This window comes from Symphalangus syndactylus, chromosome 20 (assembly GCF_028878055.3).
Source record: "Symphalangus syndactylus isolate Jambi chromosome 20, NHGRI_mSymSyn1-v2.1_pri, whole genome shotgun sequence".
In the NCBI taxonomy this organism is placed as follows: Eukaryota; Metazoa; Chordata; class Mammalia; order Primates; family Hylobatidae; genus Symphalangus; species Symphalangus syndactylus.
The window spans coordinates 40,513,683-40,651,346 of record NC_072442.2 but is presented as its reverse complement, the minus strand read 5'-3'; the positions used below and the strand labels follow the sequence as shown (position 1 = coordinate 40,651,346).

Here is a 137,664-nt window from a genome sequence, read left to right as displayed (position 1 = left end):
AGCGAGTTGTTGTGGTAGAAATGGAGCAGGCTGCACATGCCCGGGCCATGTGACCCCGGCAGCCCGCGTGAGCCTCCAGCCGGCACAAACACACTGGGCCCCTACCTCCATGGGCCAGAGAAACAGGAGGCAGGATGAGGAAGGAGGGAAAGCGCGCGGGGCTCCCTTCTTGTCTCCTTGCGCTTTATCCTGCTTCTGTCTCCTTTTGTCTCTCCTGAGCCACCAGGGGAGCAAACACCCAGAAAAGAAACATGGTCTCCCCAAGCATATTTTCCTCCCAGGCAGCCCCTTGGTGTTTTCACAACCCAGAACCCTAAGCCTCGAACAAAGGACCTTCCCAAGCCAAGAACACAGAACAGCCCACCCCAGCCCTCATGGTGATGTGCTGATGTCAGCCCAGAGCCAAGACTTGGCTTCCCTGTAGCTTGGGCTCCCCAACCCAGGCTACCCTGTCCCCTCTTTCTAGGAAGGAGGATGACACACACACACACAGCAAGTGCCCACTCCAGGGTCAGAACAAGGACAGTTCAGGGATGTGGGGACATGAAGCAAAGGTTCTGCAACAGTGGTCTGTGAGGTTAGTGGACCGGAAAGGGAAAGTCCCTCTGCTACTTGGAGATGGGGAAGAGCCGAGGGCTGGAGGAAACCTAGAAGGGCTTTCCCAATAACCCCTGTGTAGCTGCAGAACAAATGCGGGTGCAAAAGGCAAATTCAGCCTCCATCCCTCATTGAAGTGCCCCCTTCCGTCTGCCCGGCCCTCTAAGCCCCACTGGTCCTTCTCTGGGCACTCTAACCACAGACCCCCACTTCTGGCCCTCTGCTTCTGCCCCCTACTCGTGACCCCATTTCTAAGCCACGGTGCCTCTTGCTGGGATATGAGACTATGCTAGAGTCAGGGGGACAGTAGGTTAGCAGGAACAAGCAAATGAAATGAGCACGACCCACATTTCCTCATCGCACCAAAACTTCGCAGATCCTGCATTGCAGAGCTAGCGCTTTTTTTTTTTTTTTTTTTTTTTTTTTTAATCTCCGCTGGGCCCCTACACACGTCTGCATTTTTGCAACCAGCACAGATTTTTTTTTCCAGGGTGCAAACTGCGCATTCTAATGAGCCAAAGCTCCTTCCTGCGGCATTGAAAATCTCTTTGGCAAATTGCTTCTTCCCCACTTGCCCTCCCCCCAATTTAGAAGAGGAGGAGGGATCCCAAATTTGTGAAGTCGCATCCTCTCTCTCTCCTTCTCCTGCCCCCCCTCCCCCAAGATACCGCAGTCTTTCCAGCCCAACTAACAGCTGCAGACCAGGGGAGAGGAGTGGGAGGAGGGAAAGTAAGCCTTGTTCCTTCTTTCCACTCAGGCTGAGCTGGCCGGGCGGGGGTTGCTTTTTTCCCTGGGCAGCCCATTGCAACCCCCCTTTCCTCCCCATCCCAGCCAGTGTTTATGTAAGCCTCCCAGAAGCTACACAAGGCCCCTAATGCCTGCCCAGGCCACTGCTCCTCCGAGGTCCATTCTGCTCACGAGGACTGTCATGAGCCTCTGACCTCCCCAGGCAGCTGCATGGCGATCTGCAGAGGCCCAAAGGATGGAGAGACACCGGATGAGGAGAGGATTTGAGATGGAGCTTGGGATAAAGGGTGGAGATGGAAGCAGATGCAGAGCACCCCCTCTCCCTTTCCCCCACCTCTCCCACATTCTCCCTGTATCTGAGTTCTACAGAGGCTCAAGGGCAGCCAATGGGCAGGTGCAGGGGCCTGGAAGATGACACCACTGTGGCTCCAGCAGCATGGCAAAGATTGGGCAGGAGGCCTTAGCATAGCATGTACTGGATGCCAGAAAAAGGGTCATCTGGGGCTTAGCCTCCACTGCCAAGGACAATCCATGCCTCCTCCAGGATCCTGTGATGTGGGTGAGATCCTGGGTTCTGAGAGGGGGGACCCTTCTTCAGGTTCTTCAAAGCATCTGCTGAAGAAGCATTGGCCCAGGACAGTGGCTTTCAGAAGGGCTGGTTTTAGAGGTGCACATTGCTCAAGCAGGTAAATGGGGAAGTGGGATGCTGTTTCCTTAAGGCTTTGGACACAACTTTTGTTGGTCCTTGGTGGCCTTCCACACGCTCCCTCAACCAATCTTCTTAATACAGTCCCTGGAAGGAAGCACCATGGGACTTTAGAGGGCCCTGACCTACTTGCCCCACTCTCCTCACCACCAGCAGCAGACCCCAAATCAGAGGGTTTGGGTGGAGAATAGAGTTCAGACGCCTGCTTCTGTTAGTCACCTCTATAGCAGTCTGTGGTTTGTGCACCCTGTTCCCCCCCTTTCTACTTTTAGAACCAGATGAGAGAAATGTAGGATGGGGAGTGGGAAGAGTTTAGGGGAAGAGGAAATGTGCCTGGGGTTAAAAGAGAGATTTTGGAAAACCGAGGTACTCCCCGGGACAGGAACAAGGGGTGCTTCAGGCTTCTGTTCTTGGTGATATATCCCACTTCCAAGCATCACCATTGCTTGGGAAACACCAGGATGAGTTTGCTGCTCAGACATTCCCCTAGGGTGGCAGTAATCTCTCTCTCTAGGAGGGGCAGTCTTGCTAGTAGAAAGAGTTTCATCTTCAGGACTGGGGTTGAATCCCCAGCATTGCCATTTTCATTGTGACACTGACAGTGGTAGTTCCAACAGATAGCTGGAGGGGGGATTTAGCCCCTCCAATAATCTCCATCAGCGCTATCATTCTTTAATGGACATCTTCTCAGTCTTAAGTGCTATGCAAATTACAGCTTCAAGACTAATCACCTAGACCCTCTGGCACCCTGGGCAAGTTAATAAAGTTCTCTAAGTCTCAGTTTCCCCATCTCTAAAATAAGAATGAGACCTACAGCATAGGGTTGTTGTGAATATTAAATGAGATAATGTGTACAAAGCACTTTGCACAGTGCCTGGCATACGATTGGTACTTAATACATATTTATGGTTTCCCTTCCTTGGAAAAAGCAGTAGTGAGGTAAAGATAGAATCTGAGGCAAAACACATCCATGGAACCCAGCCCTGGCTCCTGCCTCACCCTTTCTTTCTCCATCCCCCTCCCCCTACCACACTGAGAAACAAGTTAGCTCAGACTCTGTCCTTCCTGTGGCATGTTCTTAAAGTTCTCCCCAAAACATCCAGGCTTTGGGTGGGGTAGGGAAAGATAGCTGGCCTTTTAGAGACAAGGAAAAGGATTTAGGAGGGCAGGGAGTGAGTCTCTCCCAGGCACATGGCTGGTTCCCTGATTCAGGGGCATCCCCAGCATTTCTCTACCAGGTTTGCATCACCTGGGCAGACAGGTTTCTACTCTGGGCAATGGTTCCTTGGTGAGAAAGGAGGGGGATGGGAAGGCACCTACAGAAGCCTGACCTGTTTCCAGCAAGGACCCACCCTCAGTCAGTCAGTCAGTCAGTCAGTCAAGCAGTTGGCCCAAGATTTAGGCCACCCAGAATTTGCACAGGGTGTTGCCCTGTTAGACAGAACAACCTACTGAAAGGGAGAAGAGATCTCAGATCAAACACGCACACCCACACACACAGCATTCACACTCACACACAAACATGCAGTCTCACTCATAGTCACAGAATCACACATACACACACACGTGCACACATCCATAACTGACCAGAGCTTAGTGTTCTCAATACCTTTCCTCCTTCTCCTCTGTGTCTGCTGTCCTCTGCAGTCCAAATAAATCAAGGCAAATTAAAGACATATTTGGAAACACACAGGCAGGATCCAACACTGCCCCTAATGGGAAGGTTCGTCCCCAGAATCCCAGACTCAGGAATCCAAGTGGAAGTGTATGCAGAACCAGGGCAGTGCCTTGCTGTACCAGGTTGTGAATATGCATCTATTCTACCTGGATCCAATCTGAGTACTATTTATGAAGAGTTAAGTCCTTTCTTGAGTTGAACTGGGCTATGGGAGAAATGGTGTGTGTGTGTGTGTGTGTGTGTGTGTGTGTGTAGAAGTGCACAGCAGGCCGGGCAGGGTGGCTCACGCCTGTAATCCCAGCACTTTGGGAGGCTGAGGCGGGTGGATCACCTGAGGTCAGGAGTTCGAGACCAGCCTGACTAATATGGTGAAACCCCATCTCTACTAAAAATATTAAAAAATTAGCCAGGCGTTGTGGCGTGCGCCTGCAGTCCCAGCAACTTAGGACGCTGAGACAGGAGAATGGCTTAAACCCAGAAGGTGGAGGTTGCAGTGAGCCACTGCACTCCAGCCTGGGCGATAGAGTGGGACTCTGTCTCAAAAAAAAAAAAAAAAAAAAAGAAGTGAACAGCAATGTCCAGCTGGAGGGGTAGGTGAGGAGGGTTGTGTTGAAATGCACCTGTTGTTACGGTCAAGGTTGAGGTCGAAGAGAAGCCAAGATTCTACTCCGAATCCCCCAGGGCCAGACAACCCAGCCTTTCCCCCCTCCCTTTGGTGGCTTTGGGTCTCATAGTTTCTGCCCTTCTCCCAGCAGCTGCTGATAGAGAAAGGAGCAAGGTACACAGACTGACTAGAAGCTTCTGAAGCCAAGAGAGAACCTGCCTTTTCATTCTGTACTCCTCTCACCAGCTGTAGAAAAAAGATGCCCGAATTACTTATTTGTCAGGGAGAAAAGGAGGGGCCCTACAAGAAATGGAAAGGAAGGAAGGAAGGAGCAAGGGGGTAACCCCTCTCCTTTGCCCCCTCCCTCCCAGCCTCTGCCTTCACACCACACACAGACTGCAGAACAACCCAGGTTTTGCCAAGAGGAGAGTCAGGCTGACTGAATTTCAGCTCTCTCTACCTCTGCTCCCTCCTCCTTCTCACTGGTTGCAGCAGGGAAGGAGTCTTGACCCACCCCGGCTCCCACTCCTAGAGGAACAAACATCCAGCAAGTATACAGAGGGTGGGCAGGACCACCACAGCAGCAAACAGAGCTGTGGGCCTTGGGGAGGACCCAGGGCAAGTAAAGGGAGGGTGCTAGTGGTGGTGCTGGGCTGTGGGGAGCTAGATGCAGGCCAGGGGTCCTGATTTTGAGTCCAGCCCTGACAGACACCTGGGCTCTGGCCCTGGCTCTGACTTGGAGTCAAGGTCACAGAGAGCAGGCAAGGGCAGGACAGGGCAATTCACCTCCTAGCTTTCCCTCCAGAGCCCAGAGGGCGGAGGGCGAGGGGGTAGAGGCTGAGAACCAAGTTTTCCTGAAAAGCCTCTTTCCTTGTTTGTTTTAGCCCCTCCCAGTCCCTCCCACACTCTGCTGCAGCTTCCCAACTCTGGGCCAAAGGGCCAGAGAAAAACCCACTGCTCCCACTTTTTTTGGGAGCAGGGGAAAAAAGCTAAAGCCTAGCCCATTCTAGGAAGCTCATCTTCTACAAGGAGTCAGAGGGTGAGTGGTCAAGCTCCTGCAGTCAACCTCACTGTCCTCACTACCCAGTTTACTCCTGTGCTCATACTCTTCTTCTTCTTTTTTTTTCTTTTCTTGAGATGGAGCTTCGGTCTTGTTGCCCAGGCTGGAGTGCATTGGCGCGATCTCAGGTCAGTGCAACCTCTGCCTCCCGGGTTCAAGCGATTCTCCTGCCTCAGCCTCCTGAGTAGCTGGGACTACAGGCGTGCGCCACCACGCCCAGCTAATTTTTGTATTTTTAGTAGAGACAGGGTTTCTCCATGTTGGCCAGGCTGGTCTCAAACTCCTGACCTTGAGTGATCCACCTGCCTCGGCCTCCCCAAGTGCTGGGATTATAGGCATTAGCCACCACCACACTTGGCCTTTTTTTTTTTTCTTTGAGATGGACCCTCACTCTGTTGCCCAGGCTGGAGTGCAGTGGCATGATCTTGACTCACTGCAATCTCCATCTCCTGGGTTCAAGCAATTCTCCTGCCTCAGCCTCCCGAGTAGCTGGGACTACAGGCGTGCGCCACCACGCCCAGCTAATTTTGTATTTTTAGTAGAGATGGGGTTTCACCATGTTGGCCAGGCTGGTCTTGAACTCCTGACCTCAGGTGATCTGCCCACTTCAGCCTCCCAAAATGCTGGGATTACAGGTGTCAGCCACCACCCTCGGCATCCCATATTCTTTTTCTCTACCTTTTCAGTGGCTTCCATGTTTCCCAGGCATCCATCAATACCATCCTAGGAGCTCCCCGTGGAGAAGGGCTTCCTATGTGAAGAAAACCCTCTCTAGAAGCACTGGGACTGGGGAGGAATTAGCGGGAGCAGCAGGTGGCTCAGGCTCCCTCTCCCTTCGCTGCCTGAAGAAGCTTCCATCCCCTCCATGCCCCAAGCCCTCTAACATGATAGATCTCCACTACTTGAAATCTGTTATTACTCATGGGACAGTTGCTGCTCTGAAGGGAAATGCTGGCTGTTTTTTGTTTGTTTGTTTGTTTGTTTTGGAGACGGAGTCTCAATCTATCCCCCAGGCTGGAGTGCAGTTACAATCTCAGCTCACTGCAACCTCCACCTCCCGGGTTCTAGCGATTCTCCTGCCTCAGCCTCCTGACTAGCTCGGATTACAGGCACCCACCACCACATCCGGCTAATTTTTGTATTTTTAGTAGAGACGTGGTTTCACCATGTTGGTCAGGCTGGTCTCAAACTCCTGACCTCAGGTGATCAACCCACCTCAGCCTCACCAAGTGCTGGGATTACAGGCATGAGCCACAGCGCCCGGCAATGCCGGCTGTTTCTAACCCCTGTTCAGTATTTCACTTGTACATCTACCCACCTCCCTGTTCGGGGTGGGCAGATGAAACTAGCAATGGACGTCTGACCTTGGGCCGGTCACTTCTCCTAAGCCTCCTGTTCCCCACTAGTAAAAAGAGGGAGGCTTCAGATGATCTACATGTTCCCCTCTGAGTAGTAATCTTCTGTGGAATTCATATTTTACCCTCCAGCACCGAGGGGCAGGGGTGTCACTCTGCCCCCACCCCCTGCCTCACCTCTTCCCCATTACTGGAGGACCTCAAAGCACTTTCACTATTAGTTCCCCTCTGTTGTGCTTTTTATTTCCCAGACAAAGGGAAATGAATCACCCCAAAGTCAACTGGAGTAGGTGGAATGGTGTCATACAAGCAAACAGGGAGTCCCTACAGACATCCCTACCTCTGTGGCAACTCCTTCCCCTGGAGATGTTCTCCCTAAGGCGAGTAGAAGGGAAAGGGGGTCACATTTCCTTTCCTTCTCTGGACTTTGCCCCGAAGCAGAGGGCAGCCTAAGCTCCTGACTCCAGGGAAATCTCCCTCCCCGGCTTCTCTCTCTCCTGGTCACCAGTAACCTCAGGACGAGGTCAGTCCTGCAATCACGTGAAGTCCTCACGTTTGCAAGGTTTGCAGAAAGGGCCTCTTAGCTTTGATCTCCCAGACAGCAGCCAAGCTTGCCAGTCCCTCCCCAGAAATTCACATGCCCCTGCCATACAGGCTTTCTAAACACGCCACCCTGACTCTTCAGCGCACCCCACCCCACCCCACTCTCAGCTCCTCCCAGGTCCCGGCAAGCGCTTTGCCAGGCAGAAAGGGTAAAGGCACGCAGTCCGCCCACTTTGTCAGTGGACTACAAATCCCGACAGTCTTCTTGTTGCGCAGGCGCACAGAGCTCAACGTGCCGGCTGTTGGAAAAGTGTGTCACTGGGGCACGAGGCGCTCCCTGGGATCACATGGTACCTGCTCCAGTGCCGCGTGCGGCCCGGGAACCCTGGGCTGCTGGCGCCTGCGCAGAGCCCTCTGTCCCAGGGAAAGGCTCGGGCAAAAGGCGGCTGAGATTGGCAGAGTGAAATATTACTGCCGAGGGAACGTAGCAGGGCACACGTCTCGCCTCTTTGCGACTCGGTGCCCCGTTTCTCCCCATCACCTACTTACTTCCTGGTTGCAACCTCTCTCCCTCTGGGACTTTTGCACCGGGAGCTCCAGATTCGCTACCCCGCAGCGCTGCGGCGCCGGCAGGCAGAGGCACCCCGTACACTGCAGAGACCCGACCCTCCTTGCTACCTTCTAGCCAGAACTACTGCAGGCTGATTCCCCCACACACTCTCTCTGCTCTTCCCATGCAAAGCAGAACTCCGTTGCCTCAACGTCCAACCCTTCTGCAGGGCTGCAGTCCGGCCACCCCAAGACCTTGCTGCAGGGTGCTTCGGATCCTGATCGTGAGTCGCGGGGTCCACTCCCCGCCCTTAGCCAGTGCCCAGGGGGCAACAGCGGCGATCGCAACTTCTAGTTTGAGTCAAGGTCCAGTTTGAATGACCGCTCTCAGCCAGTGAAAACATGACGACCCTGGACTCCAACAACAACACAGGTACTGAGATTCCTTTACTATCATCTTTTCCCTGTCACTGTCTCCCCACCTCCATCTACACCTTATAACAAGAGGAACTTTGTAAGGGACTGGGGAGTCCCTCGGCCCGGAGATTTGGTAACATGCTGTGGGGCTTTAGTGTGGGATTTCCAGAGCGGCTTGTTCGGGCTGGAAATGCTCTCAGAAACGCCCCATCACCACCCCTCAGAGTCCCAAAGCTCCAGTGAGCCTCGAATCCCGGGGCGGGAGGAAATGGAGAGGAGGTACGGGTGGGGAAGCGAAGAATTTAGGGGGACTGGGAGCTTTGGAACAGTGCCCCGAAACGGCCCCATCTGTCCACTACCTGCAGCTGTAGTATGCCTGGCCTCAGAAAACGGACCCTCTCCCCTCTTGTCTTCCCCCTCCTCCAGTTCCTGCAAGCGCGAGGGAATCTGAGAAGCAGCGGCGCGATGGGGCTCAGGGAAGGAGGGGCTGGGAGAATCGTTCGGATCTCACTTGGGGAATCCTCAGTGACAGGAGGGAGCGACACTTGAGGAATCCAGAGCGTGGTGCCCGGCCCGAGGGAGGGCACCTACAGGGCCCCGGCCGCTGGGAGGGCTCACATGGCTCTAGAGCCGGGCCCACGTGCTGCGTTTGTTTTCATTCAGCAGAAGCCGTGGCCGCCACCCCATTGGTCGTTGCCTCCCGGCCTCGTTACATAATGAGCTCCGCCCCCCCGGTCGCCCCGGCAACGCGTGTTCCCTTCTCTCCTATCCTAGGTTGTCCAGTCCCTGCTAGCGTTCGGGGTCCAGCCCACGACCCGGTCGCCGGGGAGGGGCGGGGAGAAGGCGGGGCGACTGCTCTCGATTGACGGGAAGCGAGGAGGGCGGGGCCTCGAGTTCCGGGGTTCCTCGTTGGGGAGCCACGTGCGAGAGGCACACGTGGAGCAGGGACGTGAGGCCGGCTGAGGGCCCAGCTCCCGCCCTGCCCCGCCCCGCCGAGATCTGGGTGAAGCTGGGCTGACTCACCGCCCCCGCCTGCCTCCTTTTCCGGTCCGCCTGCCCGGCCCCTTCCCCCCCATCACCAAAACAAAGTAACATGGAGCCATTCCTGACCTTTCATGGCCTTCTGTTTTACGCTCCCTAAAGAGACCTCACCCCAACCACCCTTCTCACTCCTTTCCACTTCACTCTTATTTGCACCTACTTCATTGTACTGCATTTAGACTCAGCTTCCTCACATTACAAATTCTCTGTTCCCCAAGCTTCTCTTTCCTTAGTTCTGCGAGCACTGTCTTACCCCCATCTCCACCAGACAAGCTGCAGTTTGCCTACTAAGGGCTCCCCAAAGCAACTGCACCCCACAATCATAGCTGAAATGATATTGTCCTCTCTTTTTTCTCACAAGAAGGAAAACTGAGACCCAAAGAGGGGAGTTGATGTCCTCTAGGTCACAAAATAAGTTGGTAGTGATGAGTTTAGACCTAGACCTAGACTCAAATTTTGCGTATGTTCCTCACTTCCACGCTGGAAACCTCTGCATGAAGGTCTCACTTCTTTTGGGGGGATGGGTGAACTAGGTCAACTTCATTTACTGCCAACTAATGATTCCATCCCCCACCTCAGCCCTGAAACCGTGGGAGCTGATCTGTTGTGCAACTATTTTCCAAGGAGCTGGGTTCACCCTGACCAACCTTGAGCTATTTTAGGGCCGCCCTGCCCAGTTTAGTGTGTGTCAGTGGGTGAGCAAGACATGTGCCTCTGCAGACACAGTGGCATGGCATGTGTTAGCTCACACGTGTCCTGGGATCCTCCCTTCTCCCACCCCACCCATGGCAGACCAATCTAGGTGCTTGGCAGAGGTGTGGCAGGCAGGTCACCTTTTTCTCCTGCTAATACCACGGGAGCACAGCCACCTCATTGGCAGTGTAACCAGAGGGTCAAAGTCCCTGAATGGCCAGAGAGCCAAGGTCATTGTTACCAGGCTGAGATCTGAAGGGGGAATTTTAGAGCCCTAGGCTGGACAGTTTGTACTTCCACCACCTGCAACTCGCACCGCGAAGTCCTTTCTGGACACAGAGATAGAGTCCACTGTGGCTCACTCTCTTAAGAGGCCAGGGGAACCAGGCTGGGCAGATTCCTTCCCTTCAGTTCCTTCAGAGAATATATGTCCCAGACTGGGGGGAAAGTGACTGTCTTACTTTTGTAAACCCTCCATTCTCTTTACTGTTGGCTGCCTATCCCTCCATGGTCCATGGTCTCATTCCTGGAATGGTCTTAGTGTTAAAATCAGCAGCTGGGTTTTTGTTTTTGGAGGACTGGGCACTTTGAATGGTGCTCAGCTGCCCATCCCATCCCCAGATCTTCAACTGACAACTAAGTCATTAGCTGCAGTCGATATTCCCAAGGAAGGCATATAGGGAAGGGGGGGACATATGCGAGATGCCACAGGGGTCATGCCTCACACTGAAAGCAGAGGCTGAAGGTGTCCTGCAAAGGGTCGTGGGTGTTGCTCGGCCATGCCATGTCTACTGTGTGTTGGGGAATTGCTTATTAACTCCAAGATTAGGGGCTCCACATGGTGAACTGAGTGGCCAGCAGTGTTTTGGGCAGACAGGTGGGGATGAGCACAGTGGCACCCTAGGTCCTGAGACATGGCGGCTGACACCCCTTCCCTTTTGTTCTCTCTCCAGGTGGCGTCATCACCTACATTGGCTCCAGTGGCTCCTCCCCAAGCCGCACCAGCCCTGAATCCCTCTATAGTGACAACTCCAATGGCAGCTTCCCGTCCCTGACCCAAGGCTGTCCCACCTACTTCCCACCATCCCCCACTGGCTCCCTCACCCAAGACCCAGCTCGCTCCTTCGGGAGCATTCCACCTGGCCTGAGTGATGACGGCTCTCCTTCTTCCTCATCTTCCTCGTCATCCTCCTCCTCCTCCTTCTATAATGGGAGCCCCCCAGGGAGTCTACAAGTGGCCATGGAGGACAGCAGCCGAGTGTCCCCCAGCAAGAGCACCAGCAACATCACCAGTGAGTACCTTTCCAGCTGATTCGGGGGAAGGGAAGCAGGCCAGGGCCAGATTGGGAATGGGTTTTTACGTGACACCAGTCTTGCCAGGGCCTATTCTGGCTTCAGGAATTTCTCCTAGAGTGGCACCAGCCCCTCTTCAGCCCAGTCTTGTCACTCCAGTGCCCCTCAACACTGGAGTTCCTCCTTAGCTTTTCCCTCCCTGGATCTCCAGCCCAGAAAGCCTCCACACCTCTGGCCACTCAGCCTGGCCTCTCCTGCTCACCTGCTGCCCGTCTCTTCCACAGAGCTGAATGGCATGGTGTTACTGTGTAAAGTGTGTGGGGACGTTGCCTCAGGCTTCCACTACGGTGTGCACGCCTGCGAGGGCTGCAAGGTGAGGCGGACTGGGGGTAAGGGCAGGGGCAGGTGGCCCCCTCCCCCTGGACACAGAGGCCCAGCCATGATGGAGGTGGTCACTAACCGCCCCTGCCCTCCAGGGCTTTTTCCGTCGGAGCATCCAGCAGAACATCCAGTACAAAAGGTGTCTGAAGAATGAGAATTGCTCCATCGTCCGCATCAATCGCAACCGCTGCCAGCAATGTCGCTTCAAGAAGTGTCTCTCCGTGGGCATGTCTCGAGACGGTGAGGCAGCATCCCCACATCCTCCCCCTTTCTTCCGCCCAAAGTTTCTGAATTAATCCTTCCCTTTAAAAAAGTTACAAATGGAGACATATCATACTGTGAATCACATTTGCACAGGGGATGTCCATCCTTCATTTGCTTGGGTCAACATATACTTCTATCCCATTGGTCCCCTCGGGTCACCTCCTACCAGCAATCCCTCCTAGGGAAACCCCCTTGATGGGTGGGGCCTTGCTGGTTTTAGTTTTGATGTGAAACCCCAAGCCTTCAGGGCCTTGCCCTTTCAGGAGGAAGGAAGGAAGAGAAGCACGTGAGCGTTGTTGAGAACTTCCTGATGCTGTTCTCATCCTGTTGCAGCTGTGCGTTTTGGGCGCATCCCCAAACGAGAGAAGCAGCGGATGCTTGCTGAGATGCAGAGTGCCATGAACCTGGCCAACAACCAGTTGAGCAGCCAGTGCCCGCTGGAGACTTCACCCACCCAGCACCCCACCCCAGGGCCCATGGGCCCCTCGCCACCCCCTGCTCCGGTCCCCTCACCCCTGGTGGGCTTCTCCCAGTTCCCGCAACAGCTGACGCCTCCCAGATCCCCAAGCCCTGAGCCCACAGTGGAGGATGTGATATCCCAGGTGGCCCGGGCCCATCGAGAGATCTTCACCTATGCCCATGACAAGCTGGGCAGCTCACCTGGCAACTTCAATGCCAACCATGCATCAGGTAGCCCTCCAGCCACCACCCCACATCGCTGGGAAAATCAGGGCTGCCCACCTGCCCCCAATGACAACAACACCTTGGCCGCCCAGCGTCATAACGAGGCCCTAAATGGTCTGCGCCAGGCCCCCTCCTCCTACCCTCCCACCTGGCCTCCTGGCCCTGCACACCACAGCTGCCACCAGTCCAACAGCAACGGGCACCGTCTATGCCCCACCCACGTGTATGCAGCCCCAGAAGGCAAGGCACCTGCCAACAATCCCCGGCAGGGCAACTCAAAGAATGTTCTGCTGGTAAGAGCATGGGGGCGGGTGGGTGCGTTAAGAAGGTCGGGGGGGCCTGGCAGAATGGACTTAGTGTAGGGCAGCTGGGGGTTCCTGGAGGCTGAGTGTGGGGATAGCGTCTTCCCAGGAGAAAATGTCTTGCCTTGCAGTCTGGGCTCTGCCTGGGAATCTCTGATCTCCACCTGGCACCTAATTGCTACTTTATCTGAAAGATCCATCCTCCAGGGCCACAGCCCCTAGCCCAGGCAGAATATGGGGTCCAGCTCTGCTTGGGGCGTCCATTTGACCCAGCCTGGCTGACACTCCCCTCCTTCAATCCTTTCCTCCCCCAGGCATGTCCTATGAACATGTACCCGCACGGACGCAGTGGGCGAACGGTGCAGGAGATCTGGGAGGATTTCTCCATGAGCTTCACACCCGCTGTGCGGGAGGTGGTAGAGTTTGCCAAACACATCCCGGGCTTCCGTGACCTTTCTCAGCACGACCAAGTCACCCTGCTTAAGGCTGGCACCTTTGAAGTGAGTGACTGTTTATGCTTCTGGTTTGTTTTTGGTTTTTTGAGACGGAGTTTCGCTTGTCGCCCAGGCTGGAGTGCAATGGTGCGATCTCCACTCACTGCAACCTCCACCTCCTGGGTTCAAGCAATTCTCCTACCTCAGCCTCCCAAGTAGCTGGGATTACAGGTGCCCGCCACCACGCTTGGCTAATTTTTATATTTTTAGTAGAGACAGGGTTTCGCAGGCTGGTCTCGAACTCCTGACCCCAGGTGATCCGCCCGCCTTGGACTCCCAAAGTATTGGGATTACAGGCGTGAGCCATTGCACCCAGCCGCTTCCTGCTTTTGACCTTGGGAAGGATCCAACAGAAAGCCCTGGTGTCTGGGGTGGGCAGGACCTCTGAAAGGTTTTGGAACCCAGTATCTTTGTCCTTATAGCCTGATTGGTGGAAGGGGCTGAGCTGCTCCTGCTGCTGCCTCTTGATGGCTGGGACTTCTGTCATCTCAGCTGGAATTTAATCACAACCCATTACACTGAAATAATGCCTTGGGTGCACTGCTGCCTCTATTCTAGACAAGAGCAGATTAACTTTGGTGAGTGCCTTGCCCAAGGTCACAGGTAGTGACAAAGCTGACACTCAGATTCAGGCTTATCGGATCCCAAAGCCATCCTTCCACCTGGGCTCCCTCATTGCCCATTCAGAAACAACCCCCACTCTACTGAGAAATCGAAGGCAGCACCACTAAACCCTCTGGCAAACTACAGGGGCGATTTGGCCAGTGCTCCTCCCACCCCACCCAGGATGACTGTTCCCACTCCCCCCTAGGTGCTGATGGTGCGCTTTGCTTCGTTGTTCAACGTGAAGGACCAGACAGTGATGTTCCTAAGCCGCACCACCTACAGCCTGCAGGAGCTTGGTGCCATGGGCATGGGAGACCTGCTCAATGCCATGTTCGACTTCAGCGAGAAGCTCAACTCCCTGGCGCTTACCGAGGAGGAGCTGGGCCTCTTCACTGCGGTGGTGCTTGTCTCTGCAGGTAGGTCAGGCTCTCGCCTGACCCGGGGGAGGAGGCAGACGCAGTTCAATTCAACACACCTTTTATGGAGTACCTACTCTATGCCAGGCCCTGCACCGGGCACTGAGGATACAGACATGATTCAGACACAGTCTAGCTTGGGAAACAGACTCATGCCCGACTAATTATAAAACAGTGAGATAAGTGTCACAGTAGAAGCATGAACCAAGGAAGCACAGACAACTATTTCTGCCTGGGGGAGCTGGGGAAGGAGGTGACACTTGAGTTGGGGCCTCAAAGGACAAGTAAGATGTTGCCAGGCAGAGAAAGGGGGAAGGGCATCCCAGGCAGAGGGAACTACACAGCAAAAAGCAAGGGAGCCTGGCCGTGTTTGGCCTGTTGAGGAAGGGAAGGTGGTCTTACGGGATGGGAGGTGACCAGCCCTGCTGAGCCCACGCTCCCAGCTTTCAGGCACCTCCTGCTCTTGGGGCAGAGGCCTGGGAGAAGGTATGGCACTCCTTCTCCTTCCCCATCGGCCTTCTGGGGGGCTTCAGGGAGAGGCTGCATTGCCTGCCAGGTCCTCGCAGACCTCCGGTTCCTCCTCAGAGGAGCTCGGGGAGTCCGCCTCACTGCTGTCGTCTTCCCCACAGACCGCTCGGGCATGGAGAATTCCGCTTCGGTGGAGCAGCTCCAGGAGACGCTGCTGCGGGCTCTTCGGGCTCTGGTGCTGAAGAACCGGCCCTTGGAGACTTCCCGCTTCACCAAGCTGCTGCTCAAGCTGCCGGACCTGCGGACCCTGAACAACATGCATTCCGAGAAGCTGCTGTCCTTCCGGGTGGACGCCCAGTGACCCGCCCGGCCGGCCTTCTGCCGCTGCCCCCTTGTACAGAATCGAACTCTGCACTTCTCTCTCCTTTACGAGACGAAAAGGAAAAGCAAACCAGAATCTTATTTATATTGTTATAAAATATTCCAAGATGAGCCTCTGGCCCCCTGAGCCTTCTTGTAAATACCTGCCTCCCTCCCCCATCACCGAACTTCCCCTCCTCCCCTATTTAAACCACTCTCTCTCCCCCACAGCCCTCCCCTGGCCCTCTGATTTGTTCTGTTCCTGTCTCAAATCCAATAGTTCACAGCTGAGCTGGCTTCTGTGGTGTGTGCTCGTTTGGGGGGTGGGGTGGAAATACTGCCAAGGCTGGGGGGGGCCACCTCTCCATCTGGTCAGTTTGTGGGGTGGGTACTCTGCCAGCAGATGGGAGGATATAGGGAAACAGCACACAAGTCTAAGGGGGGTGCCCAAGGGGGTTATTTTCATCATATATTTATTACATAAATATATAGTAAAATAGACGAGCAACAATTACCATAAAAATATCTTTCTTTAAAATCCTGACCCAAAACACAACGGGGTGAAAAATCACACATAACAGACATACTGATTGTCAACGTGGGGCAGGAGTAGGAGCCCCTCAAGTCACCCCTGCCGGTCCCACCCCTCCCTGGGGAAGAGACCTACCACCTTCCCTGTTTCTGGCCACAACCCCCCTCCCCCAGCCCAGCACCAGCTTCTCATACATTCAGTAGCGCCTCTGGGCAGTGTCCCCCTCCCCCCTGCCCAGGAGTTCCCAGGGCAGGAGTTACTGTCCTCCTTATGGACGGTGTCTCTCTCACACGCCCTGCCCTCTCCCAGCCCTGCAGACCCGCCACCAGGAGAAGGGGTAGGGGCTCCTCCCCCACCCTCCCCAAGTCTGAGCAGGGAGGAGGCTGGATGAGGTATGTGTGTTATGAGTGATGGGAGGGGCAATACTGAGATGGAGAGGCGGGTGGTGGGGGCGGGGTAGTGGTCATGGCTCTGGCACCCCCTTGTCCTGGCCTGGCCCCCTCGTCCTATTCCCAGCAACCCGTCCTCCCACCGATACTGCACCTGCTGCTCCACCCTGCCTGCCCTAGTGCCCCGGGCCAATACTAGGGGAGGCATGCTGAGCACCCACATCGAGGCCATCCCCCTCATTAGCACCAATGGCCCCCAGGAGAGGGCCCTGTCCCCTACTTCCACAGCAGGGACTGGGACAGCTGCCGCTCTAGAGCAAGTGCGTGGCACTCCTGAGTCGCCCTGGCTCCTCCCCTACCATGTGTACTCACTCACACATTCACGCAGAGGAACGCACACATACACCCCACATCACCGAGGGGGAAGGGAGGGGTCCGGGGAGGATGGGATCACAGCTCATATGATTGGGGAGGGTGGGGGAGTCCCAAGTGCCTATAAGAGGCCAAGGCTCTTCAAGGCCTTTTCTCTGCCGTGTCCATGGCTGAGAATGGGGATGGAGGGGTTGGGGTGGGGATGGAGGGATGGGGAAGACAGCAGACAGGTCAGGAATTCCACTGGGCCCCCAGGCGTGGTAGGAAGGTACAAGAGGGCCTACCCATGGGACTGGAGTAATACAGGAATCAGTACTCCAGGAGAGAGAGGATAGAGACAAAGACAGCGCGGGCAGCCCGAGGCCCCAGCAGGGTGGGACAGGCACATGCACAGGTGACAGTGGGTGCTCCTCCAGGCCCTCCACCCCTGTTGGAACACCTGAACGATGGGGGAAGGACAGTGCCCTGACGGGCAGCATAGCATTGCCTTCCCATGTCCGTGTGTGCATGTACGTGTGTGTGTGTGTGTGTGTGTGTGTGTGTGTGTAGGGGGCTGTGGCAGGCTGAGGGTCAGGGTGGGGTGGCAGGTTCCCCACTGCTTAAGACATTTTTGCCCCAATAGTGCAAAGCGCAGGAAGCCCTGGCACCCCTCCCCCCACCCCTGCCCCAATCCCCATGGCTTCCGGGGGCATCTGTGTCCACCCATCCATCCCTGCCGACATGCAGCCCTGAACCCAGCGCCCTCTGGTCTGCTCTGTCCCACCCCCACCTCCTGCTCCCATGGGAGGACCACCTCCTCTCTCCCTCTCTCCCCTGAGGAGTGGGCGGCAGCCACAGGGAGGGGGAGGAGGACAGCTCACCGAAGTGCAGACCAACAGAGCACCCTCACCAGGAGGGCGAGAGGGGCTCAAGCCAAAGTCCCTGAATTAGAGAAAAGAAGAGGGGAAAGGGTCCCGGGGCAGAGGGGCAGCTGGCCAAAAGAGCTTTAAAGAAAAAGGAGCACCGACCACCCCTCCCCTGGGGCCCCAACTAAGTGTCACTTATCTAAACACCCCCATTCTGGTGCCTGCCCGCCCAGAGTTAGTGCAGTGAGTAGGAGCGGGGGAGGAGGGCAGAGGTTAGAAAGAGCCCAGAAGACAGATGGGAAACAGGGAAACAGAGTGCTAAAGGGGTGGAGGGTTCTGGGAGACGCTCACGCACAGCCCTCCTGTCCCCCGCCCCTACCCCCGCCCCCACCAATGCAGCAGCATCCGGTTTCTAGCTAATACTGCAGGATATGAGGAGGGTAGGAGCTGGAGCCACAGTTTTTCCTGGGTGGGTGCCAAGGTGTGGAAGGAGGAGGTGGATGGGGAGAGGCCCCTAGGGCTGGGCACTTAAAGGGGAGCTGTGTGGGCATCAGGGCAGGCTGGTGAGGGGCCAGCTGGCATCCAGCATGAGAGGTAGATGGAACTCAGCGGGCACGAGTGGCAGAAAGCAGAGGACATACTAGGGTTGGGGGGTGCCAAAGGGGCACAGAGGGCGGGGTATGGCAAGGGGGGTGGCCAGGACCCTGTTGTGTTAACTCACAGCTCTGATCGGCAGCCCTACCCTTGGGGCTCTGGTGTGGGGGCATTTCTCTCTGATGTGGGGGAAGAAGGGGCAGCTCGCAAAGTGCATGGGGTAGTAAAGGGGGGGTCCTCCCCTCTGGTCAGCCTCAGTTAATAACTTAATATCATCTCTCTCTATCGCTCGCTCTCTTTTTTGTATTTTTCTCTCTGTCTAGTTTTTCTTCATTTGTCTTCTCCCCTTGCTTGGTTTCCAAAGTGCAGTTAGAATGACTATAAATTTTAACCTCCAGGGGAGGAGCCAAGCCGTTCTTTGCACCCAGGCATCTGGGGAAGTAGAGAGGCCCTCAGCCTGGAGGGGAGACCTAGGCCAAGGAACTGGGTGGGGGCTCTCTCTCGTGTGTGTAGGGGGTGAGTTGAGGGCATCTTCCCCCAGCCCACGTTCCTCCTTCCCCTACGGACAAGGTGGCTTGTCCCCTCTCAGTCCTCCCGCCCTTCCCCTACCTTCTGAGAGGATGGGGTCCTGGGAACTGCAGGACATGGCTCCCCCAGCCTCCCACACTGTCCTTTCCATAGCAAGTTCATTGGTTTGCCCTGTCCCAGGGCTGGAGGTCTGAGGAGGGACCTGGGCAGTGCGGGTGTGTGTGTGGGAGCTGAATCTATCCAAGGATAAGAGGAAGGAGAGAAGGGGTGTGGGGGGGTCTCCCTCAGCCCCCAGCTCTGCCCCTTCTCTCCAGGCTCCTCCCCACCAGCTCCGCACACCCTCTGGCCGCCTGAGGCTTTAGACTTCCTGATCCTCAAAGACCTCGAGGAAGAGTGGGGGGAAGAGTTCGGTGGGGCACTCGACTTTCATGTGGAGGAAGCGGCTGGCGTGGCAGGCCCCGATCATGCGGAGGTCAGTCACCTTCATCAGCAGCTTGGGCCAGAAGTGCGGAATGTTGTGTTTGCGGTGGTTGACGTAGTGCTCGAACGCCAGCAGGTACGCCTCCTGACTCTTCTCGATCTTGTCCACACACAGCAGGCCCGAGCGGTCTGTGGGGGAAGAGGGGCGTGAGGGCCGAGGGGCTGGCCGAAGGCCTGGAGATGGGGAGGGTGAGGTGTGGGGGTGTGGGACGAAACGACTAGAGGGGAAATAGAGACAGAGAGGCTGGGGGAGGGGAGGGGAGAAGCTCCCCCTGAGGGACGTGGACAGGAGAAGCACAGGGAGAGGGAGGCAGCTGGGAAGTGGAGAGGGGCAGGGGGGTACTGGGGGGAGGGGGCAACGCAAGGAGGACAGAGGGACAGGCCGGGGGCTGGGGGAGAGAGAGGAGCATTGGAGTGGGGAGGACTGAGGTTGGTGGTCAGAGAGGTGGGGTGCAGATGGGGGTAGGGAGGGGACTGAGGGGTAAGAGATGGGACTGGGAGACAGAGGAGGGATGGGGGAATGGAAGGTGGCTGAGAACAAAGTGGGGAGTGGGGAACAAAGGGGAATGTGAGTGACAGAGGGACGGGGCAGCGAGAAGGAAGGAGACAAGGACAGGAAAAGGCACAGAGCAGGGATGGGGAGGCAAGGGATGGGCCTGGGGAACGAGTGAGAAGTGGGTGACAGAGCAAGGAACAGGGGACAGGGGATGGCCCAGGTGACAGAGAGGTAGCCCAGAAGAAGATTCAGGAGGGAGTTGAGCAACAGGCCCAGGGTCCAGCCAATCTCTGGGACCCCTGGAAGCTTCTGAGCCCTCCCGGCCAATCAGCAGGTACCTGTCGACATTAGCAGCACAGCCTGCAGCAGAGCCACTTCCGTGTCATCCAGGTTAAAGGCAGAGAGTGACTTGCCCAGTTCAAAGATGGCGTCGGAGACTACGCCCAGGCCGCCATTCTTGAGCTGCTCCCGCTTGACAGCCATCTCCCCACTCAGCGTCAGGGTGTCGCTCTCAGGGTCGTAGCGGACAGCCGCCCGCAGGGACATGATCTCCATGCAGCACCCCTTCAGGAGGATGATCTGGTCTTCGCAAGGCAGCTGTGGAGCGGCAGGGCCACAGGAGCACTCAGCATACCCCTCCCCGCGTCCTTGAGTCTCCCTTAGAGTGTCCTCCGGGAGCCGTGAGGCCCGCGAGGCTCCCATGGACTCTGAACGGCTGACCTTGTGTTGGGCCATGTGCATGCCCTATTCCATTTAAGCCTCACAGTTATGCCTGTGAGGCCCGGCGCAGTGGCTCACGACTATAATGCCAGCACTTCGGGAGGCCAAGGCGGGTGGATCACTTGAGGTCAGGAGTTCGAGACCAGCCTGGCCAACATACATGGTGAAACCCCATCTCTACTAAAAATACAACATTAGTTGGATGTGGTGGCACGTGCCTGTAGTCCCAGCTACTCAGGAGGCTAAGGCAGGAGAATTGCTTGAACTCAGGAGGTGGAGGTTGCAGTGAGCCCAGATCGCGTCACTGCACTCCAGTCTGGGCGACAGAATGAGACTCCGTCTCAAAAAAGAAAAAAAAAAATTATGCCTGTGAGTTAGCACCCATCATTATCCCCAGCCCACTCCAGATGGGAACACTGAGGCACAGGGGATGGAGGTAACTTGCCCCAGGTCACATGGCTAGTAGGGCAGCCTGTCTCCAGCACTAGTGCTGTGGAAAATGAGAACTTTCAGGCTGCCTGGAGTTGGGTGGCCGCATAGACTTGAAGGATGAGGGGCTGTGGAGGGGAGCACTTGGAGCCGGCTGATTTCTTAGAGCAGCCAGACCCTGGCGTGTGTCTGTGTGCTGGGCGTGTATGTGTCTGTGTGTTATCTGCGTATGTGTGTCTGTGTGCTATGTGTGTGCTGGGCGTGTATGTGTCTGTGTGTATCTGTGTATGTGTGTCTGTGTGCTATGTGTGTGCTGGGCGTGTATGTGTCTGTGTGCATCTGTGTATGTGTGTCTGTGTGCTATGTGTGTGCTGGGCGTGTATGTGTCTGTGTGCTATGTGTGTGCTGGGCGTGTATGTGTCTGTGTGCATCTGTGTATGTGTGTCTGTGTGCTATGTGTGTGCTGGGCGTGTATGTGTCTGTGTGCATCTGTGTATGTGTGTCTGTGTGCTATGTGTGTGCTGGGAGGGTGTGTGTCTGTGTATGTATTTGTGTGTTTCTGTGCTAGGTGTATGTGTGTTTGCATATGTATCTGTGTGTCTGTATGCTATGTGTGTGTCTCCGTGTGTGTGCGGGGTGTGAATGTGTGTGACTGTGTACTAGGTGTGTGTGTGTGTGTGTGTGTGCTGGATGTGCATGTCTGTGTATGTGTCTGTGTGCTAGATGTGTGTGTCTGTGTGCTAGGTGTGTGTGTCTGTGTGTGTGCCTCTGTGCTGGGTGTATGTCTGTATGTGTGTGTGTGTGCTAGGTGTATATGTCTGTGTGTATGTCTATGTATTTGTGTGTGTGTCTGTGTGTGTGCCTCTGTGCTGGGTGTATGTCTGTATGTGTGTGTGTGTGCTAGGTGTATATGTCTGTGTGTATGTCTATGTATTTGTGTGTGTGTCTGTGTGTGTGCCTCTGTGCTGGGTGTATGTCTGTATGTGTGTGTGTGTGCTAGGTGTATATGTCTGTGTGTATGTCTATGTATTTGTGTGTGTGTCTGTGTGCTAGGGCTGTGTGTGTGTGTCTGTGTGTTGGGTGTATGTGTATGTGTGTGTATGTGTGTCTGTGTATCTGTGTGCTAGGTATGTGTGTGTGTCTGTGTATGTGTCTGCATGTGTGCCTGTGTGCTGGGTGTATGTGTATGCATGTGTGTATGTGTGTGTGTCTGTGTATGTATCTGTGTGCTAGGTGTGTCTGTGTCTGCATGTGTGCCTGTGTGCTGAGTGTATGTTGACCTACAGGAATTGCTCCTTGTCCAGAGAACCTCAGATGAGCCTGTACTGGGTGACCAGGGGAGCAGGTTTCCCTCCAACACAGCACCACATCTCTCCTCCCTTCTGCCACTCACCTCGGAGAACATGGGCAGTTTTTTGGCAAAGTCCACCACACGGGTGATGGCCGGGGTGATGATCTTGGTAAACTCGCTGAAGGCTTCCAGGTCCACCTTGTCTCCATCCGGCATGGAGACAATGGGTGACTGGCCAATGTCATCGGGCTAGAGAGAAAGACAGGGGTCAGCTGGGGCTGCAGACCCCTTTCAGCCCGTCACTGAGGCTCCCTGCCCACCAGGGGGAGCTCCAAGGCAGCTTGGGGAAGAGGGGCCGCCGGTGCCTGAGTCCCAGCCCCAAAGCTTTTCCTTCATCTTGAGCAGAGAATAGACCAGAACCAGAGCTCCAAGTCAGCTAATAATAACAATGGTAATAACAGTAGTAGCAGCTATAATGACTGAATACTTAATATATGATCAGGCATCAGGCTACATGTTTTACATGTCTTATTTCATCCTGACCATAATCCTAAAAGGAATAATTATAATAATCGCCATTTCACAGATGTGGAAACTGAGGCATGGGGCAGCTAAATAATAAGGTTAAAGTCATATGACCAGCAAGTGGTAGGACCAGGGTTTGAACTTGGGCAGTCTGACTCATGACTGTTACACATCTGCTTGGAATCAGAGCCCGTGCCCTTAACGGTGTGCACTGTGCCACCCTCCAGCATGCTCCACCATGACCCAGGTGCTGGTTTTCTGCCTTCCTTCACCACGTATAGCCAACTGTCCATCTCCTCCCAAACTGATCATTTTTTTTTTTTGAGAGAGGGTCTTGCTCTGTTGCCTGGGCTGGAGTGCAGTGGTATAATCACGGCTTACTGCAGCCTCGACCTCCCAGGCTTAGGGGATCCTCCTGCCTCAGCCTCCCGAGTAGCTGGGACCACAGGCACACACCCCCATGCCCAGCTAATTTTAAAATTATTCATAGAGAGGCCAGGAGCAGTAGCTCACACCTGTAATCCCAGCACTTTTGGAGGCCAAGGCAGGCAGATCACCTGAGGTTGGGAGTTCAGACAAGCCTGACCAACATGGAGAAACACCGTCTCTACTAAAAATACAAAATTAGCCGGGTGTGGTGGCGCACGCCTGTAATCCCAGCTATTTGGGAAGCTGAGGCAGGAGAATCGCTTGAAGCCGGGAGGTAGAGGTTGCGGTGAGCCAAGACTGTGCCACTGCACCCCAGCCTGGACAACAAGAGTGAAACTCCATCTCAAAAAAAAAAAAAAAAAATTATTTGTAGAGGGTGGGCATGGTGGCTCACACCTTGTAATCACAGCACTTCGGGAGGCAGAGGCGGGTGGATCACTTGAGGTCAGGAGTTCAAGACCAGTCTGGCCAACATGGTGAAACCCTGTGTCTACTAAAAACACAAAAACTAGCCAGGCATGGTGGCCGGTGCCTGTAATCCCAGCTACTCGGGAGACTGAGGCGGGAAAATCACTTGAACCCAGGAGGCGGAGGTTGCGGTGAGCCGAGATCATGCCACTGCACTCTAGCCTGGGTGAGAGTGAGACTCCATATCAAAAAAAAAATTATTCATAGAGGTGGGATCTCTGTATGTTACCCAGACTGGTCTCAAACTCCTGGGCTCAAGCGATCCTCCCACCTTGGTCTCATAAATTGCTGGGATTACAGGCATGAGCCACTGCACCTGGTCCCAAACTCATCATTTACTTAGCAACTAGCTTGACCAGGGCCTAACACAATGTCTGGCACCCAGCAGGTGCTCAAAAATACTGTGACATAACTGTATCCTTACCCTCTCCTTCCAGTCACTATGGGCAGGAAAAAGAAGAATGGTCGCCCCCACTCCCTGGAAATTCGATGAGGAAGGCAAGGCCCTGTCCTCATAGAGCTCCCAGTTGTATGGAGTAGACACAGTCCAGACAGCAAGGACACAAACACAAGTGTATTAAATCTGGACAGCAAAAGTGTGAAGAGTATGTATTTTGGGTTGGATTACACTAAGACGACTTCCTGGAGGAGGCAAGACTCCGAGCTCACTCTCCTCTCCCTGCCACCTGGCTGCTGCTCTCCCCATGCCCCCTTTCTCCTTACCAGGAATTTCCGCCTCTGTTTCCAATGGCTGCCCTGGGCATTGGTGCTGCGATGGGCCTCTGTGGCAATGTGGATCAGATCCCACTCTTCAGGAGTGGGCTCTGGTCGCTGCTGCAGTGATCGGATCATCTCCTCCTTCCGCCGCCGCTCCCGGTTCTGCTCAATCAGCTTACGCTTGGCCACCCGCTTCGAGTCATCTAGAACCACTGTGAACAGAGAGGCACAAGGTCTGATGCATGGCACCCTCCATCCCCTTTCCATAATGCTCCCGGAAACTACTCTTTCCAGAGTACAGGTTGGGGAAACCGAGGGCCATGGAGGCTAAATGAATTCCCAAATCACCTAGCAGTTGGGCAGCACAACCTGGATCATGATTAATCCCCAGGACCATGTCAACAACAGTTTGGGCTGATCCAGATGAGCATCATGTTCTGATCTAATGGATTATGGTGATGGTGGTTATTCAAAGATCCTGCCACCCAATCCCCAGTCAATGGAAGATGCCCTGTCTCATCTAGAAGTGGGGTGCCTTCGCTGGGAGTCAAGAACAGTGTGCTAGAGTGGGTGCCCAGGAGCTCTTTCTACCAAACGACTCCCTCTCTAAGGCCCTTGAGTGTTGTAAGGCAGGTAGGCACTGGGGCCCACACAGGGATCCTGTTTCCTTTTGCGCAGGAAGGAGGGCAGCAGGGACCGAGACACTGAACATTCTGCCCTCAGCCTGACCTAGACTGGATTGCCACTCTGCCCTGTGGGTTCTGAGGGTGCCCTGGGAGGAAGCTGCCCTCCCAGAACTCATCCCCACCCCAGGCCACCTGGCTCTACTCCCTCCACCTGGGCCCCTTACAGTCCATGGCCATGCCCACGGCGATGCACTTCTTGAAGCGGCACAGCTGGCACTGATTGCGGGTGATCTTGTCAATGACACAGCAGCTGTCATATTTGCAGGAATAGGTGGGATGGAGGTTCTTCTGGATTGTGCGGCGAAAGAAGCCCTGGGGTTGGGGGAGATGGAGCAGGCTGTGATCATGACATGGCTTCCCCTTCCTGAACCAACCATGTAGTTCACTAGGGGTCAGGGGTGGAGAGCAAGGAAGGCAAGATCAGTGAGGGGACCTGGCATCCTCCTGACACCATGAGCCCAAGATTACTGGGCTCGAGGACCTGAGAAATATATGCCCTCAGCCCCTAGGCTGCTGAGGGGTTGGGGGTGCCTGGGTAGTGTTTGTGGCAGAGGTAGGAATGATGTCTAGAGCAGGCAGCTTTGAACCTGGGATAATGTGAGGCCTTAAGGAATAGCAGCTTTGGAAATCCAAGTCGCCGGGCGCGGTGGCTCACGCATGTAATCCCAACACTTTGGGAGGCCGAGGTGGGCGGATCAACTGAGGTCGGGAGTTCGAGACCAGCCTGACCAACATGAAGAAATCCTGTCTCTACTAAAAATACAAAATTAGCCAGGCATGAGGCTGGGTGCAGTGGCTCACGCCTGTAATCCCAGCACTTTGGGAGGCCGAGGCAGGTGGATCATGAGGTCAGGAGTTCAAGGTCACCCTAGCCAACATGGTGAAACTCTGTCTTTACTAAAAGTATAAAAATTAGTCAGGCATAGGCCGGGCGCAGTCGCTTATGCCTATACTTATCCCAGCACTTTGGGAAGCTGAGGCGGGTGGATCACGAGGTCAGGAGATCAAGACCATCCTGGCTAACACAGTGAAACCCCGTCTCCACTAAAAATACAAAAAAATTAGCCGGGCACGGTGGCGGGCATTTTAGTCCCAGCTACTCGGGAGACTGAGGCAGGAGAATGGCGTGAACCTGGGAGGTGGAGCTTGCCATCAGCTAAGATCGCGCCACTGCACTCCAGTCTGGGTGACAGCAAGACTCCGTATCAAAAAAAAAAAAATTAGCCGGGCGTGGTGGTGGGTGCCTGTAATCCCAGCTACTCAGGAGGCTGAGGCAGAGAATTGCTTGAACCCAGGACACAGAGGTTGCAGTTGAGCCAAGATCGCACCACTGCATTCCAGCCTGGGCGACAGAATGAGACTCCGTCTCAAAAAAAAAAAAAAAAAGAGCATGCGGTTCTATAGTGTAGCAGTTATCATGTCTGCTTTACATGCAGAGGATCCTGGGTTCGAGCCCCAGTGGAACCATGGCAGGGTCCACCCCTTGGCCAGGCGTGGTGGCTCATGCCTGTAATCTCAGCACTTTGGGAGGCCCAGGCGGGCAGATTGCCTGAAGTCAGGAGTTCAAGACCAGCCTGGCCAACATGGTGAAACCCCATCTCTACTAAAAATACAAAAATTAGCTGGGCCTGTGCCTGTAATCCCAGATACTCGGGAGGCTGAGGCAGGAGAATCGCTTGAACCCAGGAGGCAGAGCTCGCGTTGCACTCCAGCCTGGGTGACAAGAGTGAGACTTCATCTCAAAAAAAAAAAAGAAAAAAGAAAAAATTAGATGGTCGTGGTGGCACATGCCTGTAATCCCAGCTACTCAGGAGGCTGAGGCAGGAGAATTGATTGAACCCGGGAAGCGGAGGTTGCGGTGAGCCAAGATTGTGCCATTGCACTCTAGTCTGGGCAACAAGAGCGAAACTCTGTTTCAAAAAAAGGAAATCCAAGTAAAACCTCATTTTCCATTTTGCTAAATGACTCTAAAAACAACACTGACCCAAAAACCATTCTATGTTGCCTGTTGTCCATGCAAAAAAATTAGCCGGGCACAGTGGCGGGCATTTTAGTCCCAGCTACTCGGGAGACTGAGGCAGGAGAATGGCGTGAACCTGGGAGGTGGAGCTTGCCATCAGCTAAGATCGCGCCACTGCACTCCAGTCTGGGTGACAGCAAGACTCCGTATCAAAAATTCATAAAACAGGGGAACCAAAAAAGTCAAGGAAAGGGACTGAGTATGAACTCTAGAATCCCAATTCTCTACATTGGGATTCACCTTTATTTTATTTTTTTAATTTAATTTTTTTTTTATTTTTGAGATGAAGTCTCACTCTGTCACCCAGGCTGGAGTGCAGTGATGTGATCTCGGCTTACTGCAACCTCCACCTCCCAGGTACAAGCGATTCTCCTGCCTCAGCCTCCCGAGTAGCTGGGACTACAGGTGCCCGCCACCACGCCCAGCTAATTTTTGTGTTTTTATAGCGATAGGGTTTCACCATGTTGGCCAGGCTGGTATCGAACTCCTGACCTCAGGTGATCTGCCCACCTCGGCCTCCCAAAGTGCTGGGATTACAGGCGTGAGCCACCGCACCCAGCCTCACCTTTATTTTAAAGGAAACACCTCAAAACTCAAGATGATTGCAATAATATGAAGAATTAGTATTTTTTCACATTTACAATGTGTCAGTCACTTAGTAAACATAAGCCTTGCTGGCCAGATGCAATGACTCACACCTGTAATCCCAGCACTTTGGGAGGCCGAGGCAGGCAGATCACTTGAGGCCAGGAGTTCAAGATCAAGACCAGCCTGTCCAACATAGCAAAACCCCATCTCTACTAAAAATACACAAATTGGCCAGGGGTTGTGGCGTGCACCTATAATCCCAGCTACTCTGGAGGCTGAGGTGGGAGGATTGCTTAGGATTGCTTAAGCCCAGGAGGTCAAGGCTGCAGTGAGCTATGATCGCACCACTGCACTCCAACCTAGGTGACAGAGATCCCATTACAAAACAAACAAACAAACAAACAAAAAAACCCCAAAAGATAAGCCTTGTCTTTCATGGAACATCACAGTGAACCCTCCGGACAACCCTATGTTACTGCCTCCACTTTGCAGACAAGGAAACTGAAGCTTGGTGAGATGAAGCAATTTGCCCAAAGTCATGTGGCCAGTGGGCAGCAGAGTCAGAACTGGGCCTCAGGTATGGGACACCAACGTCTGAGCTCTCAGATTCCAGGGGGCATTAAAATCACCAAAGGCAGCCGAGTGCGGTGGCTCACACCTGTAATCCCAGCACTTTGGGAGGCTGAGGTGGGTGGATCACGAGGTCAGAAGTTCGAGACCAGTGTGGCCAACATCGTGAAACCTCGTCTCTACTAAAAATACAAAAAATTATCCGGGTGTGGTGGCGGGCACCTGTAATCCCAGCTACTCAGCAAGGTGAGGCAGGACAAGTGCTTGAACCTGGGAGGCAGAGGTTGCAGTGAGCCAAGATCGCGACACTGCACTCCAGCCTGGGTGACAGAGTGAGACTCCGTCTTGAAAAAAAAAAAAAATCACCAAAGGCATCTACCAAAGAAAGAAGATTCCTGGGCCTCACTCCAGAACTACAAAATCAAACTCTCCAAGGGTGAGGCCAAGGCATCCCTGTCTTTTCAGGGTGCTTGCCTGGGACTCAGATGTCCGTGAGAGTAAAAGATCCTTTCTCTATGCTACACTGTTTGTATTGCTTCCAGAAGGATTGTATTGCTTCCGCCAGGGAACTCTAAATCCCTGATGGTCTTGGTTTGGTTGACATCAAGAAAGAGAGAGAAACTTCAAGCCTTAAACTTTTTTTCTTTTTTTTTTTTTAGACAGGGTCTTGTTCTGTTGCCCAGGCTGGAGTGCAATGGCTTAATCATAGCTCACAGCAGCTTCGACCTCCCAGCCTCAAGTGATTGTCCTTCCTCAGCTGCCTGAGTAGCTGGGACCACAGGTGTGCGTGCACCACCATGCCTGCCTACTTTTAAAATTTTTTTTGTATAGAGAGGGTCTCACTATGTTGCCCAGGCTGTTCTTAAACTCCTGGGCTCAAGCAATCCTCCTGCCTTGGCCTACTAAACTATTGGGATTACAGGCGTGAGCTACTATACCTGGCCTTTAACATATAAATAATTCTGTTTCTTTTTTTTTTTTTTATTTTGAGACAGTATCGCTCTGTCGCCCAGGCTGGAGTACAGTGACTTAATTCTCCGCTCTCACTGTAACCTCCATCTCCCAGGTTCAAGAGATTCTCCTGCCTCAGCCTCCCAAGTAGGTGGGATTACAGACGTACATCACTACGCCCGGTCAATTTTTGTATTTTTAGTAGAGACAGGCTTTTACCATGTTGGCCAGGCTGGTCTCAAATTCCTGACCTTACTCATTCATTCATTTGCTCATTCATAATCCCTCCTCTGTCACTCACAAGAAAATTGCCTAACTTCTCTGAGTCTCAGTTTCTTCATATATAAAATGGGGATAATCATTTTATCTACCTTATAGCACTGTTGGGAGAATTAAATGAGATAATTCACTTGAAGTGTTTAAAACAGTGCTACCGGGTGCGGTAACCTCACGTGATCTGCCTGCCTTGGACTCCCAAAGTGCTGGGATTTAAATAATTCTGTTTCTTGGAAGGCCTTGCATTTTTAGGAGGTGATCCTGGAAAGGCTATCCAGGCTGAAATGATCAAAGTGAAATCTAATTAGGCCTCTCAAGCACTTTGGGAGGCAGAGGCAGGCAGATCACCTGAGGTCAGAAGTTCGAGACCAGCCTAGCTAACATGGTGAAACCCTATCTCTACTAAAAATACAAAAATTAGCCAGGCTTGGTGGCAGGTGCCTGTAATCCCAGCTACCCATGCTGAAGCAGGGAGAATTGCTTGAACCCGAGAGGTGGAGTTGCAGTGAGCCAAGATTGCGCCACTGCACTCCAGCCTGGGCAACAGAGAGAGACTCCGTCTCAAAAAAAACAAAACAAAACAATTAGGCCTCCCAAAGTCTATGACCTTGTCATCCCCTCTGCTGGGAAGAACCTGCTGTCCTCTTCTCCTCTGTGCTCCCACCTCCCACTACACCCCCAGTACTGGCTCTCGCTCTTTCAGGTGCATTGGAAACACTCTGGGATTCTGTTAAAAGGAAGATTCCTGGGCTCCACAAAAGGGCTCTGAGTGAGCAGGGTTAAGATGAAGCCTGGGCAGGCTGGGCGCAGTGGCTCACGCCTGTAACCCCAGCACTTTGGGAGGCCAAGGCGGGCAGATCACGAGGTAAGAGATTGAGACCATCCTGGCCAACATGGTGAAACCCTGACTCTATTAAAAATATAAAAATTAGCTGGGCATGGTGGCGGGTGCCTGTAGTCCCAGCTACTCGGGAGGCTGAGGCAGGAGAATCGCTTGAACCTGGGAGGCGGAGGTTGCAGTGAGCCGAGATCACACCATTGCACTCCAGCCTGGGCAACAGAGAGAGATGCCGTCTCAAAAAAAAAAAAAAAACAAAAAACAAAAAACAAACAAAAAAAAAGATGAAGGCTGGGAATCTGCACTTTAACTAGTAGGACAGGTGGTCCATGAACCACATTTTGAATAACACTGATGTTTGTTTCAAGTTGTGTCTCTCTCTGACAGGCTGTGAGCAGCTTGAGGGCAGGGTACGTACTACACTCTCACACCTAATAATACACTGAATGAATGGGTGATGGCTGGCATTTATCAAATGCTTCTTATGCGCATGGCACTATTTTATTTTTTATATTTTATTATTTTATTTTGAGACAGAATCTTGCTCTGTCACCCAGGCTGGAGTGCAGTGGCGCCACCACTGTTCAATGCAGCCCTGACCTTCTGGGTTCAAGCAGTCTCCCACCTCAGCCTCCTGAGTAGCTGGGACCACAGGCATGTGGCACCACACCCAGCTAATTTCTTTAATTTTGTAGAGACAGGGTTTCATTGTGTTAGCCAGGCTGGTCTCAAACTCCTAGGATCAAAGGATGCTCCTGCCTTGGCCTCCCTCCCAAAGGGCTGGGATTTTAGGCACGAGCCACAGCACCCAATGGCACTGTTTTAAACACTTCAAGTGAATTATCTCCCAACCTATTTAATTCTCTCAACGATGCTATAAGGTAGAGAGAATGATTATCCTCATTTTGTAGATGAAGAAACTGAAACTAAGGCTCAAAGAAGTTAGGCAATTTTCCTATGAGTGGCAGAGGAGGAGTTATGAATGAGCAAATGAATGAATAAGAGAAGAGAAAGTAACCAGGCAGGTACGCCTGTAATCCCAGCACTTTAGGAGGCCGAGACGGGTGGATCACCTGAGGTCAGGAGTTCGAGACCAGCCTGGCCACATAGTGAAACCCCGTCTCTACTAAAAATACAAAAAAAATTAGCTGGGCTGGGCGCGGTGGCTCAAGCCTGTAATCCCAGCACTTTGGGAGGCCGAGGCGGGCGGATCACGAGATCAGGAGATCAAGACCATCCTGGCTAACACGGCAAAACCCGTCTCTACTAAAAATGCAAAAAATTAGCCAGGCATGGTGGCGGGCGCCTGTAGTCCCAGCTACTCGGGAGGCTGAGGCAGGAGAATGGCGTGAACCTGGGAGGTGGAGCTTGCAGTGAGCAGAGATCACGCCACTATACTCCAGCCTGGGGGACAGAGCAAGACTCCATCTCAAAAAAAAAAAAAAAAAAAAAAAAAAAAAAAAATTAGCTGGGTGTGGAGGTGCATGCCTGTAATCCCAGCTACTCAGGAGGCCGAGGTAGGGGAATCACTTGAACCTGAAGGCGGAGGTTGCAGTGAGCCAAGATCGCGCCACTGCACTCCAGCCTGGGGGACAAGAATGAGACTGTCTCAAAGAAAAAAAAAAAAAGTGATGACCTAACAGGTGGGCTTTAGGTGACATAGGGAGTAATATGGGGGCTCAGGTGGCAGGGGAGGGGCAGGATGTAGCTTCCATACCTTGCAGCCCTCACAAGTGATACAGCGGTAGTGATAACCAGTTGCCTTGTCCCCACACACGACACACTGCTCGTCTTTGTCCAGGTAACTAGGGATATACCCTGGCAGGAAGGAAAGGATGGAGGAAGGCAGGCATGGCTTGGAGTCCCAGCAGAGAGGCTCTCACATTTTTCCCCATCCCTCAACTTTTTGTTTCTGGCCCCTCTCCTAGCCCAGCCTCCCTGGTAGAATACTAGAGAGACATGAGGTGAACCTGTCTATCTCTGCCCTAAGAGTATGAAGAATCTCAGTTCTTCTGACTGCCCATTCAGGGCTTTCTTCTTGATCTATCTACAAGGCAGAGGATGGTGGAGAGGGAAAAATAAATGTCAGCTGCTCACTAGGGATAATATAGCCCCTCAGTCCTTCAGCTCAGGCCCTGATTCTGGTAGGGCCTCAGATGAGGGTATTAGGGGAAGAGGGAAGAGGCCTTCCTGACCTAATCCACCCTCAAAAGCTGGGCACATCCCACATCACCTTTCTCACCCCCAGACAAGTCCATCCCAAGCCCTCTAGGAGGCTCCCCCCAGGGAACACAGGAACTACTGTTCCACGTCCAGGTCCAGAGGAGCCCTGACCGGGTTTGGTGGGGTTGGGGACGTGGAGAAGGGGCACACACAGCCAGCCTCACCTGACATGCTGGTTTTCAGGGAACATTGGCCGTTCTTTCTTTTTCGCTTTCCATCTGGTGACCTGGCACTGGATGGAGGCAAAGTGGGCAGAATCACAGAGCAGTCTTCGGGCAGCCCCTTTCTCATCCAAGAGGCTTATACGATCCCCCAAGGCCTGATTCTTTCCATTTTGTGTCCTCATTCTACCTCCCGCCCCCCAGGGTCAGCTGACAATGCTTAAAAGGGTCCAGTTATCTGGAAGTTGCAGGGGAGAGAGATAAGGGGCTTGGCTGTGGCACAAGCATATTCTAGAGCCCCAACACACATGCATTCACCCTCCAGAAGACCTGAAGCACGCATAATCCGCAGGACATCCTCATCTTTCAGTACATGACAAATACGCTGGAAGAATTCTCAGGATATGCTTAAAGCTATGTAACCTTTAGAACACACATATACATATGCAACATAACACCAGCACAGATGAATAACCATGTAGCCTTCATTATAAACCCACGGATGGTGAGTATGCACCAGGGCTGACATATCTGTGAAATTTTCAGGGCATTCTTAAATGTGCTATACAACCTCTAGGATATACCCATGTGTTACACAACACTCTGCACAGGCACCTCATAAAACCACCCTCGTCCCTCCAGTGTGCACGTATTGCTTGAGCTCCAGGTCGTACACACATGCTAAATAACCCACAGCAATAGGAAACACTACACCCTCTGCACAGCCTCCATTTAACAGAGCAGCAAACTGAGACCCTACTTGTGCCTGGTGACACCATGAGCCGGAGTCAGAGCCGGGACTGAGCTCCTGTGTGCAACGTATTATTAGCAACCCTCAGCCACTGCACATATATGTTGCCAGGCTCTCCACATACATGTTACATAACCTCGGTGCACACAGGTTACATAAGCCCTCTACATGCATGCAAGGATTGTATAACCTCCCACACCCACCCTGCGTGTGGCATGTTGCAGGCCCCTTCCTCCTGGAGCCGGATGCAGCTCCCAACACACTGACACAGTGACCTTGCCCAGGGTCACAGTCACAGACAGCCCTGTGCTCCACGCCCCCTGGGGATTACTCCTGTCTACTTCCTACGAGGCTGAAAGGTCAGGTCTCCCTCACGCCTTCCAGAGGGTTGGGTGCAGGGGAACTCAGGCCACCTAGGCCCCAGTTGAGCTAGCGGCTTCAGCAGTTACCACCAGACTCACAGCCTCCTGAGTGTAGTCCTAGAGATAGCCACAAGGTGGCGCATAGACATGGGGGAGGGGAAGGTGATGGGGGAGGGGCTGCAGTCTTAGGGTACTGGGAACTGGCATTCCTGCCTTTCTCCAAACGTTAGGGGCAGACTCTTCCAGACCCACAGAAGCCTAAGCTGGGAGACACAGGGGCTGCAAGTGACAGCCACATGGCGACAGGTCAGATGGTCCTCAGAGTCCTTCCTGGGGTGAGGCTTTGGGGGAGGGGAGCTACCCCATGCCCTGCCCAGCTGTGAGTTCCATCTACTTCCTCTACCCTCCAGGGACCCAGTTGTGGGCCTTGGGGCTTTGCCTGGCCAGGCCTCTGGCTTCCTGGCTCGGGATCTGATCTCCTAGGCAACAGTCAGCCACACTGCTCCCCGGAGCACCCCCACCCCCACCCTCTCCCTGGCCATAGGCACAGTCTGTACCCAGCTCCCAGGGCACCGTGCCAACTGGGACAAAGCTCTGTGCCACTTGGAGCTGATGGAAAAGGCAGAGACCCTCTGGGCTCCTCAAGGGCAATGCAGATCATAGGTAACCATCCCTTGGTGTATGTGCAGGGCTGACACCTCACCCACGTGGAAGCAAAACCATCATGGTTGGCGTGCACTTTCTGGGAGGAGCCCCATCGCAGTGCCCGCCCTTGACCATGAACAAGGAAGAGCTTGTGGGGCTCCCAGTAGATTCCGAATATAAGCGTGGGCTATGACCAATAGTTACTGGTGCATGTGCCCTGAAATGTCATACTACGTGAACCGCAGCTTGTGGACAACACACTTGTGGTCAGATAGTAAATGGGCTGGTAGGGAGAGGAAGAAAATAGCAAGGCTGTTTGGATCCCACATGCTCAAGGTGAGGGCAGCAATGGTGGAGGGGACGTCAGGGGCATCTGAGACTGCCCAGCAATGTCTAGGGAAGGGCCCCTTTTGTGCTCCCTGTAATTGCTCTGTATCACTCCCCGCTTCAAAATGAGCATCTCTCAACCCAAGTGCCTGTCACATCTGAACATGACCTCATCTGCCAGACAAAGGTAGGCAGAAGGCTTGCTGGCCTCACGTCCATCCCACAGAGGTGCTTAAAGGCGGTGCCTAAAGGAGAGCTTAGCCAGGTGCCCATGCCTGCTGCTTAGGAGTTGGCATGACCTAGTTGCTGAACCCATTACCTGTTCTCCTCTGGGTCTGACCCACACTCCACCTTGCTTGGCTTCTGTTCCATTCACTTCAATTCCATCCAGGATGCCCTCCAGCACGCCAAGAGACTGGGGTGGGCACACTGGCCCCCCCGGCACGCCCACAGGCCACCCACCACCTGCCACCCAGGCCCTAGGGCACAGCACCCATGACACCCGCCTCAGCACTTGGCCTTTCACACCATGCCCTGCGCCCCAAGGGGGGCGGGCGGTGGGAGGGGCCAGGGAGTGGCAGGTGAGAGGGCTGGGGGCAAGCTGGGTCTGTGGGTCCCGGGCTGTGTGCTGGGGGAGTAGCTTCGGAGTCTTGTCCTGTCCAGAGATCCCTGTGGAGAGAAGACAGAGGCAGGGGTAAGAAAGTGTCACGGTAGGAAGGTGGGTAGGATCCCTTTGGTGGCAACATTTGCGGCTTTGGGGTCCCATAACAAGACAGCAGCGCGCAGGAAGGGCAGGCATAGAGAGGAGTCCAGGATAATCCCTTAGATCACAGGTACAGCAGGCGAGATTGGAGATCCACCTTCTAAGCCCCAGACATGGGAAGGAATGGAGGGAGAGAATGAGATCATTCACGTACTAAGTAATATGTCTCAGTCTTCATATTCAGACAAATGCCTGGCCCTTAATGAGCATCTATTAAACACTAGCTATTGTTACCACCACTCTAGAAAAGCTTTCCTGAAACTCGTCTGTATTATAGGGGCAAGAGGGGACCAGAGACAAGCAGTTTTCAGCATAGGCAGGGGGGGTATCTGTGAAGGAAGGGTGGGACATAGAGCAGCACGCAGTGAGCGTGAATGCCTATCTTTGTGCCTTAATAGAGAGAGATGTTGAAAGCTGTGGGGAACTGGCCTCCCATGCTGCCGGCCAAGTTATGATCCCCAACTCTGGCCCCTCAGGGACTCCAGAGCTTCCCACGCAAGGTCTCGAATCCCACTTCCCAGGCAGAGGACCAGACTTCTCAATTGGTTTAGCTGAGCTGCTATCGACCAGGATGGCAAGGGGGAAAGGAAAGGAAACTAACACACGTTAGCTGGAGAGAGAATCTGTACCTTCCAAAGCGGGCACGAAAACTTCACCGATGAGGAAACTGAGTCTCAGAAAGCTTGGTCATTCACTCAAGTTCACACAGCTAGTAAGCAGGTGGCTGTGGGATAAGCCTCACAGCCTGGCCCTAATGCTAGCCTTGTTCTGCTACCTGGAGTCCAGGGCAGTGCCAAGCTGGGCCCACCATTCCTACGGCATTTCACCTCTGACCCTGGGCTGCAGACCTGTGGCTTACTGTCTGTGTGCACACAGGCAGGTGTGGCGGGTAGGAGGGGGACAAAGGGTACAGCTCCCCGACATACGACCTCGACCTCTGTCACGTGGCTGCTGCATAGGAGACCTCACCCCTAGGCCCCCTGGCCCCACCCCCAGGAGCTGATAAGGAGCCAGGGTGGGAAGAGAGAGGGAGATAAGTCAGGGGATTGGGCAGGGCCAGCAGCAGGACGGGGCCTCTGCACCCAAGCAAGCCGGTAGTGTGGAGAGCATGGGCATTGCACAGAAAAGTGGCCCGTTCTGCCTCTGATACCCACCCCAGACCAGGACTGGGCAATGGGGGCTGGACAGGAGACTGGGGTGGGGGGGCATGAGCAGGGAGCCTTAGCCCAGGGAGCCATCAAGAAAGTAGGTCAAGTTTTTCTTGGCTTGTGGAGAAATTCCTGTTATAAATTTATAATGGCGTAGCCAGCCCTAAGGGGTGGAGGTTGGGGAGGAGAAGGAGTGGGTGGGGAGGCCCAGGGGCTGGACACTGGGGCCTAATGCTCTCAGCCAGACAGTGAGGGGCAGGGGGCGAGGGCCGCTACGGGGGTTGGGCTGGACAATAGAGGACAATCTTCTAACTCCACGTCCAGCGAGGCTGCCTGCATATGTCTGTCTGTCTGTCTGTCTGTGTCTGAATGTCTCTCTCTCCGGGTCTGGGTGTCTCCTTCTGCCCCCCAGGCTGTGCCTCGGTGCTTGGCACACCCTGGCTGTGGTGCTGCCCCCGCCTGTCTCCTGCCCGCCTGGCACACTGCCACCACTTGTTTACAGAAGCTGGAAAAATCCACTCGCCAGCCGGAGGCCCAAGCGCCCCCGGGGAGGGGAGGAGGCAGGCACAGGAGTGGGCATGCTGAGAGAGGGGCAGCCCCGGGGAGCAGGCCCTGGGGGCAGCCGAGGAGGACCAGTGTGTGCAGGAATGAGCATTGGCTGCTGTGGGCTGGGCCAGGCAGGGAACACCAGTGGCAGCCACATGGCATGGGCAGCTCCTGCCCCAGGCCAGGGCTCCTGAGGGCCCCCTCCCCCAGGCCCTTGCCACTTACCAGTTGCTACATTGCAGACCTGGGGCAGTGCCAACCTAAGCCACCATGTTTATTTCCCCTTCCCTCTCTCCTGCCCAGCCTTAACTCCAAATGTGTCTGGGTACTGCCAAGGGCCTGCACGTGCCCGCTGGGGGGAGGGGCAGGCTCGCTCTCTGCCCCACCCCTCTGTTGAACTGAATGGTGCCCCGGTGCTGGGCAGTGCAGCCCAGGCTACAGTCAGCCCCTGGTAGTGGGCAGAGGAGCAAGGTGCTGCCCTTGCTGCCTAGGGCACCCTCACTGGGTACCCAGAAAGAGGCTGGAACCCCTGGGGACTCCTTGGCATCTCTCCAGGGACACACTTGGGCCTTTGCAGTGATACAGAGGCGAGGCAGAGGGCCCAGCATGTGGGGAGACACACACCACGTGAGCCTGTGTTAGCCACGGGCAGAAAAAGGTCAGCAGGTAAGGGGCATGGGGCAAGGGTACCCACCCTGAAGGGCAGCCTCTCTCCCCTCCTCCAGAGTCCAACTTAACTCCCCAAACTCCTTCCCGGCACCTCCTCTGCAGAGGTGAGGGAGGCCCCGCCCCAAGGAGGCCGAGGGGGTGGAGCTGTGGGGTTCTGTGCCCAGGCTGGACAGCAGGACAGCAAGACCCACCTGTCGGCTGGCCTGGCCACCCACTCCCTCCTTGTGAGATAAGAGCTGCTGGGTGACAGTGTAGGCAAAGTGCCTGCGGAGGGGGAAGCATTTCATTAAGCTTAAGTACTTCTGCCATGGGGGGACAGGGACACGGGGCCAATGCGGCATCCACAGGCGCCCCGCCAGGTTCCCACTGCCAGGCTGTCCCAGTCTGCAGTCCTGTGGATCTGAGGACACCCCCAAAGGACTCCTGGGGCTGCCAGAGGGGAGTTTCTGTCCCCAGGACCTAACCCCCAATACTACCCATATTAATCCTCCTGCGTATCTGCTCTGGGCTTTGGCCCCACCTTTCTGGGGCCCCTGAACTTTGTCCTTAGTGCTCTGAAGAAAGCCCAGCCCTCCTTGCCAGCCACAGGGACACGTACATGCGGGGCGGCTGAGAAAAGGGTACAAAGATGGGAGGAGGGGTAAAAAGGCTGGTGGGGGAAAGAGGGAAGAAGGGAGGAGGGGAAGAACAAAGAAATGGGACAGGGCTGGGGTAGAGCTAGGGGTGACAAGGCAGTAGAGGGAGAGGAAGAAAGGGGAGCCAGAGATGGGGGATGGGGAGAAGGGGTGAGGTAGAAAGGAGGACAGATAAAGGGAGGAGAGACACATGAAGGAGGGGAGACAAAGAGAGAAAGGTAACAAAGAAAGATGGGTGGGGGGGCTTCGTACCCTGTCTAAGTCCCACCCCATGCAGGCTGGGGGGAGGGGGGCGTAGGAATGGTTTCCACGGTGACAGCTGGTTCTTGGTGGCCTGGCATGTGGGCTATTAATAGTTCTGTGGGTAGGTTCACACCTCCCTCTCCCCTTCCCCTCTGCCTGCTGCTAGGGTGGGGGGAGATCCCTCCCCCACCACCCACTCCTGATCACCCAGCCTCCCACCATGGGAGCCAGGAAGGGCGATGCTGAGGGGCCGGGACAGCTGCCGTGGCCCAAACACATAAATGGGCATGCATGGGCACAGGCATCTGTCGGCAGCACTGCCCCCATGCCAACACGGGCACCACAGGCAGCCACCCACACCAAGGGCCCCTGGGAGTCTGTGGTGGTGGCAGTGCTGCAGCAGCAACACGTGCCCCCATGCTGAGGGGCAGAGGCCTCTCTAGGACCGGGACTCCCTCTCCTTTCCCATACCCCCTGTTCTATTCTCAGGTATTGAGCAGGGCTGCCCCACCCAACTCTCTGTTATCCTAGTGCCAGGAAGGAGAGGAGGAGTGAAGGCGGGAAGGAAGGTACTATTTGGCAGGTGTGATGTGGCAGAGGAGTACACACAGACTCAGGGCCCCAGCCTGGCAGGCATGGGGGAGACAGGAGGAGGGGAGGCGGCACCCCTTGGTGAGCTCTCACTGGGCCCCCAGGAGACAGGTTCTGGAGCTGGGGGGCAGTGACTCATCACCTAGCCACTGTGGGACCTTAGAGGCTAGAGAATGGGAGATGGGGTGGGGATCCTCATAAGGGGGAGATTGGTTACTTAAACAAAGGATCCTCCCCACCCCGCCCCAAAAGAATATAACAGGAAACCCCCCCTGCAGGTCAGAGACAGAAAGACATAAACAGCAGCCTTGACTTGGGCCAGATGCCCAGTATTAACATCAAAGACTGTGCTTCCCACCCGGCTCCCCCATAGCCTCACCCACCTGCTGCTCTCCTCTCCCTCCTCCTGCCCAGGCCAGCTCCAGCCAGGCATCAAGGTGGGTGCCCAGGTCTGGAGGTCTCCTCCCAGGTCACATCCATCCCCCATGACCACTGATGGGTGGTCATGCCCACACCCATGCTGGAGAACTCAGCCCCTCCTTATCAGCCCACAGAACTTCACGCCCCCCCTGCCCAATTCCCCTCAGGAATGGAGGCAGGAGATCCAAGTAGCCAAGAAAGCAGAAGCAGGAGCACCCCCAAGCTGGGCACAGCACATTCTCCCCACCCTCCCCCAGCAGCCAGTGGGTAATTGGAGCTGGGAGCTGGGGCAGCTGAATGCTGGAGGCATGAATGTCACGGGGCCAAGGCACTTGCTGCAGATGGCACTATGGGCACAAGGCTTGGGGTCCTCCCTCCTCACTCCCTCATCTAAGGCAGTAAAAGAAGTTGCCTGCAAGCCCTGAGGAGCATGGCCCAGGAGGGGAGGGAATGGTGGAGGGGGAAAGACAGGCAGGGATGTTCTCCCAAGCACCCCAGAGGCTGGAGCTAGCCCCTAACCAAGCAGAACTGGCAGAGGCAGAGAGACAGAGACAGAGACAGAGATAGAGAGACAGGGAGAGAAAGGGAGGAGGGAGGGAATAGGAAGGAAGGAGGAAGGGGGAGGGAAGAGAGAGAGAGAGATTGAGAGTGTGTGTGTGTGTGAGAGAGAGAGAGAGGGAGGGAGAGAAGGAGGGAGAGAGAGAGGGGGGAGGGGGAGAGAGAGGGAGAGGGAAGAGGAAGGGAGGGAGGGAGAGAGAGAGGGAGGGAGAGAGGGAGAGAGAGAGGGAGGGAGAGAGGGAGAGGGAGGGAGAGAGCGCGCGCGTGAATGCAGCTGAGTCTCCGGCACACACACGGACACGTGCAGACACACACACTCACCCCGCATGCGCAGAGCCACAGGGCTCTGGGTACCGTTCCAGGAGATATTCAGAGCCCTCCCCAGCCCACACATGCACAAAAACACTCTCACATGGATGCGTGCACAACACACCCACTCACTGATGTGTACAAAAATGCCGAAAGACACCAAAGCCTCGGTTCCCCTGTTTCCCCACCCCCATGCCTGGTAAAAGAGAAAAAGAAACAGGCAGCTGGGGCTCTGGGAGCCAAGAGCCGATCTCTTCCTTAGAAGAGGAAGAGAGGAGGAGGAGGAGGTGGGCCAGGGGCTTGGTCCAACCATTCTGCTCTTGGCCACTGCTGAGGGGCATGGCTGTGGCTTTGGTACCAACCTTTAACGCCCACCCCCATAACAGGGAAGCAAGGATAGTATTTCCCGGGAACCAGTAACACCCATCTTGCTTCCCTTGTCTACCCAGCAAACTTCTGACCCTCCCTCTGGACCACCTCATGCAATGGCATACTGGAGTGAGGTCCCTATGACCCCAGCTTTGGCCTGCCAAGTGACACCAGGGTGGAACCACATGTGCCCCCACCACACAGCAGCCCCAGATACTTCAGTGAGAGACTGAGAACTGTCTCTGGTTCCAGGCAGCATGTGTATGCCCCACCCTGGCATGTGCCAGTCCCTGGGAAAAAAGGAGAATCCACAGGCATTGCTCACCATGCCAGGATGCAACATGGATTGAACACAGGGGCATCCCACCTTGTGTTATTTGCCCTCAACCTGAGTGAGACAGGAACCATTGTCTCTAGATAATGAAAACCCAGGCCCAAAGTCATACAACTAGCGATGTCAAAAGCCAGGCCTCCCAACTCCCAGCCAGTGATCTTCCCACCGTGGTCATGCTTGCCTCCCTCCCCAAGGGACACAACAGTTCTCCAAAGTCCCCTAGACACCTTTGCAGCCATGAGAACTAGAGTTGGGTTTTTTGTTTTGTTTTCTTTTGGTTTGGTTTTTGTTTGTTTTGAGAGGATGTGTGTGTGGGGGGTCTCACTCTGTTGTTCAGGCTAGAGTGCAGTGGCACAATCACAGCTCACCGCAGCCTCGACCTTCCAGGCTTAAGCAATCCTCCGGCCTCAGCCTCCCAAGTAGCTGGTAACACAGGCATGCGCCACCACGCCTGGCTAATTTTTTAAAGTTGTTTTTAGAGATGGGGTCTCACTATGTTGACCAGGCTGATCATGAACTACTGGCCTCAAGTGATCCTCCCGCCTTGGCCTCCCAAAATATTGAGATTACAGGCATGAGCCACTGCGCCCAGCTGAGAACTGGAGTTGAGATTGGTTCCCACTCCAAAGGCTTCCCGTCACCCCTACAGGGTATCCTCCCATTGTCCTTGCTTCACCTTGAGGGGCAGGGCTAAGTAAAAGGGGTTTGGAGAGGGGATCCTGATCACCAGACTCACAAAGGGAAAGAGGCAACCCAGGACAGATGCTGGATCTCAAAGTGCTGTGCCCACCACACTGGTCCTTACTCAGTGCCTCAGTTTCTCTCTGCCACCACCTTTCACACTAAGTACCACTCCATGGAGGGGAGGGGAATCTGGTGCCTATCGCCAGGGCTGGGTCCTGGTTGACCAATGCTGGGCTCCCAGGAGGGAGGAAGGGCACTGCCTCCTCTTTGAGCCCACACATAAGAAAGAGAGGGGACAGCTTTCCTTGTTCTCTCTCTCCCACCCCCCGGGCTCAGACTCTGAACAGAGATGCAGTGATGCCCAAAGATTTATGCAGGTGCCCCTAGCTGGTGGGGTGTGTCCCAGGCTGAGGGGCCAAGGGCTCCTTGTAAGCTGAAGGGCGAGGGTCAAAGGAGGGTGGGGCAGAGGGGCCTGCCTTAGGCTCTTTCCCATACACTCATTCCAGGTTGCAAAAATTTGTCTGGGAGGAAAAGATTACATGACGGTGAGAAGGCTGGAAATTGGAGACCCACTGCCCCAGGCCCCAGTCTCACTGATGTCTAGGAGATCCAATTCTCCACTAAGCTTCTCTAAGAAATCTCGGAGACCCCAGGCCCACAGCTTCCTTCACCCATCACAACCGCTCACATATACGGTTTGTTATGAACTAGGCACTTTTAAAAACATTTTTCCTCAAAAAAGCTAAATGAGGTAGATATGATCATCCCCAATTTACAGATGAGGCAACGGGGAAGTTAAATCGCTTGCTCAAAGTCACACATCCAGCGAATGACAGAGCTGGGATTCAGACCCAGGCAGTCCAGGTCAATCATGACCATCATGATCACCATCATCATCCCTGTTCTTAGCTGTGATGGCATATCACCTGCTTGACAGATGCCTTGTTCTTTTTTTTCTTTCTCTTTTTTTCTTTTTTTTTTTGAGACAGAGTCTCGCTCCGTCACCCAGGCTGTAGTGCAGTGGTACAATCTCGGCTCACTGCAACTTCCACCTCCTGGGTTCAAGCGATTCTCCTGCCTCAGCCTCCTGAGTAGCTGGGATTACAGGACCCCTCCACCACACCCAGCTAAGTTTTGTATTTTTAGTAGAGATGGGGTTTCACCATCTTGGTCAGGCTGGTCTTGAACTCCTGACCTCAGGTGATCCACCTGCCTCAGCCTCCCAATGTGCTGGGATTACAGGCGTGAGCCACTGTGCCCGGCCCAATGTCTTGTTCTTTCATCCAGCTATGTGTTCCCTGAGACCAAGCCTCAGTCTTTCCCCTCTGTAGGTGCCCTGTGGGTTCTCTGCCAAGTGCCTCCACCTCCAAATAGGCCAAGGATAGAGGGGAGCATGGCGAGAAGTGCTTGGTGCCCCCGGGCTCGATGTCTCCTGCCCGAGTTCCCCCTCCTCAAATTCCCTCTCTGGAAGAGGTACCCCTTCTAGGCTGGAACCTGCACTTACGGGTTGGGGGGCCTCGCTTAGTACACACTTAGTCTGGGCAGCTGTGCCCTCAGAACCAGGCCCTGAGGCTGGGCAAAAAGGACACAGCTGTTGGGCATCTCTGAGGTGGGCCTCAGCTGCCAGGGGTGTGGAGAAAGGCCATTGTGAGCCCTGCAGAGGACCCAACTCAGCAGGGTCCTGCCAGCTCCCGCTACTGCCCATGGGGGCGGTTCTTTCCCAGCTTGGGCCAGTGTGGGGGGAGCCTCTTCACTGGCTTGTTTAAGAGCTGCTAGCTGGCTGCAGCCTGCACCCCGAGGGTGCCCACAGAACTGGTGTCTCCAGACACGCAGGCCCGAGGGGTCAGCATGGGCAGTGGCTGACCCCCCCCTTCCCCCATTCCCAGCCCCTAAAACTTGCTGGCTACAGCTGCAGCACTAAGGAAGTGCAGGAAGTCCTGAGCAGCCAGCTGAGCCCCCCGCCCCCCACCCCAACCTCAAGCTGACCCCAGAGGCTGCGCGGGGCGGGGGGGGGGGGGCACAGGGGCGGAGCTTGGGCATTAACAACTGGAAAAGTATGAAGAACATTGCTGCCAGTCTCCAGCTCTGAGACAAGGACAGGGGTAGATGGGGGGTAGCGACAGGGTGAGAGAGAGTTACAGACTGGCAGAGAAACAAGGAGAGAGAGAGAGAATCAGACACTGCAAGACAGAGCAACAGAGAGAGTTAGAGAGAAATTCCAAGTCAGAAGTACACATCACTCATACAGACACTCGCCAGCCGATGGCCTCTTAAGGAAAGCTTCCAAGTTTGGACAGCAGGGTCCAGGTGGGAAAAACGGCCAGACTCAAGGTGGGGCGCAGGAACTCAGCTGGGGGTGACTGACTGTTCCCAGGAAAGACCCAGGCAAATGACTCAGAGCAGGGGCAGTTAGACACCCCTGGGCTTTTAGGGTAGGGAGGAGAGCAGCTCTCTCCTTCCCCAACAGTCAAGAGAATCCCAGCTTCTAGAAGTCACTGGACACTGCTTTGAGCCCATGACTCGGCCCTCTGGAACCCCCCTGAACCCACTGTCTTTGCGCTTGTTTCTCTGTCCCTCTAAAAGAAAGAAAAAAAAAACAAAACAGCCCATTCCTGCACAGTGGCTGAGCCTAGAGGAAAAAGGGGAGGAGGAAGCTGAAGGGGAAAAGTCTGTGATTGTGTGCAGTGCATCTAAGTGTGTGCTTGGCTGCACAGGCTGCAGTTGTGTGCATCCGGGGTTGTGTGGACACGACTGTTGGTGTGGACCTGCAACGGTGGGGACCTGGGCCTTGTGAACTCGTTCTGTACCTGAGTTCGGGGGACCGTGTGCAAATGAGTGCACCTGTGTCTGCAGGTTCCACAGTCAATCAACTAACAAGTATTTACAGAGCAGCCCTTGTGCTAGGCTCTGAGGGGGATCAAGAGCTCTTTAAGTGATTCTCCCAGGTCTCCAAGAGCTCACTGTCTAGTAGGGTGGTATCTCAAGCGATAGAGACCAAGAACATGTAATTGGGAATGCATGCTTTGCACCATTACGCAGGAACACCTTTTCATACAGCCAAGTTTAATATTCTTGGGAGCAAGGGTTTTGTTGCCTACAGAACCTCAGAGCTCCACAGTTAAGAGTCCAGGAATATACTTGTTGCTAAGTTGTGTATACATGTGTTGATGTGTAACTGTGTTTGCATCTGACTGAGTGACAGCGACTGTCACGGCAAGCAATGATGTCTGTGTGACTGTGCTCATGCGAGCACGTGTGTGCCTGTGAGTGACAGGGTCTTTTGTAATTGTGCTGCTGTGTGCAACTGCTCTGTGTGCATGCATGCATGTGACAGTGACTTTTTATGTGTGGGTGACAGCAACTCCTCCTTGCCCCAGTGTGTGACAGCATCTACGTGTGACCCTGTGCGTGGGTATGTGCATGGATCGGTCCCCATGCTCTTGGTCTCCCATGGGTATATCCCACCCCTCTGAGCTCCACGGTGCAGCAGCAGCCTGCCTCTTCCCTTGTCCCCATGTGGGTGTGTCCAGTAGCTCCTGTCCTTGAGTCTGCCTGGGTGTCCCTGGGTGTGCATGTGGCTGTCTGTGTGGACATATTTCTGTGTCTGCGTGTCACTTTTGCTTCCCCCCTCATTTTGGACAACAGCCCCCTTCATCCCCTCCCCCTCCTGGAGCCAAAGCCAGCACTGAGGGGTAGGCTCCCACCTCACTGGCTTTCCTTCTGTGTCCCCCACCCCCACCCCTGGAACGGTGGTTCTTTCAATTGCCCCTGTCATCCCCCCAGGCCTTTCTTTCACGCTGGACAAGGGAGGGCCCCAGATGGAGAAGGGGCACCAGAGACACGTTGCAAGGGGAGGGAAACAAGGTGGGGTACACACACACACAGGTCCATTTCTCCCTCTCCTCCCCAGCCAGCAACTCTCCTAATCATCTAGGCACCACCAAGTACACCCCTTCCACACACACATTCCCCCCAACAGCCGCGTTTTTGCAATTAGGAGTGTTGCAACCAGACAGCCATGCTCAACCAGGAGGCGGGTGAAGGTGGGGGGGACTTCCCTCTCCCCGGACCCGTGCAAGACCACCCCCGCCACCGCACTCATACTGCCCTCCGCAGCTGGAGGCAGCTTTGCAAAGGCCACTCGGGCCTCAGAGGCTAGGGGTGGGGGCTGGGGGGGGGCAGGCCTCCGGCGCACCGTAAACAAACCGCGGCGCGGCGGGCGGGGGAGCTCCGGCGGCCGGCAACGGGGCCCGGCCCGGGAATGCGCAGCAGACTGGCCGGACAGAGGCCGGGCGGGCCCTCCAGGGGGAGGCTCGGACGCCATCTCCGCCTGCGAAACCCGGGGCCCACCGACCTCCTAGCAACACCTCCCTTCCCCAGGGCGTCAGTTGCAAGCTCCGGGGCTCGTGACAGGGTCACTGGGGCGCCGGGAAAGGCTGAGGCTGGCAGCCGGCACCCCCTGGGCGCCCCTAGCCCGCCTGGGAGCTGGCCACGGAGCCCCGCGGCTTTGCATAATCAATCGCAAGGCATTTGCATATTAATGCCCCCTCGCTCCCTCCTCCTTACCTCGGCGTGGCGCGCTGGACCGGGCTGGGCAGCGACGCGGGGGTCTCAGCGCCCCGTACTGGGGGCGTCCATGGGGGGCCGGTGGGGCCCGGGCCGCCCGCCTCCTGCGCCCGGGTGTGAGTGCGAGTGAGCGCGGGGGGGGGCGGGGGGCGAGTGTGGCGGCCCCGCGGCTCCTCCGGCAGAGGCGGCGGCCGCTCTGGCTCCTCCCTCCCCCGCCCCGCTCCGGCTGGGGCTCGGGCTCGGCGCGCCCGGCCGGCTCGCGGCTGCTCCCTGCAGGCCGCCTCGCCGCCGCCCGCCCCCGCCCCCCGCCCCCTGCCGCGCCCCGGGACCCCCGCCAGAGGCCCGGCCGCCCCTCGGCCGCCTCTGCCCCGCCCCGCTCGGACTCGCCCTCCCCAGCCCGGGCGGCTCCCGCAGGAGTGGGTACTTGGTGACATATTTTGGAAAAGATGTCATTAAAAAATAGCCTTTGCTTGCCGGGAGAATTGGGGGGTTTTCGGGTATGCACCGTGAGGGTGGAGGAGGAAGTATCGACGAGCCGCCTGCACCTTATACATTGGGGAGAAAGTCTAAACACCAAACGCTTGCAGGTGTAGAGTTTGTTTGGGAGTTCGGGTCCCTTCTCCGCCAGTAACTCACTGTGTGACCTTGACAAATCGCCACTGCTGTCGGGGGCAGAGCTTCCTCAAGCTTCAGCTGCGAGGGCTGGGCAGGTGACCCCTGATGTCCTTTTAACTTCAATCATCTTACGTTTTTAATCCTTGTGGGGGTTCATTCCCCGTTACCTCCCTCCCCTCTCATTTCTAACATCAATACCGATCCACTGCCTCCCCTTTCCAACGTCACCCTTCTCCATATAGGCTCTTTCTATTCTCTGTCACCAGCCATTTCCCCAACAATCTGCTCCCTCTCCTGAGCTCGGGGAGGGGACAAGATCTGCCATACCCCCCTCAATTCCTAGCTCCCGGGTGGTGGTATTTCCCCCCATGTTTGCTCCCACAAAAATCCAAATGGTACCAGAGTCAATCTAAGGAAGACAGTGGGCTGCATACAAATGGACCCCCTAACCCAACCCAAAGGAGAGCTCTCCACCACGCCAGCCCCACCCCCAGAACACACATACATACACCACACACCTGCATTCGTGGACATAAAACCAACCCAGTGACGCCAGAGCACCTTTCATCTCAGGATCTCCTAGCGCCAGGCCGAGCCCTAATTACCCCAGCACCCCCCTGGCCCCGCCGGTTCCCCTGCTGTTATTAGCCCAGTTTTACCAGCAGGGGCCACAGCCTTCCCACGGCTCTCAGGGTGGGGCCCTGGCTACATAGTCTGCTCTTGGGGAGGGGTGTGTGTGTGTGTGTGTGTGTGTGTAAGTGTGTGTGTGTTAGGGGGAGCTGCTCGGCTAATCACCCAGTTTATACTGGGTAGAGTCACTTGGCAAGTGTGGGATTCTGACCCACAGCTTACCCAAGTTGGGCTGCCCTTGCTCATGTCTTAGTCTCAGCCACCTGCATCCTCAGTGCTGTTGGAACCACTTCTTTCACAGGGGGTACTGGAGTTTGTAATGCTTGGCAGAGGGGAAGGCACCTCTCTTGGGGTCCCTGGAACCATGGAGATGAGAAAAGCAGCTGGGATGAAACCTATGGCGTGCAGAGTGCAGTGGTGGTGTTGAGGGCATGCCATGGGTGAAGGGAGCCTGTGGTGTGCAGTGGCAGCTGTAATGGGGAATTGAGGCTGCAGCATACGGAGCCTCCATGCAGTAAGCGAACCTGTGTTCAGTCTAGGCTCACAGGAGACAAGCAACAGCTGCAGTGTGGGGCAGGAGGCTGCAGTGTGCAGTCAGTGCAGTGAGCGGAATGAAGTGCACTGAGGGTGGCTGTCTGCCAGTCGATGCCACCTCCTCGGTGATCAGGTTTGGTTGGAACCCTGGGGAGCAAGGCTGCAGTATGTAGTGCTCAGGGTCTGTACTCTACCCTGTATGGAACTAGTCCCTTGGGATTGGGCTGCTCAAGGAGATGGGAGGGATTCCCAGTGCATGAGATACATTTATACTCTGCATCACAAAGGCAGAACTAGGAGGCAGTGGGGAGGGCCAGCGGTAATCTGGATCAGGGCAGGAGTGATGGTGTGCAGAGGGGGAGGAGGAAGGTGCTACAGTTTTGTCTCCCTTCCATTCGGGCTTTCCCCACCATATCTCTCTTTGATGCAAGGCCCTATAATGTTGGGTGGGGAAGACTTTCTGAAATCCTAAACCCAGAGCCATAGAAAATGAAGTGCCTCCTGATCCACCTTTTTTTTTTTTCCAGAGGGGCAGAGTGGGGCACTCAAAGACAAGGTTTACCAGTCCCATCTTCTCCTTTTTAAAATTTATTATTATTATTATTATTATTATTATTATTATTATTATTATTATTATTTGAGACAGAGTCTTGCTCTTTTGCCCAGGCTGGGGTGCAGTGGCACAATCTTGGCTCACTGCAGCCTCCGTCTCCTGGGTTCAAGGGATTTTCATGTCCCAGCCTCCCAAGTAGCTGGGATTGTAGGCATGTGCTAGCATGCCCAGCTGATTTTCGTTTCTTTGCTTTGTTTTGTTTTGTTTTTTTTTTTGGCAGAGACGGGGTTTCACCATGTTGGCCAGGCTAGTCTTGAACTCCTGGCCTCAAATGCTCCTCCTGCCTTGGCCTCCCAAAGTGCTGGGATTACAGGCATGAGCCACTGTCCCTGGCCACCCCCATCTTCTCTTTACCTCTTTCTTTTTCTTGGGCTCCCAGTAAGGACTAGTGACAGGTCTGGGCAGGGCAAAGTGAAGGGCACACTGCCTTCGAAGCAGGCCTCTCCCCAGGTGCCAGGATCCACCCCAGGTCTGGGCTTATAGCCACTGTCCCTGTGTTGCCTCATCTGTCCTCCCACCCCACTCACCCTGCCCACTCATTTCTTGAAGCTGCTAGCTCTTCTCAGATTGAGTTCATCCTCAGCTCCTTTTCCATCCTTGTCATGAAACCCCCACCCCCCGCACCAGGGCTGTCCCCTCCCATTCCCCACCTCTGCTTCAGAGCATTCCCCCAATCTATGAGGAGGGTAGGGGTGGCATGAATAAGGCTGGATAGACCCTCCAAGGGGATATGTCTGATGGCCCCTCCAGCTGAGATTTCCGTTGCTAAGGAGGTAGCAGGAACAGCCTGTTCTCTGGGCTCCCATCAGAACAGCCATGCACAGGCCCCTCCCTCTCTCCCTCCGTCTCTCCCTCCCTTCCTTCCAGACTGTTGCTAGGAAGCACCCTAAGATTTCCTGAGGATACGACCCCTAGGAACCAAGGTATCCAGATATCTTTCTGAAGAGGTTTTTTTCAAAGTCTGGCAGCTAAAACTCCACACAGCATCCTCTACCCCTGCTCAAAAGCCTTACACATCTCTAGCAGTTTGGGGAAACAGGAGACAGACCCCTCTACCAGCCACCATGGAACAAGCTCTGTGGCCTGGGCCTCAGTAAATCCCTTCCTCTATCTCATCTTGACCTCCTGGACCCTAGGTCAGCAAGTGATGACATGTCCAGCATATACCTCTAGACTCTGCAGACAGAGCTGAACTTATTGGGGGTGCTCTGGAAAGACAGCAGAGGAAACTGAGGTACTACCAGCCAAGAGAACTCAAAGCTCAGATGTTTCTCCCTCCTAGGGGTTTCCCAATCAAAAAGAGTGGTGCAAATGGAGGAAAGAAAGTTGGAGAGCAGGCTGGGCAAGGTGGCTGACATCACCAGTATTTTGAGAGGCTGAGGTAGGAGGATCTCTTCAGGTCATGAGTTCAAGACCATCCTGGGCAACATAGTGAGACCTCCATCTCAAAAAAAAAAAAAAAAACCCACAAATTATCCGGGTGTTGTGGTGCAGACCTTCAGTTCTGGCTACTTGGGAGGCTGATGCAGGAGATGAGAGATTGGCAAATTAGCAATTACCCTGTTAAGAGAAAGTGGCCACTTAATTCTCCCCTTTGTCCCATCAGGCGCTATTGCTATGGGTCACAAAAGAGGGAGCCAGGGAAGGGACCAGGCCTGGCTGAGCCTTGCTTTTGGTAGCTGAGGTGAGAAATGAAGGTGACACCTTTTCCAGGCTGTCTTTCAGGGTTTCTCCTACTTTTATTCATTAATCTGACATTTTTTGTGTGTTTTTTTTGTTTTTTTTTTTCTGATGGAGTCTTGCTCTGTCACCCAGGCTGGAGTGCAGTGGTGCGATCTTGGCTCACTGAAAGCTCGCCTCCCGGGTTAACGCCATTCTCCTGCCTCAGCCTCCCGAGTAGTGGGGACTACAGGCGCCCACCACAACACCTGGCTAATTTTTGTATTTTTAGTAGAGACGGGCTTTCACTGTGTTAGCCAGGATGGTCTCGATCTCCTGACCTCATGATCTGCCTGCCTCGGCCTCCCAAAGTGCTGGAATTACAGGCGTGAGCCACCGCACCCAGCCTGACACTTTTTTTTTTAAGCATTTAATATGTGCCAAGTATTAGATTCCCCAAATGCTCCCAGATTCTGGTTTCACTTTCCCTTAGAGTCTTCTCATCCTATCTTTGCCAGCAGGAGAGAGGAGAGGAGGGGGAGCAGGGAAGTCTCCTTTACCATCAGAGTTTGGGGCTTACCTTTCTGCAGCTCTCCCACTCCAGTTAAAGGAGGGGATAGGGCAGTATGATATGGAAGCCAAACGTATAAAGCAGAGCAGCTCTCAGGGCCTGGAGGGAGGGGCCATACAAAGGAAATGGCAGGCTGCCCTCCCTTCCCAGCCACTGTCCGGTCCAGGCCTCAGGATCACATCACTTCTCTTCTCTGTGCTGGGAGTATGCAGAGGGAAGGCGTCCTCCAGGGTGTTAGAGGGGAAGCTATTCCAAGAGCTGATTCAAATTCTGCCTTTCACTCTCCCGGGGCAGCGGGAAGACAGAGACAGGCAACTGTGGGGGATCCAGGGGTTGTCCCTGAGTCCCTGAGGTGCAGCCACCTTGCAAGCCTCTTTCCCATCATTCCCTCCCCCAGATAGACAGAAAGCAGGGATTTTGATTTGGTGCCTGGTATGAGGAGGAAACTGGTTTGGAGCCAGCTGTGTATAAGTGTGTGGGAGTGACTGTCTTTCTTTTCCCATCCACCTGCTGCCCATAGTGGGGGGACCCAGGCAAGCTTCCAGAGGAAAATGTTCCACTTAGGGAAAGGGAATGACTCAGTTTCCCTATGGAGAGAAGGGAAGCTGACACCCTCTGTGCCTTGTATGCTTTACCAACGATTTCAGTGTTTCTGGGTTTTTGGGTCTGGACTCTTGCCACTTTTCTTTATACTGTTTTCTAGCCTAGATAGATAAGGAATGTTCCCTTCCCCTTGGGTACCCAGAACTCTGTTCCTCGCCACCTCTTACCCCACTCTGGCCTAGCTGCTTTTCTGACACTTCTCCAGGGTTGCCATGTCACTCTGACTGGTTGACTTCCACCTGCCCCCCTTCTCTCTCTAGCCAAGGTAGCCAACAAGATGAAGAAAGAGGTTGGGGCTTGGGACTAGGAGGGCAGAGGTGGGAGCTCAGCCCCTGTCCCTGTTGAGAGGAAATGAACAGCAAAAGAAAGTGGGGTAAGTAGGACGGAGCTTTGAGATGGGCTGGGGGGCTATTTTTTTTTTTTTTGAGACGGAGTTTTGCTCTTGTTGCCCAGGCTGGAGTGCAATGGCGCAATCTCAGCTTACCGCAACCTCCGCCTCCTGGGTTCAAGCAATTCTCCTACCTCCATCTCCTGAGCAGCTGGGATTACAGGCATGCGCCACCATGCCCGGCTAATTTTGTATTTTTAGTAGAGACGGGGTTTCTCCATGTTGGTCAGGCTGGTCTCTAACTCCCAACCCCAGGTGATCCACCTGCCTTGGCCTCCCAAAGTGCTGGGATTACAGGTGTGAGGCACTGCGCCCAGCTGGGGGGCTATTTTTTTGTACACCCAAAGGAAATGTTAGCATCTCTCTTCACCCTTTGGAGGATTATCATGGGGTCCCGTGCTTGCAGTGAGCCAGAGAGCCCAAGGTGGTCCCTAGGAAGATATTGTGGTATGGAAGGAAGAGGTGGTATAGGAAAGGCTGCCTCTGATGTTTACAGACTAGAGAGGCAGGGAGGTCAAAGTGGATAAATTAAAAATGGTCCTTGCCCAGAGCTAAGGGAGCCCTTGTACATAGGAGTCCAGCCTTTGGGGAAAGCTTGCCAAGCCTAGAGAAAGGGCTGCTGGTGGGAGGTGGGGAGATAGAGAAGGCAGATGGCCTGACTACAAAAGCCGCCTCCCTGTCACTGCGAAGTGGGGAGGAGGCACCTCCCTAGAAATCTGCCAGGCTCCCTGCCAGAGGGAATGGTTTGAGCTCAAAATATCACCATCCTCAGGGCCCAAATAGTCCCCAGTCCTGTGTGGACTGGACACACAGTTGACAGCTTCTCTCCAAGAGAGGCAGTTTGGGCTCTGAGGTATGCGACAGGGGCTCCAGGATGATCCAGGAATGGCTCCAGGTGGAGGGCCTTAGGCTGCGGCAACAGGCACAGAATGACAGCAGGGGAGCAGGCAAAGGTTGAGTGAGGGGCCTGGGAGAAGAGGGGAAGTCAGATACGTGAGAGACTGAGGAGAAGCAGGGTTTGTGGCAGTCTCAAGTGTGAGTGGAGTGGCCGGGGGTCATCTGGAAGGTGAGGTGAGGAATCCGTATTCTCCCTCCTTCCTGCTTTAGAAGCTTTGGCAACATATATTTGGCAGCTGTTTTCTATACACACTATTCCCCAGTGGTGTCACTTGGGCAGGCACAAAGGGAGCCTAAGGGAGGGGTATGGATTGAATGTATGGGGAGGAAGAAAGGCCATAGGCAGTACCAACCACAGGGGGACATGATCTGACCCTCCTTCAGCCACACTCTCCCCTTTGGAACAGAAGTCCTTGACTCCCAGTTTAGACCATTCTCCAGACACCCAGGGCGCCGTAATTCTCTGCCCAAATGGCCACAGTTTTGCTTCCAGAGCCTTAAGTGGGCTGCTCTCCCAGATTTATCCTCCCGAGGACTGATTTTGCCACTCAAAGGGTGAGCAAAGAATGGTTGCTGGAGGCTGTGCACGGTGCCTCACGCCTATAATCCTAGCACTCTGGGAGGCCCAGGCGGGTGGATCACCTGAGGTCAGGATTTTGAGACCAGCCTGGCCGACATGGCAAAACCCCGTCTCTACTAAAAATACAAAAATTAGTCGGATGTGGTGGCACGTGCCTGTAATCCCAGCTACTTGGGAGGCTGAGGCAGGAGAATTGCTTGAATCTGGGAGGCAGAGGTTGCAGTGAGCCGAGACTGCACCATTGCACTCCAGCCTGGGCAACAGAGCAAGCCTCCATCTCAAAAAAAAAAAAAAAGAATCGTTGTTGTGGAATACGGATTGAGCTTGAACTTGTAAACTAGGATATTGGGCCCCGGCTAAAGGCCTCCATGTTTATTTATTTATTTATTTTGGTAGAGCTGAGGGTCTCATTATGTTGCCCAGGCTGGATTTGAACTCCTGAGCTCAAGTGATCCTCCTGCCTCAGCCTCCTGGGTAATTTACTCTTATTCCTGGTTGTAAATGTTAGGGATGACCAGTCCACAGCATGGGGAGGGATGAGGGCTATGCATAAGAAGGCTCAGACATTGGAGCCTCTAGAGGTGGGTTACATCTGCTTTTGGGTTTCTCGCTGGGGGAAGGAAAGGCTATGGCCAAGGCCCTGGGCATAATAATTTATATATGGATCTTTGGGATAAGCAAGATTTAAACAACGACAACAACAAGAAATTTAAAAAAAAAAAGTTTTTAATTTACAGAAAAAAAATAGAAGGTAATAAGAGGGCCCCCACATATTCTGCACCCAATTTCTCTTTTTATTGACATCTTAGCATTAGTATGATGCATTTGTAACAACTAATGAACTAATATTGATACGTTATTATTAATTAAAGTCCATGCTTTATTTAGATTTCCTTAGTTTTTACCCAGTATTCTTTTTCTCTTCCATGATCGCATTCAGAAAACCACATTACATTTAGTCATCAGGTCTCCTTAGGCCTCTTAGTTGTGACAGTTTCTCAGAAGTCCTTTGATTTTGATCACCTTCACCTTAGTTTCCTCTTTACTTTCCCTTGTATCCAAGCTGTATGGAGGGCCTGGAGATTCTGATAGGACTGTAAGATTAGGGGGCGGTGATAGGTGTGCAACTAAGGCACCTCAGTGTCGCTTTTAGAATATAGTTGTGGAAATGAGAATAGCTCTGGTAGCTCCAGGGGCTTAGGAGAACAGAAAGGGCCCAGGAAAAGAGAAAGACCTTATTGCTGAACGCCACACCCTTGCCCCCACGCCACACCCTTGCCGCACCTACTAACTAGGGGCTAACGAACGAAAGGGTGTCGGAATATGATGGAGAAGCCCGGTCGACAGTGACGTCGTGGGCGAAGCCGGGTTGTGAGCGGCCTTTCGAGCTCCCTCGAGTCCCTGAATCTCTGTAGTGCCTCAGCTCCTGGATGTCCTCCCTTAAAGGAGAAGAACAATGCGGGTCGACTAGACTAGTCCCTTAGTTTCCTCGCCAGCGCAGACAAATACGGTTTCAGTCCAAGGAACTACCATTCCCAGAAGACAGCGGGGCGTTCCTTGCTGCACTCCTATTGGTTTGCGTTTGTTACTCCCAGCCAATAGAAAGTGAGCTTCTTGACAAGTGCTAAAATGGCGATGCCTATAACCTAGAACTGGCTTGTGCGGTAGGGTTAAATTTGAGGAGGTGGTGGATGAAAAGGAAATTGGGAGGTATAGTTACAGGGCTGGAGAAGGTGGAGGGAATGAGGGAGCAAATCTGGACTTGGAGTGGTGGTGGGCGAGGGACGCTTTTAGAGCTAAGGGCGAAATTAGGCAACCAGGACTGCCTTAACTCCTTGATGCCCTCTTTAATCTATTAGTCCCTTTGATACTTCTTTATTTATTTGAGAGACGGAGTTTTGCTCTTTTTGCCCAGGCTGGAGTGCAATGGTGCGATCTCGGCTCACTCCAACAACCTCCGCCTCCCGGGTTCAAGAGATTCTCCTGCCTCAGCCTCCCCCGTAGCTGGGATTACAGGCATGCACCACCAAGCCCGGCTAATTTTGTATTTTTAGTAGAGACGAGGTTTCTCCATGTTGGTCAGGCTAGTCTCGAACTCCTGACCTCCGGTGATTCGCCCGTCTCGGCCTCCCAAAGTGCTGGGATTACAGGTGCGAGCCACTGCGCTCGGCCGATACTTCTTTGTGCCCCAGTTTAAGGAAGGGCGGTTCAGGAGAAGAGAGCCTGACAGGATCTTACCTTATCCCTTTAGCTCTTTTTCTTTCAAATTCCTCTGCCTCGCTTAAATCTTCCCGCATCTTCTCCTTTCTATTTAATTCTGCCTTCCCCGGTTCTCCTTAGAACCTCATGTCCTTTTCTTTAGCTCCATTTCTTTCACCTCAAAGCTGGCCGCCACCGCTGCCACCTGCTCAGAGTGAAATCATGAAGGTGGTCAACCTGAAGCAAGCCATTTTGCAAGCCTGGAAGGAGCGTTGGAGTGACTACCAATGGGCAATCAACATGAAGAAGTTCTTTCCTAAAGGAGCCACCTGGGACATTCTCAACCTGGCAGGTCTCAAGTGAACTTGGAAAGAAAGATGGGAGGGATAAACCCAGAGAAGTTGTAATCACTCAGGCGTGTTTTGTTATTCCTCTTGCAGATGCATTACTAGAGCAGGCCATGATTGGACCATCCCCCAATCCTCTCATCTTGTCCTACCTGAAGTATGCCATTAGTTCCCAGGTAAGCTTCCCCCAAACCCCCACCAAGAAGTGAGAGTTTTAGGGTTAAAAAACTTGGAATGCATTTGGGCCCCGGTGGTTCATGGCAGTAATCCCAGCATTGTGGGAGACTGAGGCAGGCGGATTGCTTGAGCCCAGGAGTTCGAGACCAGCCGGGGTAACATGGCAAACCCCGGTCTCTACCCAGAAATACAAAGAGTTATCCCTGCGTGGTGGTGCCCCTGTAGTCCCAGCTACTTGGAAGGCTGAGGTGGGAGGATCACCTGAGCCCTGGGAGGGCGAGGCTGCAATGAGCCATGATCCTGCCACTGAACTCCAGCCAGAGCAACAGAGTGAGACCCTGTCTCAGGAAACAAGCAAACACAATTTGGGGTGCAGTTGTACAATTGTCAGCTTACTCTTTCTAGATGAAAGAGTAAGATTCTAGATTGATCTGTTTGAACAGATCATTTCACTGAGTTTCAGTGTTCTCATAAAAATAATAATACTTCATTTGTTGTGATGAATATTACATTCACTTATTCTGCTGGGAGTGGTAGCAGGTAGCACAGGCCTGTGGCCCCACCTACTCAGAAGGTGGAGGTAGGAGGCTTGCTTGAGCCCAGGAGTTTGAGGCTACAGTGAGCACTGATTGTGCCACTGCACTCCAGCCTGGGCAACAGAACAAGACTCCGTCTGTTAAAAACAACAACAACCAAAAGAAAAAAAGAGGATTACATTCACTTGTTCTATCAACAAATACTCATGAATGCTTTTATGTGCCAGACAGTGCTAGCCCCTGGGGAATATAGCTGTGAACAAAACCTGATGCCAGTACACAGAGAATTTAGTGGGTAATATAGACATGTAAATAAGCAGTCACTGGATGGGTTTATGATAAAGGTTAGGATAGAGTACAGATGCTCCTCAACTTACAATGGGGTGATGTGCTGATATAACACTCATAAGTTGAAAATGTACTTAATACACATAACTTGCCAAAGGTCATCTACCTACCTTTTTTTTCAGACAAGAGTCTTGCTCTATCACCCAGGCTGGAGTGCAGTGGCGTGACCTCGGCTCACTGCAACCTCCGTCTCCCGGGTTCAAGCGATTCTCCTGCCTCAGCCTCCTGAGTAGCTGGGACTACAGGTGCCTGCCACCACGCCTGGCTAATTTTTGTATTTTTAGTACAGACAGGGTTTCACTATATTGGCCAGGCTGGTCTTGAACTCCTGACCTTGTGATCCACCCGCCTCGGCCTCCCAAAGTGCTGGGATTACAGGCGTGAGCCACCACGCCTGGCATATTCAGTGAGTTTTAGCAATTGTATATACCCATGTCACCAGCATCCAAAGTAAGATACAGAACATTTCTGTTCTCTCAAAGTTCCCTTTTACCGCTTTCTACTCCACTCCCCTCTCCCACAATTGCCTTTATTTGGATTTCTTAGTAATGTAGTCAGATGGGATATAGTTTGTATACTGTCTTTTGTTTAACATAAATGTTTTTGAGATTTATTTATGTTGTATATGTTAGTAGTACATTCTTTTTATTTATTTTTTTAAATTTGAAACCGAGTCTTGCTCTGTTACCCAGACTGGAGTGTGCAGTGGCAGGATCACAGCTTCCTATAGCCTCATCCTGCTGGGCTCAAGTAATCCTCCTACCTCACGTTCCCAAGGAGTTGGGACTACAGTCATGCACCACCATGACTGGCTAATTTTTAAATTTTTTTGTGAAGATGAGATCTTCCTATGTTGCCCGGGCTGGTAATTTTTACATTTTTGTAGAGATGGGGTCTCATTTTGTTGCCCAGGCTGGTCTCAAACTCCTGGGCTCAAACGATCCTCCTGCCTTGGCCTCCCAAAGTGCTGGGAATACAGGTGTGATCCACCCATGCCTGGCCCCATTCTTCTTCTTCTTATTTTTTTTTTTTTTTTTTTTTTTTTTTTTTGAGACAGAGTCTCGCTCTGTTGCCCGGGCTGGAGTGCAGTGGCGCAATCTCGGCTCACTGCAAGCTCCGCCTCCCGGGTTCACGCCATTCTCCTGCCTCAGCCTCCGAGTAGCTGGGACTACAGGCGCCCGCCACCGCGCCCGGCTAATTTTTTGTATTTTTTAGTAGAGACGGGGTTTCACCGTGGTCTCGATCTCCTGACCTCGTGATCCGCCCGCCTCGGCCTCCCAAAGTGCTGGGATTACAAGCGTGAGCCACCGCGCCCGGCCCTTCTTCTTATTATTTTTTAATTGCTGAATAATATTTCTCAGTTGACACACAGATTTTTTTTTTTATTAAAAGTTTTTTTAGAGGCTGGGTGTGATGGCTCACGCCTGTAATCCCAGCACTTTGGGAGGCCGAGGCAGGTGGATCACGAGGTCAGGAGATCGAGACCATCCTGGCCAACATGGTGAAACCCCATCTCTACTAAAAATACAAAAAATTACCTGGGCGTGGTGGCATGCACCTGTAGTCCCAGCTACTTGGGAGGCTGAGGCAGGAGAATCACTTGAACCCGGGAGGTGGAGGTTGCAGTGGGCCAAGATCCAACCACTATACTCCAGCCTAGTTGACAGAGTGAGACTGTGTCTCAGAAAAAAAAAAAAAAAATGTTTGGAGTCAGGATCCTTGCTTTGTTGCCCAGGCTGGAGTGCAGTGGCACAATAGTGGCTCACTGCAGCTTTGACCTCCTTGGCTCAAGCCATCCTCCTGCCTCAGCCCCCCAGGTAGCTTGGACTACAGGTGCGCACCAAAACGCCCAGCCAATTTTTGCATTTTTTGTAGAGACACGGTTTCGCCATGTTGCTCAGGCTTATCTTGAACTCCTGAGCTCAATCTACCCACCTTGGCCTCCCAGAGTGTTAGGATTATAGGCGTGAGCCATGGAGCTCACCCCTAAACCAAACCACTGCTACATAATATTCCATATGTACTTTTTTTTTTTTTTTTTTTTTGAGATGAAGTCTTGCTCTGTCGCCCAGGCTGGAGAGCAGTGGCATGATCTTGGCTCACTGCAACCTCCTCCTGTCCCCGCCGCTGGGTTCAAGTGATTCTCCTGCCTCAGCCTCCTAAGTAGCTGGGATTACAGGCATGCACCACCACACCTGGCCGATTTTTTTATTTTTAGTAGAGATAAGGTTTCATCATGTTGGCCAGGCTGGTCTCAAACTCCTGACCTCAAGTGATCTGCCCGCCTCGGCCTCCCAAAGTGCTGGGATCACAGGCGTGAGCCACTGTGCCTGGCTCAGCCCATATGTACTTTAATTTAGGTTGTTTGTAATTTTTTACTGTTATAATCAATGTTTCATTGAATATCCTTATACCTACCTGTCTGCATATCTGGAAGTATTTCTCTAGGGTAGATACCTCACAATGGAATATCTGATTTGAAGAATATACACATACTAGATTATAGTAGATCCTGCAAATTTCCCCCTAAAAATGATTGGATTATGTTATACCCCATCCATAATGTCTGACAGTATTTCCCCATACCTTTGCCAATGCTGGATATAATTTTTTTTTTTTTTTTTTTGAGATGGAGTCTCGCTCTGTCGCCCAGGCTGGAGTGCAGTGGCGCAATCTTGGCTCACTGCAAGCTGCGCCTCCTGGGTTCATGCCATTCTCCTGCCTCAGCCTCCCGAGTAGCTGGGACTACAGGTGCCCACCACCACGCCTGGCTAATTTTTATATTTTTAGTAGAGATGGGTTTCATCTTGTTAGCCAGGATGGTCTCGATCTCCTGACCTTGTGATCTGCCCACCTCGGCCTCCCAAAGTGCTGAGATTACAGGCGTGAGCCACCGCGCCTGTCCAGAATCTTTTAAAACTTTTTCCAGAGGCAAATAATTATATTATAATGTGCATTTTCTTTTCTTTCTTTTCTTTTTTTTTTTTTTTGAGATGGAGTCTCCTTCTGTTGCCCAGGCTGGAGTGTAGTGGCATCATCTTGGCTCACTGCAACCTCTGCCTCCCGGGTTCAAGCAATTCTCCTGCCTCAGCCTCCCGAGTAGCTGGGATTACAGGTGTGCACCACCATGCCCAGCTAATTTTTGTATTTTTAGTAGATACGGGGATTCTCCATGTTAGCGAGGCTGTTCTCAAGCTCCTGACCTCAAGTGATCCACCCGCCTTGGACTCCCAAAGTGCTGGGATTACAGGCGTAAGCCACTGTGCCTGGCCTATGTATTTATGAATATATAATTTATGTATTCATAAATACACAAATAAATATATCATTTGCCTATTTTTCTATTTTTTTTTTTTTTTTTTTTTTTTTGAGACGGAGTCTTGCTCTGTCACCCAGGCTGGAGTGCAGTGGCACAATCTCGGCTCACTGCAAACTCCACCTCCCGGGTTCATGCCATTCTCCTGCCTCAGCCTCTCCGAGTAGCTGGGACTACAGGCGCCCGCCACCACGCCCGGCTAATTTTTTTTTTTTGTATTTTTAGTAGAGACGGGGTTTCACCGTGGTCTCGATCTCCTGACCTCGTGATCCGCCCGCCTCGGCCTCCCAAAGTGCTGGGATTACAAGCGTGAGCCACCGCGCCCGGCCTTCTATTTTTTTGTTGTTGTTATGGCTTTTTTGTTTTGTTTTGTTTTTGTGAGACAGAATCTCACTCCTTCACCCAGACTGGAGTGCAGCAGTGCAATCTTGGCTCATTGCAACCTCTGCCTCCCGAGTTCCAGCCATTCTCCTGTCTCAGCCTCCCAAGTAGCTGGGACTACAGGCGGGTGCCACCACGCCCGGCTAATCTTTGTATTTTTAGTAGAGACAGGGTATCTCCATGTTGACCAGGCGGGTCTCAAACCTAATATTTAAATCTTCAAAGCAGAAAAATCATGAAGGAAGACAAAAGCCCAGTAAGGGAAAAAAAGGATAAAACTGACAATAAAAACATGAAAAATGTCTGCATACTAAGAAAAAAAATTACAGGCGGTTCTCCTGTCCAGCCCACCACCCCTGGACTGTCCCTGCATATAAGTTCCCCCTAGCAAAACCCTATGTGTCATCTGCTGTCTCCAGGTCCCTTCAGCCTCTTGAACCTGGTGCCATCCTAGTGAATAGGGGTCCAGCACAACAATTGGTGAGCCAGTCAAGAGGCTGTGGAGAAAATCCCATCAGTCTAAGACAACGGGATCTGGGAAGGGGAAATCTGAAGGGAAAATCTCACTATTAACAACAACAGGCCTGGTGTGGTGGCTCCCAGCACTTTGGGAGGCCGAGGTGGGTGGATCACCTGAGGTTAGGAGTTCAAGACTAGTCTGGCCAACATGGCGAAACTCTGTCTCTACTAAAAATATAAAAATTAGCTGGGCATGGTGGCGTATATCTGTAATCCCAGCTACTCGGGAGGCTGAGGCAGCAGAATCCTTTGAACCTGGGAGGCGCAGTTGCAGTGAGCTGAGATCGCGCCACTGCACTTTAGCCTGTGTGACAGAGTGAGATCCTATCTCAAAATAAATAAATAAATAAATAACAAAATGAAAAATATATTCTCTAATTTCTGCCAACACTTGACTTTTATTTTTTGTGTTTGTTTGATCCATTTAGAATTTATTGTGATATGAGGATGGGATCCACATTTATTATGTGTTCAAATAGATGGATAATGGCTCAACTATCTTTATTGAATAGGCCATTCTTTGTCATATCTTAAATTTTAAATTCTCTTTTACACAAGGGTCCATTTTTTGACACCTTAGTATATGTCATTGGTATCTGTCTCTCTTTTTTTTTTTTTTTTTTTTTTTTTTTGAGACGGAGTCTCACTCTGTCTTCCAGGCTGGAGTGCAGTGGCGCGATGTCGGCTCACTGCAACCTCCTCCTTCTGGGTTCAAGCATCAAGCAATTCTCTGCCTCAGCCTCCCAAGTAGCTGGGATTATAGATGCCTACCACCACACCCAGCTAATTTTTGTATTTTTAGTAGAGACGGGGTTTCACCATCTTGGCCAGGCTGGTCTCGAACTCCCGACCTTGTGGTCCATCTGCCTTGGCCTCCGAAAGTGCTGGGATTACAGGCGTGAGCCACTGTGCCCGGCCTCTTTCTCTTTTGTTGCACCAGAACTTTATTATAGCTTTATAGTATGTTTTGATACCTTGGTGGACAAATCTTCCCTTAGTTTCTTTATTTTTCAAAAAATTTTTTGGCTGTTTTCAGACATTTCATTTCCAGACAAATTTTAGAATCAATTCGTTAAGTTACCATAAAAATCCTATTATATTTTAATCAAGATTTTCTTGACTTTGTAGGTTAATTAGGGAAATTTGTGGGTTAATTTTAGAAAGATCACTCTGGTTATAGTTTGAAGAACGAGTTGGAGGGAGGTAAGACAGAAGACAGGGATATCATTGAGTCTGGCATAGTTTGTCTTTAAAGGACCCAGATAGTAAGTATTTTCAGCTTTGCAGACTGAATGGTCTCTCTCATCACTATTCTGTCATTACAGCTCAAAAATAGGTATAGCCCATCTGTAAATAAATGAGTATAGCTGTGTTCTAATAAGATTTGTTAAGAAAAACAGTGATGAGCCAAATTGGACTTGCAGGCTGTAGTTTTCCAACCCGATTTAGGCTCTTGCTGTAATTCAGGTGAGAGATGATACTAGCACAAAATTGGGAAGTGGCAGCAGAAAAAAATGATGAATTCAAGAACAGTTTAGGAAGTGGCATTGAAACAATTTGATTAATGGGACCAGCAGAGTGAGAGAGGAGAAGGGGTCAAGGATAACGCTTAGGTTTCTGGTTTGGACACTAGATAGCTGATGGGTCATGAGACAGTGGAAGAGCAGAGTAGGGTTGGGATGTGGGTGAGGATAACATGTTTGATCTTGGCCTTTTAAATTTAAGAAGACTGTGGGGTATCAAAAAGAGGATACTCGGTAGGCAGTTGAACATAGGTGCCTGGTACTCAAAAGGAGAGTTCTAGACTGGAGCTTTTTGGTTTAGAAGTCACCAGCTACTGATGGTAATGAAAGCTATGGGCATGGATGAGATTGTGCAGAGAGAGCAGGGAGAGTGAGCAAAGAAGTGACTAAACTCAACTTCCTGAGGAACCAATCTCATTTAAGAAATACACTTAGGAGGATAATTCCTCATAGGAGTCTGAAGAGAAGGGGCCAGAGAGTAGGGAAGAAAAGTGAGAGTGTTATCAAGAAAAGCCAAGAGAGGATTGAGGGATGAGGGAGGGTTTCAAGGGGTCAGATGCTGCTGGGAAGTCAGGTAAGATCAGAACAGAGAAGGATCCATTGGGTTTAACATGAAGAGTTTGTCGATGACCTTAACGAGAAGATTCATAGAGTGGTCAGGACAGAAGTGATTGGAGTGGGTTGAATAGTCAATGGAAGGTGTGCAGGTAGAGCCAGGGAGTGTAGAAAACTTTTATGTTGTCCGGGCGTGGTGGCTCACACCTGTAATCACAGCACTTTTTGAGGCCGAGGTAGGAGGATCACTTGAGGCCAGGAGTTCGAGCCCAGCCTAGACAACATAGACCCCATCTCTACTAAAAAAGTAAAATTAAAAAGGCCGGGTTCAGTGGCTCGCACCTGTAATCCCAGCACTTTGGGAGGCCGAGGGAGTGGATCATGAGGTCAGGAGTTCAAGACCAGCCTGGCCAACATGGTGAAACCCTGTCTCTACTAATACAAAAATAAGCCGGATGTGGTGGCACATGCCTGTAATCCCAGCTACCCAGGAGGGTGAGGCAGGAGAATCGCTTGAACCTGGGAGGCGGAGGTTGCAGTGAGCCGAGATCACGCTACTGCACTCCAGCCTGGGCAACACAGTGAGACTCTGTCTCAAAAAAAAAAAAAAGTAAAATTAAAAAAAATAATAACTTTTATATGTGTGAAGAGCAGCAGAGATGGGGTGGTGGTTAAATGGAAGTGTGGGGTCTATAGGAAGCTCTTTTAAAAATAGAAGAATCTAGGCCAGGCTCATATCTGTAATCCCAGGACTATGGGAGGCCAGGGTGGGTGGGCAACTCACTTGACCAGGAATTTGAAACCAGCCTTGACAACATGGCAAAACCCCATCTCTGCAAAAAATACGAAAGTCAGGCAGCTGGGCATGGTGGCTCACGCCTGTAATCCCAGCGCTTTGGGAGGCCGAGGTGGGTGGATCATGAGGTCAGGAGTTCGAGACCAGCCTGGCCAACATAGTGAACCCCATCTCTACTAAAAATACCAAAATTAGCCAGGCATGGTGGCACATCCCTGTAGTCCCAGCTACTCGGGAGGCTGAGGCAGAAGACTCGCTTGAACCTGGGAGGCAGAGGTTGCAGTGAGCCAAGATTGTGCCACTGCACTCCAGCCTGGGCAACAGAGTGAGACTCTGTCTCAAAAAAAAAAAAAAAAAAATTAGCCTAGCATGGTGGCTCACACCTGTAATCTCAGCACTTTGGGAGGCCGAGGTGGGCGGATCATGAGGTCAGGAGATGGTGACCATCCTGGCTAACACAATGAAACCCCGCTTCTACTAAGAATAAAAAAAATTAGCCGGGCGTGGTGGCGGGCGCCTGTAGTCCCAGCTACTCGGGAGGCTGAGGCAGGAGAATGGTGTGAACCCGGGAGGTGGAGCCTGCAGTGAGCCACGATCTCACCACTGCACTCCAGCCTGGGCGAGAGAGCGAGACTCCGTCTCAAAAAAGAAAAAAAAAAAAAATTAAGCATGGTGGTGTGCGCCTGTAGTCCCAGCTACTTAGGAGGCCGAGGTGGGAGGATTGCTTGAACCCGGGAGCACCACTGCACTCTAGCCTGCGTGACAGAGTGAAACCCTGTCTCAAACAACAAACAGACCAATAGAAGAGTCTTGAGATGTGTAAACACTGATGGGAAAGGGAAGAAAGAGAAAGAGGCTGAAGTAATAGAAGTAAATAGATATGAAAGACCTTTGTGACCTCTCAAGTACTGTGCAAAATTAGTAATTTATTCTTCCTTCAGAGTCAAGAGGCTCTTTGGCCCAATGTTATGCGAGTAGAGGGCACTTAGGAGTAGTTGGGGTGTTGAATATTCAGAAGAGCAGAGAGGATTTGAGAGCAGCTGCAGGGTCAGGCGGGGCTAGCCACAAGTATGGTGGCCACACAGAGGGTCTCCTGCCCTGGGGGCCTGTGGTGGTTCAGAGCTTCTACTGCGATAGAATGATTAAGACTGGAATAGGCCAGATTCTGCTGTGTAAAACAGTTCGTCATGTAGAAAGCATTTTTGGGTCTCTGAAGTAGCCGTGCTTTATTGATACAGTTGGCAGAAATCTACTGAACAGAATTCAGAATTTGAAGACCATAAATTCATTTTGACGAATGGCATCCCTCGGAACATGCATAATTGGGGGTTTCTCTCCTGGCATTTGAGGGTCAGTGTTTAGTGGGGACATCTAGCTCCCCCTGCAGGTTGGTATCCAGCAAGGTTCAGTTCTTTGCCAAGCACTTGCTATGGGGACATCAGTTATAAATAAACAAAACACTCGCCAGAACGTTATGGTCATCCTGCCCAGGCAGGCTCCCAGCTTTCTGATGGATATCAGACACTAGCTCTGGCCTCACAGTATGGTGGTTCTGAACACTGATGGTATTTAAGCCCTCTGTGTTTTGCTCCTGTTCACCCAGGAGTACTAGTGAAAGATGGCTGAACAGAGCAGTGTATTTTGGTGAGAGGGAAATTGCACATGGACGGAAAGTTTGCCATACCCAGGTGATTGAGCAGATGGCTTTCTTCCTCTCCTTTTTTTTTTTTTTTTTTTTTTGAGATGGAGTCTCGCTCTCTCGTCAGGCTGGAGTGCAGTGGTGCGATCTTGGCTCTCTGCAACTGCTGCCTCCTGGGTTCAAGCGATTCTCCTGCCTCAGCCTCCTGAGTAGCTGGGATTACAGGCATGCGCCACCACACCCGGCTAGTTTTTGTATTTTTAGTAGAGACGGGGTTTCACCATGTTGGCCAGGATGGTCTTGATCTCTTGACCTTGTGATCCACCCGCCTTGGCCTCCCAAAGTGCTGGGATTACAGGCGTGAGCCACTGCACCCGGCCGACAGCTTTCTTTTTTTTTTTTTTTTTTTTTTTTTGAGACGGAGTCTCGCCTGTCGCCCAGGCTGGAGTGCAGTGGCGCGATCTCGGCTCACTGCAAGCTCTGCCTCCCGGGTTCCCGCCGTTCTCCTGCCTCAGCCTCTCCGAGTAGCTGGAGCTACAGGCGCCCGCCACCACGCCCGGCTAATTTTGTTGTATTTTTTTTTAGTAGAGACGGGGTTTCACTGTGGTCTCGATCTCCTGACCTCGTGATCCGCCCGCCTCGGCCTCCCAAAGTGCTGGGATTACAAGCGTGAGCCACCGCGCCCGGCCTCAGCTTTCTTCTTAAATCTTTGGAGGCTTCCACTCCTTTAGCAGAGACAGCCTAGGAGGTGATTGTCCTGATAGTTTCTATCATTGTATCCTGCTTTTGTATTTTGGTATACTTTGCCACTGATTTTGAGTATACCACTGTAACTGTTTTTTATGGTATTATTTATATTTTATCAGCATGCTGTAATTATTTTTTTAATATGACAATATTTTTTTATGTAGGATTTAATTTCAGTTAGGAGAAATTATTTCTTTTGAACTAGATCTCCAGTCTTATGGTGGTGATGAATAAGTTTTACTAACAGAAATTTATTTAAAGGTAAGATTTTTCCAGAAGGCAACTAGTTAGTAGAATTCATCTATTCAAAGCAATAAAAACTTCCTGAGGACCTGTTGTATACCAGTTCTTGGGCTACATGCTAGAGAAACAGATATAAATTCAATACCATCTCTGTCATCTGGGAACTTACTGTTCAGGTAGAATTTCCCAAAATGTATTTTGCAAATACTAGGTACATGAGATTCCTTGGTCAAGTAAGTTTAAAGGATATTGCTTTATCATCAGTCTTCTTAGAGATTCTCATTGTATACGAGTATATCATGGTTCTGAGAAGTTCTGTGGCAATGTTCTCGTTATATGTTTAATCCAGTGTTTCTCAAATTTACGTCACACACAAGCTCAGGGTGTGTGTGTGACATTTCTTTTTTTTTTTTTTTTGAGACAGAGTCTAGCTCTGTCACCCAGGCTGGAGTGCAATGGTGTGATCTCAGCTCACTGCAAGCTCTGCCTCCTGGGTTCACGCCATTCTCCTGCCTCAGCCTCCCTAGTAGCTGGGACTACAGGCGCCCGCCACCACGCCCGGCTAATTTTTTGTATTCTTAGTAGAGACGGGGTTTCACCGTGTTAGCCAGGATGGACTCTATCTCCTGACCTCATGATCCTCCCGCCTTGGCCTCCCAAAGTGCTGGGATTACAGGCGTGAGCCACCACGCCCAGCCAAATTTTATTTAACTTTAATTAATTTAAATAGCCACATGGGGCTAGTGACTTCTGTATTGGATAGGGCAGCTTTGGAAGCTACTTTGAGACACGCTGAGCTAAAGGTGTGTTTTTATTTATTCATTCTACAAACATCAAGTTTGTGGTGGTCACTGAGTAAAAGCATCCTTGTCCTCAAGGAGCTTCCAATTTAGTGGGGACTGCAGGCACCCGCCGTGTAATGATGAGCCTTAGGTGATTACTTGGAGCACAGAGGAAGGGTTTCAGCTTTGTAGGGGAGGTTGGGGTTGATCAGGGAAGGTGTCCTGGATGGGTCCTAGGGAGTAAGTTCTGGAGAACAAATAAGAGTTTGTACAGTAAAACTTACTCTTTCCTTCTTTCCTTTTCTTTCTTTCTTTCCTTCCTTCCTTCCTTCCTTCCTTCCTTCCTTCCTTCCCTCTCTCTCTCTCTCCCTCTCTTTCTTTTCTTTTGACAGAGTCTCATTCTGTCACCCAGGTTAGGGCGCAGTGGCACGATTTCGGCTCACTGCAACCTCCATCTCCCAGGTTCAAGCAACTCTCCTGCCTCAGCCTCCCAAGTAGCTGAGATTACAGGCGTAGGCCACCACGCCCAGCTAATTTTTGTATTTTTAGTAGAGACAGGGTTTCACCATGTTGGCCAGGCTGGTCTTGAACTCCTGACCTCAGGTAATCCTGCCTCAGCCTCCCAAAGTGCTGGGATTACAGACGTGAGCCACCACGCCCAGTCACTTCCTGTTTCAAGGTGCAGGTACTACCTGCTCAGTGCAGCAAATGTTTGTCTCTAGTTCTTACCCATTAAAGCCCCTGTTCTTGCTGGAAGCTGTAGGAATACAGTGACATGGCTTCACTCTTGCCCATGCTTCTGCCCACTAGCCGTCAGTTAACCCATGCTTATTGAGGACAGTGAGTAGCAGGTGCTTTTTTTTTTTTTGAGACAGTCTCGCTCCGCTCCCAGTCTGGAGTGCAGTGGCACGATCTCGGATCACTGCAACCTCCAACTCCCTGATTCAAGCGATTCTCCTGCCTCAGCCTCCTGAGTAGCTGGGATTACAGGCACGCACCACCACACCCAGCTAATTTTTACATTTTTAGTAGAGACGGGGTTTCACCATGTTGGGCGGGATGGTCTCAAACTCCTGACCTCGTGATCCGCCCGCCTCAGCCTCCCAAAGTTTTGGAATTACAGGCGTGAGCCACCGCACCCGGCCTGAAACATGGAGCCTTTGAGTATCCCCCAAATCATCTTCTTGATGGGCTTATGCTGATACCATTTGTAGTGAGTCTGACAGAGGCAGGAATAGGGCAGTGCACAGTGACACTGCCTCTCCTTCCTTGGGTTGAAGAGGGCCTCTGGAAGGGGTTGAGGTTCAGGAGAGCTGCAGCAACTTGAAGCATCAGTGTTTGTTCCTCTCAACTGTGGGAGACTAGTTGTCTAAAGATTATCTTTCTTCCTTCTCTCCAGATGGTGTCCTACTCTTCTGTCCTCACAGCCATCAGTAAGGTATGACCGTAGACACTCAGGAGCTAGGTTGGGGATGACAGACAAGGCCCCACCTCCTTGACGGCCCTAATGCTGTGACCTGTGAGGCTGGATAGGCAGCACATGATGCCTCTGGCTGGCATTGCTGGCCTTCCATTGGAGGGGGGATCCTGGCAAGTAGGGGCTGGTGCTTGGGAGCCAATGTCCACTGTTGAGGATACTGAGTCTGGAACCCAAGGTTGGAGGAGAGAGGAGCAGGGGTCCTGAACGCACCGTCTGCCTCGTGTGAGACCTGGGGGTGGACGGGGGCATTCCGTAGCATCTCCACTGTCCTTTCCACAGTTTGATGACTTTTCTCGGGACTTGTGTGTCCAGGCGTTGCTGGACATCATGGACATGTTTTGTGACCGTCTCAGGTAAGGGCAGGGGTAAGGGGGCTCAGAGTACAATGTTCCAGCCTTGTCTTAGTGCAGAGGTGCAGCTCCTAGCACACAGACCGAGACCAACTCCGGGTTCTCACATTTTTTCTTCCCACCTGCCCATCTACACTCACCTGTCCCCTCCTTTTCTTACTGTCTTGGGACAGAGTGCCTCCTCTCTGTCTGGAGTAGCTCATTTGAAATCTTGTCCAGTAGAAGCCAAAGGGGCTAAGCATCTTACCCAGGACTTTGCTAGCTTCTCAGCCCTAGTCCCTAGTAGGGGAGTGGCAAGGACTCTGGGGAACATTGATGTGGGTCGGATTTCAGCCATTGGAAGAACAGAGGCTGATTTTGCATCCTTGCCTGTAGCTGTCACGGGAAAGCAGAGGAGTGCATCGGACTGTGCCGAGCCCTTCTTAGCGCCATCCACTGGCTGCTGCGCTGCACGGCAGCCTCTGCAGAGCGGCTCCGGGAGGGGCTGGAGGCCGGCACTCCAGCCGCTGGGGAGAAGCAGCTTGCCATGTGCCTTCAGCGCCTGGAGAAAACCCTCAGCAGCACCAAGAACCGGGCCCTGCTGCACATCGCCAAACTAGAGGAGGCCTGTATGTCCCTTGATTCCCCTGAGCCCCACCTGCCGCTGCTCCCATAGCCGGTCCTTTAATTGAGAAGGGAGAGGCAGGATGCCATCCCACCTCTTTCCAGGAGGATCTGAAACCATCCCACTTCCTTTTTTTTCTCCCCATAAGCATTGCACACATCCCAGGGACTTGGGCAGGGTGGCACCCGAGCCAATCAACCAACAGGTATTTACTGAGCATTGTCGTACGCCCAGCACTGTGCTAGGTGCTGGGGGCGGGGGGTGGGGGGCTACCAAAGGAGCATGTGGCAGGGTCCCTGCCCTCATCAAGCATAGCTGCTAGTGGGGAGCAAGACTAGTGCGTCACAGACGAGGAAAAAACTAGAGGACAAGACAAGCACAGTGTCCATTATTGTGTTTGTCTCCATGTTACTCATCGCCTGGAAGCAAATGACTCTTGTATTTGAATGTTACCTAAAATGCCCCTTTTAACACAGTGCCTGTCTGCTGTTGGGCCTGTTGTACCATATGCCTCTTGACTCAAGTTCAGATGTTAAGTTTTGGTACTTTCCAGAGCCTGAGAACAGACAGATCACCTGGCGGGAGGGAAGATGCCGGTATTTCCAGCAACAGGGTCCTAAGGCCATAGTCTTGCTCCTTGAAGCCCAAGTGGCTTGGGACCACCTACAGATCTCTTATTCTCCAGGAACAAGAATGCTAGAATGGGCTACTCCCGAGGCTTCAGGACCTGGTTGGAGAGCTTGTTTTAGGACTAGTATATTTATTTCTTCCCTAAGTATGTTTTACCACCTGTGAAAAGTCCAAAAAGACAATCTTTGTATAAAAATGGACTGTGTTGACGCCTCTTCCCTACCTTGGGCCCTTGATAAATGTTTATTGGCTGAAAATCGGATGAATACTGAATTTTAATGGATCTCAGGTCTTGTCTTTTTTTTCCCCTTTTATGCTCCATGGAGGTTAATGGGCTAGTTGGTGCCATTATTCATCATTTGACCCTCTGGAGTTGTAACTAGGATAAGTAACTTATAATTCAGTGCTAACCGATATGGCTTAGACCATGAGTGTGGGCATTAAGGAAGGAAGTGAGTTAGACCAGTTGGGTGAGTTGCTAAAGGAACTGGGGCTTGAACAGAAGCTTAGAGTGTGGTGGGAGTTTGAGAGAGAGTGAGAGGCCTTCAGCAGGGGAGGGCAGCAAAGGCAATGCCTAGATGAGGGAGTGGTTGAGAATGAGAAGGCCATTTAGGGACCCAGCTCCCCCAGAGGAGAGTGACAGCCTCTGCAAGACTGGACTTTGGGATCCGCCCACTCCTCGAGTGATTTGTGACTGCCCTCCCTGTTCCAGCCACTGGATTCTGGCCTCCCTCTGCCTCTCTCTCCTGAGCTTGTGTGATGCCATGCCTTCTGAAGTCAGCTGGCTGTGTCCCCTGGAAGTCAGGCCTCTGGGAATGGTCTCTGGGGTTTCCAGCTCTAGGTGCCCACCCCGCTTCTGGAAACAGTGCATGCTGCCCTCAGGCCCCACCCTCCCTGTCATCCTCAGGGGAAGCCTTCCTGTGTGGTTTCATGTGCCGGAGGGGGTGCCAAAATCGAGGAGTTCAGGGCCAGGCGCTCCTTCTCCCCTGTTTCCCATCACGTTTCTGTACTTCCTTCCCTCTGCCAGCTTCTTGGACTGCCATCGAGCATTCTCTCTTGAAACTTGGAGAGATCCTGGCCAATCTCAGCAACCCGCAGCTCCGGAGCCAGGCCGAGCAGTGCGGCACCCTCATTAGGAGGTGCTGGCTCCCTGGGGGATGGTGGTGGAGGGTGGTGGAGGGAGAGGGAGGACACGCCCTGGGGTGGGAAGATGTAGCCCCTGGTGCCATCCTCTCTGCCTTCACCTTTGGCCCCTCAAACACTGTCCCCTGTGTTTGTGACCCCTCAGCATCCCCACGATGCTGTCTGTGCATGCGGAGCAGATGCACAAGACCGGCTTCCCCACTGTCCATGCCGTGATCCTGCTCGAGGGCACCATGAACCTGACAGGCGAGACGCAGTCCCTGGTGGAGCAGCTGACGATGGTGAAGCGCATGCAGGTGGGAGGGGCCGAGTGGCTCTCCCTTCTCCAAGGCGGGCCAGCCTGTTGAGGGCAGGAGGGAGGATTCTTCTGGTCCTCCCTGGGAGAAATGGGGTTTCTCCTGCTCCATGACGGAAAGTGGGTGCCAGTCGTGCACACTTCTGTCATTGGACCTTACGCCCCTGGTTCTCAGCACACAGCTGGGCAGTGACTCTGCCATGCAGTCCCTGACCCAGCCAAATCCTCGGAGTCCGCAGAAGGGTGACGGGGTACGGGCACCCTCTTAGGCCTTGTCCTTGGCTCTTCCCACAGCATATCCCCACCCCACTTTTTGTCCTGGAGATCTGGAAAGCTTGCTTCGTGGGGCTCATTGAGTCTCCCGAGGGTACGGAGGAGCTCAAGTGGACAGCTTTCACTTTCCTCAAGGTACTGGGGATGTGGGAGGTGCAGAGCCAGTCTAGGAATGGTTCTTAGCAAGAGCAGTGGCACCCTGGACCTTTGCCCTGTGTTCCTCCCTGTGGGCACTGGGCCCAGCCTGCCAGGTATCCCAGCGCAAGTTCCCATTGATCATTTTCTCTGAAAGTGCCAGGGCTATATTTAGCCCATTTGGCAGACTCTGTTGTTTCTTACCACAGAGGTGCAGTTTAGCTTGGTCATCAGACAGATTGGTGCAGGACAGTGAAGAGAGCCAGGGAAAGGGGCCCCAGTCCTCCTTGAAGCTGGGAATCCACTTTTGCTTATGGCATTTTTTTCTGTTGAGCTAGCAGAGGTGCAGGATGCTTGTGTCCTGTGGCTAGGCCTGGGGGCATCAGGGGCCTGGGCACCTATTGGCTTTCTCATTTAGCACTAAATGTGCTCTCACTCCCAGGGTAGGACTGTTCTGTCTCTCTTCCTGGAGCAGGGGGTCGGGGGGGATGCCTTCAGGGGTAGATGAAAGAGAAAAGAAATGGATCTTCCTGTTTTTCCCCCTGCCTAACCCCCTAGATTCCACAGGTTTTGGTGAAGTTGAAGAAGTACTCTCATGGAGACAAGGTGAGTTGGGGATTGAGATGGAGGCATGGGAGCAGAAACAAGGGCAAAGGGGAGGGTCCTTCAGGCCCCAGCTGGGCAGTGTTCTCATGCCTGGAAGAGAGCCGGATGCGAGTGTACACCTCAGTGTGCACATGCTTCACAATGTGCATGCTTCAGCATGTGCATGTGCTTCAGTGCGTGCGTGCTTCAGTGTGTGTGTGTGCTTCAGTGTGTGTGTTTCAGCCTGTGTGCTTCAGTGTGTGTGTGCTTCAGCGTGTGCGTGTGCTTCAGCCAGTGTGTGTGCTTCATCATCTGCCTGCACCCACAACATACACCCAGGCTCCAGGCAGAAAGCAGCCAGGCAGCTCAGGCCGATGCCTCCAGCAGACAAGGTTGCCTGAGATGATCAGGGCCTGGTGGCCCTGGAAACCAGATGGACACTTCTGCCTCTTTCTAGGACTTCACTGAGGATGTGAACTGTGCTTTTGAGTTCCTGCTGAAGCTCACACCCTTGCTGGACAAAGCTGACCAGCGCTGCAAGTATGAGCTCCCCTGGTCACCCCCGCCCTACTGGAAGGCGTTCGGGGCTCTTCCCCTGATCGCTGTGCCAGAGAAGCCTCAGGGGACTCTGTCTCCTTGTTCACTCCCCTTGGCAGGGGCAGGAAGCAGCAGCCCATAGTTGCCAAGTCCCCAGAGCCCCTCTACCGTCCCTCAGGCACTCCAGATTGTCCTCATCCTGAAAGAGGGAGGATGCTGCTCAGGGACCTGCCACTCCCACCCCTCACCATCCTAGCCAGGTGCCCAGTTCCCTCAGCATCTTTTTCCCTCACAGTTGTGACTGTACAAACTTCCTGCTCCAAGAATGTGGCAAGCAGGGGCTTCTGTCTGAGGCCAGCGTCAACAACCTTATGGCTAAGCGGTAAGTGGGAGCGCACCTGTGCTACCCCAAGAGCCCCCTTGACTTCTCTCTTGTTATGGCGGGGCTGCTGAGTGCCTTTCAACCTCCTGTCGAAAGTCTGGGCTGCAAGTGACTGGGACCGTGCCTGGGGGTACAGGGAACAGGAAGGAAAAGAAAGCACGGGTGTCTTCAGACCAGAGTTTTACACTCTTAGTCACTGCTCTTTAACTCATACCCATCTTTGTGATAAAAGTAAAAATCCTAGGCTGGAGGCGGGTGGATTACTTGGAGGCCAGGAGTTCAAGACCAGCCTGCCCAACATGGCAAAACCCCATGTCTACTAAAAATACAAAAATCAGCCGGGCGTGGTGGTGTGTGCCTGTAATCTCAGCTACTCTGGAGGCTGAGGCACAAGAATTGCTTGAATCCGGGAGGTGGAGATTGTGGTGAGGCGAAATCATGCCACTGCACCCCAGCCTGGGCAATAGAGTGAGACCTTGTCTCAAAAAAAAAAAAATAAATAAAAATCCTGAATCTTCCTTTAATCTTAAATGTGCTTTCAGAGCATTTTTTTTTTTTTTTTTTTTTGAGAAGGAGTCTCGCTCTTTCACCCAGGCTGGAGTGCAGTGGCGCAATCTCGGCTCACTGCAAGCTCTACCTCCCGGGGTTCACGCCATTCTCCTGCCTCAGCCTCCCGGGTAGCTGGGACTACGGGCGCCTGCCACCTCACCCGGCTAATTTTTTGTATTTTTAGTAGAGATGGGGTTTCACTGTGTTAGCCAGGATGGTCTCGATCTCTTGACCTCGTGATCCGCCTACCTCGGCCTCCGAAAGTGCTGGGATTACAGGCATGAGCCACTGCGCCCGGCCCCACTTTCAGAGCATTTAAGACTAATGATAGGCCAGGTGCGGTGGCTCACACCTGTAATCCCAGCATTTGGGAGGCCAAGGCGGGCGGATCATGAGGTCAGGAGTTCAAGACCAGCCTGGCCAACGTGGTGAAACCCCATCTCTACTAAAAATACAAAAATTAGCCGGGCACGATGGTATACACTTGTAATTCCAGCTACTCAGGAGGCTGAGGCAGGAGAATCGCTTGAACCCGGAAGGCAGAGGTTGTACTGAGCTGAGATCGCGCCACTGCATTCCAGCATGGGTGACAGAGCGAGACTCTGTCTCAAAAAAAAAAAAAAAAAAAGACTAATGATAAATTGCCAGGCACGCTGGCTTACCTGTAATCCCAGGACTTTGGGAGGCCAAGGTGGGTGGATCACCTGAGGTCAGGAGTTTGAGACCAGTAGAACATGGTGAAACCCCGTCTCTACTAAAAATACAAAAAAGTAGCCAGGCGTGGTGGTGAGTGCCCAGCTACTCTGGAGGCAGAGGCTGCAGTGAGCACCACTGTACTCCAGCCCGGGCAACAGAGTGAGATCTGTCTCAAAAAAAAAAAAGGGGAAAAAGACTAATGATAAATCAGTGATTGCAACATTGACTATGCTTCCATAAACTTCACCCCAACCTCGGAGGTTCTTACATGCTTCCCACCTCCTCTGCACATTTCCTTCCGGGCTTGAACGAGGGAACGTGTCAAGAATTTCTCTTCATTCCTCTTCCCTTCCTTGGCCAACTGGTGATGTCCACAGCAAAGCGGACCGAGAGCACGCACCCCAGCAGAAATCGGGAGAGAATGCCAACATCCAGCCCAACATTCAGCTGATCCTCCGGGCGGAGCCCACTGTCACAAACATCCTCAAGGTGAGTGTGCCCTTCCCTGGCCACCACAGTCTTCTCTTTCTTCTTCCCAGTGCTCCATCTGCTTGCAGATAAATAAACAGAGGCCACAGACTTCTGTCTCCTTTAGCTTTTTTTTTTTTTTTTGAGATGGAGTCTCGCTCTGTCACCCAGGCTGGAGTGCAGTGGCGCAATCTCGGCTCACTGCAAGCTCCGCCTCCCGGGTTCACGCCATTCTCCTGCCTCAGCCTGTCCACGTAGCTGGGACTACAGGCGCCCGCCACCATGCCCGGCTAATTTTTTGTATTTTTTAGTAGAAACGGGGTTTCACTGTGTTAGCCAGGATGGCCTCGATCTCCTGACCTCGTGATCCGCCCGCCTCGGCCTCCCAAAATGCTGGGATTACAAGCGTGAGCCACCGGGCCCGGCCTCCTTTTTTTTTTTTTTTTTTTTTGAGACGGAGTTTCGCTGTGTCGCCCAGGCTGGAGTGCAGTGGCGCGATCTTGGCTTGCTGCAAGCTCCACCTCCCAGGTTCACGCCATTTTCCTGCCTCAGCCTGGCGAGTAGCTGGGACTACAGGTGCCCGCCACCAAGCCCAGCTAATTTTTTGTATTTTTAGTAGAGACGGTTTCACCGTGTTAGCCAGGATGGTCTCGATCTCCTGACCTCGTGATCTGCCTGCCTCGGCCTCCCAAAGTGCTGGGATTACAGGCGTGAGCCACTGCGCCTGGCCCCCTTTAGCTTTTATACATAGTCACTTTGGAGGTAGTGAAAGGGGAGGCAAGGGCAGCTACCACTGAATGCTAACCAGTGGGTGCATCATTTGTACACCAGGCACTGCAGTAGGCACTTTCACTTAGGCTGTCTCACGTGGAAACAACAGAGACGTGGGTGCGGTGGCTTACGCCTGTAATCCCAGCATTTTGGGAGGCTGAGGTGGGAAGATCACTTGAGGTCAGGAGTTTGAGACCAGCTTGGCCAACGTGGTGAAACCCAGTCTCTACTAAAAACACAAAATTCACTGGGTGTGATGGTGCATGCCTGTAATCCCAGTTACTTGGGAGGCTGAGGCAGGAGAATCGCTGAACCTGAGGGGGCAGAGGTTGCAGTGAGCCGAGATCGCGCCACTGCACTCCAGCCTGGGCGATAGAGCGAGACTCCGTCTAAAAAAGGAAAGGACAGAGAAGATCCTAGCCGTGACCTTGCCCACTCCAACCTCACCACCTGCATGCCAGTGTAGATGAGAGGGATGGATCGGAGAGCAAGGGTGGGTTTTAGGAATGATTTTCCAGATTGAAGTCAGAAAGATGTAGATTACATTCCAGGTTGTGAAAGAGAGAAAATGTGGCTAGGCTGTATCTTGGGTGGGGGGTCTTCAGTGTTCTTCAGGACTTGATTTCCTGTCCTGTCCCCAGACGATGGATGCAGACCACTCTAAGTCACCAGAGGGACTGCTAGGAGTCCTGGGCCACATGCTGTCCGGGAAGAGTCTGGACTTGCTGCTGGCTGCCGCCGCCGCCACTGGAAAGCTGAAATCCTTCGCCCGGAAATTCATCAAGTGAGGAAGGCCAAGCCCCCGACCCCAGGGCATGCGGGGAGGCTGCGTGTTGGGAGGAGGTAGCAGGGTAGGAGTCAGGTGCCTGGGTCTGGGTCTCATCCAGACACCCACGGGCCTAGGCAGAGCATCCTGGCTGGAGATCTTGGAGGAAGGGCCTGTTCTTGCGACCTAAGTGTTCCTTTCTCTTCAGCTGAGGATGGAGTGGACATGTTTGGTAAAGAGATGAGGGTAAGGGTTGAGGTGTTGAACATTGGGCACGGAGGAATTCCGAGTATGCCCAGTTATTAATAAGGGGCTCTCAAATTCTGTTGCCTTTTTTGGTTGCCCTGGAATTTGACATATATAGAATGGTTCCATTCAGTGAGCCATTCTCTAGGCCTTGGAAATCTAATAATAAAAATCCTTCTGGCTGGGTGCGGTGGCTCACGCCTGTAATCCTAGCACTTAGGGAGGCCGAGGTGGGCGGATCACCTGAGGTCAGGAGTTCAAGACCAGCCTGGCCAACTTGGTGAAACCCTGTCTCTACTAAAAATACAAAAAATTAGCCGGGTGTGGTGGCGGGCACCTGTAATCCCAGCTGTTTGGGAGACTGAGGCAGAAGAATTGCTTGAACGGAGGCGGAGGTTGCAGTGAGCTGAGATTGTGCCACTGCACTCCAGCCTGGGTGACAGAGCGAGACTCCGTCTCAAAAAAAAAAAAAAAAAAAAAACAAAACCAAAAAAACCTTTTTTCTGTAGCAATGTGTCTCATTTTAAGTTTAACCAGTAACTCATACTCTAGCGACCGCTCTCTGAGCATGTGTAGCCCCAGCACCCAGCTACTGCTCAGCTCATGCCCTGGTCAATGCAACCTGTCTCCATTCCTTTCAGTTTGAATGAATTCACAACCTATGGCAGCGAAGAAAGCAGTAAGTCAGCCCTGTGCATCCGCAGGCCCAGTGGGCCCTCAGGAGGGGTGTGGCGGGAGAGTGTGGGAGGGAGGAGGGCTCCCAGGCTCAACACGGGGAGGCTGTGCTCCCTCCTCAGAGCCATGACCAATGGAAGCTTCCACAGAGCTTGAAAGTGGATAATGCTGGAAAAGGATTCTTCCCAGACCATCCGTGTGTCTCCTTCCCCCCTCATCCCTTTATGACTTAGTTGGGTATGCCAGGAGAGGGTGCTGGGGGTCTTTGGTCTCAAGGAAGGGATGATGTTCCAGTTGAGACTCAAGAAAAGGATTCTGAGCCTCAGAGCTTTGAAGGAGCCACTTGGTCCCTGACCTTCCTAGAGGCAAATCCCAATCCCTGTGGACCCAGACACGGGCTCCCCACTGCCCTCATCTGGGAGCTCAGCCTTCCTGTCCTTCCACAGCCAAACCGGCCTCCGTGCGGGCCCTGCTGTTTGACATCTCCTTCCTCATGCTGTGCCATGTGGCCCAGACCTATGGTTCAGAGGTGAGAGAGGGGAGCGACCTGGACGGGGGCTCAGGGGAAGGAGGTAAACCGGAACTCTCCCCACCTCACCGCCTGGGCCCCCACAGCCTCTCAGCCAGTTAGTTCTGTGGGCCTCAGAAACCAGGTGCCCACCCAGGCTGGAGTCCGTAGAGGCCCCTTCAGCCCCATGTTCACATTGACCACTAGGTGGCAGCATTGCCCCCCCCGTCTGGTTCCCTTAGACCAGTTCGCCCCGTCCCCAGTCTTTGGGTTGGGCTGGGCTGGAGCAGCAGCCTGGCGGGAAACAGTGCAGCCCCAGGTCCAGCGCTGGCAGGCGCCGCGCCCTCCCCACTCGGCTGGTGCCCCTCTTCCCCTTTCCCAGGTGATTCTGTCCGAGTCGCGCACAGGAGCTGAGGTGCCCTTCTTCGAGACCTGGATGCAGACCTGCATGCCTGAGGAGGGCAAGATCCTGAACCCTGACCACCCTTGCTTCCGCCCCGACTCCACCAAAGTGGAGTCCCTGGTGGCCCTGCTCAACAATTCCTCGGAGATGAAGCTGGTGTCAGTGGCCCGGGCGCCCACTCCAAGGGTGGCGGTAGGGGCAGGGTCAAGACCCGCTCCCTGAGCCCGTCCCCTGCTCCCCTTTGCTGACTTCTCTGCACACCCGCAGGCAGATGAAGTGGCATGAGGCCTGTCTCAGCATCTCAGCTGCCATCTTGGAAATCCTCAATGCCTGGGAGAATGGGGTCCTGGCCTTCGAGTCCATCCAGGTAGCCCTGCCTTCCCAGCAGCCTTTGCTCCCCTGAGATACAGAGCCAGCCAGTGATGACTTGTTATATTTCGTAAGGGCAAGAAGACCTTTAATCCAGGAGCTCATGTTTTGATATTGATATTTTGTGTAATCGTTGTCTTAGCCACTCCCTCTGGCCCAGGTAGCTCTGGGAAGATCAAACTTGTGGAGAGAGGTGTGGAATGTGGCCCGGGACTCCACCCGCTGCACTTAGCTGCCCGCAGAGGCTGAGAAGGTGATGTTGGCTCAAGAAAGGGAGATAGATGGTAGCCCATCACCTTTCCGTCTCCCCTAGAAAATCACTGATAACATCAAAGGGAAGGTATGCAGTCTGGCGGTGTGTGCTGTGGCTTGGCTTGTGGCCCACGTCCGGATGCTGGGGCTGGATGAGCGTGAGAAGTCGCTGCAGATGATCCGCCAGCTGGCAGGGCCACTGTTTAGTGAGAACACCCTGCAGTTCTACAATGAGAGGTCAGTAACCCGCCTTCCCTTCTCAGACCCTTCAAGTGTGTTGTGAGAAGTCAGCACATCCAATAACAAGCACCCCTCTCTTTTCTGACCTTTGCAAACATGCTACTTGCTCACTCACTCACTTTCCTATTCATGCGTTCACTCACCTGACTCGGCAAACATGTGCTGTGTCTCTGTGGCAGAAGCGTTTAAATATGCCAGCACCTGCGGTGTTGTCAGAAATGCAGACCCCAAACAGGGTCTGCCCGCAGAGACTCAAGTTCAAGACAACTGGCTCCCAAAAGAACAAAGCTGTATGACTGTCTAGGAGCTAGGAACCTGTCTGTAGATTTTACAGGCCATCCCCCACCCTCAGTTATCTCTTAGGACAGTTTCCTGCCCTGGCTCTTCAGAGGCTTGGAGGACTTCCCTGGTGACCAGCTACATTGAGTTCATTCACCCAACCAATAAATTGTTTGCTTTTTTTAATTGTAAAAAACACATAAGATTTGCCATCTTAGCCATGTTTAAGTGTACTGTTCAGTAGTGTTAAGTGTATTCACACTGTTGTGTAACAGGTCTCCAGAACTTTCTTGCATCTCTGAAACTCCATACCCACCGAACAATAGCTTCCCATTTTCCCCTCCCTCCAGCTCCTGGTAACTAACATTTTACTTTGTGTGTCTAGGAATTTGACTACTTTATACTTTTTTTTTTTTTTTTTTGAGACAAGGTCTTACTCTTGCCCAGATCAGAGTGAGTCTCACTGCAACCTCAAACTCCTGGGCTCAAGTGATCCTCTCGCCTCAGCCTCCCAAGTAGCTGGGACTGCAGGCCCACAGCCGGCTAATTTTTCTAGTCTTTGTAGAGACAGGGTCTCACTATATTGCCAGGTCTTGAACTCCTGGCCTGGAGTGATCCTCTCACTGTGGACTCCCAAAGTGCTGGGATTACAGGCGTGACCCACCGTGCCCTGCTGAATTTGACTACTTTTTAGATGCCTCATTTAACTGGAATCATACAGTCCTTGCCTTTTCGTGACTGGCTGACTTCACTCAGCATGATGTCCTCAAAGCTCATCCATGTAGTAGCACGTGACAGGAATTCCTTCCTTTTGAAGGCTGAATAATACTCTGTTGTGGGCCGGGCGTGGTGGCTCACGCCTGCAATCCTAGCACTTTGGGAGGCTGAGGCTCAGTTGAGGTCAGGAGTTTAAGGCCAGCCTGACCAACATGGTGAAACCTTGGCTTTACTAAAAGTACGAAAATGAGCAGGGAGTGGTGGCAGGTGCCTGTAATCCCAGCTACTTGGGAGGCTGAGACAGGAGAATCACTTGAACCCAGGAAGCGGAGGTTGCAGTGAGCCAAGATCGTTCCACTGCACTCCAGCCTGGGTGAAAGAGTGAGACTCTGTCTCAAAAAACAAAACAAAAACAAAAAAAACCTCTGTTGTGTGGCTATACCACATCTTGATCCCTCTTCTGTCAGTGAACACTTCAGTTGCTTCCATCTTTGGGCTATAGTGAATAGTGCTGCTGTGAACATGGGTGTTTACCAGCCAATACGTTTTGGGTGTTGCCATGTCTTTATGGCAACGTTGAGGATGTCTTTATTTTATTTATTTATTTATTTATTTATTTATTTATTTATTTATTTATTTATTTATTTTTGAGATGGTGTTTCGCTCTGTCGCCCAGGCTGGAGTGCTGTGGCATGATCTCGGCTCACTGCAACCTCCGCCTCTTGGGTTCAAGAGATTCTCCTGTCTCAGCCTCCTGAGTAGCCGGGATTACAGGCATGCGCCACCACACCCGGCTAATTTTTGTATTTTTAGTAGAGGTGGGGTTTCACCATGTTGGCCAGGCTGGTCTCGAACTCCTGACTTCAGGTGATCTTCCTGCCTCAGCCTCCCAAAGTGCTGGAATTATAGGCGTGAGCCGCCACACCGGGCCTGAGAATGTCTTAATAGGGAGAAGGGGAAGCATTGAGCTGAATGAGGTTTGGACGGTCTAGAAAAGCACATCTCGTTTTCCCCTTGCTTCCTTCTTTTTTCCTTTCTTCTCTCATTTCTCCGCCACGTCCCCCCACGCCCCGCCCTGCCAAATAGGGAGTTTTTGCTCTGGTGTAACCCATTCTAAGCACCCTAAGTCCTATCTGGGTAAGGGGTAGTGGGAAGTCTGTGGCTCCATTGTACAGGTGGGAAAAGTGGCTCTAAAAGTCATAGCAACTTTCCCAGAGCCACCCTGCATTCCAGGAACAGTCAGCACTCGCCCGGGTCTGTATTCACTTCTGAAGCCTCTTTCCATGAGGAAATTCCTGGATACACACTTCTGTCTGCCCAGCTACCAGGGGCCGGGAAGAGTCCTGTGGGGCAGCCCTTGGGCCTCTCCTGGAAGGAACAGTTTACTTTGGGAGGAGGCCAGGGCTGGGCGGGGACCCCCAAGCACTCAGCCTAGGGGGAAGTGATTGTGTTTATTTATGTGGCAGGTTGGCAGGGCCCAGGCCTGGGGGATGGGGGAAGTTGGAGAATAAAAGAAAATGTGAATATCAGGCTGGAATGGCCAGGGGGAGGAAAGCCCCTCCCCAGTCCCTATTTATAGGCTTTGTGTCCTGCAGGTGAGAGACCTGCCAGGAGCAGAGCAGGGGCCAGGTCGCCCCGGGGTGTACCCTCCCCCAGCGCGAAACTGGGTTAATGCCTCAGGGAGATTTTCGTAACCCAAGTCCAGGGGAAAGTCTGGCATGGGTGTTCCCTCCTCTCCCTCCCCACCCTACAGTGGCACCTGAGCCTCAGGTCCTCTTGGCCCTCCCCCAGGGTGGTGATCATGAACTCGATCCTGGAGCGCATGTGTGCTGACGTGCTGCAGCAGACAGCCACGCAGATCAAGTTTCCCTCCACTGGGGTGGACACGATGCCCTACTGGAACTTGCTGCCCCCCAAGCGGCCCATCAAGGAGGTGCTGACGGACATCTTTGCCAAGGTGCTGGAGAAGGGCTGGGTGGACAGCCGCTCCATCCACATCTTTGACACCCTGCTGCACATGGGCGGTGTCTACTGGTTCTGCAACAACCTGATTAAGGTACTTAGGCTGGAGTGGCTGTGGGCCGACATGGGTCCTGTCCCCTGGCTCCCCACACCTGGCCTGGTCTGCCAGGCTTCCCTGAGAGGCTGCCGTGAGCCAGGTGGCCTCCCCGGGATGCCTCGCCTCAGAGTTGCCTCCTGGGGGAGCTCTGGCCAGAGACTGGGATTCAGCCTGAGGGGCGGAGCAACATCTGGGGCCCCCTCTGTGGGCCTTACCTGGATAGCCATGCTGGGGCGGCAGGGTGTAGGAGCCCCAGATCCCGGGCCCCCAGCTCCTAAACTGCTCCCCTTCCTGCACACCAGTGCTGGAGTGGCAGGGTGTCAGAACCCCAGATCCCAGGCCTCCGGCTCCTGAACTGCCCCCCTTCCTGCGCACTAGGAGCTGCTGAAGGAGACGCGGAAGGAGCACACGCTGCGAGCAGTGGAGTTGCTCTACTCCATCTTCTGCCTGGACATGCAGCAAGTGACCCTGGTCCTGCTGGGCCACATCCTGCCTGGCCTGCTCACTGACTCCTCCAAGTGGCACAGCCTCATGGACCCCCCGGGCACTGCTCTTGCCAAGTAAGATTCTCTTCAGAGCTTGCCCTGCTCCGGCCACCCAGGGTCAGGCACCCCTCGCCTGGTGCCACCCTGGGAGACTGGGCTTTGGGGAGCCCAGTCAGACACAGAAAGCTCTTGGGGCACCTCTCACTGTCCCCTTTTTCTGGAACCCTTTGCCAGGCTGGCTGTGTGGTGTGCCCTCAGTTCCTACTCCTCCCACAAGGGACAGGCGTCCACCCGCCAGAAGAAGAGACACCGCGAAGACATTGAGGTAGGCCCCCACCAGCCGCCCTCGCCGGCTTCACTTGTTCACCAGTTTGTTACAGCATTTCCTGAGGATTCCCCAGGCAAAGGGAAGCAGATGTGGCCCCTGCCCTTGGGGCAGCCATGCCCGGGCATGATTGGTCAGGAATCTGCATGGGTGATTTATGTGGCCCCAGCCTGCCCATGGGCACAAGGGGCCTGTCAGATTGTGGGAGGGGTTGAGCAGAGAGGGGCTGAGGCCCTGCTGGCCATGCTGACCTCACTCAAATCGGAGCTCAAGCTCTTTTCCCTGACAGCTGGAAACGGGGGGGTTTAGGGGTGTATAACAGTGACTTTCACACCCTCTAGGATTATATCAGCCTCTTCCCCCTGGACGATGTGCAGCCTTCAAAGTTGATGCGACTGCTGAGCTCCAATGAGGACGATGCCAACATCCTTTCGAGCCCCAGTGAGTGTGTGGGCTGGCGGCGCACCGCTCCCTTTCCTGGGAATTCACTCTCCGATGCTGCCACTCTGCCGCTGCTCCAGCTGCAGGCATCTTTGCAGCTGGTCAGAGAGAGTGTGGCAGGGACCTGCTGTTCTAGCCTCCAAGGGGGTGCTCTGTGTCCTGTCCCTGGAGAAGAGGTTGCTGTTCTCACTCCCTGAGGGTTAAAGCTCCTCTGCCCAGGTCCAGCCCAGCCCACAGTTGTTCCCCCGCAGCCCTCCTGCCCCCTCCCTTACCCCAGGGTTGAGGGGATGACAAGCTACCCAAGTGAGTTCACCGCCTCAGGCACAGCCTGTGCCGTTGACTCACCAGCTCTGACCTTCCTTCCTTCCTTCCTTCCCCCAAAACATGTCCTGAGAGGCCCGGGCTGGGGCATCCATCCCCACCTTCCTGCCTAAAAAGCACACCCCCCCGCCCCACCACTTCCCTGGAGGTCATCCTTTTCACTGTCCTCTCCTCCCTGCCAGGCTTACTGCCAAGGGCTCCTTCTGTGGCCTTTTTCCTGTTTCCAGAGATTTCTCCTGAGCCTGAACTTTTCTCTGAAGCCTTTTAGGAACTAGGGGACCAACTATACACTTGATCAGAAGAAAGATACTAGGTCTGCCAGCTATAAGCGCTGTGACCTTTAGCTAGCGACTGAGCCAGTCCCCGTCTGGGTCTCCTCATCTGTAAATGGGGTGTTGTGAGGAGTAAGCAGCTTAGGAAGTACCAAGATCGGCCCCTGGCCCTGTGTGCTCGCCACATGTTAGTTTTTCTCTCTCATTCCATTGGGATCTCTGTATCTGAGGCCCCTCTGTGCCCTTTTTTTTGTTTTGTTTTGTTTTTTTGTTTTTTTTGTTTTTTTGAGTTGGAGTCTCCCTCTGTTGCCCAGGCTGGAGTGCAGTGGCGTGATCTCAGCTCACTGCAACCTCCGCCTCCTGGGTTTAAGCAATTTTCCTGTCTCAGCCTCCTGAGTCGCTGGGACTACAGGCGCCTGCCACAATGCCTGGCTAATTTTTGTATTTTTAGTAGAGACGGGGTTTCACCATATTGGTCAGGCTGGTCTCGAACTCCTGAATTCAGATGATCCACCCGCCTTGGCCTCCCAAAGTGCTGGGATTACAGTCGTGAGCCACCATGCCCGGCCTGTTTTTTTGAGACACGGTTTCGCTCTGTTGCTCAGGCTGGAGTGCAGTGGCACCATCTCGGCTCACTGCAGCCTTATTCTCCTAGGCTCAAGCAGTCTGCCTCAGCCTCCCAAGGAGCTGGGACTGCAGGCTTTGGCACCACACCCAGCGAATTTTTGTGTTTTTTGTAGAGATGAGGTCTCGCTAGTTGCCAAGGCTGGTCTCGAACTCCTGGACTCAAGCGATCCTCCTGTCTCTGCCTCCCAAAATGCTGGGATCACAGGTGTGAGCCACCGCACCCGGCCTCCCTTTGTGCTCTTGATCTCAGGGTCTTCTCTGGGCTCTCCATGTACCAGTTACCTCCGATGGGTGAAGGTCGGGTGGGGGCATCCCTGGGGAGCACCACTTTTGCACTCGGCAGCCTGTTTCCCAGCGCTCCGTCTGCTCCATCCCACAGCAGACCGATCCATGAGCAGCTCCCTGTCAGCCTCTCAGCTCCACACGGTCAACATGCGGGACCCTCTGAACCGAGTCCTAGGTGAGTTCCCCACCCCTGCTGCTGAACCTGGGGCTAAGCTGGACGAGTCCCTTGCCTCATGGAGGCTGGGAGACCTTGTCAGCTGGAAGGGGCCTTGCGGCACCCCTCCCTTCCCCTCCATGCCCCTCATTGTTGGCTGTCTTGGCCCCCAGGCTCCTGTCTAGTTCCCCCTCCTCCCCTCCCCTCTTGCTTTTTATATTTTCTCTCTCTGACACCCCGTTTTGGGGACATGCTCAGCATGTGTTTCTTTTCCCTTTTCAGTCCCACCTTCTCCCAGAGTGTGACCTCACCCTCTCTCATGGAACTCCCTCCTGTCACTCTCCCCCCACTCTCCACAGCCAACCTGTTCCTGCTCATCTCCTCCATCCTGGGGTCTCGCACCGCTGGCCCCCACACCCAGTTCGTGCAGTGGTTCATGGAGGAGTGTGTGGACTGCCTGGAGCAGGGCGGCCGTGGCAGTGTCCTGCAGTTCATGCCCTTCACCACTGTGAGTACCACCTTCCCGGCTCTCCCACTGGTGCTGGGGCCTCAGGGCAGCCCTTGGAGCAGGGAGGGGCCTCCTTCCCCCTGGGACAGCACACCCGCCACCAGCTGTCCCGCAAGCAGCATCTGTCTGTCCGTGGCAGGTGTCGGAACTGGTGAAGGTGTCAGCCATGTCCAGCCCCAAGGTGGTTCTGGCCATCACGGACCTCAGCCTCCCCCTGGGCCGCCAGGTGGCTGCTAAAGCCATTGCTGCACTCTGAGGGGCTTGGCATGGCCGCAGTGGGGGCTGGGGACTGGCGCAGGCCCAGGCGCCTCCAAGGGAAGCAGTGAGGAGAGATGAGGCGTCGTGGCCCACATCCGCTCCACATGGTGCAAGAGCTTCTGGCGGCTTCCAGTCCCCGCTCCTGACTCCCGACCTCCAGGATGCCTCCCGGTTTCTCCTTTTGAGATTTCCTCTCCATCTGCCGGCACCTGAGGAGTGTGAGCAGCCTGGACCACAAGCCCGTGGCCACCCCTGTGTGCGCCCGCCCCAGCCCAGCAGGAGTCTTACCTCTGAGGAACTTTCTAGACACAGAGTATGTGTGTGTGTATATATATATATATATATATATATATTGTAATATGTGAGGGAAATCTCCCTTCGTTCATGTGTAAATAAAGCTCCTCATGGATCCCTTTGTGACTGTGTGTGCTGTTGGTGTTGGTGCCACCCGGGGCAGGGCACAGTGTCCTCTCCCTGGACTCCCTGTGCTGTGGCTGGGGAAGGCTCACTCCCGTGGTGAGGAGGAGGAAGAGGTACAGAGGCGGCAGGGCTCAGGGTCCTATGTGGGCTTGCTCAGCTGGGGAAGGGCCAGGGGAAAGCAGCTTCCCTTCCTTGGAGCCAAGTTGGCCTGCCTGCTGCCCCCTCCCCCAAAGCCAGCTGTACCCTGAAAGGGGAGAGGCTTTGGCTCAGGGCCCCACAGTGCTGGGGCAGGGTGGCCTGCCCTGCTGTCTCCCGAACCCGGTCCAACCCCACCCACACTCTGACTAGTCTGGGATTTGATCTGTTGCCTCCAAAAAAGGACTGGGGGATGGGAGGCGGGGGGCGGGGATGAGGGGCTGGACCTTTCTTTAACCCTTCCTTGCCTGCCTCACACATCTCTGAGCCCCTAGATGGATGACTGTGAGCTGGCAGTGGGCACTTCTGACCCTGCTTTCTGAGGAGCCATGGGCCGGGGAGGTGGGAGGGACGGAGGAGCTGAGGAGGAGAAGGCTTGGGCAGATAGTGGACTGGGGACTGGTGGGGGTACCCCAAGGCCACACAGGAGTCCTTGGCTGCAGGCAGGCCTCACACCTGTGGTGTGGTGGCTGGCCCCCCTACTTGACACAGCTCCCCACCCTCCTGGGCTGTGAGCTTAGTGCTCTTCAGCCCAGGGCTGCCACAAGCAGGAAGTGACCAGCTGGGGCGAGTGCAGAGACCAAGTCTGAGGAAAGAAGCTCTGACCCCAGTGGTCACCTTGAACTTGGCTTCCACTTTGTGGGCAACTTGATGGATGGGCTCAAGTTTATGGAAGATGGTAAATGACAAGCCTGGTGCAGATGCTCAGCACTCCCTGGCTTCATCTTGTCTGGCTGTGTCTGGCCTGTTAAGCCCACCCAGACCCCACGCCCTCTCCTTTCCGGTTCCCATGGTCCCCATGCCTCTGTCTTCCGTGCCAGGCTGTGGCTGCTCGAGTGCAGATTCCACGTCTGCCTTGTTCCCTGCTGTGTCCCCAGCACTTAGCCCAGCATCTGCACAAAGTAGGTGCTCAGATAAATATGTGCTAACTGAATGAATGTCAGACGAACTTGAGAACCTTCCTCCTCCTCCCTGGACCTCCTCCCCGACCTCCGTCTGGCCTCTCCCACCCTCAGCCACCTCCCCAGCCCCTGGCCAGGCACCAGCTGGACTCAAGAAGGAGGAAGGACATGACTGGAAGCAAACACTTTATTATCCTGAAGTTCAGTTACAATGCGACAGTGGAGGGGACACTGGTGAATTGGGGGGTGAAGAGGTGGAGGGTGACAGTCAAGCTTCCTTTCACACACACGCCTGACATGATTCCTCCTGTCTGCTCCCTCCCACATCCCCAGTCCCCGTCCAGCAAGGCAAATGTCCAGGCACCTGCCCGGCCCTAAAAAGAGTCACAGTCCTGACCCTCGTTGAGGCAGGGCAGGTGTCCTGAGGGCACCCAGAAAAACAGAAGACACGTTGGTGATGTTCGGGAGTCAAACCATGTCCTGAAAGTCTTATGAAGAAAAACAAGATTCCCCAGCAAATTCGTGGGACCCCAGGGCCATGCCTCCCAGCTCTGGCTGCCTCTGCTTGTCCAGGGACCTCACACCCAAGGGGATGCAGGGGCCGCTGTGCAGTCGGCTGAGGCCAGAGTGAGGGGTGCAAGGACCCAGATGGGGAACACTGCTGTTTAAATATTAAACAGGGATTTCTTGTCTCCCACATGGGAGACCTGATACTCTCAAGGGTCCCAGGTGGGGACCCTCGGGACCAGGGGCTCACTGCGGCTTATCCCAGTGCCCGCTGCAGAGCCAGGGCTGGGGAGCAGTCACAGTAATAAATACTTGGTATTTACCTATCTACCTCCCAGTCCAGGGGATGGGAGGACAGGAGCTTTTTCTCACTGCTACAGGCAGGAGAATGAAACTCAGAAATGCAGGGAAGGACACACAGGCCTGGGGCTCTGTTCTGCTCTTCCCTGTCTTTAAATATGAGGCTTAAATAGGCATAAATATTAAATAGAGATAAATACATGGGATGGGGAGGGCTTGGCTCAGGGCTGAGCAAGGTGGCGTAGAACGCGGTACACCAGCTCCAGGAAGCTCTGCAGATGGGAGGCAACCAGGACGCCTCCCGCCCGGCGCTGGAAGGCAGAGGCGAAGGCTGGCATGGCACCCTGGGTGGGCTGCAGGGCAGGGGCAATTCCCAGTTCTTCCATCTGTGGGGGAAAGCTGTGATCAGTGGTTGGGCCCTTCTGAGTGGGCGTTATTACAAATGAGGAAATGCTGGGGGCTGACAGCATGGACAAGGCCCACACACAGGCTCGGCTGCAGTGCCCAGAATGCCAGCATGACCTTGGCCACCCTGCCCAACAAGGCTCACCTGCTGCCAGATGGTGGTGGCAAAGTCAGCGACGTCCAGCTGCAGTGTGTCCAAGGTGGGGCCCAACTCCGGGGAGATCCCTTCCAGGGCCTGCAGGAGCCCCTGGTAGAGGAAGAGGCCGCTATGGAGTTGGCTCAAGCAGCCTGTCTGTGAGACAGAGTGGAAGAGTTAGGGGGTGCTGCCTGAGACACGTCAGGCCCCCAGCTTGGAACCTGGAGACCTGGGGGAGCCCATGGGTGTCCCTCCTCTCCTTCCCCCTCCTCATCAGCCTTATCCTTTCCTGACACTCACCAGCTGCAGGGCCTGGCTGGAGCAGCCGCTCAGGGGAGCCCAGGGGATGCCCAGAGAGTGTCCGAGCAGCACCAGCTCCTCGGGGTGGCACAGCTTGTAGGTGGCACACTGGGGATGGAAGGATGCTGAGTGAGACTCGCCGTGGCCAGGTCGCTGCTCCTTCCCGCGTCCTCCCCGACTCTCTGGTCTTTCCCCTCCCTCCATGTCCTGCCAGGCTCTTCAGTTCCTCTCTGCCCTGCACCCCCACTCTGATCTCACAGGAGCCCTTGCCCTTTCTCCTGAATGTGATGCCTCCACTCCCATCCCAGCCAGCCCTCCTAAGCACCATCCCCACCAAGGTCCTCCTCCCCAAGTCCCTTCCCAGCCTTCCCCAGCTCCACTGCTCCTAATATTCTCCCATGTTCCTTCCTGAGGATGTCGGCCCTGCAGTTCCATCCCCCTTAGCTCTCCCCACCAGGCTTCCCTCCACAGCCCTCTCGCCCGCCTCACTCACCAGTTTCTCCTGGAGCGCCGCGCCATCGCCCTGGATCTTTCTCACTTGCTCTAAGCACTTGAGCAGGAAGCTCTGGGGCAGGGAGCTGGCAGGGCCCAGGGGGGTGGCTTCCTGCACTGTCCAGAGTGCGCTGTGCCACAGCAGCAGCTGCAGGGCTGGGGACAGAGCGGGCTCAGGAGACATGCTGTTCCCTATCACCTGAGGCCCTCTCGGGGACACTGGGTGCCTTTAATCCCCATTCTCAGAACGGGGATCCCCAGCCCCTCTGTCACACCAGCCTCCCTCCCATGCCAGGGCAGGCGGCTCTCCCATCCTGGGCCAAGACACTCACCCATCAGCTTCATGGGGCTCTGGGCGGCAGGTCCAGCCATGGGTCTGGGTGGGGCTGGGCTGCAGGCTCCGGGCTGTTTTGGGGCCCAGCTCTAGGGGGGCCTTTATACATAACCCCACGGAGGCCTGGGAGGAAATTACCTGGGGCCACGACTAAAGCTTAGTAATAACTTCCCAGGATTTATGCAAATTTGGTGTCCAAGACAATGCAGGGGGGTTGGCACAAAAAGCTGTTTGCGAAAGTTTTGTGAAATTGTGGAATCTCTGATCCTCCTTTGACGTCGCCTTGCCCCCCTCAAACTCCCTTCCTCCAGCTGCCCCACCCAGGCCTGAATGGCCCCAGGGTGTTTGAACAGAACAGCTGAACAAAGGCTGAGCCGCTGATAGACGCCTGGAGGCGGCAGCAGCCTGTGGGGAAGTGGCAGCTGAGTCGGGGTCTCCCTCTCTGCTCTGGCAGACTTGCGGGGGCAGTATCCTTTGCCCCTCTCCTTTGGGATTCTCAAGCCTGTCTCCCAAGCCCCCAAATTATAAGAGAGAAGAAAGAAGCTGGTTGCCCCCATTCTTACCCCCAAACTCTCCGGAGGCTGCCTGTCTGGGAGACCTCCTGAGGGCCCCTACCTGAGATAAAGACATTGGGTCTTGGCTGCTGTGCCCACCCCACACTTGGATAGGCACCATCGAAAGTTCCAGGCTGTCCTGTCCCAAGCTGATTAGCTGGGAACTCCCCCAGAAACCCCCCCCCACCCACCATGACTCATTTGGCTAAGCCCCTAGAATCCCGGTAGAGCCCAGAGGAAACCGGATGTCTGTCCAGAATGAGGCAAGACCCTTCGAGGCTATTGGCTCACCTGACCTTCACCTCCTCGTGCACGACCCTGACAGTAGGGTCCCCAAGAGCTTTGGAACTGGGGGATTGGGACACGTGACTTCCCTGGCCATTCACCTTGAAGTGGACATGGGCTGGGGTGAGACAGGGGAAACTGCTCCATCTTCTCATCCTAGAACCATGCAGCGTTAATGCTGGAAGGGACCTTGGAGTCGATTCCAACACTGTGAACTAGGCCAGGGAAGGAAGTGCCTTGCCCAAGGTCATGGTAAGTGACAGAATTACAGCCTGGGCCTCTGGCTCAGGTCTGAACATTTTCTTTTTCTTTTTCTTTTTCTTTTTCTTTTTCTTTTTTCCAGACAGAGTCTCGCTCTGTCGCCCGGGCTGGAGTGCAGTGGTGCGATCTCTGCTCACTGCAAGCTCCGCCTCCCGGGTTCACGCCATTCTCTTGCCTCAGCCTCCCGAGTAGCCGGAACTACAGGCGCCCACCACCACGCCTGGCTAAATTTTTGTATTTTTAGTAGAGACGGGGTTTCACCATGTTAGCCAGGATAGTCTCGATCTCCTGACCTTGTGATCCACCCGCCTTGGCCTCCCAAAGTGCTGGGATTACAGGTGTGAGCCACTGCTCCCGGCCTAGGCCTGAACGTTTTCTACAGGCCACAGGGCCTGCCTGGGGCAGTCTGACTGACCACACCCAAGACTGTCACCTTCTGTCCTAATTTACCCCAGCGTGCCAAGAAACAGACATCTCTGGATGAGAAGCGGACGCGTTGACTGGGTGGGGCCATCTCTGGTGCTTGGGGGCCCCCTGGTGGTCACCAATGGCAGGGACGTCACCTGCTGATCTTACACACTGTTATCTGGTCCCCAGTCCTGCAGCTCCGCCTCAGCTCCGTGGCTCAGCACCTTGCACTGATGGGGCCCAGCTCTGGGCCCAGCTCCCTGGGAGTAGAGGGTAGGTTTTTGTTGTTGTTGTTGTTTTTGTTTTTCTGAGATGGAGTTTTGCTTGTTGCTCAGGCTAGAGTGCAATGGCATGATCTCGGCTCACTACAACCTCCGCCTCCCTGGTTCAAGAGATTTTCCTGCCTCAGCCTCCCAAGTAGTTGGGATTACAGGTATGCATCACCGTGCTCATCTAATTTTGTATTTTTAGTAGAAGTGGGATTTCACCATGTTGGTGGTCAGGCTGGTCTCGAGCTCCTGACCTCAGGTGATCCACCTGCCTCGGCCTCCCAAAGTGCTGGGATTACAGGCATGAGCCACTGCACCTGGCCTTGAGGGTGGGTTTTTAACAGGACCATGGAAGGCAGGAGCTCCACATTCTTAAACATGTTGCCTGGCAACTATTGCATTGCATACCTCTTATACATCAGGCACTTTTTTTTTTTTTTTTTTTTTCAGACAGAGTTTGGCTCTTGTTGCCCAGACTGGAGTGGCTGGAGTGCAATGGCACAATCTCGGCTCACTGCAACCTCCGCCTCCTGGGTTCAAGCGATTCTCCTGCCTCAGCCTCCTGAGTAGCTGGGATTACAGGCATGCGCCACCACTGCCACCACAGCCGGCTAATTTTGTATTTTTAGTAGAGACAGGATTTCTCCATGTTGGCCAGGCTGGTCTCAAACTCCTGACCTTAGGTGATCCGCCCACCTCAGCCTCCCAAAGTGCTGGGATTACAGGCATGAGCCACTGCTCCTGGCCACATCAGGCACCCTTTATTACACTTTTGTCATTTTTTTTGCGGGGGAAACAGGGTCTCACTCTGTCCCCCAGCCTGGAGTGCCGTGGTACAATCACAGCTCACTGCAGTCTCCACCTCCCAGGCTCAAGCGATCCTCCCACTTTAACCTCCCGAGTAGCTGGGACCACAGGCGTGGACCACCAAGCTCGGCTAATTTTTGTATTTTTTTTGCAGAGAGGGGGTTTCACCATGTTGCCCAGGCTGGTCTCGAACTCCTGGGCTCAAGCCATCCACCCACCTTGGCCTCCCAAAGTGCTGGGATTACAGGTGTGAGACACTTTCGTCATTTCATCCTGTCAACCAACTGGTGTGTTGTAGCCAAGAGAGGGCCTCAGAGAAGTGAAAAAACTTGTTCAAGATCACAGAACTAGCTGGTGGCTGAGCCAGGTAGGATTTGCAGTTAGATCATATTCCTAAGCCCCTGCTGTTTCTGTGACACTACTTTCCTGTCAATAAAGCTGTACATCTTGAATAATGGCTCAATCCAGGCTTCAGAGAATAAAGACCAGAGAGTGAGGGCTCATTACCACCTGCCATGACACATGGGGCTGAGCTGGACTGTAGGCTCAGAAGCCACAGTGATCTGACAGGGGGCAGGCTCCAGAGACCCCCGTTATTCATCCTTCCAGCATCCAGAAGGCTCTCCCAGGTATTTCTTCATGGTTAGAAGTGGCTGGCACCTTCCCCTCCCACTTCCTGTTTTCATCTGGTACTGGGCTTAGAGCATCTTTGTGCAGGATCTGGAGTAACTCTCATTTGTTGCAGGGGGGAGGGTAGATTGTAAAAAACCCTCCTTGGATGGCAACTTGGTAGTGTCTAGTTAATGTGGAAATGTGTATGTCCCCTGACCAAGCAACTCTACTTTTCCAGTATGCCTCAGAGCATGAGTACGCAGACCTGAGTATGTCTACTGATGTACACTGAGTTAGGAATGGCTTTTACACTTTTTTTTTTCTTTGAGACCAAGTCTCGCTCTGTCACCCAGGCTGGAGTGCAGTGGAATGATCTTGGCTCACTGCAACCTCCGCCTCCCTGGTTCAAGCGATTCTCCTGCCTCAGCCTCCCAAGTAGCTGGGATTACAGGTGTGCACCACCATGCCCGGCTAATTTTTTTATTTTTAGTAGAGACGGGGTTTTGCTATGTTGGCCAGGCTGGTCTCGAACTGTTGATCTCAAGTGATCTTCCCGCCTCAGCCTCCCAAAGTTCTGGGATTACAGGTGTGAGCCGTGGCGCCCAGCCGGCTTTTACACTTTTAAAGGGTTAGAGGAAAATTTTTAAAAAGATTATTTTATAAAATGTAAAAATCACATGAAATTCAAATCTCGATGTCTATAAAAAATTCATGTATGTATTGTTTATAGCTGCTTTTGTGCTAGAAAGATAGGGCAGAGTAGTTGTGACAGAGACCATATGGCCCACAAGCCTAAAAAATTGACTATCTGGATCTTTGAGTTTGCAAACTATATACATAGTATATATGTACCAGGAGACATATACAGAGCTGCTTTTTTCTTCATTATTATTATTTTTTTAGAGACAGGGTCTCTCTCTGTTGTCCAGGCTGGAGTGCAGTGGCATGATCTTGGCTCACTGCAGCCTCGACTGCCCAGGCTCAAGCGATCCTCCCACCTCAGCCTCCTGAGTAGCTGAGACTAGAGGTGTGCACCACCATGCCTGGCTAATTTTTTTATTTTTATTTTTTTTTGAGATGGAGTCTCGCTCTGTCACCCAGGCTGGAGTGCAGTGATGTGATCTCAGCTCACTGCAACCTCCGCCTCCTGGGTTCAAGAGATTCTCCTGCCTCAGCCTCCTGAGTAGCCGGGATTACAGGCGCCTGCCACCATGCCTGGCTAATTTTTGTATTTTTAGTAGAGATGGGGTTTCACCATGTTGGCCAGGCTAGTCTCAAACTCCTGACCTTAAGTGATCCACTTGCCTTGATGTCCCAAAGTGCAGGGATTACAGGCGTGAGTCACCATGCCCGGCCATAATTTTTTGATTTTTCGTAGAGACAGTCTCCCTATGTTGCCCAGGCTGGTCTTGAACTACTGGCCTCAAGTGATCCTTCTGCCTTGGCCTCCTAAAAAGTTTTAGGATTACAGGCGGGAGCCACTGCACCTGGCCAGAGATGTTCTTTGGAACATTGTTATAGTAAACCAATGGAAATGCATTTGCAATGCCCGTCAGCATGGGAATAGCTAGATAGATACTGGTCCCTTCATACTATGTATGCCTCCCAACCTGACCAGAGTGAAGACTCTGAGAGGAAAGGGACTTTGTTTGTTTATTTATTTATTTATTTATTTGTTTGTTTTTGAGATGGAGTCTCACTCTTTTGCCCAGGCCAGAGTGCAGTGGCGCTATCTCAGCTCACTGCAAGCTCTGCCTTCTGGGTTCACGCCATTCTCCTGCCTCAGCCTCCCGAGTAGCTGGGACTACAGGCGCCCACCACCGCGCCCAGCTAATTGTTTGTATTTTTAGTAGAGACGGGGTTTCACCGTGTTAGCCAGGATGGTCTCAATCTCCTGACCTCGTGATCCGCCTGCCTCGGCCTCCCAAAGTGCTGGGATTACAGGCGTGAGCCACCGCGCCCGGTCCCTTTTAGATATTTAAAAAAAAAAAAGTGACACTGAATTTCTTCAGGAAATTAGAAGCCACGCCAACAAGGTTCATCCAGACAGTGGATGAAGAAGCCTCCAGACAGTGAGTAGACAGAAAAATGGCCCATAGACCTTACTTGGGCAAGAACCAGGGAATCATGGCGAATGACCCCAGCTCTCTGGAAGAGGGTGATAAACTCTCTCCGGTCACTTACAACCAAGGCTGGAGATTGATAACCTCTTGTGAGGCTGGGCTCCTCGGGAAGAATGCTCATTACAGCTACAAACATTGAACAGGCTGGAAAGGGCCTCAGGCAGCTGTGCCTGCCATATGTATGTCTCCGGATCACAGGAGGCTGAGGCAGGAGAATCGCTTGAACCCGGAGGCAGAAGTTGCAGTGAGCCAAGACTGCATCATTGCACTCCGGCCTAGGAGACAGAGCAAGACTGTGCCTCAAAAAACAAAGCAAAACAAAACAAAACAAAAACCTTTATTGCTAAAAATGCTAACAATCATCTGTGCCTTCAGCAAGTCCTAACCTTTTTGCTAGTGAAGGGTCTTGCCTCATGTTGATGACCACTCACTGATCAGGGTGGTCGCTGCTGAAGGTTGGGGTGACTGTAGCGATTTCTTTTTTTTTTTTATTTTTGTTTTTATTTTTCCTAGTGCCTTCAGGTGAAAACAATTTCTTAAAATAAGAAAATAATGAAATTTTCTGCATCAATTGACTTTTCTTTTTTCATTTTTGTTTGTTTTGTTTTGTTTTGAGATGGAGTCTCCCTCTGTTGCCCAGGCTGGAGTGCAGTGGCACGATCCCAGCTCACTGCAAGCTCCACCTCCCGGGTTCAAGCAATTTTCCTGCCTCAGCCTCCCAAGTAGCTGGGATTACAGGCTCCCACCACCATGCCCGTCTCATTTTTGTATTTTTAGTAGGGGCGAGATTTCACCACGTTGACCAGGCTGGTCTCAAACTCCTGACCTCAGGTGATCTGCACACCTTGGCCTCCCAAAGTGCTGGGATTACAGGTGTGAGCCACCGCACCCGGCCGACTCTTCATTTCTAGAAAGGTTTCTCTGTAGCATATGATGCTGTTTGACATCGTTCTATCCACAGTAGAACTTCTTTCAAAAGTCAATCCTGGCCCACAGCACCTTGTGAGGCTGAGGTGGGTGGATCGCCTGAAGTCAGGAGTTCGAGACCAGCCTGGCCAACATGGTGAAACCCTGTGTCTTCCAAAAATACAAAAAAATTAGCTGGGCGTGGTGGCGTGCACCTGTAGTCCCAGCTACTGGGGAGGCTGAGGTGGGAGAACCTCTTGGACCCGGGAGGTGGAGGTTGCAGTGAGCCAAGATCATGCCACTGCACTGCACTCCAGCCTGGGTGACAAAGCAAGACTCCATCTCAAAACAAAAAGAAAGAAATGGAGTCAATCCTCTCAAACTGCTGCTGCTTTATCAACTAAGTATATGTAATATCCTAAATCTTTGTTGCCATTTCAGCAATGTTCACAGCATCTTCAGAAGGAGTAGATTCCATCTCAAGAAACCACTTTCCTTGCTCATCCATAGAAGCAATTCCTCATCTGTTCAAATGTTATCATGAGATAGCAGCAATTCAGTCCCATCTTCAGGCTCCAATTTTTTTTTTTTTTTTGTAGAGACGAGGTCTTGCTATGTTACCCAGGTTGGTTTGGAACTTCTGAGCTCAAGTTATCCTCCTGCCCTGGCCTCCCAAATTGCTGGGATTGCAGGTGTGAGCCACTGGGCCTGGCCTCAGGGTCCACTTCTAATTCTAGTTCTTTTGCTATTTCTACATCTGCAGTTTTTTCCTCCACTGAAGTATGTCTTCAGCGCCTCAAAGTCACCCATGAAGGTTTTAATCAACTTCTTTTAAACTCCTGCTAATGTTAATTTTTTGAGATGGAGTCTCCCTCTGTTGCCCAGGCTGGAGTGCAATGGCATGATCTCGGCTCACTGCAACCTCCGCCTCCCAGGTTCAAGTGATTCTCCTGCCTCAGGAGAGCTGGGGTTACAGGAAAGTGCCACCATGCCCGGCTAATTTTGTATTTTTAGTAGAGATGGGGTTTCACCATGTTGGTCAGGCTGGTATCGAACTCCTGTCCTCAAGTGATCCACCCGCTTCATCTTCCCAAAGTGCTGGAGTTACAGGTGTGAGCCACTGCGCTCGGCCTAATTTTTTAATTTTTTTTTTTTATACAGACGGGGTCTCACTTTGTTATTCAGGCTGCTCTTGGCCTCCTGGGCTCAAGCGGTCTTCTTGCCTCAGCCTCCCAAAGTGCTGGAATTATAGGCGTGAGCCACCGCTCCCGGCCTAATCATGAATATTCTTTTTTTGTTTTTTGAGAGAGTCTCACTCTGTCACCCAGGCTGAAGTGCAGTGGCACGATCTCAGCTCACTGCAACCTCCGCCTCCCGGATTTAAGCGATTCTCATGCCTCAGCCTCCTGAGTAGCTGGGACTACAGGTGCGTGTCACCATGCCTGACTAATTTTTGTATTTTTTTTTTAGTGGAGACAGAGTTTCACCATGTTGGTCAGCTTGGTCTCAAACTCCTGACCTCAGTTTATCCACCCGCCTGAGCCTCCCAAAGTGCTGGGATTACAGGCATGAGCTGCCACGTCTGGCCCTAATCATGAATATTCTTAATGGCATCTAGAATGATGAATACTTTCTAGGTTTTCAGTTTACCCAGATCCATCAGGGGAATCACTATGGCAGCTCTAGCCTTACAAAATGTATTTCTTAAAAAAGACTTGAAAGTTGAAATTACTTCTTCATCCATGGGCTGCAGAATGGATGTGTTAGCAGGAATGAAAACAATATTATTTCCCTGGTACCCCTCCATCAGAGCCCTTGGGTAATCAGGTGCATCGTCAATCAGCAGTAATAACTTCAAAAAAAATCTTTTATTTGGCCGAGCGTGGTGGCTCACGCCTGTAATTCCAGCTACTTAGGAGGCTGAGGCAGGAGAATCACTTGAACCTAGAAGGCAGAGGTTGCAGTGAGCTGAGATCGTGCCACTGCACTCCAGCCTGGCCAACAGAGCCAGCTAAGGAGTTGGTCTCAACAGTGGCTAGAAATGTTCAGTAAACCATGCTGAGAACAGATGGGCTGTCATCCAGGCTTTGTTGTTCCACCCATAGAGCACAGACAGAATAGATTTAGCATCATTCTTAAGAGCCCTGGGATTTTCGGAACGGTAAATGAGCACTGGCTTCAACTTAAAGTCACCAGATACATTAGCCCTAACAAGAGAGTCAGCCTGTCCTTTGAAGCTTTGAAGCCAGGGATTGACTTCTCTTCTCTAGCTATGAAAGTCCTAGGTGGCATCTTCTTCCAATAGAAGGCTGTTTGTCTACATTGAAAGTCTGTTTTTGAGTGTAGCCACCTTCGTCAGTGAGATTAGTTAGCTAGATCTGATGGATAACTTACTGCAGCTTCTCCATCAGCACTTGCTGCTTCACTTTGCACTTTTATGTTACAGAGATGGCTTCTTTCTTTCAACCTCACAAACCAACCTCTGTTAGCTTCTAACTTTTCTTCTGCAACTTTCTTTTTTTTTTTTTGAGACGGAGTCTCACTTTTTCACCTAGGCTGGAGTGCAGTGGCGCAATCTCGGCTCACTGCAAGCTCCGCTTCCCGGGTTCACGCCATTCTCCTGCCTCAGCCTCTCCGAGTAGCTGGGACTACAGGCGCCCGCCACCGCGCCCGGCTAATTTTTTGTATTTTTTAGTAGAGACGGGGTTTCACCGTGGTCTCGATCTCCTGACCTCGTGATCCGCCTGCCTCGGCCTCCCAAAGTGCTGGGATTACAAGCGTGAGCCACTGCGCCCAGCCTCTTCTGCAACTTTCTCACCTCTCTCTACCTTCAAAGGATTGAAGAGAGTGAGGGCCTTTCTCCGGACTAGGCTTTGGCTTAAAGGAATGTTGTGGCTGATTTGATCTTCTTTCCAGACTCAAACTTTCCCTGTATCAGCAATAATGCTGTTCTGCTTTCGTATCATTCGTGTGTCCACTAGAGCAGCACTTTTATTGTTTTTATTTTTTATTGTTTTGAGACAGAATTTCGCTCTGTCACCCAGGTTGGAGTGCAGTGGTGCGATCTTGACTCATTGTAACCTCCGCCTCCCCACTTCAAGCGATTCTCCTGCCTCAGCCTCCTAAGTAGCTGGGAATACAAGCGTGCACCACCATGCCCAGCTAATTTTTTGTATTTTTAGCAGAGATGGGGTTTTACCATGTTGGCCAGGCTGGTCTTGAACTCTTTTTAAAAATTTTTTTTTGAGACAGAGTTTCACTTTTGTTACCCAGGCTGAAGTGCACAGAACACAAAGCAGCTAACTCGTGGGGCAGCAAGTGTCATGGGAGGCAGCCTGTTACCCAGGCTGAAGTGCAGTGGCGCGATCTCAGCTCACTGCAACCTCTGCCTTCTGGTTTCAAGCGTTCTCCTATCTCAGCCTCCCGAGCAGCTGGGATTACAGGCGCCCACTGCCATGCTTGGCTAATTTTTGTATTTGTAGTAGAGACGGGGTTTCACCATGTTGGCCAGGCTGGTCTCGAACTCCTGACCTTGTGATCCACCCGCCTCAGCCTCCCAAAGTGCTGGGATTACAGGTGTGAGCCACCGCGCCCAACCTGGAGCAGCACTTTTAATTTCCTTAAAGAACTCCTCCTTCACAACTTGGCTACCTGTTTTGTGCAGGAGACCTGCCTGGCTTTTGGCCTCTGTCGGCTTTCAACATGCCTTCCTCACTAAGCATAATCATTTTGACCTTTTGATTTAAAGTGAGAGATGTATGATTCTTTCTCCCTTTTTCTGTTTTCTTGTTTTGAGACAGGGTCTCACTGTCGCCCAGGTGGGAGTGCAGTGGCAGGATCTCAGATCACTGCAGCCTCTGCCTCCACCTCCCAGGCTCAAGGGCTCCTTCCACCTCAGGCTTCCTAGTAGCTGAGACTACAGGCACAGGCCACATGCCCAGCTAATTTTTATATTTTTTGTAGCGATAGGGTTTCATTGTGTCGCCCAGGCTGATCTCCAACTCCTGAGCTCAAGGGGTCCACCAGCCTTGGCCTCCCAAAGTGCTGGGATAACAGGCATTGAGTCACCAGGCCTGGCCAATGACTCTTTCTCTCACTGGAACACTAAAGAGGCCATTGTAGGGTTACTAACAGGCCTAATTTCAGTATTATTTTGTGGCTCAGGGCATGGAGAGACTCAAGAAGAGGGAGACAGGGAATGGATGGTGTGTGAGCAGTGAGAACACACTCAACATTTATTAAGTTCACCATCTTTTTTTTTTTTTTGACAATGTCTCACTCTGTCACCCAGGCTGGAGTGCAATGGCACGATCTTGGCTCACTGGAACCTCTGCCTCCTGGGTTCAAGCAATTCTCCTGCCCTCAGCCTCCCAAGTAGCTGGGATTACAGGCGCCCGCCACCACACCCAGCTGTTTTTTTGTATTTTTAGTAGAGACGGGGTTTCCCCATGTTGTCCAAGCTGGTCTTGAACTCCTGACCTCAGGTGATCCACCTGCCTCGGCCTCCCAAAGTGCTGGGATTACAAGCACGAGCCACTGTGTCCAGCTAAGTTCACCATCCTATATGGGTGCAATTTGTGGTGCCCCAACAATGACAATAGTAACATCAAAGATCACTGATCACACATCACCGTAACAGATACAATAATGAAAAAGTTTGAGATATCCAGAGGATTTACCAAAATGTGACCCAGAGACGCTAAGTGAGCACATGCTGTTTGGAAAATGGCACCGACAGATTTGCTTGATGCAGTGTTGCCAGAAACTTCAATTTGTCCTTTTCTTTTTCTTTTTCGACACAGTCTCACTCTGTTGCCCAGGCTGGAGTGCAGTGGCGAGATCTTGGCTCACTGCAAGCTCTGCCTCCCGGGTTCAAGCAATTCTCCTGCTTCAGCCTCCCAAGTAGCTGGGATTTACAGGCGCCCGCCACCACGCCCAGCTGATTTTTTTATTTTTAGTAGAGACAGGGTTTTGCCATGTTGGCCAGGCTGGTCTCAAACTCCTGACCTCTAGTGATCCACCCACCTCAGCCTCCCAAAAGTGTTGGGATTACAGGCATGAGCCACCATGCCTGGCCAAACCTTCAATTTGTAAAAACTGCAATATCCATGAAGCACCATGAGGTGTATTGGGAGATGAAGGTCTGCAGCTGGTGATGGACACATGGTACACCTTTCCTAACAAGACCTTACCAAAGCCACACAGGTACGAAACAGAGTAAACCTAGGCCCCCAACCCCAGCTCAGGGTCCCTTCATCCTCCCCTGGGCACCTCCCCATCTGCAGACCCATCGCCCTCAGATTACACACCTGGGGCTAGTACTCTAAGGCCAAAAAACCCAAAATCTGAGCCTGCCAATACTGCAGTGAAGTATAGTAACTGATGCACAAGCGCTTTGGAGAACGTTTTATTGTTTAAAAATCATAATAGAAGCTTCAAAAAACATACAAGCCAAGACATCCCAGTTCTAGTCCCCCAGTCCCTAAAGGAGTATACAGAACTATCTTTCCCCTCCTGCTCCCACACCGCTGGCCAGGACCCTGCCCGGGGAGGTCGCCTGCCCACCCTCCTGCCTGCTGTACAGTAAGTCACCGGCTGGGGAGGAGCCCTGGGGGAGGTCACGGTGGCTGGCTCCCAGCACCCCCACCCCCTGCACAAATGCAGCGTATGAGCTGTGTGTAGGAAAACGGGGACAGTGCCCTGGGCAGGGGACCCCCAAGGGGAAAAGAGCCTGTCCCCATTCCCCCTACCCCTCCCCAGCCCCCCAGCTCAAGGGAAGCTGTCATCATCATCTTCCGCCATCTCCTTGGCAAACTCCAAGTCCTGCTGTTCTCGCTCACGCCGTTCCTGCGGAGAGAGGCAAGTGAGGCCAAAGCTTCAGAGCAGCTCTCAGCCCTTCCAGATACTTCCCCACCTCCCCTTCTGTGTGGAAGTCTGACCTTTCGGTCTCACCCAGAAAGCAGAGAGCTTACCTCTGCAGACTCCAAGTCCTTGTTGTATGATTTGGGAGGAAACCTCATGGCCTGGGGCACAGCAAAGAGAGGAGATGAGGGAGGGAAGGAAGCAGGTGAGGTACTCACGCAACCTGCACTCCCTGTGTCCCCTCTGTGAGCTAGACGCCAGGCAGGAAACGGCGCACCCCTCTCCAGTTAGTCTAGTGGGGGGCTAGGCATCAAAGGAATTATTACAGTCCCCTGTGGGAAATGCTGAAAAAAGAGGAATAAACGACCAACTCTCTTGACTGGGCAGGGAGGAGGAAAAGGAGGAACACAGTGGATGTGGCAACAGGGAGAGGCCTTCCCGGTGGATGATTCCATGTGGGAGGGGCCTGGCCTGCACTCAGTGGGGCTGGCTGCTGGGTGGTGGGGCAGGAGCGGGAGGGGAGGCTTGACCTAAGGGACCAGGTCACAAAGGGCCTTGCATGTCACGTGGAGTAGGGCTTAGCCGGATTTTAAGCAAGGCAGCAATATCCTAGCTTCCTGGGAGGAGACCAGCAAAAAACATGGCAAGCAAATAGTAACAGCACCAAACTCAGTGCTTAACTGAGGATGAGGGCTCACCCTTTTGTGGAGCTAGATACCAGCGCCATCTTTTTTACAATTTAGACTTCACTAAGTGCCTCAATACAGGGACTTCTTTCAATCTTACCAACCCTGTGAAGCAAGCAAGACAGGTAACACCTCCCTATCAGCTTCAGAGATGGAGAAACAGAGCTCTGAGAAGTTAAATGCCTCAAATTTGGAACCAAATGTAGAAACCTACCCTCTGAATCCCTGCCTGGTCCTCCCTGGTGACCACATCATCCCTTAAATGCAATAGGAGAGGGCAACTGGCTATGGAACTACGGCCAAGTCCCCTCCCCATTCTGGGCCCCCTGCGCTGCAGCTCAGTGATTTTACAGAGATTGGCTGGGACGTGGGCAACAAATTAAGCCAGTCTTCTCTGGGGAATCCATGAGTGTGGAGGGAGGGGCGTGCTGTTGCCAGGCGTGACTCTGCAGCCACGGGCTTCTCACCTTGACAGACATGTTGTGGATATCTAGGCAGAAGGAGATGCGCTGGTGGAAGGCTAGCTGGGGCTCTCGGGTGGAATAGATGTCAATCATCTCCTTGGATTGGACATAGCCCTTCTCGTGGTTGATGCTGGCCTCAATGACACCATCCCGGATGGCCTGCAGGCCCCCAAAGAGGAAAGTTCACCAGCACGCCCAGCTTCTTCTTTTTTTTTTTTTTTTTGAGATGGAGTCTCGCTCTGTCACCCAGGCAGGAGAGTGCAGTGGTGCGATCTTGGCTCACTGCAACCTTTACCTCCCGGGTTCAAGCGATTCTCCTGCCTCAGCCTCCCGAGTAGCCGGGATTACAGGCACCTGCCACCAGGCCTGGCTAATTTTTGTATTTTCAGTAGAGATGGGGTTTCGCCAAGTTGGCCAGGCTTGTCTCAAACTCCTGACCTCAGGTGATCTGCCCATATCAGCCTCCCAAAGTGCTGGGATTACAGGCATGAGCCACTGCGCCTGGCCCAGCACACCCATCTTGTAAGTCAGAGAACATCTTGTTCCATCCCATTCCTCTGCCCTCCTTATATTCTCACACTCACAGGCACTACCATAAACTCAACATGTGCACACACCTACACTCACACACTCACATGCACATCCATGCTCTCTCTGGCAACTTCTTGGCTTCACTGCAAATGACGGGCACTCCCTGAAATGACTATGCCATTGCTTTACCTATTCCCCTCCTTGGCCAAACACCTCCCACTCCTGCCTCCTGAGATTGGCAGGAAAGTGACAACCTGGTCACTGTGGTTCCTGAACCAGCCCCACCTTGGCAACAATGAACTCTGCATCTTCGGGGCTATCCAACTGCAGCTTCTGGGCGATGTCAGCCAAGGAGATTCGGGAATAGGAGAGGCTGATCATGCGAACACCTGGGAGAGGAAGGAGTGTTGGGGTGGGCAGAGTGGGCACAGACCCTTCACTTGCCCAAGGATCCCCACTAGGTTTGCCCCGGCCTGGCTTTTGCTCCTCCAACAGCCCCTCAGATCCTGACCCACACCTGTCTTAATCACGTTGTGCCGCAGCCGGATAATTAGGGTGTAGGTCCCATCTGCTTGAAACTTCTCCCCAAACTGATCCAGGACCTGGTTGAACTTGGCTAGGTTTCCTGTCCTGACAGCTGCAGGGAGAACAGGAGTAGACTGGATGATGCAAATGGGCACAGGCATGTAAGAGGCCCCGGTGAAGGGGGCCCAGCGGGCTCTGGGGTGGGGAAGCCAGCCTTACCTTGAGTCAGAAGGAAATAGGGCATGAGTGAGCGCTTGAGGGAGGGCTGGCGGAACTGCAGCCGGTCAGGGATCTCCCCCAGCAACAGCTCCACCACGATGAGAAGCTTGTGCACCTGGACAGAGTGACAGGGGAACACAGTGGGCAGGGAGCCCCATGGACAGAAGAAGACAATGAAATGTGGCCTAAATTCTGCCAGATGTAGTGGGAAACAGGGAAAGGGATCATTGTCTAGGCCCAGAGAGAGGAGGAAGCCCTGAAAACCTGTGCTGGGCATAGAATCCAAGCTCTGCCTTTGGAGCCGGGTGATGGGAATGTGGCCCTTTGGTCACATTTGGTCGCAGAGCCATCAGCTGCAATTCACCTGGCCACCCTGTGCATAGTCCGCTCTGAAATGACAGTGCTCTAAAGTGAGGCCAGAGGGCGGGTGCTGTGGCTCAGCAACAGCGAGGGACCAGGGCTCACAGGCCTGGAGAACGGAACGTGTGTCAGCCAGAGATGCTCATTAGGGAGGCGGACTGTTACTAGCGGAGAGGAGGTCATCAGTGGGTAGAACTTGTTATCTGGGTAGAGGCATAAGTGCAGGAAGGGGCCTGGCTTCAGCGAATGAGCAGAGTATCCAGACACAGAAGGGTAACTGGAAACCCGGGCTGTCTTCCTCCACAGGACTGTGAGGTATTTCTGAGTGGTGCTGACCGTGGATTCAGCATCGCACAAGAAGAACTACAGTGGAGGGAACGACGGCCCCCAACTCAGGAGTTCACCAGCAAACAGAAGGCACGGAACACAAAGCAGCTAAATCGCGGGGCAGCAAGTGTCACGGGAGGTAGGGGTTACAACGGGAGTGTGTGATCATACCCACGGCCAGGCAGACCCTTCACCCTCCACAGGCACCCACGAGGCTGCCCTGTCCACTGGAGTAACCCATGTGTGAGGGGAAATCCCTGGAAATGGTTATTTATGAAGTGCCTTAAGGAGTCTGACAAAGCAGAAAAAGGAGGAGGGTCAAGGGTACAGATTGAAAAAGAGGCAGAAAAGTGTGGGTGCCTGGGGAGCTGTTAGGAAAGAGACAGTTGGGACCACGGTCTGGGGACTATGCCATTGCCATTTTGCATGCCAGGCTGAGCAGTATGAAGTCTGCATGTAGAACACTTGGTGTCTAGTCTCTATTCACTAGCTAGGAAACACTGAGCAACTGGGTCCTTAGTTCCTCATCTCTAAAACTACCAAATGAGAGTAACAATACCTAGCCTGTCTACCTCCCAAGACCGTTATGATACCCTACAGCAGCGGGGAGCAATGGAAGCTTCCCAGGCAAGGCAAGGACAGAGCTGGACTTCTGTTTAGTAAAGCAAGTGAATGTAAGCTGGGCTGCTGGAGAGGAAGATGACCAGGCAGAAGTGTCTGGGAATGTTAGTGGCTCAAACCATGGCACTGGCAATATGAAGGAACAGGCAGACACAGAAGACATGCAGACAATTCAACAGACAACCCAGTGATGGGAAGGAGGGTGGGGGAGAGTCAGAGATGATCCCAAGGCCCTGATCTGGATCGGGAAGTCAGGAGGAAGGAATGGTAAGGGGGCCAGGAGGGGTCTCTTTGGGACACGCTGTAGAGAGAGACATGGGGGGTGGGAGGGGGAGCTGGATCTGCAGGCCTGATGTTCGTGAGAGGGGTCAGAATCAGTGTTATGGGCTAAACTGTGTCCCCCTCAAGTTCATGTTAGAGACCTAAACCCCAGTACCTCAGAATGGGACTGTATTTGGACACAGGGCCTTTAAAGAGGTAATTATGGTAAAATGAGGTCATACGGGTGGACCCTAATCCTACGTGACTATTGCCCTTCTAAGACAAGAGCAGGACACAGACACGCACAGAGGGGAGACCATGTGAAAACACCAGGAGACGGCCATCAACAAGCAGACGAGAGAGGCCCTCAGAAGAAACCAATCGTGTCACACTTTGCTCTTGGACTTCGAGCCTCCAGAATTGTGATGAAATCAATTTCGGTTGTTTAAGCCGCCAAGTCTGTGGGACCTTGCGGTGGCAGTGCCAGCAGAGTAACAGAGTTAGTAATGTACGGGCTGAAGAGCATCATGCAGGCGAACACTGAAGCTGGGAAAGCAAACAAGGTCACTCAAGGAGAGAATGAGGGTTTTACTGTCGACAGAGAAGCTCTCAGAGTGCTCTGCTGAGGCCCAGGTGGTGAGAAGGAGCAGAGAGAACACTGGAGGGAAGGGACCGGCCAGTGCACTGTTGGGGAGGGAGCCAGGGGAGACAGGAATGGCCGCCTGAGAGAGGAAGCAGCAGCGCTGGGGGTTTTCTTCCCGGAGACTGAAGCAAACAGGTGATGGGCCAAGGCTAGGAGAGAGAGGAAGGAGTGCGATGGAAAACACAGGTAGTGAAGCTGGTGTTAAGTAAAGACAGGGAGGGTGAAAATGGGTGGAGAGAGACATTCAAGTTTACAAGAGACAAGGCAGCTGCAGGAACGAATGCTAGCCGGCCTCCAGCTTTGAACAGGATGAGCCAGCACGGCCCTCCTCAGAGCGCTCTGCACCAGCAGCACTGGCATCACCCAGGGCCTGTTAGGAATGTAGACTCTCCGAATCGGAATCTACAGCTTCATCAGACCCCCAGGTGATTCTGTAAGCTGGGTGGTGACAGGGGTACGGCAAGGGTGTGTGAGGGCAGAGGGCAGAGGGCTGGTTGCAGGCCTTCTCCCAAACATGCCTTCACTCCCGCCCTCTCTCTCCCTGCGCTCCCTCACCAACAGCCCAAGACCTCCTTCCAGCTCTCTACGCCTTCCTGCCACTGAGATTTAAATGCCTGAAAGCCTCTCTCATGGTACATGACACATTTTATATATGTTAATTACTTGTATTTTTAGTGATTTTCAAAAGAAACTTTAGTGTCTCTCATATTGTAAGCAATCCAACATTTTGCTCACGCACCCTGCGTGTCTGAAAAGCCTTTACTTTTTGTGAAAATCCTACCCATCTTTCAAAGACCAGTTCAATTTTAATGTTTCTTTTTTTCTGAGACAGAGTCTTGCTCTGTCGCCCAGGCTGCAGTGCAGTGGCACGATCATGGCTTACTGCAGCCTCGACTTCCTGGGCCCAAGTGATCCTTGCACCTCAGCCTCCCAAGTAGCTGGGACTACAGGTGCGTGCCATCACGCCCAGCTAGGTTTTTTATTTTTGCAGAGGCGGTGTCTCCATATGCTGCTCAGGTTGGTCTCAAACAATCCTCTTGCCACAGCCTCCCAAAGTGCTGGGATTATAGGTGTGAGCCCTGTACCTAGCCAACTTTTTCTTTACGATCCTTTCTCTTTCATTATTTGATCAAAAACAAATCTGACTTACTCTGAACTTCTGAACAGAAATAAAATGAATCTACTACTACATTGACCTAATCAACATACATGTCTCCCGTTCCCTGTCAAGGCACCACGGAGGTGGATGTTGTGTGAAGGTAGGAGCAGAGGTTTGAATTTGGGAAGACTGGGTCTACATCCTGGCTACTGGGCTCTGTGACTTCACATACACCCTCAAGCTTTCTGAGACAACATTCTTTATCTCTTTGAAATACTCTAATAAGAAATACCTGGCCTGGGCCGGGCGCGGTGGCTCACACTTGTAATCCCAGCACTTTGGGAGGCCGAGGCGGGCGCATCATGAGGTCAGGAGATCGAGACCACGGTGAAACCCCGTCTCTACTAAAAATACAAAAAATTAGCTGGGCGTGGTGGCGGGCGCCTGTAGTCCCAGCTACGCGGAGAGGCTGAGGCAGGAGAATGGCGTGAACCCGGGAGGCGGAGCTTGCAGTGAGCCGAGATTGCGCCACTGCACTCCAGCCTGGGCGACAGAGCGAGACTCCGTCTCAGAAAAAAAAAAAAAAAAAAAAAGAAATACCTGGCCTGGAGCAGTGGCTCACGCCTGTAATCCCAGTACTTTGGGACGCTGAGGTGGGTGGATCACTTGAGGTCAGGAGTTCGAGACCAGCCTGGCCAACATGGTGAAACCCCGTCTCTACTAAAAATACAAAAAGTTGGCTGGGTGTGGTGGCAGGCGCCTGTAATCCCAGTTACTCAGGAGGCTGAGGCAGGAGAATCCCTTGAACCCCAAAGACAGGGGTTGCAGTGAGCCAAGATGGCACCTCTGTCTCCAGCCTGGGAGACAGAGCAAGACTCCGTTTCAAAAAAAAGAACCAAAAAACCCAAAAACCAAAAAAAAAAATTAGTTGGGTGTGGTGGTGGGCGCCTGCCCAGCTACTCAGGAAGCTGAGGCAGGAGAATCACTTGAACTCGGGAGGTGGAGGTTGCAGTGAGACAAGATCGCCATTGCACTCCAGCCTGGGTGACAGAGGGAGACTGTCTCAAAAAACAAAAAACGAAAGAAAGAAAAGAAAGAAAGACCACTTATTTTCCTCCCCTCCTATCCCTTACAGTGCCTAATACCAAGGTTGATGCTTAAATACTTGCTGACTGACAGCTCTTAAGTGGCCAAGTTTTCTGTTTACTTGAGCCACTCAGCCTTGCAGAGATTTTCTGGGTTCCGTGGCCACAGACGATACAGTTTCCAAATGTGAACATGAAGGACCAGATAAAAACCTGGGGTTTATATCAACACAATCTAGGTCCAAGCCTGGAATGACTGTCAGGAGCGCTGGGGAATCAGGAATATTCTAAACCTATCTGCCAAGGAGAACACTCTGAATATCCACTGCCAGAGGTGCAGGTAGTGTCTGCTTCGTGACACCCACAAATAGATGTGAAGCAACCTTTTGCAGACATGGCGGCTCGCACCTGCAATCTCAGCACTTAGGGAGGCAGAGGCCAAAGGATTGCTTGAGCCCAGGAGTTCTCACCTGAGCAACAGTGAGATGCCCGTCTCCACACACACACACAAAAGTTTGAAGCCCTTCTGGATAGGAAGGTTAAGGATGCCTTTCCTAGCCCCTAGCATAGGGAAGAGAACTGAAGTGGTAGGGAATGAGTAACAGGCAAAGGGGCCAGGCATGGTGGCTCACACCTGTGATCCCAGCACTTTGGGAAGCTGAGGTGGGAGGACTTCTTGAACCCAGGAGTTCAAGACCAGCCCGGGTAACATAGCGAGACACCATCTTAATTAAAAAAAAAAAAAAAGAGGCAAAGGGATGATGGTGGTTGTGGCGCACCGTCTGTTTGAAGCCGACAGCTGTGTGCTGAGGGGCCTTGCGAAGGGCATTGGTCATTGTTCTCCGGGCCTCTGAGTACTCCAGCTGGATGGCTTTGATTCGCCCTGGGAGTGGAGGAGAGGAGAGTTGGTCAACAGAATGGGGTCATCCAACCCCCGCTGACAAGCCAGGTGCCAAATGGGCCTCTTATGCACCACCCCTTGGAAAATTTGCACCAGGCAGGCCTGAGACACCTTCTGATTTGGGGGTTGGGCCCCTCTGCTCACCTGTGTAGTAGAGGTACCTGGCCCACTCATTGTTGTTGGCCTGCTCTGGGAACACAGACTTGGACACCAGCTTCTCAGCCTGGTCATACAAGCTGTAGTGAAGGTAATTCCGCAGCAGGAGGTTCAACAGGGTGGCCTGCCCGTCTGCATCATGCCGAAGCGTAGCTGTCCGGAGCCGAGCATGCAAGAAGCTTCAGGAAGGAAAGAAGAAAGATGTCAAAGGCCTCAAATCACAACTCTCTGAACTGCCTTTGACTCTTCACTCTCTCAATTCCTTAAAAAAGTTATACAAATTGCTTTTCTGGTTACTTGCTGAATACTGTTAACTATTGAGTGCCTAAGGTGTATAGCACTATTCTGGGTGTGAAAAAAGGACAAAATCCTGCCCTTAGGGAATGCAGTGCAGTGGGGAGGCAATGGTCATGAGGAAGAAGCACAGCCTGCAGTGTGGCAGAAGACGGGAGGCCTGTGAGGCCAGGGGAACTGCAATGGGGAATGCAGGAGGTGAGAAAGATGAGTTGAACTTTTCAATAGCTTGGCCAAGGCAGGACTCACTGAGAAGGGATCAGCTAAGGGAAGGCTTGAAGGAGGCGGACAGAAGAGTGTTCTGGCCAGAGGGGCAGCCAGTGCAAAGGCTGTGAAGAAGAGTGTGCCGGGTACACCAGAGGAAAAGCAGGCCAGTGGGGCTGAGGAGCAGGAGGAGGTGAAGTCTGGGAGGCCAAAATGGAGCAGGTCATGTCAGGCCTTATGAGGTATTGTAAGGACTTTGCCTTTCCTTGAGATGGGAAGCCACTGCAAGTTTTGAGCAAAGAAGTAAAATGTTTTCTAGCCTGTCCCTCCACCCCTAACCCACCCTCAGTCCTACCTTGATGTGGGGTGAAGGGAAGAACCTGGGGACAGTTCTTTACAGCCCAGCAGTGACCCACTTCTTCATCTAGCATCAGTCTCTCTCCCACACCCCTCACGTGGCGCAGGGCATGGGAACCACTGCCCCTCTTCCCTGCTTACATCTACAGGTTCATCGCCCTCTGTAGATCCACAGCTGTGTGCTTGTGACTGACCAAGTCTCTGACCCCGCGGGCCCCAAGTGAGATCCTTGGCTGCCTGTACCTGCGCACCACATCCAGCTTGTCCAGGAACTCATAGACCCGGGCGTGATAATAGTAACACTTTGCGGCTACAAGGTCTAGGGCCCGGCGGTTCTGAGTACTGATCTTCTGCATCAGGTCATCAGAGATCTTCTGTGCCTGGGGAGGAAGCCAAAAGAGAATCAAGTGGCAGTTCCTCAAAAGGATAAACATGGAGTTGTCATTTGAGCCAGCAATTCCTATCCTAGGTATGTAAGCCAAGAGAACTGGAAACTTAGGTTCACATAAAAGCATGTACACGAATGTTCACAGAAGCATTATTCATAACCAAAGAGTAGCAACAACCCAGGTGCCCATCAGCTGATGAACAGATAAACAAAATGTGGCACATCCACATGAGGGAATACTACACAGCCTTAAAAAGGAAGGAAGTACTGACACACACTACAACATGGGTCAACCTTGAAAACATGATGCTAAGTGAAGAAAGCCAGAAACCAAGGGCACACGGTGTGTAATTCCATTTACATGAAATGTCCAGAGTAAGTAAATCCTCAATAGAGACAGGGCAGATTAGTAGCTGCCAGGGGCTGGGTAAGGGGAAAATGAAAAGTGACTACTAATACATATGTTGTTTCTTTTTGGGGTGATGAAAATGTTCTGGAATTAGGGGTGGATATACAACTTTGGGAATATACTAAAACCCACTAAATTGTAGTATACTTTATTTATTTGTTTGACAGTCTCGCTCTGTCACCAGGCTGGAGTGCAGTGGCGCAATCTTGGCTCACCACAACCTCCGCCTCCCTGGTTCAAGCAGTTCCCCTGCCTCAGCCTTCTGAGTAGCTGGGGCTATAGGCACATGCCACCACGCCCGGCTAATTTTTTGTATTTTTAGTAAAGACAGGGTTTCACCATGTTGGCCAGGATGGTCTTGATTGTCTGACCTCGTGAATCGCCCGCCTTGGCCTCCCAAAGTGCTGGGATTACAGGCGTGAGCCACCATACCTGGCCTGTAGTACACTTTAAAGGGGTGAATTATATCTCAAAAACAAACAGCCAAGTACAGTGGCACGTGCCTGTAATCCCAGCTACATGAGAGGCTGAGGCGGGAGGATTACCTGAGCCCAGGAGTTCAAGACCAGCTTGCTTAACATAGCAAGACCCCATCTCCAATAAAAACAAAACAGTGGGCTGGGTGCAGTGGCTCATGCCTGCAACCCTAACACTTTGGGAGACCAAGGCCAGGAAATCACTTGAGCCCAGGGTTGGAGACCAGCTTGGCAAGAAGGTGAAATCCTGTCTCTACAAAAAAATACAAAAATTAGCTGGGCGTGGTGGCACATGCCTGTAGTCCCAGCTACCCAAGAGGCTGAGGTGGAAGGGTCACTTAAGCCGGGGAGGTCAAGGCTGCAGTGAACTGTGATCACACCACTGCCCTCCGGCATGGGCAACAAAGCGAGATCCTGTCTCAAAAAAACCCCCAACCAAACAACAACCAAACACAGTGTGGTAAGGAAAGGAAACAAACCAGGGAATTAAGGAGTGGGACTTACTTCCTGAGTGTGCCCCTGTGACAGTGGCTATGATGAAGAAAGAAGCTGGCCCTAGCTGGGAGAGTGGTGGAAGTGCAGTTTGCAAAATGGAGCTATTAGTCCATAATAACAGCTACCATTTATGAAAATATCATGAAAGCTTACTATATGCAGATCATTGTGCTAAGTATTTCTAAACAAATTATTTTATGTAATGCCAACCATCCTGTAAGGTAGGCACTATTATCCCCATCTTACATATAGCTGGGAGAAATTAATTTGCCTAGGGTATGGCTGGGATTGGAACCCAGGTCTTTCTGTCTCCAGATGCCCCTACTTTTCCCCAAGAATGCACTACGCTGGAATCCCCCACAGACCGGTACAGCATGACCACTGCAAGCCCTGTCCCACAGTGCTCAGAGCAGGAGTGGGTTCTCCCGGGATGTGGGATCAAACGCATACCTCTATGGGGAAAGTGTGTGGGGGACAGTTCTTAAGAATCAGTGATTATTTCCATTTCTTCACTAGGGACGATCTCCCCGCCAAACCCCTTCAATCACTTGGGGCTTATGAATCGCTCTCACTGCATCCTGGATACCTCTTTGTAGCGCTTGCTGTTCATCATGAAGATGACCACGAGGAGTTGGAGATAGGCTTCCACTTCAGGCAGGAGGGGTGTCGACGCAGCTTTTCCCGTGCGGGGACGGAACTGTAAATCAGCCTCTGTGTCCATGGGCTAGGAGGGGACAGAAGTTACCATGGAAAAGCTCAGTCAGATCAAATAACCAAGAATTTATTGAGCATCCACTATGTATTTCAACATATTTACTGAGTGTCTACCATGTGCCAAGATTTTGTTAGGTGCTAGGGATAAAAAAATAAAGATGACAGTCTTTCCCAAAGAAATCAAGGAGGAGCTGGGTGTGGTGGCTCACGCCGGTAGTGCCAGCTACCTGGAAGGCTGAGGCAGGAGAATGCTTGAGGCCAGGAGTTTGAGACTAGTCTGGGCAACACAGTGAGATCCCATCTCTCAAAAAATAAAAAAGAACTAGCCAGGCATGGTGGCATGCACCTGTATTCCCAGCTACTCGGGAGGCTGAGGCAGGAGGATTGCTTGATCCAGGAGTTTGAGGCTGCACTGGGCCATGAGTGTGCCACTGTGCTTCAGCCTGGGTGACAGAGAAAGACCCCATCTCAATAAAACAAAACAAGTCAAGGAGGCTGGCAATATAATATTAACAAACACAATAAAGTGTTACAGGAGAATAATAAATTTCTTTATAGAACATAATGGAGACATAAAGGACGATGTAAGGAACCTTCAAAGAGGCTACAGCCTAAGTGGAGACATTAAACCACCACACCTGGAACCACTGCAGATACTACTGGACAGGGCTGAACGAAATAATTCCAGAGATGAAATCAGAATAATGAGACCAAAAAATTGTTTCTTGTGGGAACAAAGAAAATTTAGGGAAAGTCAACATATAAACAAAACTTATTTTCATATTTTGTCACTGACACTGGAAAAAATAATGTGTTACAGTCACCCCCCAAAATAATCACGTTTCATGAGTTTAGAGATGTGAAGGTCAGAAAATATTCAAGGTGGAGTTGGGGGAACAGTACGTTTTTCCCCTTTCCCAGACAAGAAACTCTTCACTACCCTACCTCCAGGGATGTTCTGAGTTTCCCCATCCACGGAGCTGACTGAGTATACAGGATTTTAAGGAAATGCAGGTGCTGGAAGGTCAGTGGAGTTGGAGAAGGCTGAGACCTGGACCATGCCATGAATAATGAGGGAAGAGTTTACAGCTACAGAGGATAAGGAGAGGTCTCTCCTGGCACGGAGGCGCCACCACCACCAAACTGACTTCGTCTACATTCACTACGTGTCAGGCACTGCTCTAGGAGCTTTACACTCCCTGCTGCCCAATCCGTTCATCACATTTAACAAATGAAAAAAACGAGGCACAGCAAGATGATGTCACTTGCCCAAGTCCCACAGGTACTAACTGTCAGGGTTTGAATTAAAATTCAACTCTACCTCTAAAATTTGTGGTTTTTTTTGTTTTGTTTTGAGGTGGGGGGTCACTCTGTCATCTAGAGTGCAGTGGTACAATCTTGGTTCACTGCAATCTCCACCTCCTGCATTCAAGTGATCCTCCTGCCTCAGCCTCCCGAGTAGCTGGGACTACGGGCAGGTGCCACCATGCCTGGCTAATTTTTGTAGCTTTTGCAAAGACAGGGTCTCGCCATGTCGCCTAGGCTGGTCTCAAACTCCTGGGCGGGCAGATCGTTTGAGTCCTGGACTCAAACGATCTGCTCGCCTCAGCCTCCCAAAGTGCTGGGGTGACAGTGTTAGCCACTGTGCCCGGCCCTGACACCTGTGCTCCTCCTAACCACTGTTCTCTACCTCCTCCATGGTGAAGCTTCAGAGGAAAGAGGCAGCAGCACCTTCCCTCTCCGAGAACAACAGAGAGGTCACCCAACGCAACCTCAACTGGAGTAGGGAGTACAGGCTGCAGGGTAGTGGGAAATGAGTTTGGCTGGGAGGGTCCTGATCCCCTGACTTGGAAGAATGACACTACAGGGCAGTGGACGGTTCCCTTGTCACTGTGCAGATGAGTATTCAAATGGACTGCTTTGGCTTCTCTCCTCATGCTACCACAGGTAATAAGATGGGACTTTAGGATGGAAAACAACGTTGTTCCTGGGGATCTGAGGCCAGGCCTGCACCCTTTAAGTTGGCCTGACTCACTCACCTCTTCCAGGAAGGGGAGCAAGAAGTCTCGAGTGGCATTATTTGAAGTGAAGAAGCCCTGCACAGCCTTATACAGAACATAGTGGTTGAGGTGGCGTGATGTGGAAGGCAGCATCCGCAGGGCCCGCAGCACGAATCTCGGCTCCTTGCCTGAAACTGCTTTTTCTAGCTGTTTCACGTGCTCCTTGATGTCTGAAGAGAAGCAGAGAAGAAAATGATGTCACTTTCACTCCTAGTCGCCCACCACTCCAGGCAAGGAATTCTTTTTTTCTTTTTTGAGACAGAGTCTTGCTCCGTTGCCCAGGCTGGAGTGCAGTGGTGCGACCTCGGCTCACTGCAAGCTCTGCCTCCCGGGTTCACACCTTTCTCCTGCCTCAGCCTCCCGAGTAGCTGGGACTACAGGCGCCAGCCACCACGCCTGGCTAAATTTTTTGTATTTTTAGTAGAGACGGGGTTTCACTGTGTTAGCCAAGATGGTCTTGATCTCCTGACCTCGTGATCTGCCCACCTCAGCCTCCCAAAGTGTTGGGATTACAGGTGTGAGCCACCGTGCAGGCCAGGCAAGGAGTTCTAAGGAGCCTCTCACGGAGGGGCAAAATGCGACCACTCACCTTTTCTGCCCTAATGGGGTACACAATATTTACAGATTCCACACATTGATTTTAAGACATAACCAAGTGGCAAGAAAAAAATACAGTGGCGGTGCAGGATGGGGTAGAGGATGACAGAGGAAGAAAAGAAAAACCAATTAACTAAAGAAACCTGGAGATTTATCAGATCTTAATGGAAGACTTTCTAAATGTAAACAATGGGAGAAATCACATACACATAAAAGATTAATGGGCTTGACTTCATTAAAAAAACCCTTTTAGATAACTATGTATACAAAAGAAAAATATTTTCAACAAATGTGATCAAAGATTCATATTTTTATTCTATGAAGAGCTTGTATAAATGATTAAGAGATATAATGGTATAATGATTATATTGCCACAATTTCAAAACAAAAATGGAGACGAACTAACATACAAAGAGGAAAAACAGCTAACAGACAAAAATTATATTCCATTAGTATTTGAGTAATTGCAAATGGAAACATTTTTAAACTACCAAATTAGTAACATTAAAAAAATTATAGGCGGGGCACAGTGGCTCACGCCTGTAATCCCAGTACTTTGGGAGGCTGAGGAGGGTGGATCATTAAGGGTAGCAGTTCGAGACCAGCCTGGCCAACATGGTGAAACCCAGTCTCTACTAAAAATAAAAAAATTAGCCGGGCGTGGTGGTGGGTGCCCATAATCCCAGCTACTTGGGAAGCTGAGGCAGGAGAATCGCTTGAACTTGGGAGGCGGAGGTTGCAGTGAGCCGAGATTGCGCCATTGCACTCTAGCCTGGGCAACAGAGCAAGACTCCGTCTCAAAAAAAAAAAAAAAAATTATAGAGTACAGTGAAAACTACATTTCTCCTGGTATAATGTAAATCAGCACAGTTTTTCTGGACGATAACTATCAAAAACCTTTAAAATGTTCAGTCTTTTAAACTCAGGCATATAGGTTTTGGTGGGAATCTGTACTGAAGAAATAATTATAAAAGTAGATTTTTTAAGTTGGGCACAAAGATGACTGCTTCAAAGCTATTTATGATAGCAAGAAACTAGAAACAGTTTAAATGCAAAGCAATAAGGGAATGCAATCAATGAGTAGTTTCTTAGGCACTTCTGTATATTCAGCAATTAGCACAGGGTATCTGGGCCACACTAATGATATAATAACAGCTGATATTTATGTGCTAGGCACAGTTTTAAGCATTTTAATCTTCACAACAACCCAATAAAGTACTGTACTATTACTCGTATTTATACAGATGAGGGAACTAATTCCAGAACTTGTACCCTTAACCACTATATTGGGTATTCAATAAATGTTTCTGGAATAAATTGAATGCTGATTATGTTTACAAATGTTAATGAAAACACATAAAATTCAAAATTTATATTTAGTTATGCCTTGATACAAACTGTATACATAACTTGCTCTCAATTATAGGACAGCAGCTCAAAAATTCACAAGAAAAAAAGTTAACCATATTTTTTATCCCCTGCTTTTAACTTCTCATACATTCCAAAATTTCTGCAATGAATATGAATTACTTTACAATAAGAAAATGAAGTGCCTGTAATAAACACACCCAGTAGGCAATGCTGAGTGGCCACCTTTGACATTGGCTGTCACTACTTTAGGTAAAAGGATCTCTATTAGATATCGATCCTGTTGCTCAACTTTACAGTAAGAGCTGATGTAGTCAACACCATCACATCCTCAAAAGCACCACCTAGGAGGAGCACTTTGCTTATCTCAATGTTTTTGAGCTAGTTTCTCACGCATTTTAGTGAAAAGAAAACCTAGTAAGTAGTCTGGTCCCACTTGATCCAGAACCAGGAAAATGGCACCAGGATCACAGTGGGAACCTCTCACTCTACCCACTTCAAATGGAAACAGGATGCTCTAAGTGGGAAAAGTAAAACATGAACTTGGAGGAACAAGAGGACTACAGATACTCGAAACAGGAACCTCGGGGAAAATAAATAGGAGACACTGGTGTATAGGAGTTTAGGCCAAAGGTGAGTATTACAAAACCAAACAAGGATGACACCCGAAAAGTTTTAAGTGTGTGTGTACTTACACCCTTTAGAAACAGAGGGGCAGTAGGGACCTGAAGGGAGGAGACAGCAAGGGGACTGTTGGGACACTTCAGTTAGAGAAGTAGGAAACAAGATACTAGGTCGAAATGGTTCATTCGGGGGAGTGTCCTAAAGGCAGCTAGGACAACAAAAATCTGCTGTAGAGTTTTAAAACTCAGGAGTCAACATTCTAGGTCAACCTGGCCCTGTTTACACACAGACACAAACACTGGTTTCTAGCGGGATCAATCAGTCATATATTGGAGGCGCTAAAATCAGTCGGGTGGGATATAAACGGAATAGGTCAGAGGGGAGGGCTTAGAAAGGGGAGGACTTAGAAGAGGGAGTCCCCAGGCCCACTGGGGCCTAGATATAGATGCAACCCCAGATATAGGGATGGAGGGAATGGGAGGGGAGTGGTTCCTAGCCTGGAGAGAAGGTTCAGTCATTGGGCCTGGAGTCGGGAGTGTCAGGGCAGTGGGGGCAGGTATCTGGGGGTGATCCCAAAGAACTGAGGATGGTGGAGGCTGCTCTGGCTTCCCAGCCAGAAGCCAAATCACAGGGGTCGCTGTCACCCGCAATCGCGCACGTTCCCGGCCTGGGCTGCCGTACCCTCCAAGGTGACGGTGTCCAGCTCTCGCTGGGAGTGCTCAGCCGCTGCCGTCGCCGTCTTGCCGTCTGCCTCCCCCGTTGGCCCGCTACCCGTCACTGCCTCCTCTTTCATCTCCACATCCTGGGGGGCCGGGGGCGGTGGGGGTTCTTGTTCTCCTCCGCCGGGCGGCGGTTTCGCCTTGTCCGCGCCGCGGCGCCGCGCCGAGCCCTCCTGCTTCATGGCACCCGGGGTCGCGGCCTAGTCCGGGGACCGAGGCCGGGGCCTCGCGTGAACCCTCGCACCGGGGACTAGGAGCCGAGCCGGGCCTGCACACGAACGCGAGATAGCGTCGGGCCGCACGATGACGGAGCAGCTGCAAACCCCTTCCCGGCGCTGGGCCTTCTGGGAAACGCCAGGCCCGGCAGGCCGATGGCCGAGTTAACAAAGGGGAAATAAATCAACAGCCGAGGTGCAAGATGAAGGAGCAGCTTCGAGGAAGGAGCGGGGAGGAGCCTGTATGGGTTCGTGGGGCTTTCTTTCGAGCGCTTAAATGTGATGCTTTTATGTTCCTCTCGAGTGCATTTCTGCGGGCGTCCACGAGAGGTCCCCTCAGGCTCCAATCTGGGTTACAAAGGACTTTAAGAGCGTCTCAACCAGCATGGAGTGGGTACAGCCTATCCGAGCACGGGGCGAGATGACGTCACGAGTTGCCGGGCGGGTTTTGCGCCCAAGTTCGCTCAGTTTTCCCGGGTCCCGGGAGGGTCTCCTTCCAGATCCGCGGGACTTGGGCTCAACGGCTGCCGGGCGCATCCGGCAGGAGGGAAGGAAAGAAGGCTGCGAAGGAGGGACGTGAAGCTAGGGCTGTTGGGCTTAAAATAAACCGAACTGGAGAGTAGGAAGAACCCTATGGGATCCGGACCTCCTTGGTTAGATTTTAGTTTAGTGCTGAAGATAAGGCATACAATTTCTGTAGGCTGGGAGTGCCGATAGGTAGGAGCGTGCGTTTGCGTAGAATCACTCCAGTTTAACAAAATATAGGGGTCCACCTTATGTACGGCCCAGGGTTAGCAAACAGGGGGGTGAAAAACAGCTCAAGAATGTAGTATACGGGGGAGTCAGATGGTTAGATAACCAGACGCTGTGCTCTGGGCTGCGGTGGATTGGTAGTGTTGAGGAAAGGGTGGGAGCCCCTATTGGCAGACGCTTTAGGGAGCCCATTGAGAGGGCTTTTATACATCCAGACAGACATTGTGAAATGGGGAACAGAATAATGGTGTGCCTAAGGAGAGAATGATGGTTTACCTAGTGGTGTACCTAAGGGGAAGCAAATTGGACAAGAAACCCTACCCACTTATTTTTCAAAGGACTCCCCCACTGGTTCTGCAGGAAAGGTGAAACAAGGTGAAGGATATAGCTCCCAATTTCTTAGAACACAAAACAAAAACTCTCTCCCTACCTTGACTTTTCTCTCTCCCATAAGTGGAAGTCCTGAGTTTTAGACCTTTCACGGACCCTACAAGACAATCTAGTTCAGGAAATATGTTTTGACCTCCTCCTCCTTTACATACATAAAGGGTATCCTGCATATCTTTTGCATCCTCTTTCATAGGATTGCAGGATGTTCCTTGCATTAAAGAGCCACTTGCTAACTGGAAAGATATGTGCTCTAGTTTTAGGGAACATGCCTTGACCAGTTCCTCCTCAACTGTCCTCTCACCCTCCAGGGCTGGGGGATGAATAACAGGACTTTTGAATCATCATTGGAATAAACTCATTAGAACCTCTTCATGACACCATATCTGCAACTGAAGGTGGGCGAGAATGGTAAGGAAGAAAACAGATGAGTTATGTTCATCCTTAACAATCAAAGGAGTTACTCTTCTAGATAGTTAGGGTGTTAGCTCATCTCTCTATTAAGTTTACATCACAAGGAGAAAACAACCAAGTCAGCAGATAACAACCCAGTATATCCATGAGCAATAGAGTGAGGCTTTGGAAGGTGCTCAGGATCAGGGAGGCTGGCAGCATAACACAAAGCTTCTGGCAGTTGGTCATGAATTCTTGGTGGATGAGGGAACCAGGCTGGGCAGGGGGCGACTAAGACGCTGGGGGAGAGTCTGACTCTAGGGACCTAAATCCTTAGAGAAATTCTTCCACTCATAAAACTTTTTGTTTGTTTGTTTTTGTTTTTGTTTTTAAACGGAATCTTGTTCTGTTGGCCAGGCTAGGGAGTACAGTGGCGTGATCTCGGCTCACTACAACCTCCCCCTCTGGGTTCAAGTGATTCTCCTGCCTCCTTCTCCTGAGTAGCTGGGACTACAGATGTGAGCCACCACGTCCAGCTAATTTTTAAATTTTTTTTTTTTTAATTTTTAGTAGAGACAGGGCTTCACCATGTTGGTTAGGCTGGTCTTGAACTCCTGACCTCAGGTGATCCTCCTGCCTCGGCCTCGCAAAGTGCTGGGATTACAGGGATGTGCTGCACTCATAGAACTACTTTTTTAAAAATTATTTTTATTTTTTGAGACAGGATCTCACTCCATCACCCAAGCTGGAGTGCAGTGGTACTATCTTGGCTAACTGCAGCCTCAGCCTCCCAGGTTCAAGTGATCCTCCAACCTCAGCCTCCCGAGTAGCTGGGACCACAGGCACATGCCACCATGTCTGGCTAATTTTTTGTACATTTTGTAGAGATGGGGTTTTGCCATGTTGCCCAGGCTGGTCTTGAACTCCTGGATTCAAGCGATCTGCCCGCATTAGCCTCCCAAAGTGCTGGGATTACAGGTGTGAGCTACTGTGTCTGGTCCTAATACTGCTTTAAAAGAGGTTGGTGAAAGATGTTCAAACCCAGCTTTTAGGCAGAGGAGGATGATATAAACCCAGCAGTTTGATGAGATTGTAATATCCATATTAGTAGTAGATCCATATGCCAAGCCTACCCACACTACTTCCTCCTACAAGAACCCTAAATTTCAGGGCAGAACAGAGAAAGGTGAAACAATATCACAATTTAGTTTTTAAAGTTTTGGGTTAGTCTTATTCTTGGGTCCCCCCTTTTTTTTTAAAAGCCCATCTGCATTTTCTGTTCAATAAATTTGAAATTTGTCTTATTTTTGTTTCGGGCTTCTACTACATATCTCTAGGTCTTTCCCTCAACCCAGAGCTAGGGGACCCCCAAATGCTCTTCTTTGAAGACAAACTGCTTTGATATCTTCTCACTTGAGACTCTAGATTCCATTAAAGAAAACTAATTGAACAGAAAAAAAAATCTAGATTCCACATTCTATACCCTCTGAGCATTTTCCAGCTTGCCTGAGGACAGTATAGCATCAGATTCATGTACATATGATTTATATGCAGTATAACAATTTCTTTTTCTGGCACAAAACAAAAACTCTCTCCCTACCTTGAAGCTTTTCTCTCTCCCATAAGTGGAAGTCCTGAGTTTCAGACCTTTCACGGACCCTACAAGACAATCTAGCTCTGTTGTAAGGACCTAGAAGGCAGGAAATATGTTTTGACCTCCTCCTCCTTTACATATATAAAGGGTATCCTGCATATCTTTTGCATCCTCTTTCATAGGATTGCAGGATGTTCCTTGCATTAAACAGCCACTTGCTAACTGGAAAGATATGTGCTCTAGTTTTAGGGAACATGCCTTGACCAGTTCCTCCTCAACTGTCCTCTCACCCTCCAGGGCTGGGGGATGAATAACAGGACTTTTGAATTAAGAAATTAAGAATTTCTGTATGATAAATTCTTTAAAGAAAAACACCAAAAGACATATCATCCTAAGATTGACATAATATTTTCCATTAATTCTAGTAAAGCTTGTTTTTTGGGGAAGTATAAGTGGGAGGGATTAGGATAGGAAATTAATTAATCTTTTTTTTTTTTCTGAGTTTTGCTGAAATGGCTCATAGTTTTAAAAGTCTGAGTGCCTCTATTTCTAGAACATTTAAGCATAGGCCGGGCACGGTGGTTCATGCCTGTAATCCCAGCACTTTGGGAGGCCGAGGCGGGCAGATCACTTGAGGCCAGGAGTTCGAGACCAACCTGGGCAACATGGTGAAACCCCGTCTCTACTAAAAATACAAAAATTAGCTGGGTGTCATGGTGCGCGCCTGTAATTCCAGCTGCTCGAGAGGCTGAGGCAGGAGAATTGCTTGAACCCGGGAGGCAGAGATTGCAGTGAGCCAAGATCACACCACTGCACTCCAGCCTGGGCGACAGAGCGAGACCATCTCAAAAAAAAAAAAAGAAAAAAGGAAAGAAAAGAAAAGAAAATTTAAGCATCAGCAGATGGGCTTAGTGGGTTGCGGAGCTGGAGGGGTAGGGGGTGATATATGGTTGGGCAGGTGGAAATTGGTTATCATGGGTGACCAGCTGAGACTTCAGATGTCTTCAGCTGATGGCTCTGAAATGCCCTTAGGTGGTAAGGACACAGCACTGTGAGGTTGGGAAGGCATTAGGGAGTCATGAAGCAGATGTAAAAGGCAAATTAGGAGGCCTTGGTCAGCTGCTGAAGGAGAGAGAGGCCAGCATAAAGAGCACAGAGGCGAGGGAGGGTGTCTGGGTCCCACATATATTGGGGGCCCGATCTCTGCACTTCCAGGCCACTCAGCCCGACTAGAGCCTCCGTGAGGGTCAGGTCCTCGTCCCCAAGGGAGGAGAGCAGCTCAGGTTGCAGGGGGAAAACACCCTCTTTATCGTGCAGGAAGTTCTGTTCCATTGTGCTCTCCACCTGGAGGGAATCAAAACAGCATGAAAAGAAAGAACTGGAAACCTCTCTCCTCTCCTAACTCACAAAAATCACAAGAAGCTTACATTCCCCTCATTAGAATTCCTTATTTTACTTTACATTACAACCCCATCTGGGCCTTTGAACAGCCCTATACAGTGGGCAGCACATTGATTTTTAGCCCCATTTTACAGAGGAATAAATTGAGACAGACTCAGACACATTAAAAAATTTGTTCACAGGCCAGGCGAGGTGGCTCACACCTGTAATCCCAGCACTTTGGGAGGCTGAGGCGGGCGGATCACCTGAGGTTGGGAGTTTGAGACCAGCCTGGCCAACATGGTGAAACCCTGTCGCTACTAAAAATACAAAATTAGCAGGGCATGGTGGTGGGCGCCTGTAATCCCAGCTACTCAGGAGGCTGAGGCAGGAGAATCGCTTGAACCCGGGAGGCGGAGGTTGTGGTGAGCCAAGATCGCACCGTTGCACTCCAGCCTGGGCAAAAAGAGTGAAACTCCATCTCAAAAAAAAAAAAAAAAAAAAAAAAATTTGCTTACAATATTTGGCTAGGAATAAGCAAGGCCAGAGTTTCTGTCTCTTCTCCCAAGATCGGCTAATAAACCCAGATTATTGCCCAGAAATTCAGTCTTCTACCTCTTGTGAAATAACAAAGAAGGCAAAATAGAGAGAGAAAGGAGGAGTGGGCATAAGCCCCTGGGATAAGACAGGGGTCCTCCAGAATGGCTCCATCCTTAGGCGAAATCTACATCTTCACTGGCTGCAGCTACTCCCAGACTCTCCCCAGCATCTGCTGTTTTTCCCTCACCAGCTTTAGCTGCACGGGTAGGATCTTTTTCTCCATGGATTTCACCAGCAGCTTCTGTTGGGCTTCACTTAGCTCTGGAGAAAAAAAGCAGAGAAAGATGTGTGTTGCTGGTGCAGAGGGGACTACAGCCTCCAAATAGCGCACTTCCAGAATTTCAGCCTTCATTCATTGGATGTAATTACAATGCAGGTGTTAAGGGAGCCATAGCTGAGGGGTCCACTTTGGTCTTGGAGTCGGAGGGCAGGCTTCTTAAGGGAACAAACATTTTGGCTTACAACTGAAGGACCAGAGAGTTTTTCTAAGTGGAAAACTAGAAAATGTGGAGGGACGAAGAGCTTTTAGGGGCAAGATAAGAAACTGTTACTCCCTGAAGTTAAAGCTAACAGGTATCAGGATAGAAGTGATGAGCTTAGCTATACGCAGAAATTTTAAATATGTTGCTGATAAAACTAGGGTTATTCAACCTCTATTAGCAAGACTAGGCTGTCTTCTCAGACCACCCAATGTGACCAAGCAAATCCTTAGGAATGAAACAAATTTTTTTTTTTTTGATGGAGTCTCGCTCTGTTGCCCAGGCTGGAGTGCAGTGGAGTGATCTTGGCTCACTGCACCCTCCCCCTCCCGGGTTCAAGCGATTCTCCTGTCTTAGCCTTCCAAGCAGCTGGGATTACAGGCAGCTGCCACCACGCCTGGCTAATTTTTGTATTTTTGGAAGAGGCGAGGTTTCACCATGTTGGCCAGGCTGGGCTCAAACTCTTGACCACAGGTGATCCATACGCCTTGGCCTCCCAAAGTGCTGGGATTACAGGCGTGAGCCACTGCACCCAGCCATGAAACCAATTTATAAAAATGTAGATATAAACTACTTAACTGTGGTATAATTTGTCATTCATTCATTCATTTATTCATCCATTTGGGAATTGATTCAAGCGATTCATTCCTATTACTGAAAAGATCTATAAATGAAGACCTTATTCCCCACTTACCTGTTAGGGCTCCAACGAAATAAAGGATGGCGCCCACGGCCTCCTTTGATAGCAGGACATCTTTCGGGAGTGCCTCCAGGGTCACTTCATGTCCCTTGTCTAGAGCCCCTTCAAGCTGTGGGGGAAGGTGGGCGACTATTGAAGATAACATAGGAAAGGGCCCAACCCAGGGCCCAGCACATAATAACCCCTTGACATGCGGGAACTCTCTCCGTTTCCTGATTTCTTTTTCGAGGCCTCATGTCCTGAACAGTACTGGACTCCTGGGTTCCTTGTTCCCTGAGTTTTGGACTCTGGAAAGGGAAGGTTCCAGCCCCTCCAGCAGACGGCCCTTCTGGCCATCAGAGGGAGCATATGCCTTGGGGGAACCCACTGTTTGCCCTTTTCCAGGGGACAAAGGGAGGAGCAGTGGCCTGGCAGCCTTGGGGCATGTGGCCAGCCTTGGGGAAGGTATCTAAGATGGACTCCCCTGGCCACTCACCTCCTGCCCCTGTCAGATCTCCCCACCTGCTACAATACCCGCCCCCACCAAACCTTTGCCAAAACATGCCTTCTCCCACCCTTCCCCACTTCCACTAGGTCCTCACCGCGAGCTCAAGGTCTTGTAGCTCCTTTTTCTTCCCTAGAAGTTTGCTGAGGGAGCTGAGCAGGGAGCTTTGCCCTACTCGGCTCAGCTTCTCCACTTGTTGGGTCTCTCTCTGAACTTCTTCTTTTAGTGCCCTGAAGCCTTCATGTACGTCCCCTATGGGGACGATAATGGGACACACAGCCCTCCATCGGGCACCTTCCCCTCCAGTCAGTATTCCCCCTGCAGGGCTTCTACACTCAGCCCCCTTTAGGTGCCAATGCTCTACCCCCCAGTTTGAGCCTGGCCCCATTTTTCTTTACCAAGGAATGCGGTGACAGAACTATCCACCAACCTAACCTGAGGGTTGGGGTGAGAAGGTGGCCCAGGGTGCATGTATCATCTAACCCAACAGTTAATCTTCCCGAGATCCCAGGCCTCATCCCATATCAGTACACACTTGACTTTTCTTTGAGACTCCAGCAAAAAGTGGAGAAAGAAGGAATGTTTTCCCTTCTCATGAGTTAGTTGACAAAGAAGAATGACTTTGCCTTCTCCTCTCTCTACCCCTAATGCTACTACCTCCATGCCAAAGTCTTGGGAGAAACTCGCAAAGTTTCTTACCAACATCAGATGCCTGGATAACTGAGAAAAAAAAAAAAAAAGATAAGAATGCAATCCTTCAGAATGGCAGCCATACCCAGGGGATGAGACACTAAGGAAGATGAGGAAATACATCCTGCCTGTCTCCTGGGAGAGCCCAGCTACCTTGTTCCTGGCATTACTGTGACTCAGTGGCTCTGGCCCCAGTTGCTGGGCGGCCGAGTTGCAGATGTGTGTGTAGCAGGTTATAGCTACTAAGACTCTTAATTTTTTTTTTTTTTTTTTTAGGCCAGGCGCAGTGGCTCACACCTGTGATCCCAGCACTTTGGGAGGCCAAAGTGGGAGGATCACCTGAGGTCAGGAGTTTGAGACCAGCCTGGCCAACATGGTGAAACCCTATCTATACTAAAAATTAGTCGAGTGTGGTGACCCGCGCCTGTTATCCTAGCTACTCAGGAGGCTGAGGCACAAGAATTGCTTGAACCCGGGAGGCGGAGGTTGCAGTGAGCTGAGATCTCACCATTGCACTCCAGTCTGGGCGACAGAATGAGACTCTGTCTCAAGAAAGAAAAAAAAAAGGCCAGGCGCCGTGGCTCACGCCTGTAATACCAACACTTTGGGACGCTGAGGTGGGTGGATCACCTGAGGTCAGGAGTTCGAGACCTGCCTGACCAACATGGTGAAACCCCTTCTCTACTAAAAATACAAAAAATTAGCAGGGCGTGGTGGCAGGTGCCTGTAATCCCAGCTACTCTGGAGGCTGAGGTAGGAGAATCACTTGAACCGGAGAGGTGGAGGTTGCAGTGGACTGAAATTGCACCACTACTCTCCAGCCTGGGCAACAAGAGTGAAACTCCATCTCAAAAAAAAAAAAGTATTTTTTTTAAATGGAGACAGTGTCTCACTATGTTGCCCAGGCTGGTCTTGAACTCCTGAACTCAAGGGATCCTCCTGCCTCAGCCTCGCAAAGTGCTGGGATTATAGGCGTGAATCACTGTGCCTGGCTGCTACTAAGGCTGTTGAGGACAAAGGTCTCAGGCATCAGACCACCTGGGCATCTTGTCCAAAGACTCCCCCTTTCCACACTGTTTTTTCCCAAGCTATTGGAATTTCTGCCATGTTTCGGGGACAATTATTTGCTGAGATTCGCTCTGCTATTTCCCTGTCAGTCCTGTCAGAAGGAAAGAAAAAGACTGGAGTTTTAAAATTCTGAGTCAAGAAAGTTTCAGCGGAATGAAAGGAAACACTTACGGATGACCTTCTCCTCTCCTGACTTTTCTGAAGACAGAAAAAATGCACATCTGTCAGCACAGAACCCATTTTTGCCTTTTCATCTAAAACAGTCTTCAAGGCAGTTTCATCAGTGATCATTATAAAAACACAGGGAGATTATGCTAGCTCATCCACCCCCACGATTCGGGAGCACACTCTGTCTCCAAGTCTTACTTCTTCTTCTGACTGTGCCTTCCGGTCTCTGTCTGTCTGTTTCTAGATCTCTCTGGGACAGTATTTATATGCCTCTATCTGTCTTTCCTAAACTTGAGACTAGGTATTCTTAGGGACTTGGGAAATAAAAGCAGAGGCTCCTTGGGGGATTATAGTATAAGCTAGGAGAGGGTGGAGGATTTTGGCAGATAATGTCAGGGGTAGGGCGGAAGATGTGGGAAGCCCATAAGCAATTTCACTTACCTCCAGGAGGGAAGGTTTGCATGTTATCATTGCAGATATGTGGAATATCTGTGAAGGGCAAGGGAGGGAGGGCAGGAGGACACTTAGCAGCTGCCCCACATTCCCTTCTTCAGTCTCAAGCCAAAGGGCTCTGCTAAGGGCTAGGACCTTGCACCCTAAATGCTTCATTTAATTCCCGGCTTCAACCTCCATTGCTGGAAGCAATCTTTTCTTCCTTGATAAATTCTCTACTATGAGAACACTACTTTCTACCTTCCATTCCAGTCTCTTTCTGTTTCCTCCTTTGGCCGCAGACTTCTTGAAAGCAGAGGCGGTGCATGTTCATCTTTGTACCCCCTCCCCCAATGACCACAGTGCCCAGCACCCAGAAGATGCTCAGAATCCAGGAGCCTCTTCACCCTTCTCTCCAGAGCAGGCTCCGTGGCTGCAGTCGTATCACAGTACAATACACCCCCCTACTCATTCTCTGACATTTCCGCAAGAGGGGACCAGGGTGTCTCAGTATTGGTGCAGGTAATTCTCATCTTGTGGGGAGAACATGCGGGTCTCTGCTCACCCCACTCATCTTTGCCTTTGACCATCAGCTGTCTCACTCGAAAGGCCAGGACGCAGCCCTTGGGGATGGTTACAGCCTCCTTGTGGTTTATGGATCCCTAGAATTAGATAATGAGAATTTGTGAATCTCTGGACATCTTAAGTATGAGATATTGGGAGTGCGAGTTGGGGGAGGTGCAGGGTCAGGGCTGAGAGCCTTCAGGGAGATAAGAAGTTGGAAGCCTTCAATGGTGTCCCCGGTCTGGACTCTGAGGAAGGACTTCAAAGTCCTTGCGCTCATTTCTGCTGATTTTCCCTCTAGTGACCTGTATCTGTCTTCCTGGTTCAGATACATGAAGGGAACCGGGCAGACCTGCTCCATCTCCTGCCTGTACATCACCCTAGAGCTTCCATCCAAGCCCTGGCTCCTTCTTCCTCTTCACTATCTGTCCCATGCTTACCTCTTTCAGGACACCTTCCATGACTAACCCCTACTCCCAGCTCCAAATCCCAAATCATCCCTTGAATATTTAGATGCAATAGATAGAGGTATGGAGACCATTCCTTATTTCCATTGGCTTTTCCAAGCCTGTGTTCTCTGGGCTTTAGCCTCTGTGTCTCCTCTATGAACCTGAGGACTTTCTGAGAGTAAAGTTGTCTCCTCTTTGGATTGGGAGCACCATGAGGGAAAACCCAGGAATGTGACTTTCCCCTTCCCCAGTAGTTCCCTGTGGCATCTGGCGCAGCGATCTGCCCTCACTGGGTGCCACTGACCAGGGAGGGGGCATGTGTCTGGGGTTTGGATCTTGAAGAGCCGGGGGAAGGAGTGGCCCTTTTCAGCATCCTCGGTGGGTGCTGATCAGGTAAAGCTAATGAAGCCTCCAAGGAAGAGCTGAATGTAAATGTGTATGTGTGAGTGTGAGTGTGGGTGTGAGAGTGTGTGTGTGTGTGTGTTTGAATCAAACCTGTAGCCCCAATGGGGCGAAGAAGCGGAGGGAGAAGCAGGCCTCTGCCTTGCCGGCTCGCTCCAGGGTGACCTCCTGCACCGTCTCCACCACCTCCATCACCACATATAGGTTCTCCCCTTGATCTTCCATCTCCTTCAGGAATGGGTGGTCTGCTGCCAGCTTCCTGTGGCAGGAGAAACATAAGGGAACCGTTCAGAGCTCCTTCCTGCCTGTACCACATCCTCCTCTTTCCTTCTGTCCTTCCCAGGAGCTAGACATTGTGGTGGCAGGGAAGGAGTGAGGACTCTGGACTAGGGCTGAGGTTGAAACCCAGATCTCATGCTTACCGGCAGGGCAGCTTCTCTGAGTCTTAGTTGCCTCATCTATGAAATGAGTATAATGATGCTGACCTCCTGGGTTGCTCAGAGATAAACTCGGCAATTGTCTGGGCCAGCACCTGGCCGGGAACAGGGCCTCTTGGGCGCTTCTTACCCCCGTTTCCTCCAGTTCAGGGGTAGATGCGCCCCCCTCTTTCCTCCCTATTCATCTCTCTGGGATCCTTTCTCTCCACGTCTTATGCTCTCTCTTGCTGTTAACACCAGTTCCTCCCCTCCACTTGCTCCTTCTGTCTGCTTCCATATATAAACGTGTCCCTAATCCTAACAAATTTGTTCGCTTTGATCATGCCACTCCCTCAAATTACTATCCTATTTTTTTCCTTCATTTCATTGGCAAATATATCCAAAAAATTCTTTTTTTTTTTTTGAGACTGAGTCTCACTCACTCTGTCACCCAGGCTGGAGCGCAGTGGCATGATCTTGGCTCACTACAACCTCTGCCTCCTGGGTTCAAGTGATTCTTCTCCCTCAGCCTCCCGAATAGTTGGGATTACAGATGTGAGCCACCATGCCTGGTCCACCTAAATTCTTTGTAATTTGCCTTCTATTTCCACTACTCAGCTGAAATTACAATGATCTCCTACCTATCAGTCTCAATGACCTTGCCGAACTCTGTGCAATGCTCGATCCTGCTGTGGAAACTCTCCGTGCAACGCTGGCTTCTCTTGGCTTCCAGTCACACTGTACCACCCTGGCTCAACTCCAATACTTCTAGTTTCTAAATCTTATCCATTCTGTCTGCACCTCATTTTCCAGTTTCTTTGGTTCTCTAAAATTTTATGTTCTGTAAGATTCTGTTCTCAGTCCTGTTTTCTCAACTCCCTCCAAAAGCTCCCCCCACCAAACTCACTCCTACAGTTTTTTCTTCTTTTTTTTTAAGGTCTCACTCTGTTGCCCAGGCTGAAGTGCAGTGGCTCGATCATAACTCACTGCAGACTTGAGCTCTTGGGCTTAAGTGATCCTCTTGCCTCAACCTCCTGAGTAGCTGAGACTCTAGGCGCACCACCATGCCCAGCTAATATTTGCATTTTTTGTAGAGATGGGGGTTTCACTCTCTTGCCCAGGCTGGTTTGAACTCCTGGGCTCAAGCAATCCTGCCTTGGCTTCCCAAAGTGCTGGACTTACGGGAGTGAGAGTCCTCCCCTGGCTCCTACAGTTTTAATCTTTATATTGCTGATTACCTTGTGTGTATCTTCATTTTGACCTCTCTCCTGAGCTCCAGGCCCTTATTTCCAACCACCTGTTAAACATTCTCAGCTGATGTCTCAGCAGAACCAGAAACTCAAAACATCCAAAAGGAACTCACAATCTCCAAATCTACCTCTAACCTGTGTCTTCCTGTTTGTCACCTGTAATGGTACCTTTAATGTCCTATAATGTCACAACCTGGGTAAAATCTCACAGTCACCTTTGATAAAACCCTTTCCCTCATCCTGCAATCAGCTACCAAGCCCAGGCCATTCTATCACCATTGGCAATGGGTGGTGCATCCATTCCTCCCTCTTCACTCCTCTTGCCCTTCCCCAGCTCAGGTCCTCAGTTTTCATTGCTCATGGGATAGAAGAACAGTGTCTTGGCTGGGGGTGGTGGCTCACGCCTGTAATCCCAGCATTTTGGGAGGCCGAGGTGGGCAGATCACCTGAGGTCAGGAGTTCGAGACCAGCCTGGCCAACATGGTAAAACCCCATCTCTTCCAAAAATACGAAAATTAGCTGGGTGTGGTGGTGTGCACCTGCAATCCCGGCTACTCATGAGGCTGAGGCAGGAGGATTGCTTGAACCCAGGAGGCGGAGGTTGCAGTGACCTGGTATCGTGTCACCTTACTCCAGCCTGTGCGACAGAGAGAGACTCTGTCTCAAAACAAACAAACACACAAAAAAGTCCGGGCGCAGTGGCTCACGCCTGTAATCCCAGCACTTTGGGAGGCCGAGGCAGGCGGATCACCTGAGGTCAGGACTTCAAGACCAGCCTGACTAACATGGTGAAACCCCACATCTACTAAAAATACAAAAATTAGCCGGGCACGGTGGCTCACGTGCCACCTTACCTCCTTCTTTCAACCACTACTTAACTGGGATTACTTCCCTGTAATCCCAGAACTCTGGGAGGCCGAGGCAGGCGGATCACAAAGTCAGGAGTTCGAGATCAGCCTGGCCAATATAGTGAAACTCTGTCTCTACTAAAAATATAAAAAATTAGCTGGGCGTGGTGGCAGACACCTGTAGTCCCAGCTACTTGGGAGGCTGAGGCAGGATAATTGCCTGAACTCAGGAGGCGGAGGTTGCAGTGAGCTGAGATCATGCCACTGCACTCCAGCCTGGGTGACAGAGCAAGACTCCATCTCAAAATAAATAAATAAATAAAATTTAAAAATTAAAAAATTATCCGGGCGTAGTGGCGGGCACCTGTAATCCCAGCTACTCGTGAGGCTGAGGCAGGAGAATTGCTTGAACCTGGGAGGCGGAGGTTGCAGTGAGCCGAGATCATACCACTGCACTCCAGCCTGGGCAACAAGAGCAAAAATCCGTTTCAAACAAAAAAAAGAAGAAAAGTGTCTTGCCTTGTCTGACTGCTTCAAACCCCTGTTCGTCTTCCCCTATCTGACACACTTCCTCCACCTGGCTGGATTAGTCATGGGACACATCAGAACATTTTCAGGATCTTCCTGGTGCCTACAGTTCAGTCTCCTGGAGCTGCCACTTGCCTCTTCCATGGTTTGGGTTCACCTGCATTTCCTGCTCGTTCTACTCACATCTTTTCTGTCCCTGCCATGCTGGCTGTTCCTGGCCCTTGGTGGTTTTGAGATTGCTGACCTGTGTGCCTTCATAATACCCTTCTCCCAGCCCTGCATGCCCAATTTCTGCTCATCTTTCAAGGCCCGAAACAGAGGCTGCCATGTCTGTGAGATCTTCCCTTGTTTCTCCAGCCAGAAGTCCCTTTGACCCGCCACAAGACTCAGTCAAACCATCACTACAGCACTCAGCACTTCTTGGCTTTGATTATAATTACTGTTGCACAGGTTTTTAAAATTTTCACCTTCCTGGACTGCAAGGTTCTTGGACAAAGATGTTCTAGGCGCACCCCAGCCCGTAGTAGAGTGCTTTACTATATACATTCTTGCTGGATGACTACCCCGGCCCTTCCTTCTGGCCTTCACAGTCCTTACCTCCTTCTTTCAACCACTACTTAACTACTTAAAAGTCAGTTCCCGTGTCAAGCCAAACATCCGTGGTGCCCAGCATCAACGTGGCACCTGCCACACCCTTTGTGCTGTGGGGCAGCATTCCCGAGGGCGTGCTTAGTGTGTTTGGGGGTCAGGCAGGAGGCTTCAATTATGGGAGCAGAACACAGTGCTCAGGTCTCAGCTGGGGGCCGTTAAGACCCATCCCTCCTTTTTCTAGTGTATTGCATAGTCTTAGAGTTAGAAGGAGCCTTAGAGATGATCATCCAATCCTGTCATTTTGCAGAAAAGAAAACTGAGGTCCCAAGAGAAGTGACTTTTCCAAGATCACACAGCAAGCTAGTGTGGACATCATCCTCCCCATGCATGTGTGACAGTGGGGAGGTGGTCCTGGGGACGGTGGCAGTACCGGGAGGTGTGACTAGGAAATGGCCTGGGTGTAGCCATGGGCCAGAAGGGTTGCCTTCAAGAGCTCCCCTGTGGTGACCACATTGGCAAAGGTCAGTGCAGGGGTCCTACCTTTCAACTCAAGGCCCCAAGCACCCTTGCCAGGCACTGCCCCAAGCACACCCCGGGCGACCCTCGGTCCTGCCCACTCTCACCTCTCCTGCAAGGTCTCCAGGGCCTTGGGAGCCACACTGAGTGTCTGGACCTCCAGAGTGCTGTTCTGCGACAGCCCTGCCGTTCCCTTCACCTTCACCGTCTTTGGTACATCCACATCTCCCTCCACTCGGGTGTCCAGCATATTCTTAAAGCCAAAATTCCCAGTGTCTGTTGGGTCTGCAGGAGGGAAAAGACGAAAGGGGCTGGGCTGGCTGGGCGCAGTAACTCGCGCCTGTAATCCCAGCATTTTGGGAGGCCAAGGTGGAAGGATTGCTTGAGCCCAGGAGTTTGAAACCAGCCTGGGCAACAAAGCAAGAACCCATCGCTACAAAAACAAACAAGTAAATAAATAAAAGAGGCTGAGCTGAGAGGTATCCCCCGACCCCCAGCCTCCTCAGCTCCTGGTGATGACTTTGGGCTAGATGACATCTAATCACCTCTGGCCAGAGGGAGCTTTGAGGTCCTCCTTGCAGGCCAGGTGCCCAGCCCCCGTCCCTCAGTATCCCTCAGTTCCTAGCCCTGCTCGAGGCTGACCTGAAGGTGAGCTGCCGGGCTCAAGCACATCCAGCAGCGTGTAGTCGGTGCGGACGTACCGGGCCCCCCAGAAGAGCGTGCTCTTCCTCTTCCTCAGCACCAGGCAGAAGGGATGGAAGCGCTTGAAGTCGATGAGGCTGTCAAGGGGTGTCAGGTCCCCTCGAGGGTTTAGCTGTCTGGCCAGGGCCCGGGTGACATTTTCAAACATGGTCATTGTCTCTATGGAGGTGGGGAGACAGGAGAGTGTCAAGGTCGCTGCCAAGGAGCCCGGGATATGGGCTGGGCCCCTGCAGAGAGGGTTTACCCGGCTCTGGGGCAGGGAGAGCTCTTAGAGATGCCTGGATTGTCTCATATCACAGCTGGAAAGAACCAAGGGAGTCTGCATTTTATGATGAGGAACCTAGGGCTGGAGAGTTGAAAGAGTTGCCCCAAAGTCCCATAGATGGCCAGCAAAGCCACACCTCCTTTTTCTTTGTCAAGGGCATTTTTCTCACTCCACACTCATTTTCTTCACTGCCACGGAGCCCAGCTGGAGCTTTTCTTTTCTTTTCTTTTCTTTCTCTCTCTCTCTCTCTCTTTCTTCCTCCCTCCCTTCTTTCCTTCCTTCCTTCCTCCCTCCCTTCTTTCCTTCCTTCCTTCCTTCCTTCCTTCCTTCCTTCCTTCCTTCCTTCCTTCCTTCTTTCCTTCCTTCTTTCCTTCCTTCCCTTCCTTCCTTCCCTCTGCCTCGCCTTGCTTCGCTTCGCTTCGCTTTCTTCTCTTTTCTTCCGAGACAGGGTCTTACTCTGTTGCCCAGGCTGGAGTGCAGTGGCGTGATCACAGCTCACTGCAGCCTTGACCGCCAAGGCTTGATTGATCCTCCCACTTCAGCCTCCTGAGTAGCTGGGACTGCAGTTGTGCACTTGGCTAATTTTTAAATTTTTTTGTAGAGACAGAGTCTCACTATGTTTCCCAGGCTGGGCTCAAATTCCTGGCTCAAGTGATCCTCCCACCCCAGCCCCCCGAAGTGCTGGGATTACAGGTGTGAGCCTCTGTGCCCAGCCAGGATCCAGGCATTTTGATGCTCTTCACCTTTGCCCCCTCTGCTTACAATACCCCCTTCCAGATCTGAAGACTCCCTAGTCCTCCTCTAACACTCAATTTAGGTCACCTCCTGGGACCTCTTCTCTCAGTCCTCCAGGCAGCTGGTGACCGTATCTGTGTTTCCAAAGCGCTCTTCTGATGCACCTTCCTGTTATTATGATCTGCTCACCTGACCCTATCAGCTCCTCATCTGTGACTTCCCAGAGGGCAGGAAATGGGTCATAGTCACCTCTGCAGCAGAAAGTACCACACCTGGCACAGAGTTCGAGCTTGGCAAATGTGTGTGGAAAGAATCAATGAATGTGGCCCTGAGAGGTGTGCGCTAGGGTGAGAGGGCCCTGGAGAATGTGGGGCCCATGGGAACCTGAGGGGCAACATTTTTTTTTCTTTTTGAGACGGAGTTTCATTCTTGTTGCCCAGGCTGGAGTGCAGTGGCACGATCTCGGCTCACTGCAACCTCTATCTCCTGGGTTCAAGTGATTCTCCTGCCTCAGCCTTCCAGGTAGCTGGGATTACAGGTGCCTGCAACCATGCCCAGCTAATTTTTGTGTTTTTAGTTGAGATGGTGTTTTGCCGTGTTGGCCAGGCTGGTCTTGAACTCCTGACCTCAGGTGAGCTGCCCATCTCACCCTCCCAAAGTGCTGGGATTACACGTGTGAGCCACTGCACCTGACCTGAGGGTCAACATCTTAAGTCTCTGTCTTTGAAGTTTGAGTCCAGGTGCTCTGGCTGGGTGGCCTATCGGCACACCCCAGTTATCCCTGTGGGTGGAAGAGGCCACACCAGCTGGCGTGGAAGCACCCCACATCCACCACGGGCACTTCACAGCAGCCGGGGGGCAGGAAGCACGGCACAGATGCGTGGGGCTGTTCTGCCAGCTTGAAGGTGCTTTTTTTTTTTTTACCCTCATTGCTGGGAGGGCCAGGATGGGGCAGGACAACCTCCTGGTGCCACCTGGGTGCACCTGGGAAGGGCTTGGGCAACAGCAGCCTCCTCTTCACCGGAGAGATGTCCACAGGTCTGCCTCTCCCTTCCCTCCCCAAGGCCTACAGGGATACTTATCCCACTGGACTCTAGGGGAGTTCCATGCCCTTCTTGGTCCCCCCATCTCCCTATGTCCCCAGAGCACCCTTGCCTTCCCTGCTGTCATCAAGTTCTTACCTGGGAGCGGGGCTGGGTCCTGTCCAGCACCTGGGTCTGGGGTGAGGGCCTAGGGCTCGCTGGGTCTGTAGGTTGAGAGGATGACCATCCCTTGCCAGGACAGGCTGTTTTATGCAGGGACAGAGGCTTCCAGGGACCCCGCCTGCCCTACTGACCCCACCCCCCTCCCGCTCCACTTCCGGGAGAACAGCATCAACCTGTTTCACATGTGCCCTGGCCTCCTGAGGGCTGAGGGGGTGGATAGGGAGCTGCCAGGCAGGTGCCAGCGTGGGTGGGGGTAGCTAAGGCTGATAGAGAGGTGGCAGCTGGAGGTTGGCTTGTGGATCAAGAGGAGAGGAAGGCAGGTGCCTTTGGGAGGGGTGCAGAGGGAGGCAGTGGGAGTGTGTGTGTGTGTGTGTGTGTGCGCGCGCGTATGTGTGAGTGACCAAGGATGGCATCTTTGTTCTGTTATCATCACCGTCATTGGGGAGCATCTCAGATTCATGGTGGGGGTCTGCAGGTGTCCTGGGATAGGGATTCCTGTATGTCCACACATTCCAGCAGAGAGCAGAGCATCTGCAGTGCCGCCCTCCATCCGGGGCTTGTCAGCCTGTGTGTATTGCTGCCTTACTCCATTTGTTT

At 52.2% G+C, this 137,664-nt stretch overlaps 6 protein-coding genes, 1 long non-coding RNA gene and 2 other non-coding genes across 25 annotated transcripts; 5 read left to right on the top strand and 4 right to left on the bottom strand.

The window, feature by feature from the left end:
• Positions 1-7,533: 7,533 nt before the first annotated feature.
• Positions 7,534-15,549, top strand: NR1D1 (nuclear receptor subfamily 1 group D member 1). The gene is made up of 8 exons (XM_055258195.2): positions 7,534-8,272; positions 10,944-11,282; positions 11,568-11,656; positions 11,760-11,904; positions 12,262-12,905; positions 13,229-13,414; positions 14,220-14,430; positions 15,060-15,549. The coding sequence occupies exons 1-8, from the start codon at positions 8,242-8,244 to the stop codon at positions 15,257-15,259; spliced, it is 1,845 nt and encodes a 614-aa protein (XP_055114170.2). The 5' UTR covers positions 7,534-8,241; the 3' UTR covers positions 15,260-15,549.
• A 165-nt stretch (positions 15,550-15,714) lies between these two features.
• Positions 15,715-46,518, bottom strand: THRA (thyroid hormone receptor alpha). Its single transcript, XM_055258198.2, has 9 exons — positions 46,307-46,518; positions 34,791-35,140; positions 32,390-32,457; positions 31,720-31,820; positions 24,924-25,071; positions 24,080-24,285; positions 22,037-22,183; positions 19,833-20,091; positions 15,715-19,127 (listed from the first exon to the last, which is right to left on the bottom strand). The coding sequence occupies exons 2-9, from the start codon at positions 34,841-34,843 to the stop codon at positions 18,877-18,879; spliced, it is 1,233 nt and encodes a 410-aa protein (XP_055114173.1). The 5' UTR covers positions 34,844-35,140; positions 46,307-46,518; the 3' UTR covers positions 15,715-18,876.
• Positions 26,154-26,226, top strand: TRNAV-UAC (transfer RNA valine (anticodon UAC)). Its single transcript has one exon. It is a non-coding gene; the product is annotated as a tRNA-Val (tRNA).
• An 8,478-nt stretch (positions 46,519-54,996) lies between the features above and the next one.
• Positions 54,997-87,001, top strand: MED24 (mediator complex subunit 24). Of its 14 annotated transcripts, none has more exons than XM_055258182.2 (27): positions 55,004-55,106; positions 55,759-55,947; positions 56,036-56,118; positions 68,904-68,942; positions 69,264-69,337; positions 69,710-69,942; positions 70,087-70,143; positions 71,596-71,707; positions 71,857-72,007; positions 72,301-72,414; positions 72,973-73,020; positions 73,457-73,539; positions 73,832-73,918; positions 75,541-75,652; positions 77,044-77,186; positions 78,056-78,093; positions 78,536-78,618; positions 78,980-79,158; positions 79,268-79,367; positions 79,683-79,858; positions 82,649-82,913; positions 83,295-83,476; positions 83,636-83,726; positions 84,068-84,167; positions 85,767-85,847; positions 86,186-86,334; positions 86,474-87,001. In XM_055258182.2, the coding sequence occupies exons 1-27, from the start codon at positions 55,088-55,090 to the stop codon at positions 86,588-86,590; spliced, it is 3,105 nt and encodes a 1,034-aa protein (XP_055114157.1). In that variant the 5' UTR covers positions 55,004-55,087; the 3' UTR covers positions 86,591-87,001. The 14 variants fall into 14 exon arrangements, with proteins under 14 accessions (XP_055114160.1, XP_055114157.1, XP_055114158.1 ...); XM_063628291.1 differs by having other exon boundaries at positions 55,009-55,060; positions 55,781-55,947; positions 85,770-85,847; XM_063628285.1 differs by having other exon boundaries at positions 55,009-55,060; positions 55,781-55,947; positions 77,008-77,186; positions 85,638-85,847.
• Positions 78,356-78,459, top strand: LOC129470881 (small nucleolar RNA SNORD124). The gene has a single exon (XR_008653398.1). It is a non-coding gene; the product is annotated as a small nucleolar RNA SNORD124 (small nucleolar RNA).
• Positions 87,002-88,278: 1,277 nt separating the features above from the next.
• On the bottom strand, positions 88,279-91,225 carry CSF3 (colony stimulating factor 3). 4 transcript variants are annotated; one of them, XM_055258201.2, is made up of 5 exons: positions 90,582-91,225; positions 90,251-90,405; positions 89,758-89,865; positions 89,467-89,613; positions 88,279-89,302 (listed from the first exon to the last, which is right to left on the bottom strand). In XM_055258201.2, the coding sequence occupies exons 1-5, from the start codon at positions 90,619-90,621 to the stop codon at positions 89,138-89,140; spliced, it is 615 nt and encodes a 204-aa protein (XP_055114176.1). In that variant the 5' UTR covers positions 90,622-91,225; the 3' UTR covers positions 88,279-89,137. The 4 variants fall into 4 exon arrangements, with proteins under 4 accessions (XP_055114176.1, XP_055114175.1, XP_055114177.1 ...); XM_055258200.2 differs by having other exon boundaries at positions 90,242-90,405; positions 90,582-90,694; XM_055258202.2 differs by lacking the exon at positions 89,758-89,865 and having other exon boundaries at positions 90,582-90,708.
• Positions 91,226-102,202: 10,977 nt separating this feature from the next.
• Positions 102,203-119,810, bottom strand: PSMD3 (proteasome 26S subunit, non-ATPase 3). Its single transcript, XM_055257022.2, has 12 exons — positions 119,216-119,810; positions 115,925-116,115; positions 113,758-113,895; positions 111,647-111,783; positions 110,537-110,727; positions 110,271-110,374; positions 105,096-105,210; positions 104,869-104,988; positions 104,637-104,740; positions 103,824-103,979; positions 102,781-102,831; positions 102,203-102,655 (listed from the first exon to the last, which is right to left on the bottom strand). The coding sequence occupies exons 1-12, from the start codon at positions 119,433-119,435 to the stop codon at positions 102,578-102,580; spliced, it is 1,605 nt and encodes a 534-aa protein (XP_055112997.1). The 5' UTR covers positions 119,436-119,810; the 3' UTR covers positions 102,203-102,577.
• LOC129469862 (uncharacterized) lies at positions 103,254-107,932 on the top strand. The gene is made up of 2 exons (XR_010118167.1): positions 103,254-103,481; positions 105,762-107,932. It is a non-coding gene; the product is annotated as an uncharacterized lncRNA (long non-coding RNA).
• A 3,171-nt stretch (positions 119,811-122,981) lies between the features above and the next one.
• Positions 122,982-137,125, bottom strand: GSDMA (gasdermin A). The gene is made up of 12 exons (XM_055257422.2): positions 137,044-137,125; positions 134,803-135,021; positions 134,268-134,445; positions 130,105-130,270; positions 129,162-129,258; positions 128,606-128,653; positions 128,168-128,194; positions 126,938-126,958; positions 126,336-126,490; positions 125,749-125,863; positions 124,763-124,836; positions 122,982-123,939 (listed from the first exon to the last, which is right to left on the bottom strand). The coding sequence occupies exons 2-12, from the start codon at positions 135,014-135,016 to the stop codon at positions 123,697-123,699; spliced, it is 1,338 nt and encodes a 445-aa protein (XP_055113397.1). The 5' UTR covers positions 135,017-135,021; positions 137,044-137,125; the 3' UTR covers positions 122,982-123,696.
• Between the last annotated feature and the right edge of the window lie 539 nt (positions 137,126-137,664).

Coding starts and splice junctions, on each gene's coding strand:
- NR1D1 (XM_055258195.2), top strand. CDS start 8,242: ATGACGACCCTGGACTCCAACAACAACACAG. Junction 11,657..11,759: donor ACGCCTGCGAGGGCTGCAAG/GTGAGGCGGACT, acceptor CCTGCCCTCCAG/GGCTTTTTCCGTCGGAGCAT. Junction 13,415..14,219: donor TTAAGGCTGGCACCTTTGAA/GTGAGTGACTGT, acceptor ACTCCCCCCTAG/GTGCTGATGGTGCGCTTTGC.
- THRA (XM_055258198.2), bottom strand. CDS start 34,843: ATGGAACAGAAGCCAAGCAAGGTGGAGTGTGGGTCAGACCCAGAGGAG. Junction 31,821..32,389: donor CCTGAAAACCAGCATGTCAG/GTGAGGCTGGCT, acceptor CCTTCCTGCCAG/GGTATATCCCTAGTTACCTG. Junction 22,184..24,079: donor AACAGAGGCGGAAATTCCTG/GTAAGGAGAAAG, acceptor CTTTCTCTCTAG/CCCGATGACATTGGCCAGTC.
- MED24 (XM_063628285.1), top strand. CDS start 55,818: ATGAAGGTGGTCAACCTGAAGCAAGCCATTTTGCAAGCCTGGAAGGAG. Junction 73,021..73,456: donor AGTACTCTCATGGAGACAAG/GTGAGTTGGGGA, acceptor GCCTCTTTCTAG/GACTTCACTGAGGATGTGAA. Junction 84,168..85,637: donor CAACATCCTTTCGAGCCCCA/GTGAGTGTGTGG, acceptor TCTTGATCTCAG/GGTCTTCTCTGGGCTCTCCA.
- CSF3 (XM_055258200.2), bottom strand. CDS start 90,621: ATGGCTGGACCTGCCGCCCAGAGCCCCATGAAGCTGATGG. Junction 90,406..90,581: donor GAGCCCCATGAAGCTGATGG/GTGAGTGTCTTG, acceptor CTCTGTCCCCAG/CCCTGCAGCTGCTGCTGTGG. Junction 89,303..89,466: donor CCACCACCATCTGGCAGCAG/GTGAGCCTTGTT, acceptor TTTCCCCCACAG/ATGGAAGAACTGGGAATTGC.
- PSMD3 (XM_055257022.2), bottom strand. CDS start 119,435: ATGAAGCAGGAGGGCTCGGCGCGGCGCCGCGGCGCGGACAAGGCGAAA. Junction 105,211..110,270: donor CTGTCGGCTTCAAACAGACG/GTGCGCCACAAC, acceptor CACTCTGTCCAG/GTGCACAAGCTTCTCATCGT. Junction 102,832..103,823: donor TCCACAACATGTCTGTCAAG/GTGAGAAGCCCG, acceptor GCTGTGCCCCAG/GCCATGAGGTTTCCTCCCAA.
- GSDMA (XM_055257422.2), bottom strand. CDS start 135,016: ATGACCATGTTTGAAAATGTCACCCGGGCCCTGGCCAGACAGCTAAAC. Junction 134,446..134,802: donor GCCCGGCAGCTCACCTTCAG/GTCAGCCTCGAG, acceptor TCCCTCCTGCAG/ACCCAACAGACACTGGGAAT. Junction 130,271..134,267: donor CTGGAGACCTTGCAGGAGAG/GTGAGAGTGGGC, acceptor CTCCTGCCACAG/GAAGCTGGCAGCAGACCACC.